Source organism: Phasianus colchicus, chromosome Z, assembly GCF_987193195.1.
Source record: "Phasianus colchicus chromosome Z, bPhaCol1.hap1.1, whole genome shotgun sequence".
Taxonomy (NCBI): Eukaryota; Metazoa; Chordata; class Aves; order Galliformes; family Phasianidae; genus Phasianus; species Phasianus colchicus.
The window spans coordinates 77,011,738-77,155,916 of NC_143476.1; the positions used below are offsets into that span (position 1 = coordinate 77,011,738).

General features: G+C 37.9%; 1 protein-coding gene across 4 annotated transcripts; it reads right to left on the bottom strand.

Annotated features, from left to right (window-relative positions):
* Window positions 1-4,877: 4,877 nt before the first annotated feature.
* On the bottom strand, window positions 4,878-119,197 carry PARP8 (poly(ADP-ribose) polymerase family member 8). Of its 4 annotated transcripts, none has more exons than XM_090130659.1 (26): window positions 118,785-119,197; window positions 118,003-118,057; window positions 65,541-65,578; window positions 60,455-60,544; window positions 59,357-59,427; window positions 57,135-57,212; window positions 52,705-52,799; window positions 50,293-50,353; window positions 48,555-48,645; window positions 45,232-45,298; window positions 43,414-43,539; window positions 41,286-41,397; window positions 38,521-38,574; window positions 38,323-38,418; window positions 25,333-25,425; window positions 19,938-20,063; window positions 18,288-18,353; window positions 16,949-17,016; window positions 16,540-16,588; window positions 15,604-15,716; window positions 15,362-15,434; window positions 13,183-13,252; window positions 11,266-11,342; window positions 10,243-10,312; window positions 8,521-8,605; window positions 4,878-7,583 (listed from the first exon to the last, which is right to left on the bottom strand). In XM_090130659.1, the coding sequence occupies exons 1-26, from the start codon at window positions 118,873-118,875 to the stop codon at window positions 7,481-7,483; spliced, it is 2,118 nt and encodes a 705-aa protein (XP_089986785.1). In that variant the 5' UTR covers window positions 118,876-119,197; the 3' UTR covers window positions 4,878-7,480. The 4 variants fall into 4 exon arrangements, with proteins under 4 accessions (XP_089986785.1, XP_089986783.1, XP_031464979.1 ...); XM_090130657.1 differs by having other exon boundaries at window positions 41,271-41,397; XM_031609119.2 differs by having other exon boundaries at window positions 40,833-41,397.
* Between the last annotated feature and the right edge of the window lie 24,982 nt (window positions 119,198-144,179).

Consider the following 144,179-nt stretch of genomic DNA (forward strand, 5'->3'; position numbering starts at 1 on the left):
TATGATCTAATCAGAGCACCTATTCCCATTCTGAAGGAAGGAAAATATCAGCTACCTATATCCATTCCGATCTGTTTTACCAGTCCAGATTCATCAGAATCTGTAAATAAAACACAGGGTGAATTGTCAACCATTCTCAGGCTAAAAAGTCCCAATATCTGTAAGAAGGCTGCTGTTGCTGCTGTAAGCATTTCAGTGTATTGTATACGCACACAGAAGGACATTGTCACAAGCATACTATTAGAGAGATACAGCTACAAGACAGAAGGCTGAAGAAAACTATCTTTTTTGCCCAAATTTTTCCTAAACAATGGAAAGCTTTCTTTTTAAAGGATACAAATTAGAATTGCTTTGCTGATGATAAGTTCTGGCTTTTGTTGATCAAACCTTAAGCCGGGAGTTCCTGTATTTTTTTTCCAGACATGTTCTCTTGAGACTCATGCTGCTCTTGCTTCTGCAGCAGTCACTGTTCCTGCTGCTAGTGCTATTCCCACTGCTTCAGTGTTTTGCAAAATGCCAGTTTTCTGGAGCTGGCTGAAATCCAATCACTGATGCCTTGCACAGGGACTTGCTACACTTGTGCTGCTGCTAGAACAGTCCCATCCAGAGGTTTAATTTCCTTGTGTTGAATTACACTTCTTCCCCTCAAACTGGAACAGAAAACGTTAAACATGTTTAAGAAAACCATCCTGAGAGAGCTATTAAGTGGACTGATTAAAAAAAGTTCTAATTTAAAAAGTGGTGTTTGTTTGTTTTCACGTTGCTGCTCTTATACACCTGTTTTGGTGCTAGGCTTTTGCAAGGCACTGAGCCCCAAGGTATGTCCTTGTTATACTCCTTCAGATTTCTTCTCTCTAGCAATTGGAGTGCTTGCACTGTGCTGAGAGCTGGGGCAAAGCCACTTTGTGGCCCTCAGCTACTAGACTTCATTCAGTTACTGCAGCCTAATAACATTTCAGGTGGACAGGGTCCTGGCTTTGTGACCTACATAAATTTTTTTGTTGCAATCTGCATTGCACTGTAGTGCACAAAAAAGAAGCTGGCCAAGCATGTAAATACAGCTCAAGAAATACAGCATACTCTTTCCAACAGCCATTTGACTTTTTTCTTATAAGATTTTCTGCTTTTCCTCCTTTCAAAAAGGCAGTGCGTGCATTTGAAAGCAGCTCTGCTCCTGTGCAATACTTTTGCTTTCAGTTAATGTTTGGATTATTGATCTTGCAGGGTCCCAAACTGAACTGCCTAACAGATGAATACAACCAACTACTGATTGAGAGAGCATGTGATGCAGCAGTTTGGGAATGGGGCAGTAATTCAGTTGGAGTTGGTACAAACCCCAGCCCTCCTGCTATCTCAGTACTGATGTTAGTTTGAGATTTCACCACTGTTTCAACTCTTAGGTTGCGAGCTTGGAAGTTGTTATTTCTTCCAAATATAAAGTCTTCTCACAACAGAATATCATCTCTATTACAGAACTCAAGCACCAGCCTGTAGATTCCAATCAATGGCAAATGCTCAGCCATTCGGAATGGCAGTTATATGATTATTTGTTTCCTCTGCCATATTTATGTAAGTGTAAAATACTTGTCAGCATCCAGAATAGCAGCATCACTTTAACATTTACAGTCCAAAATCTGCAGTTACAAACCAATGAATTTTACAACACAAAAGTTAAAACTTCCAGAAGATACAAGTTAATATCCATCTCTATAATTAAAATGAGCTCATAGGCAGAGAAAAAAAATAGTACACTCACTGAATTAATAAACAGTCCCACAAATGTCTGCATATTTTATGAGTTGCAGATGTGCATTTATATTTTAAACAAACTCCCATTAAGTACAACAAGGTTCTTCATATATTTTCTGCTTTCATGACAGAAACAGTTCTACAGAAAGACAGAGAACTTCTTTAAAAGCAATTACAAAATGCATCTTGAGATATCCTTATGCCTTTTATACTATACACACAATATCCTGCACACAATATCCTTTCCAGTTTCTCTGTTTTGAAGAGTCATGTAGATCATTCCTATAAACACAGCATGAAAGGCTGGTTTTACTATTCATCTAAGAGTTTTTAAAAAGACCACTGCAGAAAAATTTTACTCCAGTAATATGTGTAGAACCATAGAATAAGCTTTAGTTGCTGCTGAGACTAGCAGAAGTCCAGAAACGGCATTAAATTTATTTTAATTTCTAAAAGACTGTTTTAAACGTCGAACAGAGCTCTTAAAACAGTGCTCAAATGCACAGTGCTTATTGAACAAATTCTGATTTATTGAAAGTAAACATTTACATTGGCTACAATGTTGTAACTGTTACAAATCTGGATAAAAGAGGCTTAAATAGCAATAGAAAGCAAGTGCAGTAAAAAGTGAATAGAGAAAATATTTGGCCTTAGTGATCTTCTGGCAGTATTTACATTATGTACATTTTGTTAAATATTTGTAGTAACTCTAAGGCACCATAGGCTAAATAGCAGGCGGCGGTACTATTTTGTGCACAGAATTTAATATATTTATTCAGAGAAAAAAAGGTTGTAGAGTTAAAAGAAACATAGGCATATTTTATGTATACAGAAAGGAGTGGATGCTTCTTAAAATTCAAAGATACAATACATATTGGGTAAATATAAAATTATCTTCAGAACATTAAATTATATGTGTATAAGGACTATTTTTACTGACTTGCTGGTAAACACTTAATGTAATCTACTTTTCAACAGCTTTTTCACACATTAGATACGATGAACTAACTACTACTTTAATTCTATTTTGTTTTCTCATTACAAAAATCTTATACCTAGTATATCATACAAAACCCCAATGCAAAGTATAATGGGCTGTAATATACATCATTGCCATTCCCTGGCAGACCAGGAACACCAATGCATCCGGCGTTCCTCACACCAGGGAGCAGCTCGGTATTTCACTCACCCGCTCATGGCAGCGGCTGCTGCTGGGAGGCGGCCAGAACCGACCCCATGATGAGGCGGTGGAGCCCCGCACTTCACACCCGAAGTGTCCAAAGCCGAATCCAGAGATTCGATCCCCTTGTGACAGACAGCCTCGTGCACTGTACGTGACACTGCGCATGCAGAGAGCTGCCTTGCTTTAAATTTTATTGATTTATCCCCTCTGAGGTATGAGCTTACCTCTACTCCTCAGTGCTTTAAGGAATAAATTTGGTTATTAATACAGCCCTGGCTGACTGGACTCAAGATACTTTTCAAACCATTTTCAGCCCTACGCTTGTTTTATCTGCTCTGCCAACAAGCGGCTTTGCTGTGTTTAACCCAGGGGCCCATCTTTCCCCTTATGGTAGAATTAACAAGGAGGCCAGCAGGATACCCAACCCACACTGCGGTTTGCACTTGGCAGCTTTGCACAGTGCTGCACCCTGCTGCGCCCCACAAAACAAGTGCAGACCCTGTGAGGGGACAGCGAGGCTCAGCCCTGACTGCTGGGACCTCTCATGTCCTTTTCTCCCTGCCACCCTCACCACTGAGGCCTCTGCTGCTGCCCCACTCTCAGGTAGCAGAAGCCAGGCCAAGGCCTACCCAAGCATGGATCTTTCATGCTGATGCCAGTAGCTGCAGGCCTTGGCATCAGAGGGCTGTAAAACACTTACCACAAGAGCCAGGAATTACATATACAAAAAATACCTACATTTGTTCAAGGGTCTAACCCCCAGCACCTGCAGTGGGTGTTTAGCACAATGCAGGGTCAGACCCCAAACCTGCATGCTTTGAAAATGCTAAGATTACAGAGTGCTTTTGCTCTGACTGACCCTATCAGTCACAACAAGTACTCTTTTTATTTGACTTTTATCTTCTACAACCAAGAAGAAATCCATTTTAGTTAATATAATGCTAAAGTCACTATACACTCTTCCTATATTTGTTTTTTTTTTTTTAGTTTCTTTTTAAATCATGATTCTCTTCATTTTGGTTAATGCTTTTTTTTTTTTTTCACTTTGTATTTATCAATGTTGAAAGTATGCTAAACAGTTCCAAAGTAGAAAATTATTTATAAGCATAGTACAATTGATCTAAGCCCAAAGGCTTCATTTGGAAGTGATCTTCTGTTTGTATTAACAAAAGCATAATCTTAGCATTATTCAACAGATGCATTTCTAGTACCAACAGCTATAATATTAAAATTATACAGCATCAGTAACAGTTTTTCAAGGGCTTCAGAGAAAACACAAGCATAAACAATTCTGGTGTGATCAACTAGTTCCTCTAAAACATTAAGCAGAATATCATACAAATTGGCTATTATATGATTAGTAATGCAGAGCCAAATACTTAGGTGATCAAAACAGCTTAGCACTGCTGAAGAAAATAGTTATGCTGATCATATATTATATAAGAAAATAACCCAAGTTGCTTAACCCCTTGAATGCTAAATACTGAATTTCAAGAAAGGTTTAAAAGCTTTTTTTTTTTATTCCTTTCTCAATGTTTAAAATACTTACAGAAGTACAAATAGGTCGATTTCTAATTAGGGTGCAATATTAAAATATTAACATAATTTCTCCATCAAACCCCCAGATTTTTAATTTGGTGTGGGATGTAGAAATAAGTTAGAAAGTTCCATCTGAGGAACTCCCTCAGTTGCTCCATGCTGGACAGAGTCACAGCTTCATGGAGATTTCTATCAAGAAGAGTAATAGAGTCTGGGGCTCTTTTTTCTCAGTGATTAAAAGCTATTTGTGAAAAGATTATATCTGTTTCAATTATTATTTGTCTAAATTTTGAAGTTTGCTATCTATTTTTGACTAACAAGTAAGTCCACACAGAAACCCCCTTTTTCCTTAATCTTAAAAAAAAAAAAAATAATAAAAAAAAAAGAACAAACTTCTGTAGGGGAACAATATGAAGACTTATTTTCACCAGTAAATGAAGTAACCAAGAGGTTTCCCATTTTGGCTAATTAAAAAATTGACTAAGTTACTGTCTAGCAAGTGAACTGTCGTTTAATTCCATTGCTTTGCTTGCAATACTGGGCTTGAGTCTTTGGAGTGTCCCAGTGCCCTTGCCAACTTTCTAATTGGCCCAGATCCCCCAGGCATAATACTGCTGCTTTGTTAGCCCCATCCCTTTTCCCCACCACGCAAATGGGGGGATTTGAGCTGCTAATGGTACATGTTAGTGAATTGTAATGCCTGTGCTCATATTATGTCTTATTCTTGATCATCTTTTGTTGTTCCAAGACTTCAGCCACTGCTCTCAAAGCTCCTTGAAGTATTGTTGCCACTCTACAACAGCAAGGTCTTCTCATACACCTCTGAGCTCTGCTTTCCTTCACACTTCCCCTTTCTTCCATATACAACAATATTTTGAGCAGTCTTAAAATTCAGCAGATATATGTTTTTTCTCCCCTTTTCAATGACAGTACTTATGAGGGAAAAAAAAATGGCAAGCAACTTGACATCACTGTGCAAAGCAAGACTAATTCACTACACTCTTTGGTTTCTAAAGCTACACCTCTCAGCTTCTTCTAAATGGGTTCACTTGTGACTCTGCTGCAGCTTCAGGGACCTAAGAAAATATGCCTGCTTATTTGGCTTCACCAGTTTATATATGGTTACATTTTGTTCTTTCCTATATTTTGAAGAGGCCTCTCGTACTGGCAAACTATAAGCTAAACAAGTCAATGCAGGACATCTTTGAGGACTTTCTAGTGTCTTTCTGTGTTCTGCAAAAAGAGAGTGATTTGGACATACTGCAGGACAAACTATGGAGGGATGGGCACTCCAGGTTTTCAGCTCCACTTCTGAACTATGCTGATTTTGTGCAGCTACCCAAACTAATGCAGTCTTTATGTAGACTGAAATATTTCAGGAATTTTCTTTGTTTCAAAAAGTTAACCAGTGTCTCAATATAAAAAATAACAATTAAGGTACTGGTTCTCAAATGAGGGGTCTGCCAAATAAGGGTGAATGTCAAATAGCAAAAATTGAAGAGCAAAATGGGGCTTCGAAAAAAGAATTTGGTTGACAAGTCTGGACGTGACCCCCGAAAAACTGAGGTTCACAGCAAGTCTGAAACACACACACAAAAAAACAACATCTCCAGGTAAATACAACAATACCATTTTACATGCAGGGCATTTCAATTGCAGCAAGGAATAAGGGAGGAGTAAATAAAGAATAAAGGAGTAAATGTGAACATAATCTGCTTAATGCACTTCTATTTAAAAGAAAAACACTAGCTGGTCCTCTGCTACTGCTATTTAACAAAGATAACTTAATAGAGTAGAGCATTTAGGCTATTTTTACTTTTCGATGCGCCCTTTCTCAGGGCACAGACAGGCAAGTTGAATTGCTTTCCATATTTAAGGTGAGATGCTGCAGGATGGCTGCTGTGAGAGCTGCCCAGTGCACAGGATATGCTTTAGGCTTTGGAGACTAGGCCCCGACCTAAGTTGCCATTGTGCTTACTTGGAAAAAGTAGCTGCTAGTTCAAACACCAAAGATGTGAACTGGTTTGTTTTTCCTTAGGAATAAATTAATAAAAAGACTTTCACTATCACTGTTGATACCAGTATATTTTGTGTTTATGTTTCCTGATGTAGAAGTAACAATTAACTCAATTGTGTTAAAGCTCTAATTTAGCAGGTACTTTTACCTATCTGGCCAAATTTAACCACAGAGTAATCTCACAGAAGTCAAGATGGAAAAGCTAACGGACCCTACCGATTTGAAAAAACTTACCAAATCTAGTATATAAAAAACAAATTTGTAAGAAGAAAGTTAACAGCTTCTGGATTTCTAGATGTTTGCTAAGCTTGCTTAATTAAAAATTTTAATTGAGCTGCTGAGTGGATATGGTGTTTCAACATACATCCTCAGAGTCATTAGTTTTCTTTGTTTCACACATTATGCCAAAACTGCACTGTTTTAACATCTGATTCTAAATCCTGCCTGCACCTGTGTAAAATGAAATGAATTGAAGATAGCTGCAGGTAACCAATCTCTTTGATTTGACATGTACCAGACAACTCTTTATTGTGTTTAAATATGAGAATATTTTACTTATTGCAAAGTATCCTGCATAATACAAGTGCTCCGCTATAAAATCTTCTCACTTGCACATAATTCAGTCATTCTAAATTTAAAATTCCAGTGTACAGTACTAAAACCTCCAACTGAATAATTTAATATAAAAATATCAGCACAAAACTCCTTTTTTTAAAGTCTGTTTATTGTGAGCAACCCAAATTCCTGTTTAATTATTGTTAGTTGTAGTATGTTAATCGACTTTGCACCCCAACAGTTGTTAATTCATACCATCTCAGGTATTTTGATGAGATAAGAAACACTAAGTAAGAAAACAGTAAGTATTCAAAGGGTTAATTTGCTTAGAATAATAATAATAAATTAGGGTTTTTTTGCATCTTCTTCAGTTCAAAATCCAGCTTTGAGACTGAGGAAGGCTTCCAAACCACATCAATTAAATAAGAGTGGTCCTTTTAACCAGTAGCAGTTTGATTGCCAATGACTCGAAGAATCTCTTTATGAATGCTCGGTTCCTGTGTATTTATACTTGTATCACCCACTTGACCATCTTCGTAACTAAAAAAAAGTGAAGAAAATAAAATCAAGTTAGTGCTTTATTAATCTATTTAAAACCATCCAAAATTCTGTTTTATTCTATAATCACCATTTTTCATTCTGGCTATAACCAATGCTCTTCTGCAATTTACTGTTACAAACAGATCCCATACTCAGGAATGTGGTAGGACTTCCACTGTCACTGGACAACAATGCACTGGGACCCAAATGGGACTTCTGTGGTGCCACCAGCAGAAGTGCTGCTAATGTGCTGAGGCTTGGATAGCAGCTCCCCTCTCTTTGCATGTATAAGTGAATCACTGGTTTTGTACCAGTGGCTGGTACCAAAGTATTTCATAAGCCACTGCAACGCCTACAGTAACTAAACTTTGTCACAAAAGGGTCTCAGCTTATTGGTGACACCATGACAGCTTCAAGGATTTTCTCTTTAGGATAGAGCAATCCTAATCACTGAAAACCTCCAAAAATGGCAAATCTGGAGTCTGTGTGCCTCTCCATTGGTTTGCATGACTCTTCTTGCAGGGCTGAAATCCATGTCAATATATAATTACAAATCATAGCTGAGAGGAGAATGCCTTTTCTCAATAATTCCTTAGCTTTAAAATATACATGCTAATAGAAGAGATATTTTGCAATAGATGGTCAAAGGTACAGCAGTATAAGGTAATGCTACAGAGTGGGAAAAATCAGTAACACTCCATTCACTGCATTTTTTTTTTCTTTTACTTAAAAATGTCTATTAAATCTTCACCACCAATGTATCCATACATCACCTGAAAAAAAGTATAGAGATGAATACAAACTAGAGTGATGCTTTAAAAAATTAGAAATAAATGTCTTCAACCTCTTTCGTTTACAAACTTTTGTCAGGAATGTGAGGGAAAAAAAAGGCCTAGAAAAGACGGAACTTTAATTTTAAAAGAATGTTTGTACTCACACAAAGAAAAACCTTGTACACACATGATCTGTGTTGGGAACTACCCAAATCTCTCCATGTTTGTGCAGATCGGATGAGGTTATCACTGTAAAGAAAAGAATAAATGCTACGGTGACCAAAACACATCTGAAAGATCCTGTTTTCAAACGTCTGCGTTTTTTACACACTTTACATAGCTTTGTGCAAATTTTGAGTTTTCCACTGTATGTCTGTGGCCAAGTGTAGTCTTCAAGTTGTCTATTAGTAAAAAAATGACATGACCAAGATTCTTCTTTCCAAAATACATTATACTTTTCATAAAACACAAATGCTTGATGTATGAGAACCAGTTCTTAACTCACTGATTTTAAACAAAAGTTGGCTTTTATGATCATCTGATACTTTACATAAATAAAGTTCTTTGAAGGAGCAAGATCTGCTCTGTAGACCAGTAAACAGGAAAAGAGAAAAAGTACATGCATTAAAAACTGATTTAAGAAGCACATAGGGCTGTTAAGAAGGATTTGAGTCAACTAACGTCTCTGGCACAGACATGTCTGTGTTTGGTGGTGGCTGAGCCAAAGCTAAGGCATGAAAGTCATTTGAAAACACCTGAACTGAGCTGGCAGATATTAGTGATTTGCTGTAATACCAAATATTTTTTAAAAGGTAAAATTATAATCAAAGGGACAGTGAGTCCCACCAAAGCTTGTTCAATGTTTAGAAAACAGCAATGTTACGCTGTTTAATGGCATTATAAAATGAAAACATATAGAATCTTTCCATGAATCCATGCTTTAAAGATCTTCTATAAATATATCTAAGTGCTATCAGGAAAAAAAAGTGCATATCTAATTTTTATGTTATTTCTTCCGTGAATGGTAATTTTTAAATCATAAGAGATTAAAAAAAAATATGTATTTTACGTAGTTGCATAAAGGTAGCTTGAATCTTGAAATAACATCTTTGACACAGTGTCTTAGTTTTAACTTTTTAAAATAAACAAATGATGAAAATGGAGGGCAAGTTAAGTTCAATATAATTTCTTTTAATGAGATTCATTATCAATTGTTCTTATTCAAATTTCTTAATGACATGTGACAAAAAATAGCCAAGTCTCTCAAGATTAATGGTAATCATAAGCACTGGATTTTTAGCTTTAAAAAAATTCTGAAGCACTCCAGAAGAACAGGTTGGTTATCACATGAAAAACAAATTTGCCTAAGCAGATAAAAATCATTTGAAAATTCAGTACAAAAGCTGTTGTTTCTCAGAGTCACATGTTTTATGTATCCATTAGAAGCTTACAAGAAATCACTGTTTCAAATGAAGAACCTTGCTGGACAGACCAGATGATCAGTCACTATACAGTCAATAGGAACTCCTCTATTCTGATGCCCCACTCCTGGAGGTGCTCAAGGCCGGGTTGCATTGGGCCCAGGGTAGCCTGAGCTGGTGGGTGACAGGCCTGATCATGGGACTGGAATTGGGTAGACTTGAAGCTGCCTTCCAACCTAAGCCATTCTACGATTCTATAGTATGATTATTACATAAAAATTCAGCATGTATTACTCTTCTTGTTTGAAGAAGAAAATATTTTCAACAGAAATACAAAGGTCAGCTGCTGACAAGTACTCGTATGCCTACCAATAGTTCCTTACTTAAACCAACCAATACTTTAGGTTTACATTTAGTATAACCATGCTCATGACTAGAACAGTTTTTCAAGGGCTTTCAGCTTACCTTCACATAAGGCTATGCATTTTAAGTTACGGCTTTGCAAAAATTGTGACTGTTGTCCTTTCTTCTGTGACTGAGATGTAAAAACATGAGAAAACTTAATTATTGCTGTAAGACAAACAGCGGAAAAGTAGCAAAGGAGACAGCTGCTATTTTCAATGATTTATTCATAAACAAAGATATTCTTTCTATAACATTTCTGTTTTATTTCTAAATGTAACAGAATTTCTAAAACTTTAATGAGGGGGGGATTATCATACGATTTCCTTTATCCAGAAAGAAAAAATCCTGATTATGCAAGGATCAATTTTACTGATAAACACTGATTACAATCAGTGAATCAATCTTACCAATAAACAAATTGATAGGAGAAAAACAACAAAAACAACAACAAAACCAAAAGGATTTAATCAGTGATTTTTCGGCCACTTGATTTATTTTCATGCTTTACTGGCCACCTAAATTCCAGGGGATTCTGGCCTTATATGCCAGTTTTTACCTAAGCCAGATTATTCTGTTGTTTTTGTGTGTTAGAGACAGATGTCATATTTTTTTCTAAACGTTTAGTTCTACGTGTAATTTCTACAAGCTTGCTTTAAATAAAGCAGAATTCTAAAGGTTTAGTGTGTAGAAACTACAGAAAAATAAAACCAAAATCTGACTAGCCATCAGTGAAATCCTGTGCTCATTTTCCAAAAGTAGCTGCTCTTAACTCCTTTTGCAACATTGTTCAGTAAAAATTCCAGAGGTCAGAAAGCAAAGGCTTGTTAAACGTCATAATGATATCTGTGTTTTGGTTTCATTCTCTTCCCAAATTCTTCTGGTTGGAAAAGAAGAGCTTTGAGACCTGTAGTATATTCCATAAATTCTTGGAGCAGTTGGGCTGTATGCATTGAGTGCAGTTATTGTGACTTGTTGATTTCATTTACTAAAACTTTTTCAACAGAAATATTGCCTTCTTTTCAAATACCATATTCCCAACATAAAACCATAAATCTTCCAGAGATGATTGATATACTACTGTACCTGTGATGTGTTGCTGCCCTTACTGCTTGAAGCTGGTTCATCTTTAGCTGACACCTTCTGCTGCTTCTTGTTCATCCCTAAGATACAAAAATTATGTAAAAGACTCTGCCATATAAATACAACTGTAAGCAAAATTAAATACAGATAATGCAACAGGTGGCATGGTCAAAATTACAGCCCTTTGCATTGCAGACAGAAAGCTAGTTAACTTTGCCAGAAAATAATTTCATTTAATCCTGTAAATTACCCATATATCTGTATATGTTGCAAAGACATTAAGAAGCCAAGTTAGCACAAAGAAGTTATGAAAGTAGATAAAAATGATAACAAATGCCACTGAATGTTCTTAGGTGATTCCTTAACATTTTAACACGTTTCAACCTAACAGACCCTACTGAAGCCAAAGGAATAGTTTCATTTATTGAGAGTAGGATAGTAAAATCCTACCTTAGATGAACTTCAGATGCTCATCTAGAATATTTTATTTAGTTCTAGTAAAAGTCTAAATAATTTTCAGGAGTACTTAGTTTATATAAAAATAGTTTTGAAGTCTCCCTAGGTTAAATTATATACAGGTGAATCCATTAAAGTATTGGTCGCTCAATTTGGATCCAATTTCCTTCTCAGAGATTTCAACTCCTTAGATCTCATTTATATTCTTCTTGGTAGTTTATATAGCATCCCTGTATGGTACATTATTACAGGCTTCCTTTAGTTTCCACTACTCCATATTTCTTGACAATTTGCAAATAGATTATGCTGAACTTTATGCCTGTGAAGTAATAAGGAGTATAGGGTCCTCCATGTTTTTTTAGTATTATAAAATATTACATATTTTAATTAATATTACATATTTAATAGGTACACAAGTTTCCTTTCTGGAAGAGACTAGATGGAAGGTATCAAAAAATGGAGAGAGAGGAGAAAAACCACTGAAAGTCACAGATCAGTGTTGTACAAAAAAGAAGTCACTTTCTTAAATGACAGTTCTGCAATCGGCACTTTCAGTGAGTCCTAAAAAGCTCCCATACTTGTGTAATCTCTAAGAAGCTAAAAGTGCATTTAGAAATTACTGATACTGAAGCTCAATAAACAGCAGTAAAAAATTCTGAGCTCTAGAAATGAATTGTGACATTACCTAAAAATACAAAGAAATCAGAAAGCAAAACTAAATATTTTCAGAATTAAATTTATCTACATGCAGAAAAACTCACATTCAACTATACCAACAGTTTTAGAGGAGAGGAAATGGTAAACACAACATAAGAAAAGAAAAAAATCACAGCATTTTAAAATCTCCACAAAAGTTTCTTAATACAGACATTGGTATACAATGTACCTGTTATGCTTCTATTTATGATTCTAAGATGGAAAGCTCTGCATGGCTTATTTCTGGATTCACAAGTGGGACAAACTTGTCCCCTTCTGTTCTAATGCTAAAATGAATACACGCTCCATTATTTTCTATGTATGTTTGACGTATCACACTTGGGAACATTCTTAAACACATACAGCTGAAGATGTGCTTTGATGAATATTTGTTGGGTCAGATAAATTCCTAAAAGCCTATAAATCCATAATAATAGATGAACTTAGGTAGATACTGACAAAAAACAAATAAATCACTACATTGGATTTCCACTGTATGGTCAAGACCTTCTCCATTACAAACAGCATTCAGCTTTAGTTACTACTTATTTCAAGTAGAGCTTCAAGACATTCATCACCTTCAAAAATGAGGACAGGTATTTAATAAGGGAATTCTAATTAATTAAAAAAAGAGAATCGAATATTAGACTACAGAATTTACTGAACACCAAATTTACTATGGTGTCATAAAAAACAAAACTAGTAAGAAAAGTAATAGATTGAGATATCCCCCTATGTCTCAACTATAGAGTGATTTATAAATATCACCTGAGTAACCAAATGATATGCTTGACAATGGACTAAGGTAGATGCCGCTTCCAAACATTGCACCATGGAGCTGAAAGAGAGAACAGGACAATTGTTTAGCATCTGGATAAAAAAATAATGATATGCACAAGTCTTGATGTAGATGAGTTACCATTCATTAGTATTAATTTGTTGATTGGTAATACATGATGTTCAAAATTGTCCAAAAAAATAAATAAATGCTATGAATATATAACTAAAATACCACACATTCTAGAAACTGTGTCCAAGGGTGCAAAGATAATTTTAGGCAGTCTTTAGGAGTCTTTGTGAATCACTTTTGAAGGAACTAGATCCAGAAGGTTTTTCCAAACTATGCCTGCTGGACTGGGTATGCAAACAATCTAATAATAGCTATTTTTTTCCCTAAGTTAAGAAATGAAGAAATGGTGAAGAAAATGCTTATTTGCTAATATATATTATATATATTATATATTATAATATATTCTAATATATTAATATATATATTAATATATATATTAATATATATAATATAATATATAATATATATAATATAATATAATAATATAATTACAATATATTATATACATTATAATATATTCTAATAATATATATTAGCAAATATATATATATATATATAATATTAGTAAATAAGCACTTTATATATATATATATATATATATATATATATATATATATATATATATATATATATATAAAATAAAAAATCATTTTTGCATTCAGCCTGAGCACTGGAGGGATGATTTCAACCAAGCTTTTGCCAAAGCCTATTCAGCCATGCATATCCCATCACTTCAAAACAGTTCTTTAGCCACAAAGTTATATGTCTGAAGATGAGAGGAAAGGGAAGACTTTTCTTCACCAGCATAACTGGCTCAAGTCACAGTGCTTGGGTTAAGCAGCAAGACAAGCATGTTTTATTAGCCATTTTCTTTTCAGGGAAGTGAGAAGTACAGTTTCTGCTTTTCATCCAGGTTCTGACTGCCTTAAGTAGATAAGCCTTCAAATAAGCCACAAAAAGTAGTTGTTGCAGCCCATGTGAGAAACCAGGGCATCTCCTACACAGATAGATGTTACGATCATTGGGCTTCCGAGTTACACTCACTCTTATTTCTTTCCTTTGACCCCACAATATTTACATTACGTCTGCAATGTACCAGAGCTCCTACTGGTATGCACTGTCACTTCTACAGACTGTATGGTGTTGTATGGAATCCCTGGTGAGTAGATACTTTTCCTGACTGGTTGGTATTGAGATAAGCAGAATTAGGATAAACAGAATGAACTGGATTAATGGTATAGCTTAGTCATGTGAGAGATCTAAAAATGATGACGTATGTGAAAGAGATTTGAATGAACTGCTTTCTCCTCAGTATCTTAAGCTCGAACAAACAATAAGCACACAAGGGTTTACTCTGTTGAATTTTTGAGTGTAAGTTGTGCTTTCTGGGTGATGTATACTTGAAAGATGCTAATAAAAACATACAAACCACTAGAAGGAATAGCAGAAATTTCCAGTCCCTTTTTCAGTGTTTCCTGCTCCCTAATCTTCAGTCAGCACCCTTAGATCTCCCTCCAAGGTATCAGGATCGTGGATTCATCTCTGGGGAACACCTGCCAAAACTCTAATGCTAAAACACACTGAATCGCATTCCTCTAGGCACCTCTCGTACTGCCTACTCTCCTCTGCTGTACTGGTCTCCTCGTGGTTCAGCCTAAGAAACCAAAGTGAAGTTTTCTCCATAGATCCGTCCTTGCCAGTACACTCATATTTCCTTCCCAAGAAAATGAGAGGAGGGAAGGAGATGCCATAAGCTTGGCTTCTGTAAATTCAGTGTGCTCTGGGATCTTATAATAAAGGTGTGCCTCAAATTCTAGTCTTTGAGATTGCTTTTAAGCAGTTCCGAGCTGAGCCTCGTGAAGGTGCTGCTGTGCAATGTAAAAACGAAGCACTGATTCCACTGATACGGTTTTTTTAAAGCCATTTTAGCAGACACATTATTTAATTTTAACTGCTTCATAAAATTACCTTTTCCAGCAAACATAAAGATATTTGCCACCAATCTAACTACCATAAATACACCCATTGAAAATTCACCTGATTTTAAGATGTAATCAAACATACACAGGTTAGCTAAAGTCTATCTAAATTATTCACCTGCAGCCTCGTATTGGAAGCAACAACTAAGCCGTTTCTCAGGATGGAATGCCAATTTTCAATGTGTGAACCACTGAAAAAGTAAAAGAGAAAGTGTTAAAATCTGCAGTGTAAAATTCAAAATGAAATCATTAATCCTTTAAAGCAGTACATTCACAGCTGCAAACCTCAAATGGCAAGAAGAAAAAAAAGACAGTGTGGCATTTTGGTAACCTTTGATTAATACAAACATATGGACTCACTGAAATGCAAAGGTACTTCCATAAAGGTTTTTAGCAGCTCGGAAATTGGATTCTTTGGCTGGTGGACTGCTGAGAAGCAGGAACTGGTGGGGAGTGTGCATAAACTTTAGTTGCTGCAAAATATAATAGTGCATATGTGAAAAGAAGTTGATGAACACAATAGCATTGTATTTCCAGAATGGTAGTTCTTAATCTAGCAAGTTGTTTTGCACACTACTAACTACGACTACATTTATATACCAAGAACTAAGTGGAAATTGGTCTAATTACCATAGCTTTTATCTGGAATCAAACACAAAAACACTGTTTGGTTTATGAAACATACGGAAGTTTCTGAAACAGATTTCAGCCTACTATGTCTCTAGTAAGGTAATTAAATTGAACAATTTCTCATGGTATTTTGATCAAAGCTGTCTTTGAATTAAGGTTCAGATCTGAAAGGCTGCAGATTACTACACCCTTAATCAGAGCATCAGAGCCAAAGATACTCAGAAATGAATCTCAGCATCACCCATCTAAAATGTCAGAGCTATGCTGTTTTTATAGTATGCTCATATGTGGTTCTTCTGATGGAAGTAGTTTGTCTGCACTGCTTTTCATATAATTCTGTGTCTGTTATTCTAAATGGCAATGGCAATACTTCAACTGGTAACAAAAACAGTGAAGTTCTCATCCAATCTCAGATGACTGCAAGGTAGATATTTGTATTTGAGCTACTCATCTAAAACAGTCTTTTTCTGACTATAATTTGTTTGACCTGTTTTAGATATTCACAATGTGATGCTATGAGTCATAACTCAAAACTGTCTATTTCTCTCCACTGTCTGTTAATAGAGTCCATGAGACTGGTTTAAACATGGATGTTTACATTTGGCCAGGACTCTCATTTATGCTAATGTGAGCTGTGAGAAATGAGAAAATAACCCAGACACTTACTCTATTCACTGGTAGCTTCACAATATGTGATCTGTTACTAGAAATAACCCTAAAAGAAGAAACAATTATATGCATTAGACATGACAAACAAGCAGAAGTTTCCCTCTAAAAAGCGTAATGCATAGCCATAACAAAGCATGAGGCTGCAGGCTTTTGAACCTATCAGATTAAAGCAGACTACATCTTGGCTACAAAGTCAGATCTGAAGCTGTAAAATAAGCTAGAGTTTTTCCACTGTTTTCAGACACTCCAAGTGAGATCCAGAAACAGTTCAGGAACAAAGCATTTGCACACGTTAACTCTGGCATTAATTCTTAGGATGAGCTTATAGGAAATTAAACTGGTGAAGCAATTATTCATTCATCTTGGCGAGTCAATAATTATCATGCCATGTGAGTCAATTTTATACCACTGTAGAAGAGGATGTGCAAGTGGGTCTTGTTTATCCATCTGCTTCTTTATTTCCAAGTAAGGTGCCTAGAAAACAGTAATTACATTCTTTAAGCTGGTTGAAATCATAAAGTTAAATTTTATATTTTACATCGTCTGTGACTTCGTCTATAAAAATGAATAGATGGGACTCATTATTAGGCTTAAATCACAGCTTTGGTGACATTTAGCATTGTACAGTTATAAATGTGTTTTGACAACAAGAAGAATTAAAAAAGCAATTATTTTCCCTGGAGAAAAATAATAAGCATATAATTAACATCAAAAAGAGTATATTATAAAAAAACATTGGTGATCTCAGGGACAACAGCAGAACATATGCACTAATGTTCAGCTCTTGGACAAATAAATTGGATGGGGACATCACAAAATTAAGTTTTTCAAAATACCATAAAATCCAAGTTAATCCACATTTTTTTTTAATCTGTTTCATGATAAAAACTGTTAAAGTAAAATACTGTTAGAAGCTTATATTTCCCCTGAAGGCATTTCTTGATTTCTATCACAGTGCAAAGCACTCCGGTTAAAAACCTTCAGTCTAATAATTATTTTAATATTGAAAGAAGTAAAATGTTGCTTATTTTAGGAGATATTACAAAAACTAACAGAAATACCTCAATTGTTATTTTCAATGTGTTTTACTGCTTTCTATACATCATTCTGCATTCCATATTCCCAAAGTACTTTACAAATATATACAAAATACGATTTATAAAATCTTGTGAAATTACATTTATAAAACAGTTGGAAAAGCAAGAGGTATGTGAGAGATTTCAATAAGCAGTTATACTTAGAGAGTCTGTTTGGGAAATGAATTGTTACAGTAAATATAAGAATAGCTATCAGATTCTGTCCTACTGTGAATATTGAGAAATTGTATGGTAGTGATCCAAGAGACCCAATGTTCCTAGTCACCATCCATACTGAGCTGAACAAGTGTTTTGTTGTATCAGAGATAAAGCTATAATTCAGAGCATCATCACAAAATCAATTTCTTTTGCTTTGGAAACAAAGAGACACAGTTTGATATTCCCAGAAATGCAGCAGTTGGTGATTATCTTGTTATAAAGTCCCTATCTGCTGTTATCTCTTATTTAAACTTCAAAAGACTTGAATTCTACTTTATCACTTAAATTTCATTGCCTTTGTGGATACTGTAGTTTGATATTTTTAGCACAAATTTTAGCCCTAAAAAAAGGACTCATCCTATCACCTTTTCCACCCATCACAGACTCATATAAATATCCTCCTAGTTCTAGAAACAACTGTTATGTTATATAAACATTTTTTAAACTCACCTGTGTCATTTCTCTAATAGAAGTTATACTATCCAATGCTTTCATGACTCGGTCATAATTCTTCTTCTGATGTAAAATAAAATAAGAAAATACATTAAGACTATTGGTCTTTAGTTGTACAAAACCCTCAATTTTTTTCAGTCTGTATAAAATCAAAGTTAGGATGAATGTTCAGCAAACCAATTGTTTTGTAGTTTTTAAGCAAGCTTCCTTCCACTTTATTCATGCAGATTTTTTAATTCACAGTCCAGGAAAACTACAGAAAAAAAAAATATTACCCATGATGATTGTTTTCTGAATGTCATTAGACTCTCAAACATACAACAATGTAACTCACTTAAAATATCACTTTTTAAACAAATATTTGTAGTTACATACAGGCACTGCCAGTTATTCAGATAATGTGCTACTATTAAGTATGCAATTAACAAACACTGCTAAATAAAATGCTAAGTAAATGCATTTACTTTGCTAACAGCTCTATAAAACATCTGAGGTTGTTCAGCTGTTTCTCTGCTCTGCCTTGCCTGACTCTGACCTTTGCCTGCACCCTGCTTGGGAACAACCAGCAGGGAATTCCACCTTTTCTGAGCAGATAAGCTTGACACTGTGTGCTTCATCAGCTTCAGAGGCCACATCACCTTTGGGAACCTCACTGTACCTTCACTTATCTTTGGGTCTAGCCAACTCCTGTCCAGGGCTTTTCATCTCATTCATGCTGGCAAGAAGCTGGGAGGAGACGGAGTGGGCCATGCATCCTTGGGCCCTCCCTGCTCCTCTCCCATCATGGCTGTGATCAATGGATATTTGGACCAGATCATCTTACAGGTCTTCTTCATGATTCTATGATGAGTTTTCACCTTCCTTATACCACTTTATACCCTTTTCCTGTCCAAGCTACCTGTCTCCTTATCAGCCTCTTTGTCAATTCTTCCTGCGTGCTACAGATTATATTCACCACTTCCTCTGATGAAGTACCAGTAGTTCTTCTGCTAGTTGGCCTTTGTTCAGGAAGTGAAATGCATTCCCATATATGACATCCAAAGTCCCCATTTACACCCTTGAGGAGGGATCAGGTGATCTATAATGGATTCACAACTTTCCTAGGGCTTCCCTGAGAGGCAGCATTTGCAGCTTAAGGAGCAAACAATTCTAAATTTGTCAGTTGTGCCAAATTCTATTCTTGTGTCCAACATCTGACAAAAGTCAGTTTAAGGACAACAGTTTGCAGTGGGAAAGTGAGATGACAATAATAACCACTTCATGAATAAGCTAGACTAAAAATCTCTGTCGCCTACATCTCCTAAAAGCAGTCTTTCTCTGGGTCCAATGTGTACATTGAGAGAAAGACACAAAAGAAAAAAGAAACAAAAACAACAAAACCCCAACAATTTCTCACCTACAATTAGTATCTTAAAATAAGTTTTTGGCTTCAAGACTTCATAACTTTAAATAGAACTTACAGTTTATTTGCAAACACCTTCTCAGAGACAACTAAAAAAAAGTATTGAGTTCTGAAAACAATCACATGCTTACACTATATGCTGGAGTTATACTTTTCTAGCAAAGGACCTTCCAGAATAAGGCTTGCTTTGAAAACTAAGTAATGATTAAAACCAAACTATGACATAATCAAAGATAACTACTTACCCTGGGGTTAAAGGCCAGCATCTGAGGATCATTAGGATCAACTACAGAAGGATATGGCTCAAAAATAACAACTTTCCTAGGTGACTCTAATGCAGACCGACACATTGATACTAATAGATCAACTACCTAGAGATGAAGAAAAAAATTGTATTCAATATATTTAGTTTCATATTGTATCATCCAGTTTTCTTTATTCTATACATTCTAGAAATATCCTATTTCATTACTAATTATATCATCCAAACCACGCCATCGACAAGAAATAAGTAAGACTGCCATACTTCCACTGACCTCAAAAGGCTTTGGGTCTAAACCAAGTATATTATTCCAGGTGCATTAGTAAGACCAGTATCTGGTCTTAAAAGTATCAGATACATTCCTTGTAGTCCTGGTTTCTCTCTTGTTCATGAGTTAATACCTGGATTAAATTCATTCTTTGGGGAAATGAAGTCATGCTGGATCTGTGTAGCCTTGTAGATGTCAATGAAGAACGCTGCTCAAGAAAGAGGAAGGGAATCTGTACCACTGCATTCTGTTCTTCTGAACACTGTAATCATAGAAACACTAGTAAACACTGTTTCTGCTAAATCCAAAACAGTGCTGTGATTAAAAAGTCATTTGTACAACTCCCACTGGGAGTCCAGTTCTTCTTTTTTCTTTCTGTAATACTTAACTATCATATCATCATCATATCCTCCATTATGTTTGAAAAGTCGTGGCTGTCAGGTGAGATCCTGGATGACTGGACGAAGGGTCACATCACTCCCATTTACAAGACAGGGAGCAAGGAGAACTCGGGGCACTATAGGCCGGTGAGCCTCACCTCTGTACCTAGTAAGATCATGGAACAGATCCTCCTGGGCAACATGACTGATCACATGAGGAATAAGCATGTGATCTGTGACAGCCAGCACAGCTTCACCAGGGAAAGGTCATGCTTAACCAATCTGATGGCCTTCTATGATGGAGTGACGGCACCGGTGGACAAGGGAAAGGCGACCGATGTCATTTACCTGGACTTGAGCAAGGCCTTTGACATGGTCCCCCACCATATCCTTATCTCCAAATTGGAGGGATGTGGATTTGATGGGTGGATCACTCGATGGATAAGAAATTGGTTGAAAGGCCACAGACAGAGGGTGGTCATCAATGGCTCTATGTCCAGGCGGAGGCTGGTAATGAGTGGCGTCCCCCAGGGGTCTGTCTTGGGACCGGTGCTCTTTAACATCTTTATCAATGACATCGATGACGGAATCGAGTGCACCCTCAGCAACTTTGCTCAAGACACCAAGATGAGTGGTGTGGTCGACACGGTGGAAGGAAGGGATGCCATTCAGAGGGACCTCAACAGGCTTGAAAGGTGGGCCCTGATGAACCTAATGAGGCTCAACAAAGCCAAGTGCAAGGTTTTGCACTTGGGCCGGAGGAATCCCAGGCATCCATACAGACTGGAAGGAGCAGTCCTTGAGAGCAGCCCTGCAGAGAAGGACCTGGGGATCCTGATGGATGAAAAGCTTAACAGGAGCCAGCAGTGTGCTCTTGCAGCTCAGAAAGCAAATGGTATCCTGGATCAGGATACCTCCATCAGAAGAGGAGTGGCCAGCAGGGACAGGGAGGTGATTGTCCCCCTCTACTCTGCTCTTGTGAGGCCCCATCTGCAGTACTGTGTCTAGGTCTGGAGCCCCCAGTACAAGAAAGACAGAAAGCTGCTGGAGAGGATGCAGAGGAGAGCCACAAAGATGATTAGGGGGAGGGAGAGCCTCTCCTACGAAGACTTGAAGGTGCTGGGCTTGTTCAGCCTGGAGAAAAGAAGCACAGGGTGACCTCACTGCAGCCTTTCAGTAACTGAAGGGAGCCCACAAACAGGAGGGGAATCAACTCTTTGAAAGGGTTGATAACTGCAGGACAAGGGGAAGTGGTTTTATGTTGAGGGAGGGAAGATTTAGGTTGGATGTCTTTACTACGAGAGTGGTGAGGTACTGGAACAGGCTGCCCAGAGAGGTTGTGGATGCCTCGTCCCTAGAGGTGTTTAAGACCAGATTGGATGGGACCCTGGGCAGCCTGGTCTAGTAAATGGGGAGGTTGGTGGCCCTGCCTGTGGCAGGGGGTTTGGAGATTCATGATCTTTGAGGTCCCTTCCAACCCTGGCCATTCTGTGATTCTGTAACTACAAGTCCATTTTAATATTTATTTCCAAAATCATGTAAGAACGTGTGTAATGTGTACAGGCATTGCATTCATATATGTCCATGTAGGCACATACACAATTTGTGATTTAAACGTTTCAAAATTAGTAATTTGGAGGTTAAAAACAGACCACAGCAAAACAGAAGCAGTGGCTTTCTGGCAGCTGTGAAACTTAAATCCAGCTCATAATGAAATTCAAGGTTGCTACACGAAGATGTATCTGCAAATAGGCTTATTTCTGCTTATTTCCCCTGGTTTCTCTGTGACTTCTGAAAACATCCCTCTGTAAAAACAGACTTTTCCATGAAAGGAACAAGAAGCCAAGATGAGTTGTACTTAGTAGGCATCCCCAGTTCCTCCTACAGTCCCAGATGGATCAGAACTCATTTCACAGCTCAAGCTATTCTAGAAGTTATTATATGTCTGCCATTGTATCTGATCATTTGAAGGAAATAGAAATGATGGTCCTTTAGAGAAGAGTGAAAATAAGAATCATAAAGAGAGGAAAAAACAACTCTGTTTCAGTGAGTCATACTGTCACCATTCTCCTCCTCTGCTCCTTTAGCATGAATGAACAATTTTCTCTGTTTTAAAATATCTCAGATATATTAAAAAATGAAGTTATCTAAGTAATCACTCCTTTTGCTACGCTATTTTAATAACTTTTCAGTTTATAATAGTTACAAGTGTGATGGATGATTCAAAATGGAGCATCTGCATTAGCATTTGCAAAGGAGAATGCGAGTCTTTATATACAGCCAGGTCAGGCAGCTAGGACTGCAACTGTGTAAATGTATTATCATGAAATTGAGCCAGAGTTCATACGCCCTGTTTCTCACAGGCACTCCTTTGCTTTCAGTTGCCAAACATTAATAGTGAGGAGTTGTCTTAGTCCCCAGACACATGATCCAAAGTTGTCTTGCATTATTACTTGCACAGCAGGCCACTGTCTCAAAATTGGCACAGCTCTTACAGGTTCTACAGCATCCCAAACCCTTCATTAAAGCAACTATTGACTTCTGTTTTCTCACCCACCATGATACCATCAGATTGCTTTAATGTGGGGAAATTCTGCATAGATTAGGCCTAATTAATCCCCTGATTTCCCTTGAGATCATTTTGAGATGATGGAACATGGAGTAGGTGAAACTTGGAGATAAGTCTAAATAAAAAGTTATAATACAAGTATGTGTATGTGTTCCCTGGTAATAGGAAGTGCTGTGGATTGACTAGATGTCCATATAGCCAGGCATAATCTTCCTCTTGTTTAACAGTGGGTACTGAAGAACTTGAGTTAGGATTTAAATGTTTTCAAGGAGGAAAAATGATATTTAATGACGACAAATCTCTCGTATTACCTAAGTCTTTTAGTACCTCTCTCCATCAAGAATCTTTGAAGGAAGTCCAAACAAAAAAAGTCAGGTATTTAATTTTCAGGCATTTAGACCATGACTAAAATAAGGCAAGGTGAGTTCAGGCTTGAAAGTTTTAAGTAGTCTCTTGTTATTAAGAAACCATCAGAGTATTGGAAGTGACACAATGTCTACCTTAAGAAACTAGTTTGAAGTACAGCACAGAAATCAGAATGTGATTTCCAATAATGAGAATATGCACTTAGAGCTCTTTACTACACAAAATATTTTGGAGACCTGGAGGAAGATTTGTCTGATGAAATATATTGGATATATACAGTAGTGAGATGAGGCTCTCTTCACAGTCCATGGAGGAAAGCACTGCAGTGCTGATACTCTATGCTGTGATTCACACCACCCCAAACTAATGTCAAAAACAGCTCAGATGAATTAAATCCTAAAAGTACTGAATTCTTTCTGCATATAGGAAAAAGAGCTCAGCTAGATCAGATGCAATGCACAGTGTGATGATATCACTACAGTGAGACTCAGCAAAATTTAGTCACCAAAGTCCAATAAGACAATCAACAAAACCTCCTTCTACCTCTTTAAAGCACTGTTTTAAGCTGGAAAAAATTCAGCACTCTTTGGAAAAGTAGATGAAGAGGTGCTCTAGAGATCCAGTGCTAACTCTGCATATGTCTGTAGTAAGATCTCCCAAAATATACCGTAAGAATTAACAAGGACCACCTCTCCCGTCAGCTGTATTTGAAGAGAAGTGAGAGCTAGTTTGTGTACCTAAGTACCATGTAAGTATTTGTACATTCAGAAAATAAAATTCCAGCTCCATAGAATGGTATGGTCTTCGGAGGGCTTCTGGCTGGTGAAGAGGGATTTCATCAGTGCACCTCTCTGTTTTTATGATGAGCTGCCATTCAGATCCTACAGTTACATTCTCAAGTGAAGAAGCTGCTGTATGCTGATCCAAGTTTCTTCTTTTGAGGAAAGGACTAAAGGCACTTAGCCAAATAGTTTATTTCCAGAGGCTAGACTCACTAGTGCTGGTTAAAGCTAACTGAACTGAATCCCTGTTCTTCCAAAAAAAACGCTGCTCACTGCAAAAGGACACAGTCAGTTATACATATTTAGGTAATTAGAAAGGAATGCATTCTTCCATAAGAACTTAAAAGGTCATTTTAACTTCTGAATTTACTGAAACCCTACAACTACTGTAAACTAAATTTAAATGGTAATTTGGAAACACAGCTTAAAACATTTCATTTAAGGCATATTTAAAATCATGAAAGTCAAGTAATTACATGGTTAAAAATAAATTAATAATTGAACTGAATAATTGAGTCAGGAAGCAAGACTATGTTAAATTTCTATTCCTTGAGAAGAGAAAAAAAAAGCCCATGTAGCAACATCAGTAAGAACTTTCCCACTGGTATTTAATGATCAAAACAACAGATGCTCAGTGGATAGCTATATCCCAACACCAGTGAACAGGAAGTCGCTTATTAATTGCATGTGGGTAGTAATGGCTCATTAGGTGAAAATAAATGGGAATTATCTGCAGATGACAACGGCTACCTTTATTAACAACCCAGGTGACCTAATTGAACGCAACAGAAGAAAACAGGGTTACTCTAATTACATGGAAGAAAAACAATGGAAGCACCTCATTAGTAAAATTTGAAAATGTCATGCATAGAACAGTGTATTTACAGCTGTAAGACTGCACAAATAAATAATACTTACCAAAGAGTAGAAGTCAAAATAAATTTTAAAAGAGACTGAAAACACTATGTATACTATAGACAATTAGATGTGCAACAAGGATTAGATAATTCTACCTGAGCCCCAGTTGCAATTTCATCAGCAGCTTCATTCATTACTCCTAGTGTTTGGAAAGCAAATACACAGAGCTCCCGTTCACAAACAGTGGGCTGCACAGAAGAAAAGCATTAATTATATTTTTGTTATAATGTGCTGGGGTTATTGGTTTTATCATGCAATGCCTACATCAGAGAACAAACATATTTAATATTAACTCTGTTCTCCAGATATTAACTGCAACATTAGTTTCAAATTATAAGTACCTATTGATTATTCGGGAAAACACATTTGAGAAGCATTTTAATAATCAGCAGAATAAGTGTTAAGAACTCTAAAACTTGTAAGTACTCCAAAAGACTAAAGTTGAATGAAACTTGTATTACAACATCAAAACTACAGTTACGGTATTCAAATGTGCTTCAAACTGTTCTATCACACTCAAAATGTTGTATGTAATTGCAACTCACACAGCACAAATCCAGAAACTAATGGTAGTAATTCCACTTTAAAAACACAGCTTTATTCTTTACAGCTTGTTATTCTGCTACTGAGAGGAGAATCAAAGATCTGATCCAGAAGACAAAATCTTTAACAGACTACATTTAATTTTGACCAATTTATTTATTAACTTTAAGAAAATGCATTATATTTTCATTAAATAAACACTGTATTCAGTGCTATATGTTATTTTTACAAATAAAGGAGCATGAAGCCTCTTCTAAATATGTTTAAAAAAAAATCATAATTCCATCATAATGATTAAATAAAACCATACTTAAAATTCTGCAAATTAAGTGATACTTGAGCTTTCCACATTCATGAGGCACATAAAAGAGAAATAAAAAAAACTCACAGCTTTAAGGAAAGGGAAAGGGTATTTCTTAATATGCTTCCTAATTGTTAACAACTCTTTCAGAAACTGTATACTTATTCACTGAAAAATAATTAGTAAATCAACTCTTAAAATGCTCAAGTAATGAATCATACAGAGTGAATTGTAATAAGCATTCAAAATGAACAAACATTTGCAAGAAAAATCAATTAAAACCTTCCTTAAAATTGACTTCAATAAACACAGCTTATTACAATGCAAACAATATTTTTGTATGCTATTTGCTTGAAATTATGTTATGAAATCCTAACTCACCAACACTTACAAATGATCTTTAGAAGGCACTACTAGACTTCTGTAACTAAAATCTGAGTCTAGCTACCACGATAATCATTAAACTGATCCACAACAGTTTGCTTCGAAGTTCAAGTCAATGCCTCTAAGATGCCCTTGCGGGGAAAGAAAGCTATCAAGCACACAAATAAAAATAAAATGTTGCTGATTTCTGTCTTAGGAAAAAGCTTTGCCAGTAATAAGCATACTGCTGTATTTGTAGTCACTTGTTTCATAGCCGTTAAAATATGCATTTGTTCATTTTCAAAGATTCTAGATTTCAATAAACATCTGAGATGTACTGCACTGACATATTCCCACATCAATTGCTTTACAAGAGCTATCATCTTTCAAGTCTAATAGAGTGTCATCCATTTGATTTATTTTATCTGCCGTTACATTGCATTAGGCAGCAGATGAAGCCTAACATGATCCAATTCACTGTGCTACTGCATGCCAGACAAAAAGTATTTATTATTGTTATTATTCTAAGGTTTTCACATTCAGAAGGTGGGTCAATCGCTTGCTTATTTGGGGAAGCATGGTGGCACTGTTATTGTGACTATCATAATCAGTACTAATATTGCACAGGTTTGTTAATCAATTTTGCCATACCTGCCATGGAAAAAAAAAAAAAGGCATTAACTTATTGTTATCACTTTTGTTTGAACACTCAACAAAATATGTTACCTTGAGATTTAAAGACAATGAATGGAAGGAAAATCATCACTGTCTGACATCTGAAAGACCATTTTTGCTCAGGTGGGCACTGGGGCTAAGAACTCAAGGCTGGAGAACTGTATGTTTCAAAGGCACCAAAATTTGACTTCTCAAGAAGAACTGAAATCACTGATAGATTATATAAATCTTTTGACTTTACGTATTTGATAAACCTTTATGCCTTCTGAGTACTTTTAGGATAAAACTTCACAAGGCAATGCTGATAAAATAAGATTTTCAGAAACACAAAGAGAGAAGAATCACCACATTTCCAAGTTTGCTAAAATCTAGTGGCATGTATTTCAATATTTATACAATATAATTCCAGAAAATATCTCAAAATTGAACATAAACTCTTTCAAGTCAGTCAACTCATCCAAAGCATTCCTTTGAACCTCATGGTGTAGTGTGATATAAATATAAATTACATGATATATAAATATAAATTACATGATAATAAAGATGGAGGAATTGCTTCACTAACTTTGTCAATCCCTTTCAAAACAGTAAAAAAGAACAACTTTTCCCTGTTATGAAAATGAATTTCATCAAACTCATTTCTATCTGAGAAACAAATCCTTCTGGAAGCCACATGGTTTTGTTGCACAGTATTCTAGTAAAAATAAACAGCATTTCCAGATTATTATCACAGATTTCTTAAACTTACTATTAGAATGTAAGGTACCTGCAGCCTAAATTTATCTTTCTTGACTCATTAGTCACTACATCTTTCTAGCATTTACTTGGTTAAGTATGTCTATTTTCAGAATGGAGGAAATCCCTGTTTGAAGTAGCATTGGTTGAAAGAAAAAAAAAGAAGAAAAAATAATTGCATAGAAAAATTGATCTCTATACAATCTCTGCATTCTACATACTGTCTTCAACTAAAAGCTGGAACAAATATGCAGTTTTACATTACATGAAAATGTCAGGGCTTTGTCAATCTGATGGGGAAAATAACCACAATCCTTGAGCTATCCAGACACTTCAATGGCCTGCCATCCACTCCGGATGCCTTTTTACCTGAACTGCAGCCATTTTCAGAGCACTTTTGGGCCTTGTTTCTGATAGTCGTCTCAATCTAACACAATCAGAAGCTTTTAACTTAATTTTCACAGATGTGTTACTAGAGTGTTCCAAGAGATGTTGGTATGGCAATTTCAAAGTACCTTCCTTCAACCATTAATTAGGTTCAAACATTTAAACTCTTTCTTTTCCCTTGAAATTGAAACTCTTTCCCTCGAAAATGAAAATTTGCTTAAAATTAAGAAGTAGACTTTCCAACAGCTTTTAGCATGTGATGATCTTAGTGACACATTACCTCATTTTGATTTTGTCCATAATTGTGCATGCTACAATCAATGAAAAAAAATACGAAAATGAAGATAATAAATCAATTACAGAAGAAAAAGCTTAAAGAAAATCAAAAGCTTTATGGTAAAACAGGGATTCAGAGCAGCTCTTACAATGCTTCTAGTATTTCACCAACTGCTAGTGCATGGCATCCACTTGTCTCTATATTCATGATTGGATGTGAGCCCATGGGACAGAAACAGTCTTGTTCTGACTTTGTAACACAAATACAAGAAATGCCCCTGGCCACAGTACACAAGCAATAACTACAACAATAATACATCTATAAATGTGACACTGTTGTCATTTTTGGATATTTTCACTTTGGTTTAAGGCCATGTAACTAGAAGCAGTAACTCAGTAGGCTGAAGTTTTTAAGAATATTCACGTATACACACGAAAATAAATAGGAGATCTTGCTGATGTGAACCCATATACGTAAAGGTACACAATACTCAACCTATATTATACTACTAGCTTCAGAGGGGAAAATACACACCTAAATATGGTTTATACACTTAAATATACATTTCCAGACTTGAAAGTTGCCTGACAGTGCAGTCTTACGGATATGTAGAATTTAACCAAATACAACCATCACTTTGAAGACCCCCAGAGCTGTCTGTCTAGGCAACTTTGATGACCAATACCTAGAATGCAGTTTTAATTCTCCTTGAACAGCAGAAGATGCTTTCACACATACTTTGTATTAAATTTGGAGGGAGAAAATTAAAATAAAGCCATTGGCTTATACAAAACTATTATCTAAGTGAAGATTAGGGTACTGGAAGATTACTTAGTAGGATAATTATTCCACTGGGAATAACTGAAAGTAGACAATAGAAAATAATAGCTGGACAGTTAACTTGAGTCTGCAAATGCTCAAAAGCAGGAGGCACTGACAGAAGCAGAAAGGCTTTTTTTTAAATGAGAGCAAGGCTTTCAGAGTTTTCTTCAGCTATCTCCAGCTTTTGCATGCTCCGTGGTACTCATCCATAGCTGCTAGAAAGGAAAAAGGCTCAGAGTTTCTTCATGGACAGCATAAGAATCACTCCTGACAGCCATGACTGCGAATGGCAGACAGGCAAACTACCCAGCTGCTATAACATATTCTGATTCCAGGACCCATACATTACTTAAAATGTTTTCCTGACATTCTTCAATTCAAAAAAGGTGAAACCTTCCTTCTGGATATTGATCTACCTCGCTATTTTCTAATGTGTGCCGCAGCTGTTCTCAGAAGAGCAATGTGCAACCTTTTCCTGTGTCCTGGGGGAAGTCACGCAGACACTAATGAGGCTGCAGTATGACTGACACACCTAAAAACTCCTGATCTAAAAAGAGAAGCCCAGGGAAAGCTCAGAGCCTCAGCATCAGTTAAGTGTAACAGATGGTAAAGGTGAAACCATTAGTGAACATCCCACTTCTCCTAATGAAAAGAATAAGCAGCGGAAATGAAACGTATCTTTAAATCCATGTTCCCAGATTCAACCACATAATGGTTAGTTTTTTTCTGCAGGAGGAAATTCTTTCTCTTCATTAGTCTCAAAAGAAGGATGAGGATATAACAGAACAGCATCAATATTCAAAATGTGTAGAGGGGCTGGGAAGGGGACAGAAGGGCAAAAGAAAGTAGGAAGTGAGGAAGGAAGTAAAGGTTTCTTTTGCAAAAGAGCTCTAAAGATTTTCAGGTTTATTTCTCAGTTTGTGTGAGATATGGATTTTTAGATTTAGTAACATTTGTAAAGAAAGGCAAAGTAAGACTGGTTGCTAATGCTTTAACACCTGAGTGAGTCCACAGTACCTACAGATCAATTACATTCAGGCACATAAGGATACCATTACCACATCTGAAAAATGATAAGCCAAAAGGTTGTAGATAATGCATCTCTTAGAGCTCACTTTCACAGAATTACAAGGCAAAGATTTAAGAGTCTAAGCTGTATGAGTTTTGTACTTCATTAAATCATTACAGAAGCCATCTAGAATTACCATTAACTCTACACTAAGTTTCATCAAGATTCAGAGTTCAAGCAATTTTAATTAATAATGATCAAGATTACCTACTATACCATGGTTTATACTTCCCAGTAAACCAGCTGACACTAACACATAGTGAATTAAAATACTTTGATTTATTAAAATTAAAATTTAGACTTCTATTTTAATAACCCTTATTAACAGGCTTCTGATTTACACTAAAATATACATTTTTAAAATAAACTTATTCAAAATTGAATACTTAACCATATAACTGCATTTGGTGGCTTAAACTTGCCTTGATCTAGGCAATGCTTAAAAACCTGACAATTACCAAAAAGTATACTTCTGCCCTGAATTGTCAAATGAAGTCAGACCACTAACCTAAATTCTATACCAGCATACACACTGACAGAGAGCAGGAATAATTTATTGAATAACCTATCTGGCTAAAAATACGTAAGGTAAGCTCACTGAATAGCTTAACAATATGCACGTGATACATGGAATACATTGCTGAAAGACACTGGAGATACCACAGTGGTAAGCAGATACAATTTGTTGAAAGATGAGAGAATAGGCTGAGGCTGAGAAAGGAATACCACTTATTCTGTTTGGGTTTGTTTAGGCTGGTTGATTCAGATTTTCTTTCTGACTTTCTTTTTATTTCTGGACGCTTGGATACCTTAGCCACATTTTGTTTGTTTGTTTGTTTTCCCCAGCCATCCCAAATACTTATGCAGTGGCAAATAAGCAAAAATATAAAGCGCTAGCTGGGCAAGGTGAGCTGTGGTTAAGTTCTTGGCCACAGGATGAGGCATATATTTTACTCTCAATAAACAATGAAGTGATTGAAGTATGTTCTGCTAAAGTAATGATTATAACTGGAGCAGCTTTTTCATAAAAAGAGATAACAACAGGTTATATTATGGATTAAGGATAAGAAGGATCACACAAGAAAGAAAACATCTCCAACATCTCAGTTAAAATCCAGTCTAGATAGTTGTGTTTGTACACTTACACTTTTCGCCACAGTTCAATGATGCCTCAAAAGCCTCCCATCCTTAAGTGGCATACTAATTCTGTAACATCAGTGTCACTGTGTTTCACTCGTGGCTAAGAAATAAACATTCAAAGGACACAGTAATCCAAGACCAGTCCATGGAAATTTTCCACCCATCATAAAAAATCATAACTGAGTTTTTGGGATGAAAAGAAAAAATTAAAAATGTACATTCAAAATATTCTGAAAGGTTATTAATATTCAACTAAATACAAATTATAACTTAAATACTGTACTTATTTTTACAGGTAAATACAAACAGCTGGTATTTAAAATATTGTTTTACAGTACTTTATCATTCATACTTTATGGAAAGATGTTTAAACAGCAGAAATGTCTGCACCAGAGTATAAATTTCAGACAAATTAGCTTCAGTATGTAGTTCTGCTGCTTTTTTAAAATTGTTATTACTATCTCCTGCTATGTTCTAAAAAAGTCTTAGTTAAGATTTCAACACAAGATGGCACTGTAAAGAGACTTCTTGAGTCAACAAGAAATTATTGATATCCAGAGTTTTTTTTTTTTTTTTCTCTATTATTGAATAATTTCCTTTTTTTTTTTTTTCATTTTTTTTTTTTTTTTTTTTGGTCATATTTAATTTGCACCAATTTACCAATAGCTCTTGTATCCCAATGGCAGATAATGAAATCTGGAAGGCATACAGGGTAAATAATAGCTACACACCCTAAGATCTACTACAGAGTTGGATAAAGTATTTTTATTATACTTATTTAAATCAGATCCTTAAGTGTAATAATCTTTTTTGTTAATAACTTGAGATCTCACTGTAGTTAAAATTGTTTGTAATAAAAGTAGTTATCGCATGCTGAATTTCTAAAACAAGATGTCAGCAAAAACTGTTGCCTAATTAAAATACTTATTTCTTCCCTAAAATATTATTAACAGCTCTGGAGTAACATGCAGAATTTCATATTGTATTAACAAACAGCTAATAGCCTTTTAATATAAAACCAAATCATGCTCAAGTTTCTTTACTATCTTATGACACCTGCTTTGCAAAATACATTTCTTCTTTTTTGCTTAGATGAACCAAATCATATGGTTTTAAAGGACTTTTGGAGAGCAGTTAGTCTTTTTTATTCATTCATACTGGAGTAGCTCTACCTATCCCTTATCTTAAGTTTTATCTGAAGTGGAAAACAGCATTATCTAAAGCTTTATCAAACACTGGCACAGGTTGCCCAGAGAGATTGAGTCTCCTCTTTGAAGATCTCCAAAAGCAGCCTGGACACAGCCCTGGGCATCCTGAGCATGTTCAGTGTATCCCTGCTTGAGAGGGGGTCGGATGGATGCAGAAGGGCTGCCAACCTCACCGGTCTGTGGTTCTTTGTAAACACCTGTATCTTTACACTTTACTCAGGAAGGGCCTTCTCCCTCAAGCACTACAGAAAGGAACAGACAAAAGATTTACTTCTCTCAGAAGCACATTTCCTGTCAGTTTCTAGCACTGTCCAGCTATTCAGCCAGCCAGAAATCATGATAATTTAACTGTTTTAACAATCTACGTGAACTCACTCACTTTCAACTGCTTGTTTTCGGAACAGTCCACATCTGAAGAGGAAAATCTGGCAATTAATTATAAACAGACAACTGTTCTGATCTTACTGATCTAAACAACTGTTTCGAAAATAAATTCAGAAACAGAATCATGAGGCACTGTTGAATGATTCAAGTGAGTAGACTTGCTGTTTTCATGATGTTTACTGCATATAACTTCTCCATTTCTTCTTAGCACAAAACTCATATCTGACCTCATGCTTCCCACTGTTTTTCAGAGCTAAGCAAAGAGCTACTTGAGAAGAGACAGATCGCAGAGTCCCTGAGAGCTGTGCAACACAGGTCGCCTTCCAGGAGGAAGCAGCCTGTTTCTCTGTGATTCTTTGCAGGCAAAAAAAAAAAAAAAAAAAAAGAGAGAGAGAGATCTGGATATAATGTCTGCAGTACCAAACCTCACTACTTATTTCAAGGCCACTTCTCTATCCTTTTGCATAGTGAAATATGCAGGACTCAGGTTATTATCACAGACAACTGCATGAAATACCATGGCCTATGGTATGCAAAAGGACCCTACTTATGATCCATATATTCATTGAATTTTTACTGTGCTTTTGCTGAAAGACATATCCTGAAGTGATTTCAAGGAATTTCCATTTTTCAGTGGCATTCTATATATGCATGTATTTCTATGCATCCCTTTTAGCATTCATAACTTTGGGTGTATAGCAAATAATCATTAGATCTTACAGTGCTCCTGAAATAGATACTAAAGAAAGAAGCTATAAGGAGAATGCATATTGACCCTCATCTTGTATAGAAAAGGTGTGAATACCTTCATGGAGGAATTGCTAACTTCACTGACTTTTTTTTTTTTTTTTTTTTTTTTAAAGGGTGGAATTTAATAATGAACCATGGATTTTTATAAAAATATGTTACAACTTCATGATGTGCTACTGTACTCTTTGACCACTCTAGAGAACCTTTGCCCTTCCCTATCCCCTTAATCCAAACACAGCTCCCTGTGAAAAAATTATGTTTCTGTTTTGAAGTTCATCCATATACTCTGTTTCTATTTATGCATACAGCTGTGAAGTACATACAGGGAATCTAGTTGGTAATTTTTCTGGACATTGGGGAACATTTAGAGTCCAGAGGTAGATGGTTGTTAGTCCTGCAAGGTCCATAATCTGTTTCAAACAGGAGTTCCCAAGTGAAATATTAAGAATTTCCTCTTAATTCTCTTAAGATAGCCTCTTTACGTATCCTCAATAAGAGAGTAAGCCTCACAACCAAAAATTCCTGTGTTATTACAGGATCCCTGAACCAGCAGGATGCATTGTTACTGTGAGCTCTAGAGCAAAACACGGTCTATTTTATGAGTATGAACTTGAAAGTATGCCATTTTGCTATTCACTGTTTTACAACAGACTTCTTCCATATAATGGTACTTCTGCCGTGTGAGTATAGTGTCTAAATTAAACGATTAAAAAAAAACCCATGACATTGTCATCAAGTTACTCTTATCTTATAGGAAAGATGTCAAGATTTTAAGAAAGCAGAAGTAAATTGAAACAGATATTAAAAAAAATCACCTCCACAAAATGTTATATAGGAAAAGAAATTTCAGTCCTCAGAAGAAAGCTTGCACCGAGATTCTGACTAAAAGATAGTGTATAATCCAGGTAAAAATACAGGTTGTAATACAAATCTCCAGAAAGGAAAATTATCCCACAGCTTCACTTGGAATCTTCATCAGTCCTGAGGATGGCACTGAAATTGCACAAGTCCTTAATAAGCAGCACAAAAGACTGCACCAAGGCATAGGAGATAAGTATTATTCAGAGAATGTAATTATTGTGTGATGGTAACTGTTAAAGTTTTTAGCTGCATTTCAAGGCAATTAATTAAGGAAAGTTCAGGAAAGGTGTCAGGCTGACATCAAGGAGTACTGCAGAATCAAATTATTTACTGGCATCAATGAGTTTGGCTTCTTTGCAACTGCATAAATACCAGAAAATCTAGACTAAACATGTTTAAAATGAACTTCTCAAGCCATAACTTTGCTAAGTTTTCTTAAATTCACATGTCTTATCATTAAATAAAGGTCCAAATGGGTGAAAGAAAACTCATCACGTACACACACACATATGATCCCCACAAGCATTTGTGTACATGAACTATTTCTTAAAGGAAGAGAACAGGGACTCATCCAGAGTTACATAGTCGGTGACATCTTCTGCAGTAGAACCAGCTTTAAATAAAGCCTGTCAATGTAATGAAATTGAGGCATGGTTATCTAGTAGAACCAGCTTTAAATAAAGCCTGTCAATGTAATGAAATTGAGGCATGGTTATCTAAAGAAAATGGGATCAAGACACAGAATCTAAAAATAAAAGCAGACAGTAGCAAGGTTCAGACCTTTATGACAACTGAAGATACCATGACCTCAAAACCACAAGCCCTCGAAAGCCCCATATGAAAGCTGGGGATACTACAAATAGGATACATGAAATGACATAAGGCTGGATCCTATGCGGCCTTCCCTTAATGACAGCCCACAGGCATTCTGTTTAATAAAGTACTGTATTTCTTAGATCTGCTGTTGTTGCAGCACTACATGCAAAGTATTCTTTCAATTGGGTCATTCCTCATTCCTTTTACATGTATTTTCTTTATATATTATATGTATACAAAAACACAGGTGCATACACACACATATGTATGTGCAGCTAAAGTATGTATATAAACCCTAAAGCTGACTACTATACGCTACTCTCCCACAGCTTTCTGAAGAACGAAGCAGAAATTTCCTCAGAATCCTTTAGCAAACTATATTCAAACCAGTATCCTTTCTCACCTTCTACAGAACTATAGACTGATTAATGGAGGCTCTATATTGCTTCTGCAGTCATTCAAGCACGCACAGAGCATGCTAGATTTCCTCCTGCTATCTTCATCTCTCTGGGTTACATAAGGACATCCTTTTATTTTTGCAAAGCCTGCTAGGTTATTCTGCTTGCAAAGGCACTGAGGAACATGTGTTTAATGCAAACACGTTTTCACTTTTCACTGTTTTGAAGCACTGACAAACTCTCAAAAGGATGGTAAAAATGTCCCCTCTTTATGCCAAGAAAATGTCCTAGAGAAAAGTCATTCTGAGGAATTTTGATTTCTAAGGTGGGAAAGCAAAGGGCTTTTTTTAACTTAGAGCAGATGATTTTCCAATTTGTTTCTTTTTAATAGTTCATTGTGTGAACATCAGAAATCCTACTGTTTAATTTGTGTTATGGATGATAGGTAAAATCCAGTCATTTAAATAATTAGAGTATCTAAGTTTTCTCTCTAATTCACTCAGTCTTATCCTGTCACAGATGGCAGGTGTTATAGCATACATGAAGACAAAAGACAAGGAACTGGTTCCTTTTCCATAGCCTTTTAATATCTGACAAGATCTGACGGAAAACCATGTTTTTAAAAAGCAGATTTGAGCTTGAGGAGGCAAATAAGCACCTCATAGCATTTCTAGAAGTACAAAGGTTTTACATATCCTGAATTGGTATTAATTGAAATTGTAGATGCTTCTGCAAATCCTAACAGCAGCCTATTTGCTGACTGCTGTCAGAATACCTAGCAGTGGCAGCACTTGGTGACACAGGGGATGACTGACATTACTTTTGCTACTATATAAGCAGTAACCTTCCTGAATTTAGTTCTACAGGACCATCATAGATGATGCCTGCTTCTATTCTTGTGTAATCGGTGATCATATTGTGAAAAAACTGGTAGATGAGACATCAGATCATTTACACACTGATATTAAATACTGTTTTCCACAGTCTTAATGTCTTTTCAGATAAGAAGTTTTCACAGTATAAGTCAAACAAGAATTCTAAACTGCAAGGTCCCTCCTGAAAGTAAGAGGGAGGCAATTGTCCCTCACCATTCTGCCCTCATGAGGCCCCATCAGGAGTACTACATCCAGGTCTGGGCCCCCAACACAGGAAAGATGTGGAGCTTTTGGAGAGGGTTCATAGGAGGGCTACAAAAATGACCAGAGGGCTGGAGCCTATGAAGACAGGCTGAGGGAGCTGGGCTTGTTCAGCCTAGAAAACAGAAGGCTGTTGGAAGATCTCATTACTGCCTTCCGATATTTAAAGGAAATTTATAAACATGAGAGAAAGCAATTTTTTACACAGGTAGATAGTAATAGAACAAAGGGAAATGGTTTTAAATTAAAGGAGGAGGGATTTAGATTAGATATCAGGGAGAAGTTTTTCACGGAGAGGGTGATGAGGTGCCAGAACAAACTGACCAGGGAGGATGTGGATGCCCCATACCTGGAGGTGTTTAAGGTCAGGCTGGATGGGGCCCTGGCAATCTGATTTAGCACCTGATCTAGCAGCTGGCAGCCCTGCCTGTGGCAGGGGGTTAGAACTTGATGATCCTTGAGTTCCCTTCCAACTTGGGCCATTCTATGATTCTACTGTCATTCTCCTATATGCTCCTTCACAAAGTTGCACTAATCTAGTAGCTCCAGGCAAACTGCGTCTTTCAGGACTAATCTTATTTTTTTCTAATTTGTGCAGTCCCCAATGGCATGAGAGGGTGCACCATTTAGCTCGTAAAATTCCTGGTTCTCAGTCAGACAGGACTGAAGAACAGCTGTATAACTAGACGGAGCTTAGACATGCTGAACATTACCCTAGCTAGGTCACTGCTACATCAGACACTTCACAGAACATCTCCTCATGGCTTTTTTATCACATTACAGTGAATAAGCAAATGACGGCCAGAAGCACTTCAAGACTTCATAGCATAATCACCAGAGTATCTGAATACTGTGATAGCTCAAAGTCTGAGGTGACCCTGAGATTTTAGAAGGATGCCAGGGGACCGTGAAAATAGTCCAGCTCACTTCCTACAGCTTATCTGGTTACAACCATATAGCGTAACAGTATTCAGTGAAATATATCCTTCTTTTAAATTTCTATAGTTACATATAAGCCTGCTTTCCATCTCCCTTGCAATGTGTTTTTTTCAAAATTTCAGTAAAATCTAGTTAATATGCATTGCATTTCTGCATCTTGAATGAATATTAGGATGAAACGGATCTTAAATAATTCAGTAGTTTTTAACAGCTTTATATGGTCCACTGTTACTTAAGGCTTTAGAAAACGCATTGTTTATCCCAGCAAGTGTACAACTTACCCTCAGCATAGGGCCATTCTGGAACACATGCGGTTCATCACAAACTACACAGTATTCATTCAATACTGGTATCCGCTGCTCAGCAAATTCAATAGTCTGAGAACAATGAAAATGAGAATAACAGCATCTGCTTAAAAAAATTAACAGTCAGCTCATGCTCAAGGATGTTTCAAAAATGGGTAAGACATGACATCCTACCTGCACAAGAAAGCCACGGTCTCGTACCGGAATGCATTTTGCACCATAGTTTTGCTGCAAAGAAAAAGGTTTAGGCAACGTCAATGTTGGTAAATGATAAAGAAATGATAAAATATTTGTAATTTTTGTATACAAATATGTTAATTAAATCATTAATATTTGCATTTAAAAAGATGTCTAATTTGGACAAGCCATTACAAATGAACAATCCTTTTCCTTGTTCACTGAATGTAGGATGAATTCTTAGAAAACCTCATCAGGTTTAAGAAATGCTATCTCAGCATCCCGAAAACTTTAGTCCCATATGGAAACACCCACACCTTCAATCCATTCAAATGAACTGACATTTGGTAACTTTCTTTAAATTTTTACCATGTATTGTCTGCCTAAATACTCAGTACATACCTAGGCTTGAATGACTAATGTAATTCACAGAAGTGCAGAAAATCTTTTTCTTTTATACTTATAATGATCTCACCTCAGAGAACACCATGCTAACAGGTGCTGAGATCCCACTCAGGCTCCTTCTGTCTTTTTCTTTCAGTGTACAACAGTGTAAATTAGAAGGTACTTTTGCTGTATAGATCAGTAAGATACACTCCGTTTATGCTGACATCTATTCTAATCAGCCCTTGTTTTGAGTTAGTCAGGTTGACTTTTCTTGGTGTTTTTTTGTTTGTTTGTTTGTTTGCTTGTTTTGTAGTTGTTTTTAAATAGGCTTATTTGTTTTAATTCTCTAACTGTTGATTTGACAACATTTACACTTTTTTCTTCAAGGAAATAATCTCATCAATTATATCTGTATACAACATTCAAATATCTTAGGTGAGAACAGAAAAGAAGTTAGGGTCCTAATTCTTTACTAACATAGAGTCAGACAACCACATTACTCAAATATCTGCTGCCTGCATGTAAGATGTGAAAAGTACTCTGAATGCCCTTTTACTGACAACAGGGGAATGACACCTGACCATGTATATGGTGATTTTTTCTCAAAGTAAATGCATTATAGTAATAAAATTATTGGTACTTTTACAGACTGTCAAGCAGGGTTTGTATTTTTTCCAGATCAGCCAATAATACCGGTAATGAAATCACTTAGTCAACTCTTCATTATATCATCAAAATCAATGGGACTTTTCCTATTAACTTAAGGAGATAAAAGTCTGCTAAGTACAGACTGCCTCTGCTGATTCAGAAAGAAAATTAGTATCTAAACTGCAACAGGCAAAAAGTCTGTTGGATGACCTTAAATTAATTTTGTTGTGCATATTACAGGAATCAACAACATGGCATGTAGATAAATGATTTAATGATAGCACATTACTGCTTTCAGATTTGATGAGTATAGCTCACGGTTTATTAAACTGATTTATCACAAGGTACATAGCATACTCATTGCAATTTCATTGTTCAGTCTGCACATATTTGAATATATGTATGGCATTTCAAGACAGGATCACCATTTCTGCAGGCTGAGAATATCAAGGTGCCACTGGGGTAAGAATTACTGACTCCTAAGTAATTCTCCTCACATTTAGCACAGAAAACAAACCAGTTCCCTGAAAGAGCACAGACCTCCTTTTTCTCTGAAGTATAAAAGACATCTTTTAAGAGGTTTAAGCAGAATGTGTTAATTAACAAATTAATTTAAGCTCTATCTCCTAAATTAAGTATATGCGTTACTCTTTCTTTTGTCAGTCATTCATTTCTCTGGGGAAAGAAAGATGAGCAGTGTGGGTCTAATTCCTGACTTCCAGTTGTTCAACGTGTTTGAAGGTTAAACATTTTGCAAAGCACAAATGTGCAAAAGGTAAGTTGAACCACGACTGCATTTATTTCATTATGATGTTAATCACAGATGAAAAGAACAGAAGGAGAGGAGGCTTGGCACCTGAATGAGCCATTGGATGGCTTTCCCTATGAAGCAAACAGGGAAGTTAGAAAGGGCATTTATGACCAAGACAATTTTCCTGCATAGCAGCTCACACTGCATCCTCCTCCTGCAGTAACAAAGAAGGTAAGCAAGGAAGTGTGTGACCGAACATTTCCTGTGGCCAATGTCTGTACACTGAGCTGTATTCAAGATGAAATTTGAAGTCTCTGTCTTCACCTAGGCACATTCCATTATTATGTTTATATGTGCATACATCGCTGTTTAAATGCACCTTAAAAAGCTGACTTCATTGTTCTTCATTTAAGTATCTGCTAACATATCCCCTGAATATTAGTACTTTTGCGTAACAGGCATAACAAGACGTTTGGAAAATAATGAGAAGAGAATGAGTAGAATTTAAAAAAATACTACGCACAGCAGCTTGTGAAGGTGATGATGAAGATGGTGTTAAGATACCAATTAGCCCTGAGGTAAGAGAGAGCCGCCTGCCCTCTGCTATATTGGACTCCTTGAAAGGCTCCATTTTGGATGATTTAGGGGCATTGGAGTAGGTCTTGCTGAGTAATTTGTGATTCTTCAATCCATCCAATTCTTCCATTCTAAGATTACTAGAGTAAGACCTGCTTAAAAGTTTGTGGGGCTTCAAGGTGCTGTTGTGCTCACATCGAGGATCCCCAGAACATGACCTACTTAATAACTTGTGGGGCTTTAAAGTAATGCACTCCTCCTGCTTGACGGCTGCAGAGCAAGAACGGTTCAAGAGTTTGTGCGATTTAATAGCCATTGTCTGTTCAGCTCTGGGGTCACTAGACAATGAGCGGCCAAAGGTTCTGTGAGATTTTGTGGCACACACATCCTCTGCCTTAACTGTGCTGGAGCAAGTCCTTCTCAGTAGCTTGTGAGTTTTGGAGATGCCATCTTGTTCTGACTTCAGTTTTGATTTATTTTTACCACAGCCAGGTGGAGGATAACTTGGCGACCTTAAAAACATAGAGGGGGAAGACATAGTTGGAGCATAATCAAAACTGAAAAAAGCAAGTAAATTCAGATAGACATACTAATTTTTAAGTGCTACCTGTCTTTATGAATTTAACTAGTGATAAACAGAGCCCCACCTCCCTCCCCCAAAAAGAGCAAATGTCTGCAGAACCAATTTCCCAATACCAAATAGATGTCTTAGCTCCTATGTGTACATAAACACTCTAGTAGTATTTAAGTAGAAGTTAAAGCTATACCCTTACAGCATTTGGTACGGTTCCTACATCTTTAAGCAAACCATTCATTCAGGAAATTATTTTTCAAATTAAAAAAATAAAGGACTCTAACACATTTTTTTTAGCAAAATATCTCTTTTCTATTTAGTAATAATGACATGATTCCATTAAAATTACCGTCTTTTAGACATAACATAACAAATTCTATGTGCAGATCCTGTAATAGATATAATGAGTAATGAAACTTGCAGATTGTAAATTAACTGGAATTAACTTTTTCTTTATTTAATTTTACAGTCTCACAGTAATCTCAATGTTTTGTGAAAGCCCACTTGATGCTCTTCTGTCACACTTTAGACAGATTCTAGCTCTGTAACTCTAGAAATAAGAATGTGAGGGATCCAAGTTATGAATACAGAATTAAAGAACAAAAAGGCTTTTACAAAACAACATGCATGTGTATTGTTACACTACTGTAATGTTCACATTCACCTGTCCTTGCAAAGTGAGAATTAGTATCACTATTCCAAATTGTTTTCCTATAGCTTATAAGCAATCCAATCTTTTTTTTTTTGGTCTTGAATCAAAGAAAAAAGATCTGAAACTCCAAGGGGTTCACCAGAGGCTGCCAAGTTTCCTCACAATGTTATCAAATGGCGACAGTGGAAAATGCATATGGAGCTCGCTGACTCACTTTTGCAGTTAACTCATGACCACCGTAGGGCAGAAAGGAGGTAGGAATTCAGGTAGGGAGGGAAAGTCTCCACATCTGGGCTAAAAGTGATCTTTGGAACTACAGCAGCCGTTGCCATAGCAAGATGAGAAAGATTGGGCTTGCTTTCCTCTCCTCTTTTTGATCAAAACCAAGTCCCAACCCTTCAGTGTGCATTGCACAATGTGTTGAACAGGTTAACTATCTTTGAAAAGACAAATCTTTAGTCATCTTTGATCTCTGTGCTTCAAACATGAGTTAGTACCCTCTCTCTCTCTCTCTCTCTCTCTAAATTCATGGAATTTAAAATTGCCAAATTCATAAAAAAGAATAAATGTTCAAAAGAAAATCACTCAACAGATATTCACGAAAGAGGTGATCTGTGACCTTTTTATAAGCAGGAAAATATGTTAGAGTAAATAGTCATTTTCCTGAAAGACATAAAATCAGAGCCTCATTTTACAGACACTTAAGAGTATGAGTAACTAGAAGAACTATAATGAATTCCACTGTACTATTCATAAACTATTTTCTTACATTTTTAATACCTTTGTTTTTTGAAATTCTGTGCCTGCATTTCACAAGTGGTGAACACTCATTTAACTCAAATACTAGAGAGGAGTAGGTATTCAGGAGGTCTTAAATTCAATCTTGGATTAATGACTACTCAAGTTTTAAAAGATTAAAAAAGTACACACAGCTGTGGAAAGAACTGCTGGCCAATCACAAAAATACATATAAAAAGTCTTGCTACTCAAGTAACAGTCAGATGCTACCAAGCTAGTAAAAATACAAATACAACTAATTTAACTAATATAAAATGACTTCCAGTTTTAAATGAATCATGGCTGTTCCAGAGAGCAAAGCACTGACACACTTCACATAGTTACAGAAGCTGCAATAGCGCCTAGTTCGCTTCTGAAGTCATGCAAGGCAAGGACTGGAAACCCATGAGGTAAGATATAAATAGAGCACTTCCCTGTTGAGAAAAGTCAACACTTCGCCTTGTGAAGTACGCTGTGGATTTTGAACTGGTTGTGATGATAAAAGCTCATTTTTCTTGCTATTACCTGCGCAGTGTAGAAAAGATGTGCAGAGGGGATTTCACCTTTTTGTCAGACACCTTCTTATTGTGCGTACAATTAGATTTCTCTTTGCTATTCTTCCACTGCTGTGTTACAAATGTCTGCATTATTCTGCAAATTAAGAAAGAAAAAAAGACTTTCTTACTGTAGCCAAGTCAAATGCACTTTAATATTAGTATCCTTCTGTTAACAAAGCAGCCTACATAATGCAACATCCTCGCTCTATAGTCAGAATTTCTCTGTCATATGTGTAGACTGATGAATGGGCAATTTAGTTCCTCAAAATCCTTTCTTTTCCTCCCACATTCACATGGAACTTATTCACATGGAACTCTTATTGAGAATAAAATCTGTGTGAACAATCACTCCAGGACTTAATATACATATGCCTTTCAAGGAGATCTAAAGATAAACTAATTCAGGGACATTCTGTTCAACTCTAGGTGTCTGCCCTGCCAGTGATTGCAGAAGAAAGATCCAGGAGCCACAATCCTCAAGTGCACACTCCTAAGGCACAAACACGAAGGCAGGATATTGAATATTACACTACCCAGAGGGGCTTAGAGAGAAGCCAGAGCCAGACACTTCCCTGAGGTGCACAGCAAATGTTGCACCAAGAGAAGCTAAAAAAAACCACCACCACCATAAAGACTACAAAGAAATAGCATCCGCAAGAAAAGCAGTAAAGTACAACGTGCTCCCAACAAAGGCTGAAGATTTTCACACTGCTGCCTGAGCCCCTCAGTGAACTAATCTGACTTTGAATTTAGCACAGCGTGGAGTGGGAGGTTGCACTAGATGACCTCCTCCAGCAGTCCCTTACAAGCTATGCTGTTCTATGACTGTAATCTAGCATTCAGGGTCTGTGAGTGCTAAAGGCATAATGGCAGCAGGTGTGGGCGTCAAAGATGAATATCCTGGTGCCCACAGCCATAACAGGCCATTGGGTCACTGAGTATTTGGATTTCTGCTTATCTGTGACATACACAGATACGTACTCAAAAACGTCTTATTTTAAAACTGCACAAATCTGTGAGTGTTCCAACTAAAATGTTTTAAGAGAGTTTTCATGTCTCAGGATCTTTCAATTTTTTTCTTCAAAGTCATGAATCAGAAAGATTTCAACAACAGTTTCATTTGTAGATTTATGAAAGTGAAGCACTGAATTGCTTTAAACTCCAAACAGCAAAAATATTTTTTCCTTGAAGAAATTCCTGCTGCTGTAAGGATCAGACATTAAAGCCTATGTTCCCGTCATTTCATTACATATAAACAAGCATATATGAAAAGATGACTCAGCAAAATTGTATTAAATTGAATTATACCATGAACACGTGAAAATCCTACTTTGTCCTCTCGCATTCTTTTTTCCAGCCCTCAAAACCTGGGTTGTCTCATTACTGTGGTAAATCCTAGAGGCCACCATGAAAGTACCATCCCCTTACAGTACTCATGCTGCTCAAACAGACTCCTGCTACAGAGACTTTACAACCTAAGCAGAAACATGAAATCGAACGCTTTCAGCTACAGTCTTTTCAAACTTATATAGCTTACTTTCTAAATGATACTAAAGTGACAGAAAACTCTGGCAGGGAACACAAATCAAGTTCTGTGCTACAACTGTCAAAATTAAGCTTAAAAAGGCAAATTTTCTAAATTTTATTTAAAGAAAAACAAGTTCAAGAAACTTTGATCCAACTAACCTGACAACCTTGCAGATTTTATTCTACTGGGAACTAAAAAATATGTAATATTTACTTAGGAAATGAAAGAGAATACTGAAAAGCACTTTTTCAGACTTACTTTTTCAGCTGATGTCCCAGACCAAATCTTTCTTTAGTAGAGATCTGAAATACATCCACAGTTGGCACTATGATAAAACAAGACACTGTTGAACTTAAAGGAATAACCAAGAACTTACAACAGTAAAGTCATATTTAAGGACCCTATTCTATCTGAACATTTACTACAAGCAGTGTCACTGAAGGAATGGTAATGTTACCTGAGTCCATGAAGAAATGAATGTTCCTTTTCAGAATATTAGCCAATATAAGTTGCAATCTTGCAAAGTAGTATTTTAAAAATTGGATTCCCTAGAACATATCTCTTCCCACCGATGTTAATCATATAAATGTATCTTTAGTACTAGAAAGCAGCATCAGATTAAATGTATCTGGGCTGGTAATTCATCTAATCTAATCTCTAAAATTTTCTTTTAAGTATGTACTCTTAATACACACAAATTAAGATACCCTAGTTGTAAATTTATGCATAGAAAATCTTAACTTGAAAAGTCAAGGTGCCTCTATATGACACCTTCTGTTAATTGCTGTGGGTCTGCTTGAATGAACTGCTACATGCAGTTTCTGTAGACTAAAGTGAACATGCTGTCATTGAAAAAACAATGGTTTCATTTCTTTGTAACTGACAATTAAATTAAGCCCTTTCCCAGGAAGATCTTTCTTTATACTTTATTTAGTATGTCAACAGACATATACCAGGTTTTCTGCAAAAAAATCTGAGTTTTCCCATCTAATCTGACTTTCAGAGATTTCTAAAGATGTATTGTACATGACTATTTTTTATTTTTGAGAAGGCTGTTCTATTTCAGAATTGAAAATTCTGCAATAAAGGCAAAATTAATTTATGTTCCTCATAAAAATGTATAAAATGATATGACCTTGAATCCACATATGAAGAAATCCTGTATCTAGTCAATTATTTCTCCACACTGGTACAGTTCATATGAACGTGAAGAAAATGAAAGCAGACCAAATCAAATTAACCAGAATCTGAGTTTTCTTTCTAAGAGCATTTTAATACAAGATCCTTAATAATCCTAACTCATTAACTAAGTGTCTGGTGTATGCATTCCAATTGCCAAGGATTACCTTGAATTTTCCATCCTACCATTAATATGTTCCTACTCATCTGTCAGAAAACTGAAAGCATAAGAGATGGAGACTGGAAATTACCTCCTGGTATTACTAAAATTATTAAATGATATTTACTAGATAGAAGAGGCAGGTGAATTTGAGCACCTCTTGAAAGAGACTCAGGTCCTTGAAACAGAACAACCAACACATATTACAAGCGCAAATAGACTTTGTATTACATAAGGAGATAATGACCGTAGTAAAATAAAAATGAAATGAAAGCAAAAAATCTGAGGTTGTTTCAAATTTCATGAGAAAATTAGTAATTTTAAATCTGTATTATTCTGATCACTCTTATTCAGAAGGCCAAACTTTACTCTTTAATTTTCCATTAATAAATGCACAATTAAAAAAATATTATGCATCTAAGCCTGCTACCCAATTTGACTTGGTCCAAAGCACTGCAGATAGTTTTAACTTAAGATTCTCATTCAAACCGAACTTCATCTTTTAAAGAGGATAAATTACTTGATTAGGGGTATCAGTGACTATTTTCAATGAGAATCATCATTCTTAGTTCCAGTAATCTTAAAATCTACAACTCTTGTCAAAGCTCTAGAGTCAGAGGAGGTAGTCCAGTACCTCCAAAGGCTGATTCATCCTAATCTAAGACAGGTTTCTAAGGTACCTGGGACAAACTGGTACATAAGACTAGGTATTAACTAGAAGAAAGACTGTGTAAAATCAAAATATTAAATAGCTATGAGGTGATAAGAATTTCTCCTTCTCCTTTGGAGTGTACAAAGGATACTCATTCATTTTATCAACAGAAAGTATTATAAGAGAAAATTATGTAGCACAGAGGAAATTGACAGTCTCTAAACAACATTTACAAGGGGGAAAAGGAGTATGCAGAAAAAAGATCTTGTTAACACAAAAAATAGTGGGTCTCATTGTCCTTTTCTGGTGAATAAACTGACCTGACTCAAATAGCATTTAGAGCAGCAAAACATTTGCCTCTGACCCTGATCTTGCTTTTCTTGATACCAATGCATTATCACAATCAGTGAGTTGCAGGATTCAGAAGTAAACTTTCTGTTCTAACCTTGGCAACAGTGCAAAAGACAAATTCTTGTTACTTCTTATTTCACTATATCATTTCTTACCGCATGAAGCTCTTCACGCTTCACTCTCTTTTATGTGCTGCACTTTTTAAATTACATTTTGATAGAAATATTGTTAACACTAACACTGCTACTTGCTATGGCAAATACGTATTTTAAAACTTGCATACTTACAGAAAAAATTGAAGCAATAAAGTACAAACAAAAGGACCAAAGTCAGGCAAAAAAAAGAGTGATGTAACATAACGATCATTTGAATGAACAGAACATGGCTTATAGTAAGCATCAGCAGACTACATATCCTACAAAAATAGCTTATTGGGACAGATTTAGCTAAACATGTTATGACTAAAAATATCTATTCATTTTCCAGAGGCAAAATTCTCCCACAGATACAAGCTTGAACTGACAGCTTGTACCGGAAGTCTCCAAATTCAGATAAGTTACAATACAAGTTACACATCTGGTTATGACTTTCTTCTGTAAAAATATATCTGAAATTGACTGTTGCATATGAATACAAATCTTCAATCTCAGTTGATTCTGCATAAGTTTGGCCATTTTCACTCCCATGAGGAAGCTTAACTCAGCAACCAGGGTAGAATGCAAACATGACATTCAAAATTGTCATTCCACTTTATGGATCTCCCAGAGTTCACACATTCATACAAAAATCAGAAGCTGGCAGCATAAGTATCATGGTCTGATTCTTCAAAGCTGCATAAAAAAAGGCATGTTGACATGCTTCCCAGATCTGTATGTATACCCAATCATGGATATCTGTAAAGATGATCCCTCAATTCCAAAGTTAGAAAATCTCATGTTAGAAACAGCATAGCCAATTATTCCTAAACCCTCAGCTTCCTAATGGAAACAGTGGCATTTCAAAACTTATCAAGAAAACCAGTTGAGAAAACTTACAAAAAAAAGATGCCTATATCATTATGGAGGGCCTTATCTTGCAAATACATATAAGCATAATTTCATACCAGTGGGACTGCCCTCAGCAGTAGATTTAAGCACATGCACAGTCAAAGATTTAGTAGTGAATGAGTATCTAGCATCCTGGACACGTCTCAGAACAAGACATCACACAAGGGACATGAAAAATACACAGATGACTAACCTGGACCACTTAAGTACTGTGTAAGTGAACAGTGCAATCGCACCACTATGGGCTCTGTGCGAATTACATCCCAAGCAACAGCAATCTCTTCCTAGTTCAACATAAAAAGAGAAGAGACACCATTAAACATCATGAAGAACAGCTGCATTTTGTCAGTTTATCTTAAGAGTTGGTATAAACACCATCTATCCATTTACCCAATCGTGGAATATTTAGATGTGAAAGAGGACAAACTACTTCTTGCTAACTCTCTTAAAAGCAGTGTTAAACTGTTTCTGAAGTCAGAATATGCCCATTTCAACAGAGCGTGGGTTTCTACAAGGCACTACATTTGCAGTGTTTGCAGACACATTTCCATCTATCAAGAAATACTGCTTAAGAGCTGAGAAGAAGGAATTAAAGATGGAAAACACTCAAACCATAACACAGGGCAAAGCAAACATTTGCTCCCTCTTATGAATGACTAAAATAATTCAAAGTACAATCAAGTTCTTTTAAATTTTACAAGAGCCCAAGAAAAGCTTATGTGCCGTTCTGACCTGAGAATATGATACATATGTGCTGAAACTGACACTCCTAAAAGCACTATCTTGATTCTGTGTCTAGAACAGGCAGCTACTGCACAAATGAGGTCAGTGTGTGTGTGAAGTTAATGACAACATAACAGAAGCCATGCTGTCAATCAACAGCACCACTGCCTGTGTCTCTTCTGCTAGTCAAGCCTCTCCCTGATCAGCTGCAGGTGATGAGGAGCATAGAGGAGAGCTCCAGCTGACATCTGAAATCTGGGAAGAAAACTCTAACCCCAGTGTAATGTTAGAAAACAGCATTTCTTTATTCCTTACAATATGTTAAAGACAACTTGACAAATCAAGCCTGCACTCTGGAAGTTCAAGTTCTACATTTAAACAATTAAGACAGACACATGCAGTATGCTTGTAAATATATTCTTTCTTTTCCAAGAACTCATTAATATATGCTAATATCTCTCTGTGCATGCACGGTAGTGGCCTCTGGTCGTCTTCAACCACTTTATCCCATTTTTCCATCACCAGCTTAATCATAGTGACTTTTGGCTGACCTTTTTCCTCAATTTGGCAAACTTCCTTTGCTCGTTAGGCCATAATGAGCAATTTTCTATCTTAGTGCACTATAATCCAAAACAATATACAGGAAATCAAGGAATAAGTCTTTTCACCTGGTGGATGCAAGGATAAAAGTAATCTATTGTGACTCCAGTACTTCCATGAAGCAGGATCATTGAGAAAAACAAAGCTGTTTACACACCGAGCAAAGTTAAAATGGAAAGTTTTATGACCAGCACTTATTGATTCTTTTTGCTTAATCTTTAAACTAATGTACTGACCCCTATTACTAAACAAGCCTAGATCATGGCCAGAATCATCCCTCCTTCAGAATTGTATGAAGTGCTTTCACCTAACTAATGTCTAAGGTAGCAAAAAAGGAAACCCTTTATATCACTTAAAACATTTGCCATTCACAAAGAGGATTTTAAAGGATATATATATAGTAAACAAAAGTATAAAAAACTTTTAAAAACTGTGATTGTAAAAGGAAAAGGAAATGTTTCTGCTGGGTAGCAACCAATAACAAGACAACTTCTGAAGGTCAAGCCTCTGAAAAAGGAAGGTCTCAGTACTTGTCTCAGAGTCTGAAGTGTAGCAGAATTAAATGGGTATTAAAGTTCATTATGTAGTTCTGTGATTAGATTACTTACATCAAGAAAGCTAACATCAATATGCAGATCAATATCTACATCATCAATGGCTCCATATTCCCTGAAAGGAAGAATGGCATTACATTAAAGCTCTTTAAGATACTTCTCAGCCTCAGCCTAAGGAGTACTTATAACAGAGAAGATTTTATAAAGGATAACGATAAAGCATAATGTTGTCTGTAAAATCAGAATGTGTATAAATATACTTTTACACAGATCGGATCAATAAATCCAGCGGGTGACTGTCTGCTGCACTGAAAAACTTCTTTCAGATCTTGCTTAAGTAGGGTGCAACTTCTTAATTTATTTTTTTAAATAATTCTCCCAAACTCTTATACCACTGGTGTCACCTATTTTTGTCTAACATATTGCACAAACAAACCAAGGAAACAATAATGGTCATACACTGTTGCTATTTACAAAAAAAGAAAACCCTAGTTATATTTCACAGGTATTTTAGGTTTATAGCCAGTAACCTAAGCAGAGCCTTGAGATAAACAACTGAAGACAAATATAACACAGACTAAAAAGTGGCATATAATACCTGTGGGATTGCTTCATACATTCAAGTATTTGCTTGTCAAAAGGTAGCAATTGCCCCACAATGCGCTCAAGGCAATAGTTACGTTATTTTATCTGCTGTGTGCAGTATTGCTAAAGTTCCCAAGGTGCAGATTTAACTTATGCTCATTGATGTTTCATCTGTCGCACGGCAACAAAATGTAACAGAATCCTGTCGGGAAGGTTCAACCATTATTGCCATACCACCATCCGCTTCTGACGTCATGGGCCAACATAACAGAACAAGAGGCAATGCTTTTGGAGCACACCTGGTATAAAAGTGCATTAACTCTCAGTTTTTCAAACATCGGTTGACACTTTTTCAATGAGAAGCTTGCAGGTGCAGGAATTTTGCTTTTTAATATGTTAAGTTCCCTTTCTGACAGTAGGAGACCACAAAAATAAGGTCAGCTCTCTATGAAATGCATTTTCATGGGTCTCACTGTTAGATAAGCTTGTTGCAATCAGAGAAGTGGAGCTGTTGGAGAGGGATGAAACTGAATGCTTAATTCTGTGTTTATCATTTCCAAGAATTCATAAGTATTTTCCACTGTAATTGAATGCAAGAAGCACGAAAGTTTTCTACATGCCAAAAGCCACAAATGCCAATTTCTACTACAGTGAGCCTAAGGAGGTCATAATGAAACACTGATTCAACAAATTAGACGCATTAAAGTTTTTGAAAGGTTACATACCATGTTCCAATTTTAGAAGCCTTAGGGAGCACATTATCAAGGTATTCTCAATTTCATAGTTAATAGTTTGGCAACTAGACATTTATCTCATTCATTGCCTAAGCCAATACACAACTGTATGGATTTCAGTTCAATACATCTCTGAAATGTAATGAATTTCCACTTAATTTCAAAAGGTACATTACACCATATTTGTAGACATTATCTCTTGGACTAAAATAAAAGAGATTATCGTTTAGAGGTTAATGGGAATTGTTACTTGCAATATATGTATGCCTAAGTTTATTATCTCTATATTAATATTCTCTATATTTCATTACTTTGTTGTATGTCAGTTTTGATATTGTATTTGTAATTTTTCTGACAGGTGTTACATCTTGCCTGTTATTTTAATGAAATTATTAATATTATATAGATGGAAAATGAAGTTATAAAATACTTGAAGTGAATTAAATACATCATACAACCATGCTGTAGAGCAGAACCATGCACACTTGTACATGCCCTGAAAATTTTAACATAATCTCTCGGCAAACTCTCTAACTAGCTCTGAAAAAGGTTCCTCTATTTGCCTAAGTAGAGCTCTTCAGTTTCCAATTTTACTACAGTAGAAATCTTTCCTAAAATCTACCTAATTTCTTGTTTGCTGCCCACAATCTAGTCTCTTATTTTCTCATTACAGCAATAGAGAACATTTGATCACTCCTGTTTACAAACAGCTTCTGTCTTTTTTTTCCGGACTAGACAAAGCCAACTCCTTCTCCCTTTCCCTAAGAACAATATTTACTAAATCTCTTATCATTTGTCTTGTTCACCTCCAGGGCAGAAGACAATATGACAGAGAAAGAGTTTAACAAGGGTTTAGTGTAATGCTGAATAGCATTTTTCAACAAATTACAACAGCCTTATCAACTACCTACTGAACTGCAAAAGACAATGTTTTAGAACAGGCTTCCTGGGCCTGCTCTCAACACTGGCAGTTGTAAGAGTATTCAGCCATGAAATGAAGCCAAATCCAGCATTACTGTTAGCTATGAGAGTTCCTATCTTTTGCCAAATACACAGAAATCATAGTTTTAGCTATAAGGGTAAGTGTACGTAGAACTCATTTTCCAAATTTTTAAAGGTTCCACAATAAAAACAGTAAATAACATACCTGAGAGATACTGCATTAGGTCCATAGATCTCTCTCACTGCTATCAAATCAGCTTCCAGCTGCGGGTGTTTATGAAGTTCTCCATCATAGCTAACCTATTGGAAAAAAATAATAACCTAGGAGTTCTTATTCATTTCATTACTGGCATCTATCTAGGCTCTTGAAAGTTCCCCCTACAAAATATTTTTCATAGAGATTTCTTAACAAGCTGGATGGAAAGAATTCATTCCACTGTCCTGTATTGTCTTGAGGGCTGTTAAGGATCTCTTAAAATTTTAAAACTGTAAAGCAGGAGAAGAATCAGATCTCCCCAGTTTAATCATTCCAGAATAGGAGAGGACAAGCTTTACTCCATTTGTTGCCGTGCTCTCATGTATTTTACAGAAAGAATGACCTAGCCTCAACAAGAGAAGCACTAGACTATTCTATACATTAAGTGTCTTAGCATCTATTACATTTTCAGTCTGCATTTGAGACCATCGGGGCAATCAGATCAGATTGAAAAATAATTGAAGAACACATTTTTATTTAAAGAATTTTTACCAAATAGGAACTGAAGTAACATATATATAGATACCACACCAATTTTTTTTCAAACTCCACATGAAAAGCAGATATAGTTATGTTGGTGTTTACCAACATAAACAAAACAAAACCTGTGAGCTTGTCTAGCTGCATTATGTGAAATAAAAAATATATATATATTCTTTTATCTTCCATAAGGACAAAAGTCCTTATTAAGCTCATAAAAATCCACTAAATGTCTACTTCTATTTTCTTGGTAATCAATATGCCTGCTTCTGTTAATCTAACGTTACCTCTTTATGCCAATTAGAATGATAATAATTTCACATAAATTAATGAACTCTAGAGATTTAGACAGATTCAGACATGAGAGTAGGATTTGGTCTGTACCTTTGCCAAATTCAAAAAGGAAAGTGCTAATCTGTAATTCAGCCCTTCACACACGTAAATATATCCTTATACATGAATTCCAGCTGAGAATTCCTGCTACTGCAGAATGCTATCTAATTGCAGTACTATTTCTTCAGTTCTCCCAGATCCCAGTGCTGTTGCACTGCAGTTCTGATATCTGGAGCCACACTTGTCATTACATATCTAATTAAATAAATTTCAACTGAATTAAAATAACAACTGACTGATCAACTGAATAATTTGATTAGACCTGGTAGTCTTCAACTGTAAGGCACACAATTCATCAGCACAGCATATGCAATTACTTACAGATATCAGTGATATTCCCAACCAGAAAGGTATAAGCCAATTATCCTTGTTCTGTTTGGGCAGGCATGTCAGGACAATTTCCCCCACACACAAGCAAGGGAACAAAACCTGTTTTTTTTTCCCAAAGATGAATTCTTTCAGGATGTATCAATAATAGTTGTCCTGCTTCCAAAGAGGGCAGAGCAGTGATTTGTAAAATTGTGACTGTGGCTCACCTACCTCTTTACTGCACTTAATACATACATTTTTAACCACTCTAATGTACCAGTAATAATGTAATCCAAACAGAACGCTATGCAGAACAGTGAACTGTTCAGCATAATGCTTTCTGCCATCTATTTTCTGTTAGTAAGGAGTAATGAATTCCAAAAGAAAACAAAGAAGTGTTCTGGCAAACTGTTAGACCACAGTATGGTTATTTTCCATCCCTCAATCAGTGCTACGGACATGCTGATGTATGCAGAGGAGACTGCCAGAGTTTAGTATATCTAAATTTGCAAGTATGTTCTGTAGCTAAACACAAAAGAGAGAAAAAGAACCAGTCAGTAGTGCTATTGTTTCAAACTCCTATCCTCTATTGCAAGTTTAGAAGCTAAAGATTCAAAGTGTGAATTAACTGTCACAGAGAAAGTGAAAAAAAAAGTTAAAAAATCTGATAAGTTTGCAGAGTCAGAAGGGTCTGTGTTTAGAAAGTCTCAGTTTTAATCTGAGACCTGATTCAGATTATTTTGTCCCATATAATGACAAAAGGTTGCATTTTTAAAGGAGATTAAGTGATTTACAGACCTAAATCCCATTGAAAATCAATAAGACTTAGGCTATTGAATCACTTAGCTACTTTAAAGTCTTTACCCATTAAATCCTTAGGGAGGATTACACGCAGGTGCCTAGGAAGCAGATACAAGCATTTAATTCATGACCAAAAGGTCTTATCTTGTTTTCACTGCCCATCAAATGCCATTCCACGTTTTCAAAGCTCCTTGGTTCATCAGTTGCTCCTTGTCTTTCTAGCTAAAACCATTTCGAAATGTTAGAATTAACCTAGGCCTCCATCTTTTCCAGCTGTGTTGCACACAATTTACATTGGCTTCTATTCCCTCTGATTGTTCAAGTCAGCATTTTTGTCCCCTCTCTCTATGGCCACAGCAACCACTTCTCTCAAATAAAGGAGCTTACCGTACGTGTTCCCTAAATACACAGTCAATTACTTAGTCTTTCTTCATATTACTGAATCCCAGTACATGTGATTATCATTTAATAACTCTCAAAACTCACCTTATTTGTAACAGGACTGTTTTTTAAACTCTCCAGGAACTTAGTTCAGTAATGGTTTTCTATCTGTTTTGTAAGTCACCAATCACTTCAGTCTACAGATTTTCCTCAGAATGTCATTTTCTTGGCTAAGGAACTTTAAATTAAACATTTCCCTTTTTTAGGTTGCATTAAATATATTTTTGATGATGTCTTTGGTTTCTTGTCGTTGCTTTTGCTTTGTTTTTCTTATATTGGAGTTTTCTATACTGTAGACATTCACAATCACCACCTTTTTTAAATTGCCAATTTAATTGTAATTTTATTGCTTTTTTTTTTTTTTTTTTTTTTTTGGTCTGTTGCAATTTCTTCAATTAAATAAACTGCCTCAAAAAAAAAAAAAAAAAAAAAAAAGACAATTCAATGTAATGTAGTTCCAACCTACATACATATAATATAAAGCAACTGAATTCTGACTAGTAGTTACTATTGCACAGCTCTTTTACGTCTTACAAAATGATTTACTGCTTTTTGAGTATATAGGTAGAGCTAACATTCATCTGTTTGGGCACAAGCAGTCATCCTTTACCAGATGTAGTTGCACTGGTTCAAGAAGTGAGCACTTCCAGCTGTTTGCTGGCTTTTACTTCACCTTGAGGTTAATGCTCTTTCTGCAGAGTTGAAAAATGAAGCTAGTACACATAACTCATCACTACAGGGCAAAATCAGAAGATTCTTCCTCGCAGGCAGATTAAAATCAGCCTCTGCAGAGGAACGGGTGTACACAGCCCTCTCCAGTGCTCTGCAGGGTGCAGGAACAGGCAGCAGAAGTGAGGCAACTCCTGCAGTCATTTCTAAACTAAAAACAAGTCCACACCCCCTGATAGTTGTTTTCTCTCACTAAAAATACATGCTTTCATTACCAGTTTCAGAATCACTCTTCACAGATTTTTAGGGGTGAGCTTCCTTTATAGCAAACGTACAGAGCCTTAGCTTGTGTTTCGCCTGGAGAACAGGCTCGGTGGTGCCCTGCTCATCAGTATGCTGCACAGCCCGCTCCAAACCCAACCAGCCGGTGCTGCTGACGCACACCTGCAGCCTCTGCTCTCTGCTCTGAGGGCATGGATGGCTTCAGCCTTCAGGCAGAGGCAATGATGACTTTCACAAATATCGGCTGTAATTCCTTAAGATGTTCATTGAAACAAACAGTTCTTACAACGTAAGGGAGGAATTATTTCTCTGAGGTAATCTTTAGACTAAAAAGGTAAGAAAAATCTGAATGCAGAGTCTAGCAGCATGAAGCATTCTGTTGACAATGCAGAAGGTAAAGACATAAAGAGATTTTATTTCTCAGTGCATCGGAGGATGTAATAATAACTAATTCTACTAAAGGAACAAGGAGGAAAGGCAGAAAGGTACATTTACCTAAAAATATGTAGCATTTTCTGAGGTGAATTTAACCGCAGAGCTAAGAAAAAATGATAGAGTGTTGCCCAGACCAAAATTGTTTTGTAATAACCATTTTTACCATTAAATTGCAGTGCTCTTGACTTTACAAAATGGCAACCCTCCAGCAGGAAACAGATTTGGATCCATCCTGACTTCCCATTTGTATAAATAATAGGATAAGCTGTAAAGAGTAAATATATATTTCCTGGAAATAAGCAACTGGCTTCTATTTTCAAACACCCTCAAGAACAGTTGGATTTTCTGTTCTTACAGTTTTACAGATGTAAATGAACTCACTTTAAGTTTGACATAAATATACAATATAACATTCAATACTTTAAAATACTATGTACACATACAAGTCACATTCTACTTTGTATTGAATATACATACAAAATCAGTTATCACAGATTTGTAAGGGAATGAATCATAGAAGGTTTCAAGTATCAATTTCTTGAAACTTTTGCAAAAATATCCTCAATTACCTGTCCTCCGTAATAAAATTCCTCAGAATCATTATCTCCTTCAGAGTCTTCTTCAAGTGTGCTGTTGTGCTGCGACTCCTTAATTAAAAAGGAAAGTTAACAATGACATAAGCAATATGTCTGTCTTGAATTTAACATTCTGAGTACAATAATTACGTTTTTACAAATAAGTTGTACATAGCTTTAGGAAAAGCCGTTTTAGTATCATTTTTCCCAAGGTGTACAGTGAGCCTATTTTAAGAACAGTGAAATAGCAGACAAAGCCTGCACATTACTAGCGGTGCACAAAAAAAGCACCCTGGAAATACATCAGAGAAATAATACTTTGTCTGAGACACAGTATGGTATTTTAGGGAACTGGTGAATTCAGTAAGGTATTCAGAGCTACTTCACTTTCTGCTTCTACTAAACAAAGCATAATTTACCCACCAAGAGAGGTTCTGGACTTAATTCATTTAGCATTTTACTGATCTAATAAAGTTTTAATTTACTTTATTCTGGTAAATCAATTCTAATAGTTTAAGGAAATAATTCAAGCCCAACCATGAGATTTTTTAAGTTCCCCTATGTAAAAAGCTCGGACACACTGCTGCTTAATTACTATTTTTTAACAAAAGTACCAGTCTGTTGCCAGGAAAGTTAAATCTTAATTTTCTGACCAGCTCTACTCCAAGATTTGGAAAATTAAGTATTAAAAAGTAATATGCTTACCCAAGTAAAACTTACTATAATTGGGTTCTCTGTGAATAATTGCACTCAAGTAAATAGAACTGCTCATGGTACAGACTGCAGCTCAGCATGAGCTACAGTGTTGTATTCTGCTTCTTACCAATGCAGCCCTCATTTATAATCACGTAATTACTTGAAAATATTATTAATACTGTTTCCCACAATCCATTTGTTATTTCTAGGCCCTCTGTTGACAAGAACCCCCTAAAAATACCTGATAAGACCACAACACCTCATTTAAATCCAAACACAATGTACTTATTGCATATTTTGTATTTATGTCCTACACAGAACTGCCACAATGGAATAGAAATCAGATCTATGAATCACAGTAGAGAAGGTACATTTAAATTCTATATATTTGTAAACATCACCAATTTCTGTGGTCAGACAATCTAATCCCATCTCCTTATCTTTACCTCTAAATTCCTGCTCTAGTTACTGCATGCACACATAGAAGAAAAATTGTATTTCAGACAATTTCACAGCAATTTTCTGAGACGAGGCATAAAAATTGTATTTGCTTTTGCTTTACTGAAAAGAAACGAAGTGACTTCAGTTGTATTTGTTTAACAATAACCCTTGCTCAAGGGGAAGTCTGTCTTCAAACAGAACCCAACTGAACAAACTTCAGTACAAAGTAAAGAGAAATGAAACTCTCATACAAGAGTAATGACAAACCCATCCTATCCTAACCTAAACCTCTAACTGTCTAGCCAACAGAAATGGTCAGTGTTAGAGACTTATTTAAAGGCTCTTTCAGTATTTTCATACTTAACTACCTTGTTCAATTTTAAAAAATATAGTAGTAATTCTTACTGCGTTTGAATTTCTAATATTTACAGAGCACTGAAAACAATTATGAGACACAGGCATAAAACTTCCACTGCAGCCTTTGAAATCAAATCAGGTTGAATTGACTGAAAAAAAACAAAAACAAAAAAACCAAGCACCACGCCTATCATCAAATGACCTTTTCCATGATCAAATACAGATCAGAGTCTTAAAGCAATAGCCAGAAAACAAGTATTGCAAACCCAGAAACCAAACTTATCAGAGCAAGTATTTAAGTTAAGCTCTTGAATTCTTGATACAGTACTACAGTACTCATTCTCAGGCTTGGCATGGGAGCCTATGTGGCACTTTCTTTGAATCCCTAACACTGTAAGCCTCTGAAGACCTCATTTTATTGTCATTTCTTCCTTAACATCATCTCAGTGAGATTGGTTAGAGGCCCATGCCAGAGGCTTGACTGACAAGGCTTCAGCTTCAGCTTCAGATATTAACAGTGAATGTTGTCAGAAAAAGCTCTAGAGACTCCAGCTGGAGTGCTGTACACCACAGCAGTGGCCTAAGTGAACTAAGATACTTCTAAAATACGTGTATCTACAATTTGAGTAAGCATACATTTGAGAGAAATTCTAAGTCAAGCATTCCTGTTTTCTCTCATTTCTTAAAATACTTCTTAAAATACACATATAAGAAATACATACCTCTCCATTCTCCCTCTGTAATTTTGCTTTAATGGATAAGCAATAGTTGACATCACTGGTTTTTCTTAATTCTTAAGAGAAAAGGGAAAATAGGGAACGTCTGTGAAAAACATGAAATAATTTTGCATATGCCAACTCAAAATACTCAGTTGAAATAAATGGTGTGCATAATGTACATAAAGAAATGGGCACGATGGGCACCAAATTGTTTACAACAGTCTGAAATACAGAAGCCCACACATTTCAGAAATCTTATGATGTCAATTATCAAATAAAATTCAGCTAGTCCATCTAGAAGATTTGTTTTTCCCAATCAGTAATTTGCACTTTTGTGTAAAAAGGAGATCAAAATTCCCTACCAAAAATTAAATCAGATTGTTTTCTATTCAAAAAAATAAGCTATGTAATAATAATAAACATAATACTCCCTTCTGGTGAACTCTCAGAATTAAAACTGTCAGAATTAAGAATTAATTGCTCTACGCAATTTCTCTTACAGTCTGAAATCATCAAGGAATTTAGCTGATAAAACCTAAGAAACCTCTAAGAAATGTGCACAGGTCTAAGACTTCTGAAAAGGATGCCATTTTATGTATTAGCTACTTCTGAAAAGTATGGAAATAATTTCAAATGAAGAGGTTCCTAAAATCATTGGAATTATGTTTTTCCTACAGTCTCATTTTGTGAACCATTTTGCTTGAAATTTTTTGAAGTAATTCTCTAGAGGCAATGATAGTTACGGACTATTTCATTCCCAATGGTGAAGATTTCATAAAGTTTTAAGCAAGAGAGCATAAAAATATATAATTGAGAAATATTAAGCACCTCTAACTGTATTCAAGGAAAATTGCTTTAGTACAGACTGCAAGACACTAAAAGAATAAAATACATTCTGCCTACACAATTGTGTAGATCCATAAAAGGAGCATTTTAATTTATTAAATTCTGAAATGTAGGACAATTCACTACAGTAAGCCCATGAGGAACTAGCAAACTGTCCAATTGCATCCATTAAGATGTCTCACTTTAAGTAGAGGCAACATCTTGTCCTCCTTCACAACGCATGAACTTAGTAAAATCATCAGGATGTAAGATTACCTGTAGCAATTTGATGGAAAATTACTGGAATTGGCTCTGTTGTAACTAATACATCTTCATCATTATCAGAACTGGAAACGTAAGTGTTATCTACAAAAGAAAAACACCTTGCATGTTGAAGGCCCGCAATGCTTTGCTAACCCGTTCCCTCATCACCCATCCCACCCTTCTGTCATAAGAAACCATCTTGCCAGTGATTAAAGAAGCCCAGCATACATCTCCTGGTGTGTTTTCTCTAATAAGACTGCTGACAAAAAGAAAAATATCAAAAAAGATGGAAAATTAAAACCTAAATTTTATACAAGCAAACCCCTGGATTCCAATGTCACAGTTTTCAGGCAGTGTACCAAGCAATGCTCAGAACTGTTCTATCAAGGCTAATGGGGGTTTGAGCCAAGCTTTTCCAAAATGAAGAGTTCTTCAGTGCTTTTTATCATGCCTGAAACCAACACTCACACATGCAGAGTGAGCTTATGAGCACAATATTCACACGTGCCTGTGCCTTGTGTTAGTCTCAAGAGGCATGCTGAATTATCTTCTTATCAATGGAGAACATCTTTACAAGATTCAGGAAAAATAAAGTCTTAGGTGTGGATATGAATATGGAAATTATATTCTAAACTTCCTCATAAAATGTGAGATTAGGTTGCGTTTTATTTCCAACTACACAGAAGAGGAGCAGCAAGGTTTTAGGTAGTATCTGCAGAAGCTGATTTTGCATGAATTGTTGAACTGCCTACGAAGGAACTAAGATTTTGTTTTCTAATGAAATGGGGTGAAATAGACTTTGCACTTCATTGCAAAAAGACTGACAATTAAGACTATCCTATATAGAGAAGTAACAGAACTGAAACAAGGGCTATCATCACTTTGAACACCTTGATCACATCAGCAAAGAGCATCACTTTGCATACAATTGTAAGCATACTACTGCAATCTGGATCTCAAAGCCTTAGAGTGCTTCCAATGGAATGTTAGAAATGTTAGCATTAATTTATCAGTACGTTCAGCAGTATTATCCCTTGCACTACAGTGGTTCCTAGAAGCCTGCATTAGGACTCTGGGGTTTCCATAGCTGCCATGCTGCCGCTCACAGGTGGGGCCTTCCCAGCCTGTGGGGCTGTGAATCAGCCTTTCTGCCACTTTCACACACCTGCTGCATCTGGTGCAATCCTACACTCTCTCCTGCTTCCACTTTGTGCTCTCCCACAAGGTAATGTGGGTCATCTGAGCACAGTACAGCAAATACACCCTGTGAGCAGGTAAGTGCTCCGGGAGGCTGGCACTTTTCCCTGAGCGCCGCACTCTAGCAGGCACAGCAACCTGCTCCATCTGCTCAGTCTGCATCTGCTCTGCAGTTGGCACGGCATGATGAGCACAAAAGGGGCCCCTCCAGCCATCGGTCAGCTTTCACTCCTTCTGCTGCTTTTGTCCATGGGGAGGACAGGCCGTACACTGTGCGTTCAGGGCAGCTGCACTTTACCCTCCCCATGCCCACTGCCTTGCCTCCATGTGCACGCACACTTCACTTTCACTGCTTCAGTCCCTGCATAAAACAGAATTGCTCAGGTTGGAAAAGACCTTAAAGATCATCAAGTCCAACCACAACCTCTGGATATGAAACTCATGTCCGTTCCTTTCCAAAGCTGGGGAACAACTTTCTGCTGTGTAGTCTAATGAGCAGGAATAACTGAGATCATCATTTGGTTCTAAACCCAGCACTGTATAGATGGGGGGGGAAAGGAAATCCATGTGCTAGGATTCATAGCTGTATGAAAAAGTAGGAAATACAACAATCTGTGCTATAGAAAATATACCAAAATATACGTATATGGAAAAAAAGACAACTCAATTAAAGTTGTATTGATTTTAATTATATTTTTATGTCCACTGATTGTCATTCATTCTTGGCAGCTGGCTAGTACATTTCACTCACTGCCAAGCTTTTGTTTTTCTTTTCTACTTGGCAACTGCTACTATTTTTTTTCCATTTGTGTGGTGTTTTGTCTTTTTTTTTTTTTTTTTTCTTTTGTCTAATGAAACTTGAAATTAAGATACTGGTTTTCATTTGCTTTCTAGAGAATCTCATAGGCAGTGTCTGCCTGAACCTAATTCAGGGAGGCAACAAATCACTCACTACCAAGTGGGTTGTCTCCACCTCTGCTAAAGTCTAACATGGTCTAAGAAAAGATGCTTCTGTTAACATATCTATAATCCAAAAATAACTCAGATAAAAGACTGCAGCAGTTCTAAAAGTTTATGGCAGCCAGCAAGTATCAGTCAGAAAACATATTCATTAGCAAAATTCTTGCTGATGCAATTGTTCTCACAGGAGTCATGATCCACCCATATTAATGGGACTTCAGTCTAGTCGTTGATGGTATATTCTATAACTGTTCCTAAGGAACATTATTTTTCCTCACTTTTTTCAATGTTATGAGAAAATGGTTACCAAGGTATTTTGCTGTAACTGTTATTACCCTACCTCTAAAATTTTCAGTGATATTTTCACATTTTCAGCAATGTATAAATAACTCTCAGACATTACTGTGTCAACATTCTCATTAACTTCTTCAGCGTGCCTTTGTGAGCATATTTTTAGCTTTCACTCACAATTATGAAACTTTCAAGCACCTTTCATTATTGAAAGTTGTCATGTCATGTTATGGTTCCCACAGGTATGATTTAATGTTCAGCTGTTTGTAATCTTTTGATGCTTTATGAATCAATTCAGCAGTAGCTACACATTGTTATCAATGCCAATGCTGTGATGTGTAATAGCAATGGAAGGAGCTATACATAGTACCCACAGGTCTTACAGTATCCAAGATTTATTTGTGAGGTCACTTTTGGCTGAATGAACATTTGTAAGGCAAAAGTTTTTTCTCTTTCCATATATTGATCACGTACATTAGCAATTTATCTTATGATCAACTGACAGTTTTCTCCCAGATTTCATCTCCTGGATTTCAAAGCTTAATCCACTGTGTATTACATACCTTTAATCACCAAATGATACAACTTTGATATAGCTACACACTAATGGACTTAAACCTTGATCTGTAAAGACTTATCCTATAAGAAATGTAATCTGATGAGCACATGCTGCTCTGAACTCCAGCAACTAGTAGCAATGCTTAAAATCATCTTTGAGTTGAGGAGGACACCAGCACAGAGCTTCCCAGGGAGGACACCATCAAATTCAGATGTGTGTCTGAAACATCCCTAAAAATACATACTAGAAAAGAGAGAGCCATGATCAGCTCTTACGTTAACTTTAATACAAAGAGAGGAGAATCTGGCTTACCAAATCACATTGCCTATTTTTAGGATCAAAGCTGGAAAACAGCGAAGTGTCATTATTATTCCTAATTCATTAAACACCTCTTCATCGCAGAGCAGGTGTGCATATCGCAAAAGCTTGAGATAGAAATAAAATCAGCTCTTCCAAAGGCTTGAAGGGTTAGATTTCAATCAATAAACATGCACAGCTGGTTCACTCCTCCTCACCAAGTTAACTATAGTGTAAAATGAACAAATTCCAGTTGGCATTACTATATAGGGGGCAATGGCAGAAAATATTTATTAGGTTTTAGGGCCAAACTAATTCAGACCTTTAGACCACCGGGGCATACTGCAAGCAGCATCTGGTAAGGGAGGTTTGAGGTCTGTCAAACAGAAGAGCTTGCCAAGAGATTAAATCTCTTTTGCCCTGGGAGTAATTGCTGGTTCTATGCTCTGGACTGTCATTCAGTTTAGGGGTTCCCAGGGATAAAGTTCTGCAACCTCAAAATAGCTTAATCACTGAAATGAATAAAGCCATTCCTTAACAAAACAAACCACTAACATTCAACTCCTTGTCTTTCTTTTCATTGTCAGAGGAATCAAGTGACTGATTAACTTATGAATATGACTGTTTATTTTATGAATCAGTCTGCACCACTTGTTGAACAGATCATCATTACTAGCACTTTTTCTTCCAGTTGTTACTAGTGAAAAAAAAATTCTCTCTCACAAAGGTTATGAGTATTCTTACACAAAATCTGTTGTATTTATCATCACTACTGACAGTAATTTCTCTCTGCCTCTGTTTCAAACACTGGTGTTTTGAACAGGCACAGCTTACTGCTGCTTAACACTGAAGAAGATGAAGACATTGCTATTGCAGAGATTGTAAAAGAAAAAAAAATTCTTTTTAGACATATTACAGAGATGTTATGGAAAATAATCAAAAAAGGACACAGGCTTTCATACCATCTATAGTATTAACATTATTAAATAGTCCCAGGTACAAAATACACAATGTGGTACAATCTTGCACTTATTGTACATTATTGTACAATGCCTGCCTGCCCTCAGCCCTGCTTCACTCTCCCATTTCTGCTTCTGTAGATTATCTGCCATGAGAATCTACCTATAAAGTAACTGTGCAGGCTGTCTGTGAAGGAAATAGTGGAAATAAGTAAGCTGCCAATCAGCTTCTACTCTTGGCCGGTTGCCTTTTATACAGGTGATTCACCTTGTCTAGGCTGGCCACATGGTTACACAAACTCGTTGGCCAGCTCAGCTCAGGGTAAAGCAGAGGCAGGACTGAGCAGCTGGGAACAGCTTTGCAAGCTTACATTACCAAAGACATACCCACACACAAGCCCTTGGCTCCAGCAGACTCTGAGAAGCATCAGTGCACAGTTTGCAGGCTTAACTTTAAGAACATGAGTAGTCTCATTAAGGTTTAATACACTGAAGTGCTTTGCTGGCCCCATGCCAGACTGCTCAGCCTCTTGAAGGATCAAGCTTTATCTACCATGCCAAAGAGGAGTTGGGCATTTTCTCGCTCCTCTGTCAATGTTGGCATCACACGCTCTGGTCTCAGGGAACCTGTGAACCAGGTTTTCTCACCCTGACCCAGTTGATAAATGATGCCTGAAAAGGAGAAATGACTGTGAAAATTATCTAACTAACAGGAAGTGATTAGCACAAGGATGCACCTGGAACAAATTAACACCCTTTCAAATATTCTCATATGAATATTGTAAGTTATAATAACACATATACATATGTCATGAACAAGAATGTTGCACTGTACCTGGGTAGTCCTCAGAGACGTGCACTGAATAGGATACACTGTAAAAGGAAAAAAAAAAAAAGAAAGAAAGAAAGAAAGAAACAACAGAATTAATAATTACAATAACTGCTGAGGTAAGATTTTTTTTCCTGCTCCTGTATTATCCTATGTTTATTTATAGAATCCCGATGGTTTCCAGAACAGAAGCTAACAGCTATTTTGATGGCTTTTGAAGTGCTCAGCTAAGAAAAAAATGTCATGCCCATTCTGAAAGTTTACTGTGCTGAACTAGCACATCCTGATTTCAACCTTCTTAAAAAGAATATGAAGACTCTATTATATTTACTTCAGAGTGATATTTCACCATGTACGTTTGCCTAAATAAAAAAATAAATAAAAAGTTGCTCTGTGAACGCCATATATAGAAAAGTCCAGCTTTCTCTACAGTTCTTTCCAGGTTCTACTCAAAGCCCAGCCTGAAGCCTTTTGTGCATCTGGGTACCTGTTCATACTTCTGTTACTCTCAGTAACGGAACTGTAGCAGGCTCTGTATTGCTTAGACTCCTTCCTCTCAACAAAACCCCACATTTATAAGACTTGTGGCAATCCTGTTTGACACCTATATCTCTCTGTCAAGCTGAGTTCAATTCCTGCCCCTTTATTTATTTATTTATTTATTTTTAAAGTCGATGTACATCTTCATTTCGATTAAAAAAAAAATCAATTCTATAGCATGCTGAAAGCTTTCTGCTGTATAATTCATATTCTTTCCATCTCTAAATTCTATAAATTGTATGTATCAACCTACACATTTAAAGAATACATGATGCATGTTCATGTCTGTAGAGAATTAATGAGACAGACAAAGACAGAATGGCACAGTTCTCTTAATAAACTTTACGGCGCATTGTGCATTGTTGAAAACAGATTCAGAGCATCTTTTTCAATTACATGAATACAACTCCCATGTAGACTATAAAATGAATTCACATATGATTTTTCTCTCAAGGACTTCAGCTAAATGAGTTCTACTTTCAAAATTCAATGATGGTAGAAGGTAATCAATACAAAAAAAAAAAAAAAAAAAAAAAAAAAGATTTCATACTTTCTTCCATAAATCAATCTATTACAAAACAGCTCTGTCACCTGTTTTTTTTTGCACATAATCTTTTCTAACATAATTCGTTTTATGTACTGTTTGACTCAGAAGCAGAGATGCCTGTTTCTTCAACAGCTGCACACATTCACATAAGTGGAAGCAGAAAGTGTTTATTATAGCTGACAACAGATTTAGCCACACAACTCTTGATGCTTCAGTCATGCCAGGATTAAATCCCATCATTGTGTAAAGCCAACATTTTGTGACTTTTCTCTTTTAGCTCTTTTCTAGATATTTGGGTAGGAATCATCTGTAACTTATCGTCTTGGAGCATTTTCCCTAAGGACTGGGGGATATTGAAATGTAGTTAATCTCTCATGGCATGAAATGCCATTATTTTAAGAGGAAAATATTTCAAAGTAAGGGAACATTATACATCTCAGTACAGTCATTTGTGGAGAGTTTTTTCCTTTGGTACAAATGACCACAAGAACAAAACACAAAGCACAAAAACAACAAAAACAGCAATAAGTTTATGAAGAGTCTGTTCATAGTAAAACTATCTTCAAGAAATTGTATTTGCAGCCATGACCTTTACCCAGAGCAGTACTAGACTGGCAGCTTGCGTACCTCTTTGCTGTCTGCTTTGTATGGGTTTGTTTGACTGATGTTAAACAGAATGATGTTCAAGTGTAGGCTTTCATCACAAAGAAAAGAAAAATCTTTCAAGAACCAAGCAAATACTCCATGTTCAAACCAAAAATCTTCTCAATCCATTTTTAAACCTGAAGCAAAGCAAGGAAATTCATGTACTTACATCAAATAAATAGATAGATAGATAGATAGATAGATAGATAGATAGATAGATAAATAAATAAATAAAGTTGAAGAAAGGAACAGGGGCTCAAGTAGCTACAGAACTCCCTTTAGTGAAGATATTCAAAACTTGATTTGGTAAGGCCCTCTGCTACTTAACCATGACGACAGATGTTATTTCCACTTTGGTCCTTCTTTGAGCAGAGAGTAGACTAGATAGCCCGCACAGGCTGCTCCCCTTGTGAGTTATTCTATGCTCCTATGTGCAGAAACCCTGTAAAATTGTGTTTCTCTTCCTTCTTCTTCATATAGGAGCTGTGGCAGCAGCAGCTGTGGTCACATTAAATGGAAACTCATGAAAAAATACCCTTCTGGGAAAAATATTTGAAAGATGGAAATAAATTTAAAGATTAATGAAGATGCAGGTTAGAAATAACTTCAAACCACCTCTTGCAATGACTGTAAGCAAATTCAGGGTCCAATACAGAGCCCAAAAAGTTCCAGTAGTCTCAGCACTGTGACGAATATTACACGGAAGGGGAAAGGTAGAAATTATATGAAGTAATTTTTTTTCCCCATAAATCAAAATAAAGAATCCTATCACAGATAAAATTTTGCACCAATATCTAATGTCATTTCCATTTGAAAAGCATTAACAGAAAGTCTAACTGCCAACTCAAAATCATAACATTTTGGAAGTAATAATGGCATCTGTTAAGACTGCCACCTCAGAGGAGAGATTTTTAAGGAGATCTGAACCAAAGCCTAAAAGCAAAATACTTGAAAATGGGATATTCACTTTCAATTAGATAAAACAGAAGCTTTTATTAGAAATAGTACTGATTTGGATTTGGAACTGAATAAGTGTAGCTTAGTCCTCAATTCAGCATTTTTTTTATTTCCTGTGTTGGGTGTGTTTAACCTGATCACACTATTAGCCTCTCCATTCTAAAAACAAACAAACAAACAATCAAACAAACAAACAAATTAAAAATGGGGGCACGGGGACAATGTATAAAATTGTCTTCTGTTTAAATTCTGATTTTCAGTGCACACTGAGGTCTCTGTGCTGTGAGAGCTTCAATGTCCAAAGTCACTGTATGTTGAGAAGTATCACATCAGAAAGATCTCCCACAAGTACGGACTTTCAGATAGGTCATTCCACTTGCACACACTTAAAATCCTACTGGAGAGAAAAAATTGCTTGCTGGAGCCGCTGGAGAGAGGAAGTGCTTTGCTTGGGCTCATAGGCATATGTTAGTTTTGTTTGGGCTATGGAAACAAAAAAGCCACAATTACTGAACAGAGCACGACTTGTTTTTCTGTTCCAGCTCGCCTCTGTGACTGCCATATATGATCACATTTGGTTACATTTTTTACAGTAAGGATAAAATGCTTCTTACCAATTGTCCACCTGAGCTGTCAGAAACACAGCTACAGCAGGCTAACACAGGTCTCTTAAGAGGTTCCAGTACTGCAGCACTGAAACATTTTCCCATTGATTTATTTAATAAGATTTGGAACCAAGACAGAAACACAAGACACTGATAGCTCAAAGCACCTTCAAAAACCACAGACTTCAGTGAAGGCGCAGATGTTCACACCTCTCAGCGTTAAATCCTTCCAGAGCCAAAGAAAGCCTGCACTGAAGCAGTTTTCTTGTTTAAGTACTCAGAAATGCAACTGGAATGAATTTAAGCCTGGTCTCCACACTCCGCACAGAAGTAAAACTTGATTATTTCAGTGAAAGATGTGATTTTTTCTTCTGGCAAAGCAGCTCCTCTGTACAACCCTGGTACAGTTACATTGCTATAAATACAGCTTATAGCACTATAATTTATGCCCATTCCCATAAACACATTCAAGCCAGCCATCACCACTGCTAGTTTCATTCTATTGCTTCTATTGCTTCATGAGCACAGTTAAACTCTTCGCTGTAAACAAAGCCTCAAAGATCATTTTATTTCTGCTTTATTCAGCTCAGACCCTCTCCAGAGGGCATCCCGCAGTACACGTATTTCTCACCCTACAAGCTCAGAACAACCTTCAGTCTATAAATGGTCTTGTAAAATTTTTGTTATTTAACAAAAGTAAAGTACCATATGAAATTAGTGAGAGATGTCGTGTTTCCCTTGAGATTTTAATGTAAACTTCTTACTTCTTGAAATAATATGGTCAGAACTCCAGCCTTAGTAACAATTCTATTCACAAGGCACTTCTTGCAAGCATTTTGTAATGTATCTTTTAACCGTATCTGTTCCTTCTTCAGAGAGATTGTCCTGAAAAGATCTATCTGCCTTCAGGAATTAAGTCATAACTTAGATTGAGAGCCAAAACATAACTGCTGTTTTTCATATGAGTCTGCCCCATTTTGATAAAGAACAAGTACATTCACCCACATTTATTATTACTGAAATTTCCAGAAGTTAAACAGGACAGTCTTTGCAGATTCACAGAGCCATTTCCAGAGGCAGGATCCAAACCCACATTACTTAGTGAGTAGAAGCAGTATATGCAGACAGCAATATGAGCCTCTAGCACTTGAATCTAAGAAAGGTAGACCTAAATTGCCTTCAGCTGTCCCAGCCAAGCAAAATTTTTGAGGCAGTAAACCACACTCCTGCACAGGAGTTGTGTGTAAGATATGTCTTTTGGGGCTCAAACTGAACATACTACCAGGCAATACAATACACAAAAATGCAAGCTCCTGAGCAAAGAAAATAAATAAATAAAACAAAATAAACAGAATCATGTAAACTGCAACAGGCAGAAAAGTGAAAGGTACTGCACCTGTTTATTCCCTTAAATATAACAATGGTCTTGTTTCTAGAGGATTAGTACAAACAAATAAAAGAATCTAGAGACAGCAAGGTTTTTTGAAAATAAAGGTTTCCTGACAAACTTGTACCCATCATTTTGCCAGGCTGTATCTCTCTAAATCAATTTATAGGATTTATTGGATTGTTTTCCATGCCTTGAACTGTGTTTTTTTTACCTATCATGGCAAAAACCATAGGGTCAGACATGCATCCTGAAGGCACAACAGTGACACTGTAGCAGAAGTATATGACGTATCTTCCCATCACATTCACTTTATCTCTTCTTTATGCCACCTGCAGTTTCTCTCTAGGAAAGAAATCCTTCAAGCTGAATTTCCAACTGCTTTTCACAGCAGAAACAGCATGAAGCATCTGGTACAAGTCTAAGATTTATGCCTATGGAACAGTTCTGACAATTCAACCATTTCTGTCCCATGGCAACAGCTGACTTACTGCCTTATTAAGTGTGGAAATTGTGATGTAGTTTCTATTTCAGTTTTAGCTCTTTCTACTAGAGCCAGAGCTCCATGTGCGGCTAACAAGCTTGCAGAAACAAGATTCTTTGGCATGTGGAACTTATGATAGTCTAAAGCCAATCTATCACAAAATGTAAGAAGAGTAAATAAGACTTTCTTCATCTTTATTCAAGAGCTGAAGAACTCATAGGTTATTTTTTGTTTGATGGTCAAAATCCACAATCTAGTTCATCAGTGAAGTAATGGAAGAAGAGGATGTGCAAAGCTCTGTACAAGAAAAGCAATACTAAGACTCAGCAAAGTAAGTTATGAACAAATACAGAAGATTAAATGCGGCTTTGGGATTGATTATATGCCTTCTGAACAAGTTAGCAAGCTGAAAGAAAGGTTAGTGAAATACTTTCCAGAAAAATAAAATTGTACTGGTGAAAATTTTGGGTTGAGATCCTATATAATACTTGTGAAAATTTATCATGATACAAATGTGATGCTTTTACTGTCCACCATGGATGAAGCAATAGGAAGGAAGATGAACAAAGTCCAACTGAACAGATGCAACAGAAATAGTAATTTTTTACCAGTTTCTGGTTATAATTACTCTTTTTTTTTTTTTTAACTTATCTTCAGTATCTACACATGACATGTAACAGAAGAACAACATTTCACAAATATCCACTGACTATAAAAAAAGTATTTTCACTCTCATCTTGCTTCATTTCCTAATCTTTGAAAATGCTTCCAAATCTTTCTGTGGATTTCTATTATTTTGTGCCCTTTAGCCTTCTTTTCTACTTACAGAATAATAGAATCATAGAATCACTAAGCTTGGAAAAGACTACTAAGACCATCTAGTCCAACCACCGTCCATCATAACCATGCCCAATGAACCATTTCCCTAAGTGCCACATCCACATGTTTCTTGAACATCTCCAGCATCAGTGACTGCCATCTCCCTGGGCAGCCTGTTCCAATAGCACACCACTCTTTCTGAGAAGAAATTTTTTCTAACATTCAACCTGATCCTCTCCAGGCACAACTTAAGGCCACTGCCTGTAGTTCTGTCACTAGTTACCTGGGAGAAGTGGACAACCCCCACATTGCTACAACCTTCTTTCAGGTCACTGTAGGGAGTGATAATGTCTCCCCTGAGCCTCCTCTTCTCCAGACTAAACAATCCTAGCTCCCTCAGCCACTCCTCTTAAGACTTGTGCTCCAGACCCCTCACCAGCTTTGTTACCCTTCTTTACACAAAACCACAATTTGACCCTGAGGTTGGACTCTTCCCACAGTTTCACTTCTGACCACTCTTTTTGATCAAATGAAAGAAAAGCAGTTCAAAATGAATTCTAAAACAACAATGAATTCTAAAACAAACGTCACTCTTTTTTCAAGTAACTGGTCTGAGATGAGGCATTCAGGTAGTAACTGAAAAACTAGGTTGGCCCAAGAGAATCTGGAATATTTAAGAAGAAACAAGATACTTTTTTTTTTCTTTCTTTTTTTTTTTTTAAAGCTGGCCTTATTAGAATTGGCAAATTCTATAAAGAGAATTAAAATTAAAATCCAAAAGTTAAAGGTGCTGCAAAAGGATTCAGTGTCAAGTTCTTCTTCCAATTTGTATGAAGATGACACGCATGCAAATAAGAGCAAAAGAGACCCAGCAGACACAAGCAGTAATTTTCTGCATCAAAAATCTCTTCTGCTTAACGGACTCTGCCAAAGACAGACTTTCCATTATCAGAGATAAGATACAATCATTTTTCTTTATGCTGAAATCAGTGCAAATTTAACCACTCCTTTTAATAAAAGGAACTGTAAAATGGGAACTATAGTAATAGTTATTAATAGTTATGACCACAGCTAAAGCCCTATAGACCTTTGGTTAGGCCAAAGAAACTTAAAGCAAAATCCGCTCTCAGTGTTGAATTGTCACAGCCAAAGTAAATGATGTTAGTTTTTTTGACTGTGAGCAAGTGAATTAAAAAAAAAAAAAAAAAAAAAAAGCAAAACAAACAAAACAACAACAACAAAAAAAAAACCAATCCTGCTCCTTTCATGCTGAAGCTACTGAAAGAGCCCATCCCACTCAGGACATTATAAGCAGAGGAACGGTTCCACTGATGCCAATTTTCAGAAATAAAAATAAAATGATGGCAACATTCTAGTTGTTATTGTTGGTATGCTAGTTAATCAACTACAATGTCTTTAATAAAAATACACATGGAACTTTAAAAATATAGTTATAAGCATATATTTATAATATAATGTATTCTTTTAATGTATCGCAAATCACATTTGTGAGTGAAGTAAGTACTGTTAGCACTTACAAGATCAGCAAGTGCTGTATTTCATTCATTCATGGTACCTCTAAAATGTAGTCCCAATAATGGGACAAAAACATGAATAGAAGTGAAAAAAAATTCAGCTGCATAAAATATTAAAAACAAAGCTACACCCATCTTCAAAAAGAACAGCAGAAAGACTCATGCAAGTTTTAATCATGTGACCTCCATATTTCTGAAGATAAAAGTTTGCATAAGGCTTTTAAAAACACAAATAAATATGCATGCATTTTACTCATTCAAACAGTCAAATAAGTACATAAGCAGAAGACCTACGTATTTTTTTTTAAATAAAAGTGAAGTAAAAACTGATGCCATTAAATAAAATAACAGTTACCATCATTATTATTATTTTTATTATTATTATTTATATTATATATATTTTATATATATATATATATTTATATAATATATTATATAAATATTTATATTATATTTATATTATTTAGAAAAGATGATTAAATAAGTAAGATAAAAAGTAAAAGGTAATGTTCTCTTGCACTTAGCACAGCTATGGAAGAATATTCTCATTATAATAAAATATTCTCATTATAATAAAATTTATTTTGTTTTATATAAGGGGACTTGGAATTAAATCCCACTGAAGTCCAACAGAGTTCTTAGAATATGACAAGACTGCAGGTAAGTTGCACAGAAAATACAAGATTTCTGGCCACTGACACTCCTGGTGTTTCTATAAAGAAGAAGTAAATTATTTAGCTAAAAAGTTCACGTTGTTTTTCACTGTACAAATTTTGGTGATTTTTTGTTTGTTTTACACATTTGCAACTTCCTATACAACTGGACTGTGAATCATTTAAATGTGTGTCATTTTCAGGATTCCTGATTGAAATAAGAATGCCTATGGACTCCTAAACAACTTTTTAAATACTACTGAAGTCATTTTGAATTGCACGCCAGCAATTTGTTTTCACATATACAGGCCACCTGAAATCTCCTTCTGAAGCATATTACTTCCTTGAGTTTTCACATCCCCTGTCGTCCAATAATTGACAACCCAGCATCAGGCACATCTAGTCTTGCTGCTATATAGAGGCTGGCTGATAGCAAAGAACTGAATTTGTGCATACACCCCTTTCACTATGCATCAAATCTCCCTCCGGCACATCTGCAGTTATATGGGAAAGAATAACATGTGCCTGTGTTATCTTCTTCTCTAGTTGCTGGAGAACGTGCACGTGTGATCATGTATAAGAGGTTCCAGGCAAATCTAACATTTCTTTTGATGACAAATGAAAACTATTTCAAAGAGATACAGGCAATGTCAATATATCAAAAATGGCACTGCTTTCATTTATTGACAACCTGGAGGAAAAGTGGTTCTGAGTCAAAACTACTACATATTTGCATTTGTCACTAAGAATAATTATACCACTGACCCTTTCATACAACCAAAGCATATCTGAATCAAATGGTGAACATTATTCATAAAGAGCTGCCTGATTTAGCATGTTATTTAAATAAAGAGGACAAAAAAGACAGCAGCTCAACCATTTTCCTTGTGCAAAGCTTCCAGTGAAAAAATGCATAACTTCTAGTAAATGCGCAGAAATGTATGGGATTAGTCACTACTTCAGCAAACATGAAGGTACTCTTTAAGATTACCAAGGACACTTGGAAAAAAGTAAAAAAAAAAGCATGTGCCATGTGTCGTTTTGAGGCTGGATAAGGCCCTGGGCAACCTGATCTAGTTGTGGTGTCCTTGTTCATTGCAGGAGAATTAGACTAGATGGCTCTCAGAGGTCCTTTCCAACTCTCAGAATTCTATGATTCTGTGATTTGCATTCTACATAAAATTACCCCAGAATATGACTGTATGTTCAATGTCAAATTGTCCATAATCAGACCATATAAGAAGTGGATTATTTCACCCAGGAATACATAAAAAAGTGCCTTTGCTGTTTTCTTGCAGTCACCCTGTCTGACCATCGCCAGATTGATACTGATTTCTTTAAATCTCTCCTTTGTGCTCTTTCTCTCCACTGGTCCCACTGGCTTGCATTCTCTCTTTCCATCCTCCTCATTAGTTCTCTAGCCAAGTTCAGTCTTCCACAGGATACAGAATGCAAAAGAAACTCTGGACACCAAACTCAGCACATAAAATCATAGCCTTTGGTCACCTTACTTCCAGTGTTGTGCTTTTTCCAATTCAGATGAGTTTTGTTCAGTAGAATAAATTTTTCCACTGTTCATCTTACTTGTCTTTTTGGAGCACTGCTGTAAGAAGGAACGACATAGTGTGCTCTTTTTGGAATCAGTTAGGAGTTATCTCAAAGCCTTGAGGTTTTGGTTTACACTGTTCCTTCTTGAAGGCTTTTCTGAGGCTTATTCTTTTGCCTGTAATTTTACTAACTCAGTTATCAACTTAGATCAACTGAACAGAAGAAACCTTTCCATCCCCTCTACAAAACCACTGTGTTGAGATCTTCCAAAACAAGAAGAAAACGACAAGAAAAGAATTTACTGCGATCTCATGGCAGAGAAACAGGGTAAGCTCCAGACTGAACAGGTACAGCATAGCAATGTCCCAAGCAATAGAAGTGAGGAAATCATGTCAAAAAATGTTTGAGCCAAACTTTTTAACAGATAATCCAGCATCTTGATAATAACTAAATATATAAATAAAGCATCTATAAATCCCTCAACACATTCATTGTTTAATGTCATTGTGCCCCTAGCAAACAAAGAAGCTCCATTCCTCTACATACAACATTCAGCAAAGGAGGAATGTCACAGAAAACATTCTTAGACCACTCCCTAATCAGTTAGCATTTTGCTTGTTTATCTAGTGAGGTGCAGAACAGCCACAACTGTGCAAGGAAGAGATAATACAATAATAATACACAGTTTGTCACACATGACAGAATCAAAAATATTCCTAGTTTCCCCACAAACAAATTCCCCAAAACTTCTTGGTATTGCTGAAATACTGCATCTGTGCACCACAGACCCACAAGGATGTGTTGTGGTCAGAGGCAAGCTTTGCCTCATCAACCTAATATACCCAAGAACAAGAGTGGTGCCAGAAGCAGCATGAATCAGGAGAGTGGTCAAGTGGTCAAGGATGCCTGTGACATCTCTGCCACTATATCACATTCATGAAGAGTATGCACTCATGAACAGGAAACAAAACAGAGGATTCACAGTGAGATGACAATGGGAAAAGACAACTTTTTTTCCTCTCCTTTTCAGATATGACAGGTTCAGTTTGAGGACACAGGTGAAATAACCCTTCAAATACAATATTGAGTACAGGTTGTCCTGAGCTTTAGAAAGATGTCAGCAAATGAGAGGGAGTTCAGGATTTATCAAGAAACAATTGCCAAACTGGCTGAACAGGTTGACAAGGAATAAAATGTGAATTGTTTCAGACAGCTAGGTATACAGTGTGGCAAATCAATGAGCAAGTGTGGTAGGAAATATGATAGTACTGAGACATATTTTCTAGAGGGCAAACAGGAAGATGAGTATCATATTTATATGATTGCCCAAGGGAAAATGACAAGCCATATTCGGGTGAAATTAGAGAGAAAAGTATAACTCAAACATAAATCAGAAATGGTGAACCCCATTAAAAGTAAATTAGTTTCCTGGGGAAGTGGTGGCAAGCTAATCACATAGCCATTTAAAATCAGTCAGGAGAAAGAGCTTAACTAAAATTTATGGAACAATTTTGTATTGGCAAGGATACTAACTAATGCATTTCCCACTGCTAGTTTCAAAGAGCTCTGAATGAGTAGAATGTTACTTGTCTTCTCAAGAGTAGCTTTGAGAACAAAGTTCTAGGTTGAAGATGACACTGATGACTCTCAGTGTGACTCACACACAAAAAAATCAAAGTATGCTGCCTGTACAGGATTTCAGTAGTGTGCAGAATAACAGCAGCAGGGAATTTCAGTTCAAAAACTTTTTATACATTTGAAGAGGCAGCATCATCTACGTTCTGAAGCACTTTTTCTGCCTAAGGATCATGGATTTTAGCTGTTTTTGAAATTCACTTGCATTCTTCATGACAATGCAATAGAATGCATATTGCACTTTTTTCTTTTTTCTTTTTTTTTTTTTTTTTTGAGCATCAACTCATCTAACGATTTAGCACATCTAATATGGAATAATGCCTAAATATATGTACTGTGTTTGGGTCACAGAACGCTTCTAGACACATGACTACTCTAATAAAATTACATTTCATACCATACACAGACACATATGAATATTCTCTGGCAGATATCTCTATAGAAGATGCCTAGTAAACTACAGAACAAAAAAGAATAATCAAAGTTTAGTACACTATGCCAACACATAGGTAGATTTTGAATACTATTTTAACTTGTAAAGATATAATTCAAAAAATCCCTCCCCTGGTCTTAATTAGATCTCCAGTATCTCAAAGAACTAATTACATGTCAGATGAAACACTGATTAAGAAGTCTCCACATTTTTGCAAAGGAAGAGGCTGGTCTATTCTCAGTGCTGTTGCTGTGAGTTGCCACATGCCTCTGAGAAAGAAAAATGCACACATTCTTAAAAGGTGATCAGTAACTGCAAAGTGTTCAGCCACTGGTTTGCCTCTCACATGTGCTAAATCTCTACTTCAGTAACAGAAATCAATGGGAATCATCTGCAGTTCTGAAAATGAGTCTAGATTTAAAAAATAATTAAGAAATAAAATTCGTGCACAGCTAACACCTATTATGTTCCCTTCAAAATCTCATCAGTATATATCTACTATTTTAGATAATTCAGTATCTAATTTAGTTATACAAAGAGTTGATAAATTCAGGGAGTTGGCTACCTAGACACTTTCTACAAGGCCTGACAGTAAAATTCTTTGAGAAATTGATAAAAAATTGATAAAATATGACTCAGGTGAAGGCTCTCAAAATTGCTACAGACTTTTCTCACACAGACAACAGTCTTGGCCCCGTGAAATTCAATAAGCAAAACTCTCACAAACTTCAAAATAGTTTACCCTTCATCTTCTTCATCAGCAAATCTACAGTAAAAAACAAAACAAAACAAAAACACAGAGAAAATGTATTCAGTTCATCCCTTCTTTACTCTCTGGTCTCTTTGTACCGTTTAGCATACTCCACTACCATCAAAATCTGGAAAGTGTCCTGAAGACTGGAAACAATCTGTGAGTTATAAATTCTGTAATCAGTCAGTCTGTGAAGTATTTCCACTAAGACTAGAGAATGAAGAATAATCACGGCCAGGAAACTTCAGTCTTCTGCTATTGTAAGATTAAAACCACCAGTCAGTCTTCCACTAATGCAGAACTCTTAATCTGAATTCCACGTTAATAAAGGCAGAAATACAAATATTGATGAAAATTATCACAAAATATCACGTGAACAGCAAAATTTAACCTATCAAAAGAAAAAAGATCAAACTCCAAAGAAAAATGCCTCCCTTCTTGGTGCTTTGCTAACATGCTCCTGCAGTGCCTTGAAGAACTGCACAGCTAGCAGAGCACTAGGCTGCAGAGAAAGCAGCAATGGAAGCAGCAATGCAGCTGCAAATGTACGTCACCCTGCTTACTGAAGCCACTGTTCTCAGGCACCTAAATATAGAGAAATAGAAGTCTGATTCAGATGTATATCTTAAATTTGGGCCAGTTTAACCAATTTTCAGAGTGTCTTCCCGGGCATGTCATGGTATAAAACATACAGTGCACTGGGTAAATGAACTGCTTATCATTCAAAGCATATAGAGATAAAACAATGTAAATATGAACACTTATGTATGAATACATAAATATGTATTTTCTTAGTTTGAGGGCTAGAGCTTTGCTTGAGTCACACAGATGCAGGTCCCCAGGTGTGTGGCTACGCTGCATTTTAATATTCTCAAAAAAATTCCCTCTAAAGATTTATCCACAGATGTGGGTCAAACTGTTCGCCTGCTTATACAATTGTTTATCACCAGACACATCAGTGATGTGAGTCATACGAGTACTTAGATCAATAAATATCTCCCACAGCCTCATCAGGTGCTGTAGCAAACCAGAAGGCCGGAGGCAGAGTGATTATGGTTCACTCCATTTTGAAAGGTCACTCACTTTCCATCATCTGATAGCGTCATTAAGCCCAAGAGAAGTGGGATAACTGTTCAAAATTATTGCCTGGGGTGAAATGGAACAGTAAAGCTGTAGCACTTATTTGCACCAGAGAAATTAAGGGGAAAATAACAGTCTCCTTTCACATCAGGACGTGTACAGCAGAGGGTCTGAAAAATATAGCAGTATTTTACTGCTTAATGAAATACTTTCAGTGATATATTAAAGCACTGAAATTATTACTGTGGGAGAGTTCATGATGTATTAATCAAAGCATTTGAAAAGCTTCATCATGTTTCAAATTACATTAGACTGCATGCGATCCAGTTTCAGGAGGATCTGCCACTTCCCAAGATATGCTGTGTTCCCAGCTCCTGTGAGAAGTGTGTGGAAACAGAAGCTACTTAGCACCTTGCAGATAGGGCCCTTGATGCATAACCTACCAGCTACCAACATGACGTAATCAGATCAAGTACTAACTAACAGCATTTAACAAGACCACCCAATTAGCAAGGTACACACATTTCAAGCTCTTGGTTTTCTAAGACAAAGAAAAAACATGACTAAACACTGACTAATTCAATTCCCATATTATTTAGCAGCAAAATACACTGTCAACTGGAGAAAACAGAAATAAGCCTTTCTCCCCTCCTTCCCCCAGTTTCTCTCCTTGCTGGACCACCAGAAGGCACACTTACTGCTCTCTCTGGTCATCTTCAGTAGGGGAGTGCCACCAAAAGTGCTAGGATCAAGCTCTGGTGGGAAAGCAATTGATACTTCTTTGTTTTATAGGCAGGAAACATACATGAAGGACACCAAAATGTTTCAGCTCACAAAGATACTCAAGGATAGGTAACAACAGATTTTCTGTATGCACGCACTAGCTGGCAGGCCATCCTTTCTCATGAAGTTCTTCAACAGTAGCAAAACTGCTGTCATCTGCAGGCTACGAGTCTTTCACATTGATTGACTCTTCTCCTTTTCAATGTTATATTTTTAAAAACCTTCTTTGCACTACAGATCATTTGAAATACTAGCTGAATGCTATTCTATTTCAAACTTGGGAAATAAAACTGCTCTCACACAATATACTTCACAGCACTAATGAATCTTAGCTTTAATAAGAAATCACTATCATTCAAATTCAATCTCTTAAGCAATTTGTTGTACCTCACCTTCTGTGAATTCAGCACGTCATTCTAACCTAATAAACATCAGTGTAATGTGCTCTACATCTTCCCAATATTAAAACTACTTGCTTCAAGAAATGGTAATTAGAAATAAATGAAATCGTATAGAAATAACTACATTTTGTTCATGAGATTTGTTTTAAAAAATAAAAAGAAGATCCAGCAGGACACTGGATCAACTGTTAAGTAAGTGTGAAATGAAGCTAATTTCACTTGAGGTACTATATTTACTTTATTAGATCAGGAAAGAAGCGGAAGTGAAGTAGCATATGTAATGTATCTAACAAAGTAAGCAAACATAGGCATCAGCAAATTATACAATGTATTTCCACAGAGCTGTATTTGATTTCATTACAGTATTTGTGCAAGCAGAACCTATAGCCTTAATCTACAAACAACAGCCAATAAAACAACCAAACAAAAAAAAAAGAACAAAAAACAAAAGCCAACAGCTCACTCGGGCAATTATAAGTCTAGGAATGTGAACTGTTTAGTTTAGGAGCCTATTATTTTCAGGGCCAGTCTCCTTGCTGACCTCTTACACCATCAGAAAAACAAAATTCTAAGCCAAAGGTTGCTTGTTCCTCCTTTTACAGCCTCTTCCTTCAAATCCACAGGCATAAAAAAGGAACCTTCGGTTCTTTAAGAACTGAAAACAACCTGCCAGCCCCTTTTTCACAGGAGAGGTCAGAGAAAGAGGTGTTTGAAGGCAAGGATGTTTTAATCCAAGGAATGTGTGGAGTTGAAAAGATGATAGGAATATGAAAGTGTTGTCATTACATTTCTAAATTAATATGCCAGTAGAACCTGCAGAATTCTCACATTCATACATTCATTTCCATAGGAGGAGAATTGCTGCTATGAATTTAAAAAGCTTCACACAGAATCAGGCAAGCAGAGGTTTCATTAGGTAAGCATCCATTATGAGAGATAAAAGTCAAGTGGCTCTTTGTTTTACAACCCATTAACAGGCTTGGATATATAGGGGGGAAAAAAAAAAGGAGAAAAAGGATTATTTCAATCAGTTTGTTCTCAAACTGTATTTAATTAAAATAAGCAGAAAAAGAGTTCAAGAAGTTCATGTCTGCCTAGGCACAAGTGAAAGTAATACAAGTCAGTTTATTAATAGACAGATAAAGCCCTCAGGAAAGAACCCAATGACTCAGTAGAATGCAGCAGCTGAGAGAGATCTCCACAGCATTCACATATGATGGGTGCCTGTGATAACAAGGCCTTTAGCTGGATCTGCAGAAGCAAGCCTCTGGAGTCGGCAGAGGAACATTTTACACAACTATAAGGAAAACTGGGACCCTATACAGTTTACTGTTAGGTGTCGAGACGAACATCATCAAATACATGGTGGAGCAGAGGAGCATGAAGGCAGGCAGAAGGATCCCTGCTGCATGGTCACAGCAAAGGAGCCCCAAGGGAGCCATCAGTCCCATAGGTTGAGGATGGCATCCAACGTGGCACCAAAGGGGGAAGCTCCTCACAGCACCTTACAGAAGGGGTACAGTCAGGGGACATAGAACACATTACGGGATGTTGGGAAAGTGAACTTTGGAAGTACCCAGTATTTATGATGGGTTGTTTAGAGGAAGGACAAAAAGTGGGGAAAGGTGGTTTGGGGGAATATGCATGGAAGAACAGAAGGAAAAAGGGAAATATTAGTTCCGCTGGGCAGTATACTTTCCTAGCCCTGCCCTGGGCCTGGTCAGACTGTGTTGGTCTGTCTTCTTAGGAACTATTTCTAGCTCTTTCCCTGAATGAGGGACTCTGCTCTGTGTATGTACCAGGGACTGGGTGCAGCAATTAGAGAGGGACCAGGGACACAGGGCCTCTAAGTTCACCTGTGTTCAGTGACTGGAGGACACACAGCATAGGCACTTCCCACTAACAGACTTTCATTCTGATCTGCCAGAGGGGGACAGGATTAGGCCATTTGTACTGCCAGGCTAAGTGTGAATGCTCAGTCTGTTTAGTCTACTGTGAATACATGCTCAGCCTCACTACCAGCTGGACTGCAGGACATGAAGCTGTGACAGCCTCCTTCTGGCATGCAACCATGTCAGCAGCTCCTAGAATATACCATCTTCATGCAGGATTTGCATAAATAATTGTAAACTCCTTATCTGATTTCTGTATAGGAAGAATTATATGTCTACTCAAGTATGGTTAAAGATATATCCTAAGAAGAACCCTCACAGCTCACAAACTTGCAAAGGTCAATTATAATGGAACAATGCAGAAAGTTTTCCAGATGTTCTATCTGTGCAAACTTGTGATATCAGAGAAAATACTGACAAGGTGTTAACTTTAACATTAGCATGTTAAGACATGTTAATTCTGTAGAATCTCTAATAAAAGCTCTGCATTTTGACTGGGAAAATATGTTAACTAAAACCCATGTTATCTTGCCTGAGAACAAGTCTGGAGTGATGAACTTCAGCTTGTGGTTGTAGGTTTGCACCTTATATTGAGTTTAGATATCAGTATCTTTCAAAAGTTGATAATGACAAAGGTGTGGTCCAGTAAAAATGATGAATTCTGAGCTGGTGACAATCAAACTCCTTTATGTGGCTTTGAGGAAAATGCTTCCTATTCCTCTCTGGAAAATGCTTTGAAAACTACAGATGAAAAATTTATGCTTATTACCCATTAAAGTGAAGCCTTATAATTCTAAATAAGATACAAACTAAAAATAAATTAATGGCTGCATTCTCAGTTGGTAAACAGCAGTAACTCTCCATTCCTGGTTGGTAGTGTTCTCAAACCAAAAGGATAGGTTTCAAATCAGTTGTTACTTTATTTTTTACCTGTAACAGGAAACTCTTTGTGAAGCTGAGATATGTCAAAGTCTTAACTCATAAAGCAACTAATATCCATGGCTGCATCCAGCAGAGCACAGAATCATCCAGTCCAACCATCAACTCATCACCTCAATATCACTAAACCATGCCATTCAGTGTGACGTCTGCCCTTTCCTTGAAAATCTGCAGGGATGGTGACTCCACCACTTCCCTGAACAGCCAGTTTCAAATCTTTCTGTGAAGAAATTTTTCTTAATATCCAACCTGAAACCTCTGGCACAACTTAATTACATGTTAAGTAGCAGAAGCAGAAATGGCAAATGAGCTCTATGCTGGCAGCCCCACCATGCTGCCATGGCATCAAAAGAGTCCAGGACAATCAACCTCTGCTAATGTTTTGCCCCACATTCTTCCAAACTCAGAGATTCAGACAACTCACCAGATCTCTCACAGTAGTCATGTCATAAAACCATCAAAGGGGAAACTACATACGAACTGTTTTTCAATTCTGTGCAGCTCAAGTTGGTCACTTCTGGCTATGACTTCTCAGTATCAAAGAAAGATTTGTATAAGGAAATGCAAGCAGGATCAAACCTTTTGACTGGTAAATCAATTGATACATGCTTTGTTTGAAGATCAACATTTCTCTAATGTCTGTTGCAAAGTAAAAATATCTTTTCTTGATGACTCATTTTCCACACTAAAGAACATCTGTGGGTGTAAGAACAGAGCTGAAACAATTCTATTTCTTTCCTTCTGTAACTATTGTAGCAGTCCTAAATTCTATCATGAAATAGAAATGAAGAACTTACAAGATTTTTTCAGCAAGTGAACATCACTATTTTTTTGCCCCTCCTGTAATCACTTTTATCAAGATGCTTAATATATTCACATCATTTCAGTACTCTTATGCTTGCACTCAGAATTAGACCTTCTGAATACAGATGTAAAAGTGATTTTTTAAATTGTATTAAATGCTCAAAATAAATGGTGTAACATTTGCAAAAACAGAACTTACTCATTTTTTAGTGTTGTCAGTCTAGTTATACTTTAATTAAGTAAGGACCACAATTCCTATGAATTTAAATAGATTTATCCCGAACTGTTAGACTCTAAACACTAGCCTCTCTGATTAAACATAGCTTGAAAAATCCCTATAACACAGCTGTATTCAAACTCTGCTGACATCAGCAAAGGCTTTCAGCCTCCTGTCCCAGCACCTCTCTGTTGCAATACATTTAAAGTGGAGATGATAACATCCTCTTTCTGTTATAGATGGAGAAAGGCATCTCAGATATTGACACCTAGTATCGGGAGAAGGAGGTGATCCCAGCATCCTCACATGGGCAGAACAATTTTCACACAGTCAGAAGCTGGGCAAAACATAGCCCACAGCTTCTGGAGTCAGTGTGCCTGAAACAGAAATACCAGGAAGCGTGGGAAGACATCAAAAAAAAGAGATTTCCTTGCCTCCTTCTCCCTCCCTTGAGTAAGCTGACTCACGGTTTCTCAGCAGCATGGGCATACTGAGTCTTTCCCAGCAACAGCACTGAATGCATCTTGGAATGTTGGTAACAAAACTCCAATGGGCTGAGAGAAAATGAGAAGGTTTTTTTGAGAAGTAGGAGTGGAGGAACTAGTCTCAATCAGGATTAGATCAAGTAGCAAGTAGGAGTGGGCACCTTCTGCGCTCTGGTACCTGATACTGCCTTCAATACTTCCAGCAGAGAGGCAGGGTTCCCAACCCACACGTCTTCTGCAACCTGAAGAGCCCTTCCGCCTCCCAGGCACTGGATATAAACACTTCCCTTTATGGATATCCACACTTCACTTTATCTTCATGTGCCTCCCTGTCTGCTAAGAAGGGAAGAGACCAAACCTTAGAGAGAAGCCAGCACACTTTGGTCACATCACTGAAGGAGAAAAAGCATTGCTATTCACATTAGTAATGTAGGAAAACTGAGAGAAAATGTATCTGCATGAGGAAAGAGGCCAAGGAACACTCTATATACATGAGAAAAATGAAACACAGATTGTCCTGACAGCCCCTACGTGTTGTAAATAAAGGTAAATAAAGAGCTGTGCTGTTCTTAGCTTAAGACAGAAGGTGATCCTATTTTCAGTGAAATATCAATGTGTGTTAGTTGAAACTTAGGTGTCCCTTGCTAAGACCATCTTGTTTAACATTTTGCTGTGTTGTAAAAGCCATTACACTACAGGGTTGCCTGTGACAAGAAGGATTCCTTCCCATGTTCTTTTCCTATTTTCTAGATAAACTTATTTATCTAAAAAATTTGCAGGTTTAAACATTGCATAGCACCAGACACATAGTCAGCCAGTTAAAAAATGCAGGTGCCCAGTTTAACCTGCCCAATAACAAATATTTGACATGCTTCATAGATCTTTATCTGAGATAGTACAATCTTGCTTTGATTGTACATTTATAAAGGGGAAAAGATCAAAGTTTACTCACACAAAGAAGAAGGACAGGTGATGTCAGACACAGACAAAAGTTCTCACAAGCAACCACGGCTACACTCAAATGCATTGTGCTTTCAGAGAGCATTAGTGTGAGCAGCCCTAGAGACACAGGAAGAATAATCAGTCACCTGTGAGGATAAAATCCTCAAACCAACAGCAGTTACCTGAGAGCAGATTTGAAGATGTCTGTTACCACTCTTCACTGATCAATCTGTAGATTTATTTATCTGATTTCCCAACATGAGAATAAGGACATTTACCCAGGCACTTTTTACCTCCCAGGGGTGGGTAACACCACATAGCTTCACTAACACTTGTACCATATGGTGAAGAAAAAGAAAACAACACCAAAACAGAGCTATGAAGCACTGTAGTTTTCTACTCACTGCCTTCTGAACTCAAACACAAGATAGTTTTCTTGAAACCTGCTCATGCAGACAGTCAAAGAGCTGACAGCTGTCATATATATGCAGTTGTTTTTCCTGGGGAACTTTTTCACTTCTGAAATCTTGACATATGCAAGGGCTAGGCCAAGAAAATCTAGTAGGAACTACAACTCTATATTGAGTTCAGTGAAGAAAATACCGTAAACACATCTACCAGGATTAGGGATATAGCAGCAACATAGTACATTTCCTACGTAAGCTTATGGTGGCCTGTATGCTGGCCCTCCTTATCTGAGTCTGTGCTACAGAAATACCATCTGAACACAGAAGATCATCTGCCAAAACAAGAAAGAACATTGCTCCTGAAAGCATGAGAGTGCTCAGGTTTCACAGGACCATTATCCAAGAATAGTGTCTTCAATCAAGATCCAAATTCTTAGTCATGAGTAATCATAATTCATTTAAGATATCTTCAGGCTTATCAAATCTTTCCTCAGTAGTTAACCTCCAAAGCAATATATATGTGAAGAACAGAAGAATTGTCCTCACAGGACTAAAGATTCAACTGCCTTTCAAGGCATTGTATTATACTTCATTAAGCACAGGTCAGAAAAGCCCTTAGGCAAAACATGAAAGACCTGCAAAATGCTGATCTCAATTCATTCGCACCCATAACCTAACACAAACAGGAACAGGAGGTTTATTTCTCTTTCCCTGGATTTCAGGCTGATCTAGATGACAGTCTTGTACTTCCCATGATAGCATGCTAACTTCTTCACAGCGAGATAAACTTTTCACCCTTAGCATTCATTTAGGTATGCTGAGGTCAGAATCTGGCAGAAACCTCTATAGTCGTATTTTACAGTGATCAATATGAGAAGTGGAAAGGAAATAAAGACACTGGAATAAAAATAGAAGAAAGTCAATGGCAAGTATGGAAACAATCCTACAGAAGTCTCAAAAGATTTTTATTCAAAAATAAGCCAACAAAAACACAAAACAAACAAATAAAAAAACAACCCTGCACTCCTCCCATTTCCGCAGACCAAATCATCTTGTTTTGATAAACTGCAATCCTTGGCTGTCTGAGAATATCAGCAGAGGTATGTCAGGGGACACAATACCACCAGCAGAAAGGAAGAACTCTTGTTCTCCACAATCTCACCTAATCTAATTGTTAAGGCTAAGCAGCCTGAAAAAATGTTATTCATAATGCATGACAACTTGCTTCCCTATCTTGCTATCCCTATCTATGTAACAATAATTCAGGAACATTTATGAGATAAAAAAGTGTATGACATTATTTTTCAGCACACACACACACACACACACACACAAGTCTGGTTGCATTTATTATAGCAGTATCTAAAACCTAGATTTAAAAAAAAAAAAAAGAAAGAAAGAAAGAAAAAAGAAAAAAGACTAGCAGAACATTGTTGCCCATGCAAGTAGAAACCTGCAGGTTCATTGCTAAACAAAATTTTTATTAATATTTATAAAGGTCATACAAGAAGTGCTCCAAAAGTAATGCCTCCTATTTTGTTATGTTAGCCTGTAACATCAGAGGCAGATGTAGCATCTGAACCTTCCCACCAATATCCCATCTTGATTCCGTGAGACAGATGGCAGCAGAGAGGTGGTGTGACACAGTGGGGTCTGATCTGGAAATGCATATGGAGTAAAGGTGCATCACTGAATATTCCTCCATGTGAAAAAAATTGCATCTATTGACATTAATTGACACTTGATGAACATTTATGGAGACCAAACAGTGGATGTTAAGACAGTAAGGCAGTGGGTAAAGTGTTTCAGTAGGGGTGACAGCAACAGTGATGACTGAAGGTAACCTCTGCTGATGCAGATTTTGACAGGCATGGCATGCACACTCTTGTTCATGACTGGTGGTGTGACTATGTTGAAAAATAGTGTTTTGTAGCTTAGAATTTGCTCTATCAAATAGCGCTTTGGGCTCTTTGTATCTGTTGTTGTTTGAAGCAACTTATGTCTTTACAATTTTTAACTGTACAATTTTTGAAATAAATTATTTAAAAGATTACTAGTAAGTAAGTTCCTGCATTTCAGGTTACATTGGCTCAGCCACTGAAACGATAGCTTTCACCTCTCTTTGTTCTACTTCCTAATTACTTAGTACAGACAAAAAAAATCATTCTTATTTATGGAGGTACTCAATGCCTCTATTGTCTCTAAACTCTATGAGACCTTTCTTCCCAGTTTCATAGAATCATATAATCATATAATAGCTTGGCTTGGAAGATATTTTAAAGATCTGAAGTCTGAACAAGCCCAGCTCCTCCAGCCTGTCTTCAGAAGAGAGGTGCTTCAACTCTGATCATTTTCACAACCATCCTCTGGACCCATTCCAACAGCCCCATGTCTTTCCTGTGCTACGGGCACCAGGCCTGGATGTAGTACTCCAGAAGCAGTCTTAAAAGGGCAGAACTGAGGGGGACAATTGTCTACCTTGCCCTGCTGTCCATCCCCCTTTTCATGGAGCTCAGAATACTGTAGGCCTTCCAGGCTTCAAGAGCACAGTGCCCAGCTTTTTACTCATTAAGATCTCCAAGCCTTCTCCACAAGGCTGCTCTCAATGAGATCTTCTCCCAGTATATACAAATATCTAGGATTACCTTGTCCCAAGTGCAATACCTTGCACTTGGCCTTCTTGAACATCATTAGGTTTCCGTGAGCCAAGCCTGTCCAGCTCCTTCTGGATGACATCCTTTCCATCTACCACAACCCTTGGCTGTGACTATCCAATCAATCCCTTATCCACCAAACAGTCCACTCTTGAAATCTATATCTTTCCAATCTAGAGATGACGGGATCATCAAAAGCCTTGAACAAGTTCAGGTAAATAACATCAGTTACAGAATCACACAGAATCAGACTCATAGGGGTTGGAAGGGACTTCTAGAGATCACCTATTATAATGCATACAGTAGGCTGCGCAGGAAAGCATCCAGGCAAGTTTTGAATATCTCCAGAGAAGAAGACTCCAAAACCACTCTGGTCAGCTTGTTCTAGTGCTCTGTCACCCTCAAAGTAAAGAAATACTCATATTTTGTATGGAACTTCCTGTGTTCCAGTCTGTGCCCACTGCTACTTCTCTTATTGCTGGACACCACTGAAAAACTGGAAAGAGCCTGACTCCATCCACTTGACTTCTGGACATTAGATATTTATAAGCGCTTATAAGATCCCTTCTCAGCCTCCTCCAGGCAGAGTAGTCCCAGGCCCCTCAGAATGGAGATGCTCCAGGTTCCTGATAATCTTTGTGGTTCTCTGCTGAACTCTTTCTTAGAAGTTCCTTGTCTTTCTTGAACTGAGGGGCCCAGAACTAGACATGGTACTTCAGATGTGCCCTTAAGATGGTAGAGTGGAGGGGCGAGGATCATATCCTTCGACTTGCTGGACACACTTTTTCATGCAGCCCAGGACACCATTTGGCCACAAGGGCACACCTGTTGTCCACCAGGGCACCTAGGTCCTTCTCCGCAGAGCTCTTTTCCAGATCATCCTGTAACCTGTACTGATGCATGTGGCTCTTGCTGAACCTCTTAAGGCTCTTCTCTGCCCAACTCTCCAGCCTGTCCAGGTCTCTCTGAATGGCAGCACAGACTTCTGGTGTGTCTGACACTTCTCCCAGCTTTGTACTGCTGCCAAACTTGCTAGGAGTGCATTCTGTTCCTCGATCCAGGTCATTGATGAAGATGCTGAACAAGACCAGACCCAGTACTGACCACTGGGGAACACCACTAGCTACAGGCCTCCAACTAAACTCTGCACCACTGATCACACAACTTTTTTTGTCTACCAATGTCATCACTCCAACATAGAAGGTCACAAAACTGTCCAGGCAATGTTCTCCCATTGGTCAAGCCATTCCAGCTGTCTCAGACCACCTCCACATCTTGCACGTGCCTTAAAACAGCTTCCAGGAAAATCTGCTCTGTGATCTTCCCAGGCACAGCAGTCAGGCACTGTAGTTCCCCATATCTCACTTTCTTAAAAGTTGGAGTGATGTTTTTCTTTCTCTGGTCACCAGGCACTTCGCCTGATAACCATGACTTTTTAAATATGATGGAAAGTGGTCTGGCAACTACATAGTTCTTTCAGGACCCTGGCATGCATGTGATCTCACCTGTCCACATTCAGTCTCATAAGGCTAATCTCAGACTACTTCTGCTCTTACAGTAGGAGCAGTTTTGCTCCCTTGATCACTGCCTAGAAGTTCAAAGACTTGAGATGCATGGGAAGCCTGACTGACTGTCAGTGAATACTGAGACAAAGAACCTGTTGAGTGCCTCAGCTGTCTCTGTTGAAACTGGTTCTCATTTCTCATTTATCAATATGACCAATATATATGTAACGTTAAGTTCAGTTCTAATTTGCTTCCATTTAAATTATGCTCTGCATTTTTTCCTCTTCTTCACATCCATTTCTTCTTTCTTGGTCCACAGAGAGTTCTAAAAGGGCTACAATTCATTATGTTAAACACAAATGGTTTAAAAATTCTTCATTATTTATATAAACACCAAAAATCATGTTTTTACTAAACCAGAAAATTCAACATGAAGTATATGTTTCCTACAGATGAGTTTTCAATAAAAATGCTGAATATCTTCCAAGTAAAATTTTTTATATGGCCTCAGATCACCTTGAAAATTGTAGCCGAGGAACCTCATGTCTTCTGTGGTCTGAGCAGGGTAAGTATCCCGTATTTAACACAGTAGCAGAATGTCACGGGTCTACCACTCATGGCAAGTATCCAAACAACTACACACACATTTCATTCCAAGAGATAATAAAAGAAACTCCAGAGAGAAAACAGACGTATTGGCTCCATGAGAGCCAACGTACAAAATGTCTCAAGTTGTAGCAAGGAGTTTGCTTTGTGGCTGCTTTGCCCATTGAGCTGCCAGATAACACAAGCACAAAGAATGCAGGAACAGCTCAGGGGTCACAAGGAACAGCAAACAGTTTGTTTTGCAGTTTCCTTGCCAATAATACAATAAGGAAATAATATGAGGCCAGTATCTAAGCTGAGATGTTTGCAAACTTCTACAATCAGATCATTTATTAAGAAAAACCACTAACTGAACTTAATTATGAACAGCTTGAATTAATTACTTGTACAACATTAACATCTGATATCTCAAGAAAGAGCTCTGTCCCCTGTGCCCTTCACAGATATATATTAAGAGAATGCCCACACAAGCAAATCTACAGTCTCATTTCAATCACAGTTTTATGATTTCATACCACAGACACACAAAAACACACAACAAAATTTGATTCAAACTCATGATTTGGATGTGAGATCCTGCATATAAGCTTGGAGGGAATGTCCACACCAGGGCTTTGCAAATACATAACACAGAGGACAATGTGACTTTTCTGACATTAACAAAGGTTTGCCCATATGTGTAGCACAGATGACTGACCCAGACTTTCCAATTATTTTCATGCCTAGCAGGACAGAGCACCTGATATTGACAATCAGAAAACTCAGCAGTGAGATTCCTTATGAAACTCCTGTTCACTGGTAGGAGGCATCAAGATGACCTTCTCAAACTCACACAGAAATCCACAGATAAATACTAAGAGATTAAGTGGTGAAATAAGTGTGATAAAAGTATAGAACAGCTTGGGTTGCTAGGGACCTTGAAGAGCATCTTGTTCCAATGCCCCAGTAGCTTTCAGTGAGTATTCTCTGAACATAATAAAAACTGACATGCAACTAGGACCAGTCCTCCCCGAGTTCTTAATACGCGATAGAGAAATAATATATATTACAAAGCAAGTTTCACATAAGCTGTGAAACACTTTCCCTCCTGTTTATTCAGCCTCCTAAAATGGTTCCCAGCACCACTTCCACCAGGGACACTTTTTTTGCCCCTTGGTGGGAGAGAAAAACAAACTTCAGCTGAAAATTGCACTTTACAATTAAAATTCTCCCTGAGCTATACTTCCAAGTATTATAGAGTATTTACTCAAAAGCACTAAAGGGGATGAGATGCATAAGCCTCATTAGAGAATACACAAACTTCTTTAATAAATTAATATTACTGTTCTTTCTTCCATTTATATTATGGCACAGAATTAGCAACTGTCATCTACGAGGCAATTGTAATAAATAATAGAAAATAATAATAATACTAGTGCAATCACAGGAAAATCTCCACAACCTGAGGGTGTAAAAGGTATTTTTATTATTCTCTTGACACTTGCCACGTAGGCTATATTGGTCAAGTAAGGAAATAAAGCACAAAACCCAAATCCCACTGTCCCCATGATGACTAAATTATAATAATTAGTGTAAAGCTATTAAGACCATTTAATATGATCCTTCTAGAGTTCCAAACAACTGTTTCATATTTTGCCTCCTTACAAAGACATTGAAATGGATCCTAGCTGAATTATTGTTTTGGTTGCTTTGGAGTCAGTTCATTAGCAGAACCCCTACCTTCTGCATGCATTATTAAAATTCCTTTCCTACTGAATCTTTCCACCCATGGAAACATATTATTGACACAACTCAAACACAAGTATATGCTATGTCAACAGTGCGAAATTATTTTCGTTACACAACAATGCAGAACTGAAAGAGAAGCTACAGGATTGCAACATTTAATACAGCATGCCTGGCCCAATGGCCCGACTCCAGTAAATAGTCCAGAAATCAAGGATTTCAAAGAGAAGAGCACCTATTGATTTAATACAGGAATCTGGAAAGCTGATACAAAAAGAGAGATTTATACCTTCTTGCTTTCTCTGAAATGCAGGAAACAGATTTTTCCCCTGAGGAAAACAGAACAGCTGAGGAGCAAATGCATAAAGAAAAACAGCTTATTTTGATCATTCACCCTTCACACATCAAACATCATACAAAAAAGGTTCAAAGCCAGAAGGCAAAAACAGAGTAAATGTAAGAAGCAATAGGATGCTATATTAATGCGTGAAAGACTTGTCTGCAATTCCATCTGCTAACAGCTGAAGCAGCATTCCAGGTAAGTATCTAAAGTTAAGTGGGGTATATCTGAGTCAGTGTCAAGAAATCTGATATGCACTGAGAAATGAAAGCAAGGCCCCTGCACAAAGAAGTACATGTATGAAATTAATCTTGGCTAAGGGCCCAGCCTACAGCTCATACGCTGACGTGGCTCTAGCAAAACACACAGAACAAGCTTATGCCAGGGAACAGTCCAGTTTTTAATATGACAAGTAGAAGCCTGTAAATATAAACACAAGTATTATTTTGTCATACAGAATATCGGGTGCAAGTATGAAATACATAGCCAATGAAAAAATAATGGTGGAATTTTTATTTTTTTTAGCTTCTGGGTTGAAAAAAAGTTTACACTCATTTTTGAGATATGTCAGAATGCCACGTATTGAGACTCTCCATCAGGGTCAGAAAACCAACTAGGTGGAATACAAAGTACTCATATGTATATGTGTGTATATGTACATATATATATATATATACACACACATACATACACACACACACACACACATATATGTGAATTTGCCTTAAATTCATTTTAATACCTCCCTCTTTTTTTTTTTTTTTAATTGGCATAAAAAAAAGCCATCCCATTAATCACTACAACAGATTCTTCAGATACAGATTTTACCAACATAATTCTGTGTAACATAAGCTTAAAATCATGAGAAACTTCACAAGCTTATCTTTCCACTTCCCTCACATGTGAGCGTACAACTTATCAAACAACATTGTAAGCTTTTATGATAGAACAGCCAGCTAACAAATGAGATTGTTAGATAACACTGGGGAACACTATGTTCCTTAATTTATAGTATTGTCTTTTAATAAGAACAGATGGCTTGAAAGAGAACTCAAACATTCCCTTATGAGATGCCAGGTTAATAGCTGCCACTTTTTCAATGGTTGCAAACCTTTCGAGGTGAGCAGAATAAATGAAAAACAGCTGTTTTGAATACATCCAGTTTTCTTCAACAGGCTATTGCCTTCAGTTAGAAGTCTCCTTTGAATTATAAATAGTTGTTAAAGATGGTACAACTAATGAAATTTTAATACTGGTTTAACAGGTCCCACCTAGCACAATAAGCTGAAGTGCAAAGATGAAAGTGGATGTTTATTTTGTGGTCAGAAATCAGTCCTCATTTCACAGGTTCTTAACAGCTGTTCCTGAACTAAGCGATTAGGCAGAGGGAGAATTATCCTTACATAAGGCCAAGGAAAAACAAAGCTGAGTGGAGTGTGACACATCTCTGATAAAACTGAAAAAAAATAGCAACTGTTTAAAGTATAGAAAAACATTCATGCAAGAACAAGTGGGTGAGTACTTGTTCATTACCTTACCATACACTTAGGTCAGAGTGTGAAAAGTTCTTATAAACAAAAGAAAGGTGTCCGAATATGTCTCTCAGTGCAATTTGCCTTGTATGGAGTTTTATACATCTAAGTGGATTTCTTGACAGAGTTGCCCAGAAATAGATTGGGTTTAATGCTACAGAATCTATCAATTTTATACTCAAAGCTTCAGCCAGGTCTATCACCAGAATACACCATCGTCTCTAAATCTACCTCAATCTCAGCTACACTTTAAGGTAGGGAAGCCCCAAAGCCTGACACTTCAAAAGTGCTGGCCCCTTTCCTAGTTCTGAACTTCATTTGCTATCTAGCTATCACAATTATCTGCTTTAGCAGAAACATACTGATAGAATTCATTTCATTGCTGCTCTACAGTGATTAATACTAAGGCTAAGGAAATTTCCTAATAGCTTATTCTCAACCTGGCAGCTATAACCGGAGCCTAGTGTGAATAAAACTGCTCCTGAATGCTTAAAAGGTCTGCATGCAGTATGGATGTGCCTGCTCCTGCCACTGCAGCAAGACAGTGAGAGATTGTCTCAACGTGCTCTCAGCACAAAAACACAGGTCTGAAGGAGCAAATGTTACAGCATTCATCACCTCTTCTCAGGCGTCAGAGGAATGAAACATCTGAAGTGCAAGACTAATGCAATCCAAATCAGACCACAGGGAAATAAAGCTAGATGCTTTCTATTCAGAATGCGTATGGCATACAGATATGTCTGAGATGACAAATGTATAAATACGAGGCATGGCGCAAAACAAGCTTAAGCCAGAGGAGAGTGAAACATTCTGACAGAGAGATAAGCAGGAACAAGGATGGTGAGCTCCAGGGGTGCTGAAAGATCTCACAATTAACTAAGTACTGGACCCCTGAGACAGTAGCATCATAATATGCTTAGTTCAATATAAACATTTGAGTGTCACAAAAAAAAGAAAGACATGCCTCTCTCTCTCTCAAGACCCAGCAAACCACTGCACTCCCTCTTACACTGTATCTAAAGATTATGCAAGTTACAATCATCTGTCTGCCAACAAATCAACTCACTGATGGAAAGGAGGAATATTAATATAGCAACATATCCCTCTTTACCAGAGGGCAATCAAAAAGCTGCCTGTGGGCAGCAGTCTGCAGCTAGATTACATTAAGTACAAGGAGGAACAGTGCCCTGGAATTGATTAGACAGGTTTCAGCCATTTCAACCTTGAATTTGTATCACCTGATCTAAATCTCCAGATCAGAATGGACATGAGAGAACACATCAGCTATGAAGATATTTCAGATATACTACAGGATGTCAAAGCCCCCAAGGAAATAACTAGCGGGGCCACAAGCATAAACTGTGAAATTCTCCTATTGCACAGAAAGCAGAAGCTAAGTACTGAAATGTCAAATCCTAAGGTATAGACCTACAAAGACTTAAAGCACAGGCGGTTCAAGGAAGGAGGAAATGTAAATGCTCTACTAGTAAAGGCAATAAAAGAAAAATATGAAGTCTGCTAGGTAGATAAGTGGCCTACCATACAGTATTTTGGATAGCTTTGGCATGCAAGTACACAAAGTTCAGCAGAGGGAGCAGAAGTCACCCAGTGTTGGAACAGTCCCTACTCCTGCTGCCTGAACTTTGCATATCATAATGATGATGAACTTTGACAGTTCTGATTTCATACTGATAAAGCACTATGAATTAATTAATCTGAGAATATCACTGTGAAGTAATAATTCCCATGCAATGCTGGTGAAATTAAGGTTCTAAAAGAATTGATAGTTAAAAAACACTGCATTTTGGCTTTCAGGCATATACTGCAGACTTGCTTTCACAGGCAGAAAAATCACGCTTATTGAAATAAGCTGAATTCAACACACTGATCATTTCTTCTGTTACTATACAAAGATTAAGGACGTGACAGCTGAGAGACACAAACAATTAAAAATAATTAGAATTTTCAATTTTTGCATGCAGTTGAACACTATACAAATCAGAACTCTCTGGTTCATACTAACCTTTCTGCCAAATCTCTAGAGTAAAATCACTGTACAAACAGCTACGCATACAGAAAAAGAAACCTTTCAAAAGACTTCATATGCTTATCAGATTAATTCTGGCAGCATACTAAGAGGTTCAACCCAAACAGTAATCCCCCTGAAATTGAAGTTTCCTTCTCCAAGACTGCACTGAGCATGTAAAGGTAACATCTTCCCTCACAAATACGTCAATCTTCCTTTCTACCTTCACGCATAAAGAAACTGTGTGGTTCTACACAGGGTGCAGCAGTTGAAACTGGAGGAGATATATGTTGAGTAATGCTAGATGCATTTCTCCCCTACCAGGTTTCAAATCCACACTGAGACACAAGAATACCAAAAGAAAATAAGGACAGCAGAAAGCAAGGTGTGAGAGAGAAGGGCTTAAAACGAAAGAGTATTTTCTTCAGGTGTAACCTATGTTTTTCCAGATTTAAAAAAAAAAAAAAGCATGTATAACCAAAAGACTGACAACCAATGCAGAAAGAAGGAGATGGAACAAGCAAAATTTGAAAATGCTGTCTGTATTGCCATGGGTGAATCTGTATATACAAAACATGAATTCCGTGCTGCCTTTATGAACTGCCTCTATTTTTAAGTGTAACAGCTGCTTTTCACTTTCACAGTGTATTGAGCAGCATTCCTCCCACTGAAAACATTAGCAATAACACCTACCAATTTGTCAGGGGAAAAAAAACACAACACAAAACAAAAAGCCAATTCAATAATTTAGAACTAGTAAGTAATGAGTAAGGTTACTTCAGTGCAATAATGGCTTTCCTGTTTTCTCTGGTGCAGGTGTTAAAGAGAGGAGATAAATAACTTATCTAGCAACAAAAAAGGGGCAAACCTCAAATCTATGGTTAGCATGGACTCTGGGAAAGTGTAGCCTGCACAGAAGACCTTAATGCATGTTTCACAGCAGTGAGAAAACAAGCCAAGGAAGTTCTATTTGTAATACAGGCTAAGTTACACAAAACTGAGGCAATAAACCCCTGCTGCACCTACCCTCTGAATCAATGGGTACCTGATAAAGTGTAAATCTTCATCTTTAGGGCACATAATAACCATATTTCCTGTAGGATAAGGCATTCCTAGTACACACTAACGAACATTCACAACACAGTATGATTTCTATACAAAAAAAAAAATGCTCACATATGGAGAATTATTCATCAGCAGAAGCTACTGATGATGAATAGTGTGGTCTAATTAAAGAGTCCAGGTCCCTCAGAAAAATATCTACAGCTTACTGTATTGTGTATCTATTGATACTACGTATCCACAGGCAGAGAGAGGACACACAACACCATCAGCCCTTATGCTGAAATGGGAGCAAGATAAGAGAGTCTAAACTTTGATACAGACAGTATTTGGTTACACATATGGGCTTTCCACACAGGACAACAAAGAGGAGTCGTAGTGCTGACCATCGCACCACATGGATGCAGTAGATCTTTGCAGTAGAAATACAGCAGCAGATTTTAATCAACACCTTGGAGGGATGCAATTGAGAAACAGCACTGGCAGCAGCCACCTACATAAATTTCTCTTTCAGAAAAAAGGAAACTCTTCAAAGAATGGGAGTTAGATTCTGATGTTCCCACCACTGCCTCCAGAGAAAGCACAGACATCAGGCTGTAACCCACAGCCTTGTGATGCTCAAAAAGTGCACATCTGATGTTCTTATTTAAGGAATGTACACAGTAAAAAACAGTTAAAGGGACTATATATTTTAATTCTGAAGAGTCTCAGCATTGATGGATTAAATAAATGACACCATAAAAATGTCATTCATCTTTCTTCCAGGTCCATGAATATCTCTGATATTACTATTGCCATTACTACCAGAAGTCTTAAATTAAAAAGGAAGACCTGAATTAAATCAGATTCTCCCTCAGATATATTTTCTCTGTATCCGTCTGACAGATGTGCTTGAAGGTTTGTTTTAAAATTAATCAGCAGAAGTAAAAAGTTCTTTTTTTTTAAATTTAATCAGCAGAGGTAAAATACCTTTCGGTCAGATAAATAAACCCTCTGCAGCTTAAAATGCACCTTAAAAATGACCTGACTTCATTTCCCTAAACCGCGGAAAATGCTCCTGAGGTTTGTCAGTCTCACAATGGCAACTTCTCTTCATGTAGATAAAGTGGCTCCGCAGTGCAATACACTTGATACTCAAATAAAAGAAACCTTAGAAAGACATACAAATATTTAATATGCTTCAATTAAACTCTTACGGATTTTATGCAAAGGCAAATAGGTGGAAGGTGGTGTAACTTAGGATCAAAGTCTGTAACTTACGATCAAAGTAATCTAAAGTCTGAGATACGGGAAAGGAAGTATACAAAAAATTAAAAAAGAATGAGTTTCATCTTTTTTTGTTTGGTTATATTTCCATCAAACTTCATTAATTTCAAAAGAAATTGTTCACAATTTAAATGCTGTTATTGAGGGGAGAAAGGGACTGAGGTGCAAAATAATTAGCAACTTATTTCCTTCTTCCTGTGGAGGAAAAATCATGCAAATGCCAGTGTCATTGTAGACTGACACACCATTAGATTTTATGTTTCATACTGTTTGAGTTACCAGTATGAAAGTACAGTGCAGTGTTAGGATATAACAGCACATGCTGGGAACCTGCATTTCTTGCTGCATGCTCTGATTTCTCATAGCTATGTCTCCCTGTTCAAATATTTCTGTAAATCTTCAAATCTATCCACATCCCACATTTCTTCTCTCTGTTCTTCATTTGAACTTACACAAGTCCCAGCAGACCATACTTCCCTAGCTTAAGAGGAACTTTGAAATGCATCAAGGATTTTAGGCAATGATGCCAAGTCCTGTCTCAAGTTTTTGCTTTTGGTGTACAATGAGACCTGCTTTTAAAATATACGTAATGGTACCACCACATATCCCCCATCTCTCCATCAGCAGCTGTATCTACCACAATCCCCATGTACTTACACAGGCTTTAGTCTAACTCCTTAACTCTACATCCTCCACTCAAACATTTTTCTATGTGTAAATTTATGTGAATGGAGATAGCAATCCATTCTTAAAATTCCACTGACAATTAGACAGATGTCACAAACCTCTCCTTCATCTTTTTGCATTTAAATGTGCACGCTTACTTTTCAGACTGCAGCCAGAAGTATTTCAATAAGAAACTCAGACTATATCTGTTCCAAAGGTATTCCATAATTAACATCGTTTTCACAGAATCGCAGACTCACAGAACAGCCAGGGTTGGAAGGGACCTCAAGGATCATGTATCTCCAATCCCCTTGCCACATGCAGGGCCATCAACTTATACATTTAATGCTAGTTTTATTTTCCTGTAAAGAAAATACTGCCTCTGCCAGTGATTGCTGTTACACTCTGCAATCAAACTCAGAAGTTCTGTAGTCATAAATGAGTATAAAGCCAAATCTGCTCACGCAAGGGTACCTTGTATGGGCACCATAAAAGCACTCTATAATTCTGTTTCTCAGTCAGGGGACTCATCCTAAGTTTTCTTTTTAAAAAAAAAAAAAGAAGAGAGAGAGAGAGACAGAAGTAAAATGTAGAACGGGTTATTATTTCATAGAATAATGCTGAGAAAATATGTTCTCTACTCAGAAAAAGAAATAAATGCCTTCATAAGACCGGGAGACATCATGCTTGAAATCAAGAGCCTACCGGTTGGCAAGACAGAAACCGTCCTGCCAACATCATCTTATTACATATAATAGGGAAGTATACGGATTTTTGTCTGTAATGCTCACTGAGAAAATCTGCCTTATTCTACATAGCTGCACAGAATACACACACAGTTACATACTGCTCTGAGGGTTTTTGTTCTTTTTTATTTTTTTCCTCTTGTCTATTTTGTCCCTGTGAATATAGCAACAAAATGCACTTTTGCCTCAACTCTTTTTCCTAGGCTATTTTAATTATTTTGATGTGCAGTACATTTATTTAGAATATAACACATTCTAAAATTCCTTCCATCTTTCTCATGAGGGTTTCTTTTTCTTTTTTCCGATCTTTTCTCACATGATCCTATTGGCAGCATTTTCTCTCTTAGTCAAGCACCTGTCTTCCCATTTCCTCTTCCAATGTATGTGTGTCTATTTTTGCAGCTCCTTCTGTCCTTCCATCATATCCAGCACCATTCTGTTCCCCACTATTGCGTTTCTCCAGCACCATCTCTTCTCATCATGCCCTTCCATACGCAAGTTCTGGCTCAATCCGCAGTCAGAACCTGCAGTACGCCCAGCTGAGGACTGTTTTCAAGGATATGGGATGTCCTGTGGCCCAACTCAGGAAAGCATGAAGCTGGATGTGGGCTGGTGGGAAGCCACATTTAGTGTGTCAGAGCACACTAGCAAAGGCAGTGACATCTAATGTCACCAAAATTTTGAATTTTAGACTTTGTAATGCAACAGCATTTGTTTAGTTATCTGACATCCAGCGAAGCTACATTAGGGCAGAATTTGCATCATCAAATTGCTTTAAAAATGACCTGAGAAATTTCTCATTGCTGAAATCTGCAGATGTCCATGCTGATGCAACTACAACACTTTGTCCTATGCCGCAGATAACACCTTAAATATGATTTCAAATATCTGAATGCAAGTATATGCATTCATACTATAAAGATTCTGAGGTTAATGCTCATGACTTGATTACATTTTTCCATATATCCTTACACCATTTCATACACCCATCTGTGAAAGATAATGTAGAACATCTCCATTATCTCAGTTTTTTTAAGACTACCATCTGTGAAGGAGAACATGTGAGAGGAGAAATAGGTTATACACCACGCTGCACTAAGGCTGTTTGAGGTCAAATTGTAAGACCAATGTGTGTTTATTTGAGGATCAGAATACACCAACTTTACTAGTGAAATAAATTAAGCTGTTATTTTTACTGATGAAATACATCCTAATGTCAGCACTTCACATTTCAGTGGTCCCAAATCTTGCACAGATGGCGCACAAGAGCTGCAACTGTCATTTTGCTCAGAAGACCACAGAAACACAAATCTCACTACTGCTTTGCATTAAAAGATGGATTTAGAGCAAAATTCCATTGAAAAATACATGAAGCTATGTCAACTGACATCAGATGAGTTTCACTTCACAAAAGGAGCTCATTAGTTGACCCAGGAGACAGAAGATTGAATGCTCATTAAAAAGTCTTTTGACATCAACGCTGCTAACCAGTCATGTCTCCTAGGCACTTGCATTTCTGCTCTACAGTCTGACCAGAGCTGCCTGCATCCAAGCAATCTTACACAGCTAGTCACAGGCATGCAAAAAGGTTTAGAGATAGGCAAAATTTTAGAAACTTCCACAGATTAAAATGGCAAACGAAGGAGCATGGACGGCACTGATGTTTTAAGGAACTTTAAGGCACTAGATTTCTCTGGCAGACATTGTTCTGCTTTTAGGCAGAACAGTCCAGTTGCAGTGGTGGAAGGGATGTGAAGTTTCACAGTTGAACATACTGATAGGGCTCCAGAGCAGGAACATGCCCTCAGAGTGGGCCTGCCCCACTGCTGCTGCTAAGAAAAAGGAACCACTGTCACCAAGCATTCAGCTACATTTTGGAACAGAAAGGCTGGTGCAGGTATCTGATTCTTCAAAACTGTGTAGAGGAGGCAAGTATCTAAATTCCCTGAGCGCATATCCCATCATAAACCTGGCAGCTTTTTCTGCCAGCCGCCCTAGGAAATTCCCCCCTCATTTGCTGCAGCTTGGCACAGCCTCTTCTCAGCAGCCTGGGAGCTGGCGCTCGACACTGGTAGTTCCGCTACACAGGAAACCAGACACAATGCCAGTACGTGTTGTGAGGCATGTGCTGTAAGAAATGAATAAACTCCATTCCACAGAAAACCTGAGAACAACTCAACACGCTAGTATTAGTTTCTCTGATGTGAACACTGCACAGCACTCTTACTAGTACACCAGCACAGTATCTTCATCCATTTTCACTTTCAACAGAAAATAAAGTTCCCAGATTTTATTCTTAAAGATGTTTCTCAGGACACCTTTGCAGTGCAATTTAATATTTTATTACTGTAACTGTGAAGTAGTTGGTTAGGAAATAAGGAAAGATGGTAGTCTGGCAACTCAACTTGCCGTCATCATAAACATGAACTTATGCTAACATCACAAAGATAAATATTGCATATTACACACTAAAGAAAATCTCAGATAAATAGAATCCCTCAGAAGTCTAGTTGATGGATTGACCAGTGATCATCAGTTCTTCTTTAAAAATTCTATTAATCATGACACTGACCATATGAGATGGTGAATGTTCATGAAAGTAATATTAACAAAGGAATCAAAATGTAAGCATGAAGAGGGTTTTTAGCTAGAAGTAGACAGAGAGAAAATATGGGTAAATTCTTAATATGCAAGTATAATTGCTTCATCTTTATGCAGATAGCAGCAGCTACAGGTATTAAAACAATAAAAGACATCAAAGCAATTCAAAGTATAAATGGAATTACTTCAGAGTAAAATTTGGTCAAATGTTAAATATTTTTCTCAGTTACTCCAGTAATCTCGAACTGAAAATGGTGGATAGGGGCTAAGTCTAACAATATAAAGGAAATTATACTGCACTTTCTCTTTAGTTAGTCTTACGTCACTCATCAATTTACATAGTCTTGAGGTGAAGAGGAACAGGCTAAATGTAGAAACTCTTTCTGTAATTAATTTCAGTCAAAATATCAATCAGCTGCAAAATGAAAATGCTTATGTGATGATCTACTGAAATTTATCAAGTACAACAATAAAAAATGCAGTGGTTCAAAATAGAAATAATCTATGCAGAAAAGTCCCTGTATCACTCCAGGCCACTCAGCTTCCACCTCACAATTCAGTAATTTCTCATTAGAGAACATTATTACCTAGTTGATAACAAGCATATTGAAATCATTAGACATTGAATTAACTCAAGTTTGAAAGCAGTAAAGAAATCTTATTTAGTAGCACTGATGTCCCAGCCAACTTAGTGCCATTGCAGTGCCACACGTAACAATGCAACAAGGGACATCAAACAACTAGGAACAGAATGACTTGACCATTTTATCTATCTGAGGTTTGAATGCACGCCAGTAGATACGTAAATTAATTAATTTAAAAATATATGTATTCCAAAATATTAGAATAAGACGTGGCAATGATCATTCTCAGCTCTTAAAAAGAAAGCAAAACCTTGCAATAGAACTCTAAAGGAAATAACAGTACCACAGTACATAACATGCCCAGCTTTGACCTGAAAGAATTATTTTTTAGCATTAAAAACAAATGAACTACTCTCAGAGAAAGTAGGTATAAAGCAATAATGAAAAAAAACCCTGCTATCTACATTCTGCTTATTACCTTTTAAAGTATTTTAATTTTAAGTGAAAGTAGAAGGCAACAAAAGCCATCTTATCCTCTATGTTTAATTCTTTTAATGAGGATGCCTTTCCACCTACAGCCCAACAGAAATGAATGACACTGCTTCTATTTTGCATGGATGGAACTCTGCTGAATCCATACCCCTGCCTTTTTTTTTTTTTTTTTTTGGTCTTTTACCACTCCCTCTAAATTTCTCTTCTATAGCGCTTCATGCAACAGCAGCAACGATGAAGAGGAAGCACAGACCCCTTCCTGCAGCATGGCTCTGCCACATACAGTCACACTTAGTGCACTGTAGGGCACTGGTGCAGAACCTCTGCCATGCTCCTGGCCATTGTGGCAATTTACCAGGAACTTCAGGGGCTGAGGTCATTTGCATGCATATTTTAAAAATGAGCAGAGATCTGAATCAAGGAAAGAAAATTTCTTATTATGGAGCACTAAAAATGTGCTCAGAACTACAGTACATGTGACTAAGGACTGACCCAGCTCACATGCAGGTTTTTGATTTGGCCAGGCGCAGCTACGTATGTTGTAGGTTTGAGCATGCTACACTACTTTATAAAATTAATAATTATAGAAAAATACTCTCCACTCAGCTTTTTTCCAGGAGAAAACATTTTAAGCTTGACCTAAAGAACCAAACAAGAGGCAGTAAGTAAGATCTGTGATCCATCTTCAATCCACTTCTTCCAAGTTTTACCAGTGCTGAATTCACATTACTCCTTCAGTTTTCCTGACAGGCCTTCAGCTGGCGAGGCAATGGCTTCCCCCCCATTATTTCATCTAAGTGGTTCATTACTTTTTTCACCCACCTCCTGCTGAGGAGTGCCTGGAGCTGCACTGCTGTGTCAGCTGGCCATGACTCATGCCTGTCCGACACCAGAGCACCGCCCCTCTGCTGTGCAAGGATGGGTGTGAGGCCTGTGGGCAGCACAAGGAGGCACCAGGGCCTGCAGGCAGCATCGGGCATCCCGACCACTCCCTGGTCAGCAGTATTCCTGTTCCAACATCTCTCATCAACGGCAGATTTCAGTGCCGCTTCCACCTATCTCCAACTGGCTGCCTGTAGAGAAGGTGCCTGAACAAGGATGTCAATCTCCATCCATTCACCCAAGCAGTCATAGCCTGTAGCCCATTCTTCCAACTGCATCAACTGGCACACCACCCCCAGATTTGCTTAGCCATATGTGTCTCATGCCTTCAGGGCTGGTCACCAGCACAGCAGGCACACCTGGCTGTCAAGGCTCACCCTTGCAAAGCAATGACAAACCCTCACAAAAAAGCTCACATTAGTGAAACTCTGCCAACTAGTTTGCAACACAAAGAGGGAACAGCTTTCATCTGTCAAATAAATCAGTACAAAACAAAGCAGAAACCAACCAAGGAAAACTTAAAACAACATCGCAGAGGGCATGCCCTCCATCAGTTATATTACTGGACAAATACACTAAAAGAATGTTGTAAATCAAGCACTCAGCTCCCTAAAGTTCAGAGCAACAACTGCATTCAACAAAATGTGAAGCATTATTTAAGGAAATATCAGAACATATTCAGGGGGAAATAAGAGAAAGGTAGTTACTGATCATCTGAAAGGTTGAGAAAGACTGCTTTTTAAAGAGAAAGTAACCTGTAGACAGAGAATTGGGACATGGTAGAAAGTAACATCTTTTTTCTTTACTTTGCAATCCTATTTAGAACATTTTCTGTACTACCTGAGAGCACGCACTTTCACTGGTTTGAATTAAAATGTGTTCTTACACATCTGCAACATCTACAGTGAAAGATGTGAAATACATATTATTTCTAAACATCTATATTGAGTCTTACTCGGGTACAGTAGAAATCCCTGTCAAAAAAGATTTTAAAACCTAAATCAGCAAACACATTGAGCTGCAGTTGCAATTATTTCAATAGTGATTTTTTTTTCTAGCCACCCACATATTAGATACCAAAAACAGAATAACGAACAGCAGTGAACATGTGATCTCTTTGATTAACAGTTTGAGCATTCACTGTTGTTCTGGTGAAACTTCCTGAAAACTATAACAAGCATTTCAGGATATACATATAATCTGATGAGAAGTGAGAGATACACAATGTATATTTGGTCTGTATTGTTAACTTGCTTATAATTATTTAATAGCAATTATTTCACGACTGTCTGCTCCAACAGTATCAACACAATGAATATCAGTTGTCAGAAAAAAATCAAGATACAAAGCACTTCTAGGTAACAAAAAGCCAGGAGCAAGAAAGGTGGGAAAAGTTAAGAACATAAGCAAAGACAACTACTACTACATGCAAAGCCCATACTTTGGGAAATGGAAATCGTATGGCCAAGGCTGATGTGAAACCTTCAACTTCTGCAGATTCACGCAATCATAATCACTTAAACCAATGTTCAGATGTGACATTTTATGGGCAATAGGATCTTCCCTGGGACAGCCTTGTTCGGTGCTAACTTCTTCACTGCACACAGACAGGAAAGGGCTCTGTACTGCTTTCCCTAACACTGAAGTGAAAAGCCTTGGCCAGTGCCTTTGCTAATGTGGCTGCATCACATACAGAACCAAGACTCTCATTCCACACTTCTGAGAATGCTTTCACAACATGGGGGAATCTCCCTGTCAATTCAGGAATCTCTGTCCCATACTGATTCTGCCATTGCTTTGATACGAGCCACCTCCAGGTCAGGTAATTGATATCTCATTTCATCAGCTTCCATGAGACTTTCCCTTACCTACTAAACTGCAAAGACAAACAATGTGCAATTTCACTTTGCTATGGAACCTATAAGACTTACATATTAATCTTTTCTATTAGAAATCACTGAAGATAACATACTGCACTTATATTTAGCTTTGTTCTATTTAAGCTTCTTTAACAAGATGAATATAGCTCCTCAGTGCTCAAAGTTGGCATGACTTTACTGAATTCCATGGAAATTTGTCAATTTAAATTAGCTGAGAATATGGATAACACTACCTCACATGAAGTACAAGAAAGAACTTGGGACAAGATATAGGTCTTACAGATATAGATCTTATAAGATTCAGGCTGGATGTGGCTCCGGTCAGCCTGGTCTAGTGGTTGGCAACCCTGCACATAGCAAGGGGGTTGAAACTACATGATCATTGTGGTCCTTTTCAACCTAGGCAATTCTATGATTCATTCTATGATATAGATGGATATATGCAGTAAGCAGCAATAAATGCTCAAACAAGTTTACTCAGAATTCATGTCAAAATGAGTCTCACAACTGTACAAAATGCTACAGACGTGTTAGAAACAGCCATGTCAGATAAGACATGCCACCTTGTGGCATGGTCCACTTTCCACCATGGTTTCATTTGATATTTGAGTCAAAGACTTGCTCTTGTCCAACAGCGCCATTACCAACAGAAGAAGTAAAGAGAGACTTGGTAGCCAGTGTAAAAGCTTTCCTTGACCCTAAATGATCATCAATTTATGTCCTCCATAAGAAAAATCAATAGCCTTTGAAATTTTTATCCTGACTCACGTAGCTGCAGTTCTCGTTCTTTTCATAGACAGCAAATGCCTAATCCTTATTTAGCACACTTGGAACTGCACATCCATGCCTGCCTTGAAAACAGACAGTGCTAGATGTAAAAGGTATTCACACTACGTATCTCTGTGTTTGTTGTCCTTGATTAAGGCTGAGTTTTTGCTGAACTACAGGATGAATGTGTTTCTTCACACCTTAAGTAAATGGTAACATTTTTATGAAGTGGTATTTTTAAACGTCTATTTACTGTTGTTTAAACACAGAAACAATACAGCATGTAATTGTTTATAACAAGAGGCATAACCTAAAACAAATAAAAAGCTTATCAGTAAAATATAAATTCAGATACAGAAGAAGCCTAGAGTCCTCTTCCATTAATCTACTCCCTGTAGTGTAGTACACAGGGAGAATTTGTTTCTTTTGATTTATTATTCCAATTAAACCCAAACAAGAATTTTTAAGTAGAATAAAAATACCAAACAGGAATGTCAAAACAAACAAACAAAATGTTAACAGCCAAAACATGGAATTGTAAATGTCCTTTTGGAATGAGGCTACCTAGCAAAATATCTTAACAGGAACTAAACTGGTAAACTCCTCATCTCATGCAATTTTATTTCTGTAATGAAGGCTGTGCTGCCTTAACCAAGACTAAAGTTTGTTGTAAAAGTTCCTTCAAAAGCTAAATTTGGCATAGGGAACATCTAGGAAGCACTATGATATGCCAGATGCTCTGCTGCTGTTCTGTTATACACGTTGCATATAGATGTATATATATTATATATATATTATATAGAGATAGATAGATACAGTAGCATGTGAACACAGGGCAGTTTAAGGAGCTTGCATCTTTGGTAAACTGGCGATTGCGACTCTTCATTTCATACTCAAGAGATCAATACTAAAATTTCTGTTGGCCTGCGTTCACAAAACTACTGCATGTCCAGGGAGATAATTGCAAAGCGTTATGTTCCTCATGTTGCCACCTAAACATACATATTCATAAAACCACATTAAGTCAGGATGCTATGTTAATTTATGTAGTTATATATCTAGAAAGGAATCTGTTCATAGTATCCATTAACTTCCATACTAAGGCATTAACTAAATGTATGCCTTCCAAAAGTTTTTAATATTCACAGGTTTTATTTTTTAGGATAAATTACTGTTATTTATTTATTTATTTATTATATTTCCACTAGGCTTTGTACAACTACACAGTGAAATTACCGGATTTCACACTAGTGATTTCACACATGTTTTATGTGGACCAAATTAGAATGATCCTTTCAGGTGCATTCACAGAAGAGTTTTCCTTAAGAAATTAGCATTTCTGTTTCAACTAATGGTTATAGCTACAAAAAGCTATTAAGCCACTCTGGGATTCATTTTAAATTTAATCAATAAGATTTAATACTAATTCTGAGTGAGTGGCAAGTAAAAAGGTTTTTACTAATGTGGCCTAGCAAATTCTTACAAAAGGGCTCTGTGTCAATCTGCTTTCCAGATGCTGAGGCTAAAAAAAGAAAATAAAAAGGACTAGTTTTATTTTTACAGTTGGCCTTCTATCTTTGCCCTTTGTATGGATAGCGGCTTGATAAAAATGCATGAAATAAAGTATTTTTTCCTTGAATAAACTGCCTCTTTTCCATCATCCAGGAAAGTACTCAAAAATGAGAATACATTGCAAAAACAGTAACATTAAAGCACAGCTCTGGTCTTCCTGACTCCACCAGGGCAAAAATGACTTGACTTGCCATTCACTAGAATTAATGTGAAGATCAAATTAAAAAACTGACAGTATTAATGTGGACCTAAGAAAGCCCCTTCACAAGAGAGGAGTTATTCTATATTTACCCAGTTGTAACTAAGAACAAGCAGTTGACCATCAGTGAGTACTTCATGACAAGGAAGAGATGCCTAGTACGGGCAGTGCTAACATGGGTCCTAATTTGACAGAAGAGCACCTTAGTTATTTTCCTATCATATTTCCAACCTGATTATTATTGGGTGAGAATTCTCCATCAAAGATGACTTTTTTTCATCATTAAAGAAAAAGAATGAGCAGGCGTAAGAAACAAACAAACAAACAAACACAAACAAAACTGTCAAATAAAATGTTACATCATTTGTCAAAAACCTAATGACCTGAAATACCATATCTGACCCACAAGCTGCTTTTTCTACTTGAGAGCAAATGTCTGTCACTAGTACCTTAATTGGGTAGAAACAAGACAGTGGAACAGTGATAAGTTAGCCTACCATTTAGCTTTGCTTTTAAAATATTCTTATCTATAAACATAAAATGGAACATTCATTTAAAGCAACAAGATTTCAAGATGACAAGCTGTAATATATGAGATAAAATGTAGACTTGTACACAGTTCAAAAGGATCTTCTTTAATTATATAATCCATTTTACAGATGGTGTATCACCATTCTTTGCACGCTCTTCAGCAAACAGTACATTTCACTACACAGGGAGACGTGCTGTTTCTCTTTTTATTTCTGATCACTGCCTTGAAGTTGGAAGGTGACATCTAGAGGGGTGGCTGGTTTCTTTGAGCTTCCTCTTTGTCCTCAGCTATTTGCTTCAGACAGGCTCCTGCTAAGCTCTACGGAAGGACTCCATCAAAGGGATTCAGCTCAGCACTAATTGCTGGGACAGGCTATGGTCTCCTGAACAGCTGAGAGAATCCAAAGCTGTTCTACAGGATTTATACAGGTATCCAGCCTTCAAATCAGTCATGGAAAGATGCTCAGCCTCCAACCCTTATCCACGACTGTTTTCTCCTCGGTACCTTATGTGAGCATGTGCAAAACTGTGACTTAATCCCACTGGATTAGATAATGCCAGAAGTGTATATGATGTTGCTTAGTCCTTCTAGCAGGTGAACACAGTGTCTGATATAAAGCTCCCTAGAGATAACGGATCCTCCCAGGAGAAGTCTGACTCATAAAGCAACAATTGTTCACGGTCCCTATGCAAGGCTCTTTCCTGTTCTTATTCCCATAGAAATAGACTGAGTGCATATCTGGCATTTAGATCTTGAGCATGCAGAAGGCTGTCTGGGAAGGAGATGTATTTCTGTACCTTGTTTAGTCTTTTTTTTTTTTTTTTTTTTTTTTGTGAGATTTTTTCCAGCTACTGCTGCAAAGAATAGCAGGTTTATCTTTATGAAGCAATTTTACTCTGTTTAAAGGAGCTCCTTTTCCTCAGATGAAACCAGTCCAGTGAAGCATCTGTAAAAATCTTCGCTTCTGTATGACAGAGGACATTAAATCTTAAAAGCTGTACTCTTAAGTGAGATTTATTTAAAGCCCAGGTGGAACTGTAAATTGGACTTTTTCTAGATTTATTCACATTTCATTCCTTTCTTACTTTTAACTTTAGCTAAACTGAGCTATGGCAGCAGTTTAAAATTTTCTTTCCCTCTAGCTGTTGGAGCTTATTAAAGTAGATGTTTTGATACAGTGATTTGACACTGATTCAAATAAGAATTAATATTCTGCGCAATAAGTAATCCATGGGAAAAAGGAAAAAAAAAAAAAAAAGAGGCCAACAGTTATCTTCAGCTCTTTATTTATGAGTGATGAAAAATATGGGAAATTATTATGGACTAATAGAGAAATCAGCAATGTCATTAATCCCAATACAGATAAAATGATCTAAATTGTTGTTACAGTGAGCTCCACTTTTCAATTTATTTGTCCTATCACATTAAGACATTAACAGTTACTCTAACAATAGGCCTGCAGGTCTATTCTTAGATACTAATTGTGTTAAAGTATGTATTGAAAAGAAAGAAATAGTTACTGAAAATGTTTTCTGTAAAGAAATTCCAGTGCTTTTCTCAGCTCTGTGCTGGTGCAACATTTAAGCACCAGCGCATACAAGTACAGCTGCATAAAGAACCTGATGCTTTTTAAAAGTGCTAGGCAGTGTATGGTAATACTAAGACCACTACATGGTGTGGGAGTTCAGCACTTCTGAAAATTAGGCCATACATTTATGTGCCTGAAAACACATTTTCATGACAGAAAGACAGACAATCACAATTTGCATGCTTTGTTCTTCATATCATACAGTACGTAGCAGAGATGGGAGAGCCCAGCTTCTCCAGACTAGAAACAGATCTCTGCAGGACTGCAATCTCCCTGAAGAAAATAATTTTTACCGTATGCAGTGATGGGGATTGGGCTCATTTCAGACTCTGCCGATTTTCTAACAGTAAAGCAAGAAAGACCTGTCAGAAACAAGACCACCAAATGAAGACAAGCTCAATGAAAATGTGAGTTGAATGGATTTTTCTTTTCACAAATCTTCAGTGTCACGTTTAATGACGTTTTTACTACATTATTCTACTAGATGTCTTTTTAGGATGAATCATTTGATAAAACACACCTACTGAATCTCCTGTGGAAACTATAAAAAAATAATATCTATAGAAATGTACCGATAGACTCCATATATGTATTACACAGCCAGTATCAGTACCAAAATAAGTAGGTTAGTTGGAATATAAAGGATGGAAAATGCTTGTCCTAAAGGGAGATTTTAAAACTGAAATTTCATTAATACCTGACAGAAAATTGTTTTACAAAAGTACTCAAGGCAGTATTCAATATTAATTCATCTACAGAATTTTTAATGAAGAAATGAGAATCTCAAGGTATGCCATGCTATATCTAAATTAGAATCCCAACTCATATCACAGATTTATCTTTCCAGGAAATGCTACAGTCCCAGCAAAAATGTTAAGTCATATTTGATACAGTTAAAACTCAAAGACATTGTACAACCTTCCAGCTATTTAGAAATAGTAATAAACAGTGCTAAGAACAAGTTGTTTGTCTGGTCTTCATACCTACCTTACTATAGAAGAGACATATTTTAGGAATGTAATTACATATTTAATAACCTTATCACAGTTAAGCGCAGCCATCAATAACAGATGAACCATACCTGCACCAACCCTTATGAAGGTCTTTATAAAAACGATTCCAGCTAAACTAGTATCAGTCAGAACAATAGATTCCACCAGGGCTATCTTTTTGTCTTAGGTCATGCTTTCAGCAACACTTGCATCTGATGCAAGTCACCAGTGCCTCTAAAAGGAGCAGTTCACAGTCTCTTCCCTGGCATAGCTCTCTTCCTTAAGCTGGTAAATGCTGAACCAGACAAAGGAGCAAGGCTAAAACTAACCGATCCGAAAAAGGCCCGTCTTAAACTAGATTGCAGTGGAAATGAACGAAGCAAATTGCAACGTTCAGGGAAGTGTTCTGTTCTGATATTTTCACATACACAGTTTTTTAATATTATGGTTAAAAAAATGTTTTTCAATTTCATTTCTTCTTTTTTTTCAATAGTTTGTAAGCGGAATGTAAGTTATAAGATAAAAACACAAATCAGCTTGGAATCATTTTTTTCATTGGGTTGTCGTTTTGGTTTTTTTGTACTGAAGACTTTCAACATTACCAGAGCAACACCAGAATTTCAAAACTATTCACCAAACTGCATCTCTGATGTAGACAGTCTTACTGAGCTCATTTTAGTACCAGTAGGATATAAGCAAAAAAATAAAAATTAAAAAAAAAAAAAGACATACAACTAAAAGGGAAAAATACAGTCATCTCAACTTATTTGTCATTGAGTCGTTCAAACATGTACTGCATAAGATGTACTAGGACTTCAGATAAGTGAGTTTAGTCTCTGGCTGTAGCTAACCACAAGGAATTCAGTTACTCTTTCAATGTCACAGCTATGAAATATTTCACTGCTACTTGAGGGGAGAATTAACTCATTGGGTTCACATGAGAATCTTTGATGCTGCAGTACTAAATGCTATGTATAAATCCCTGAATTGAAAACACACAAAAAACAACATTCAAAATGAAAACAACACAAGTTTACAGTTTTAAGCAAATAAAAGCAATTATTTCAGACCAAAATTCAGCTTATCTTGCAACTGCAGAATTTCCATTAGTATGATCATTCTGCTTGTGTACGAAAAGCAGACCACAACAGTCCACTGTGCAAACAGGAGATGGGAATTTTTCTGACAAAATTAGTTTTTGTGCTTAGGTTTCATATGTCTTATCTAGTTTCTTTACAGAATATGCTGCAATGAAAGATCTGTTTTCATAAACAGCTTACTGTCACTCTCCCTCAATACCAGTGGAAGCTAAGTACATATTTGAATAAAGAGATATTTCAGATTGATGTGACATCCTTGGTTAGTCTCAAAAAAAAAAAAAAAAAAATTAAAATTAAAATTAAAAAAAGGTCAAAGAGGTGGTTGTGGTGAGAAAAAAAAATGAAAAAAAAAATCTTTTCTTCAGTGTAGCCAAGCACTGTTTTTATGTAAACCATTTCAAACAACACATGAAGTGAAAACAATCTCAGGACATCACACATTTTTATTTGAGAGATGACAGATCTGCAATTCTGCTCAGTCTGTGGGACTTGTGGAGAAGGAATGCTTCACTGAGGGGTGGATAATAGGACAAAGGAAACAAGAGATTCTTAAAGAAAAGAAAGCACCTCAATGTGTCCACGCTTTAATATCCTGTTTAGATCCTGCAGTAAAAAGCATAAAGAATCCAGTCATTTCTGGTATCCCGCCAGCTGTAGTTAAAGAAGAGTAAATCTTGCACACAGTACCCAAATGAACACCTCACTTTAAAAGGTATCTTTCACCCTACTTATGGCCTTCTGACAGTGAAATTAAAAATTATCAAAGTAATAAACAATTTGCTTCCTATTTAGTGCCCACATTATGTGCTCCACTAATAAACTACTGATTATAACCTTCCCAATCCATGAAGCACGTTCATAGTATCCAAAAACTCCAAAAATCTGGAGGTGTGAAAACAATGCATTTAAAGAGAAGAAAGAAAGGAAAAAGTAACGTCTGAACATGAAGTACAATCCAAAAAGATTGAATGAAATACACAGGTAAAAGATTTTTCATGATAATTCATACCATACATGTATGTTTGTACTTAGAGATATTTTTTCCTTCTAAGTACAAATGTAAAATCTCGTCTAGGTGTATTTATGCCCATCCAGTGACCATTTACATATGTTATTTACAAAATTTCACAGCTTAATACGACCTAAAGGTCAAGTATTGGAACAGATCTATGCAGTGAATAAAATAATAACAATTCACAGTTGGTTTCCCTGGAACTTGAACGATAGCTAAGTCATGCCCTTCAGGTTTGGTTCAGGACTCTTCTATGGGAATACAAATCCACTCCTCTGAAGCTATGATAAATATTCTTCAGATCAGACCTATCTACGTGACTTGATCTGCAAGGCGGTTTTGTATCACCTCTGTATCTGAACAGGACTAGCAAGGGAAGGGGCCATGCAATCAACCCAAGCAACAGTAAAAAATCAGGTAGAGAAGCCAGTTCCAAGAAGAAAAAGTCACACATTCAACCTTTAAAAAGTAAAGATCATACACAAGTATCAGCTCCTCCATGTACCTGAAATAATAATACTGTTCAATGAGTTCTGTGGTTGTATCAATATACCAGTTACCAAGAAACTGGCTCTGAGCACGTTAAGACTACAGACAAAAGGACTTAATGTGCAGAAAAGTTAACAACAGGATGAGGAAAAACCCTCTAGTGATGTCAGGAGCATTACAGTCTGCCTACGCATAAGTTAAGGCACAAGATAATCTTCCATCTCAGACAGAGAATAAATGTTTCAGGGGGTTTCTGCTCTCATATAAGGACTGCTCCAAAAGCAATGCCTTCCATTTTATGATGTTGGTCCTCAACATCAGAGACAGATGCTGGTGGTATGGCAGTAGATGTTGAACCTTGCAATATTACATGCTGTTGCCATGTGAGAGATGGCAGCAGAGGAGCAGCCTGACACATGGAAGTCTGTATTAAGCAAAAGTGTGTCACTGAATTCCTCCATGTGGAAAAAATGGCACCCACTGACATTCATCAGCACTTGCTGAATACTTATGGAGGCCAAACAGTGGATGTGGGATAGTGAAGCAGTGAGGTGCATTTCAGCAGGTGACAGCAACATGGAGTCCACCTCTGGTAGTGCAGATTTTGACAAAAGTGGTATTCAGGTTCTTGTTCATCACTGGTGAACACGCATAGCCAATAATGGTGACTAGATTAAAAAAGTATGTTTTGTAGCTGGGAATTCGCAGTGTTATTGTGCTCTTTGTATTTGTTGTAGTTTCCATAGAAATTAATAGCAGACATTACTTTTGGATATGAACACTGTATAGGAACATTGAACCCAAAGTGATACTGCCCATTGACCTAAAGGAACATCCAGAGGATATAAAGTATGAAAGAGATATAATTCCAGACAAAGCAGGAAAGTGCCAAAGTACCATAATGTTCCAAAAATACAATTTCAACACTTATTTGTGTGAACCTACTTCTTGTTTTGAGAATTCAGCGTTCTCCCTTTATCTATGACTTGAAAATCTTGTTCAGGTCAGTTTGAAGAACAAAGTCATCAAAGACTGAGTATCTGAAGCATTAGAATGAGGCCTACCAGCTGCCCCTCAGGAAGTCATTTTTGTCATCTGGGGACAATTCCTGAGAGCAATATTCCAAAAAAAGCATCACCACTCAGGAAGTCCACAGCTGCAGCAATGTCAGTAAGAGAAAAAGTCACAGCCAAATGCATGAAAAGGATCCTTAAAGAGTAATCCACCACTGACTGCAGGTGCTCACCAAACTGATGCTGGAGGCCTTCCTTGATGCCACACATGGCTCAGACCAAATGCAGCTTGGCCAGCAGCTCCCCTAAGAAACCACTGTGCCTCTGTGATATGAGAACAACAGTTGTGTCTTTAACTGTGAAGACCAAGAGTTTCCATTTTATGTACCTCAAAGGAGAGCTCACTGCCACAACCTGGGATCTCAGTAAGCTATGTGCAGCACATCTTCCTACATTAAAATACAAACAAGCAGAGAACATGAAACTCATAGCCCTAAGGATGCTTTTTAAAATGTCTTTAAATACCAGAAGGAAAGTGAAAACTGGGTATCCTCCCTGTAGCAACCCACTTTCACCACCTTCTCTATGCCTAGCTTCAGTTTCTCAGTTCAGCTGAATTTTCAAGACCCTGGTACAACCTTTCAGTCAACAGCTTCCCACATAAATCCTGACTCCAGGTAACTCAAAGTTGTGGGATGCGTGTCTATCTTCTGTCTTCCCTTGCAGACGTGAAAACATTTTGTTCCAGCATTTATAAACCGGTTTGCTTTCCACCAGCTATGCCCTTAGGCCTTTTATTTTATTCAGGTTGGGAAACAGAAACAATAGACAGGTTTCACTTCCTGGTTTCTTGCTGCAGTATGTGGTTTAGAAAGCAGTGCAAAGTAACTTTCAAATTCAATTACTTTAACTAAACAGTTGTATTTTCTATAAGATCATTTTTACTGTAGATTGTCTTTTAAAACAAGAACAAAACAAAATGTATACTAAAACCCTAAATTAAAGAGTATACTTCAGGCAACCTGAAGGCACATCTGATTCTCTGGTAGGGGAACTACTCTGTGCCACTGAAAATGACATATGTAGTTCTTCTTCCAGTCAGAGAAGATGGGGCACTGAAGCTAGGAATACATTTTCTGAGCAGCCTAACAGCTTAACAGCCCAGAGATCATCTGGGTGCCCATCCTGTGGCCAGTGTTCGAAGTGTGCATGGAGCAGAACGGAGGCTGTGGGGCACCCAGGGCTACTTTGCAAAGAGCACCTCCAGAGCACTGTAACCTGACATACCCTGGGAAGGAGAAACAGCTCCCAGAGATAAGCTGAATAAACAATAAGAAGAAGAAGAAGAAGAAAGAAAGAAAAAGTCAAAACATTGCCAAGTCTAATAAAATTCAACTAAAAGATAACAGACTAGTATATGCTGCAAATACTCTATCAAGGCAACTCAGAGCCAGGGCGACAAAAATGATGTGTGACTGACCAATGTGGGCTTTTGACAATGCAATTAACATTTCCTTTTGAAAACAGAGGAAGACAATAAATGGTGAAAAATAATAATAAAATCTAATCCACTCGGAGCCGTTTAGCAATAATATTTTAACTAGCACTTAGTTAAAGCAATGTTGTAACCTTGTAAGCTACACTGATGCTTCACTGAGCTCTCAGGAGTTTAATTTGGCTAACTGCAGGCAGCCCTGCTTCTGTTGTAGGACCAAACATGGCTATCAAATGCAAGAGAATGAAGTGCTGATGTGAGATACAGACTATCTTTTATTAAAATCATAACTTTTTCTTTTTTCTTCTTCTTCTTTTTTTTTTTTTTTTTAGGATGAATTAACTCTCTATCTGATATGCTGACACCCTGCAGTTAATCCTACATATGGCAGAAATTAAGCTAATCTTACATATGGCAGAAATTAAGTTTATGCACACAAATGAACAAACAGAAGCAGCGAAGCGCCTCTGAGCAGCGCTGAGGCGAGGATCACCGTTCTGGTCACCTCCCTCCACACCTCCTCCTCAGTGTACGTTTGTGCGAACGCGGATGATTTACTGATTGATCCTCCTTGCACAAGGCAAGGCAGCAAAAGGGACTGAAACAATGCTGCGAGCCGGGAACAAGGGTGTAACGACTAAAAATCAGGTACCTTTTGGAGCCTCCAATGTAGGTGAAGGTAAAGGTGGAGTCTGAGTACCTGAAATCTGAAAACACAAAGGGCCGCGTTATTAGCGCTTGGCTTCCCGCTGGTTCCCTACTTGGGCTGAAATCGCCAAGATTTCGCACACCGACACGGGGTTCGGGACGGGGATCGGTGTGCATCAGCGAGAAGGCGGCAGCTCCCCCAGCCCCTCGCAACAAGTGCCCGGTGCTATGGCAACGGCAGGGATTTCCACGTCGGTAAAGGCAACAGGCAACCGCTCCCGGCAGCGGCAGCCGGCCGAGCCCCGGCGCTGGGGCTGGGAGGGGTCCGGCCGCGTCCCCCGCCCCGCCGGGCTGAACGCACGCACCGACGGGACCCCAACAGCCGCGCGGCCGCCGCCGTGCCGAGGAGCAGCGGGGAGCGGCTCGCCCAGCAGCTGCGGGCTGCGCCAGGCGGGCACGGGCACACGCACAGCCGCACACCGCACGGCTCGGCGTGCGGCCGCTGCCACGCTGCCCGGCCCGGGATGCCCCCCTTCCCTCCCCCCTTCCCAGCCGGCCCTGATCTCCTCTGCCCTCACATGCCCTCGGAAGGAGAGGAGGAGGAGGAGGAGGAGGAGGAAGAGGAGGAGGAGGAGGAGGAAGGGGGCTCCGGGCAGACACACGGCGGCCCCGCTCCCGGGGGCGGCAGCGAAGGGCACGGCTCGGCCCGGACCGCGGCACCGCGGGTCTTGGTCGGGCAGCGGCAGCCTCGTAACCGCCGAACCGGCGCCCGTGGGGGAAACTCACCTGCAAACAGGCAGTCCTTCTCCGCCTTGCACTTTTGGATCACAACGTCAATATCCTTCTGAATCCTCTCTTGTCTTGAACACATCCCCATGGAATAGATCCCAGGGGAAGAAGAAAAAAGCAGCCTTTATCCCCAGCCCCCCCCACCCCCCGGTTCTACGTTCGGTCCCGAAGATGGACCCGGCGGCGGGCGAGCGGCAGCCTCTCCGCGCCCCACAGCGATCCGCGCGGCCGGCAGGAGGACGGAGCAGGCGGGCGCCGGCAGCCGATGTTGCATGCCCAGATGTGCCCGCCCAGATGTGCCGCCGCTGCCGGCGGATGGCAATTTCCTCCTTCCCTGACAATAGATCCAGTGGAGGGTGGCGGCGGCGACACGGGATCCCCCCCCACCCCCACCCCCCACGCCCTCAGGGTTTTTTTGGGTTGGTCGGCTGGTTTGGGTGGTTTTTTTTTTTTTTTTTTTGGGGGGGGGGGGGGGGGGGGGGGATGGGGGGGGGAGTTGGTTTTCTTTTTTTTTTTTTCCTCCTGAGAAAAAAAAAAAAAAAAGAAAAAAGGGAGGGGGGGGCAACTCGGCCCGGCCTCTCACATCCCTGCCCCTCCCGCCGGCAACGGCGATCGCAGCGCGCAGAGCCCGGTGGCGGCGGTGCGGCGGGGCCGGCGCTGCCGCAGCAACGACGAGCCGCAGACCCTCCCTTCGCCGCCGACCCGGCACGTACGGCGCCCGCCGGCTCCCCCGCCGGAGGTGGCGCGCGGGAAGGAAGAGGCGGATGCGCGGAGCCGCGCCGGGGCAGCCCGGCGGAGGGTTCGATGGCCGCGGCCGCCTCCGGCCGTCCCCTCTCCCCCCCCCTCCCGCCCGGATGGGGGGAGAAGGGGGGCAAAGGCTTCCGCCTCCTCCCGATAGGCGGAGGAATGCAAATGGCAAACGCTGGGGCGGCTGCCGAGTCGGCGACTGGCAGGAGGAAGCGGGCGGCGCCGCGCTGAGCCAGGCCGGCGGCGCGGAGAGCGGCCGGGTGCCGCGGGCAGCGGGGACGGGAGCCGTGCCGGCCCTGCGGGGCTGCGCGCCCATCGGCACGGGACGGAGCGAACGGCCGCGTCTGTCGTCCGGCTCCGGCCTCCGCTGTCAGCCTTCAGCAAACCTCTCAAACCTAGGGGCTTCGGGGAAGGACTCCGGCTGTCAGTACGGTGCCCGGCGGCCCGCCCTAATGCGAGGCAGGTAGTAGCTGCAGTACAGCGCGGGGAATGGTCAGGTCTGCCAAAACCCAGCGTTTGTCATCAGCCGGAGTGCGAGCTGAATAATTAATGAATAAATGCGCGTCGACATAGAGGGAACAGATTTGATTACGAAATTCAAAAGAATATTGATAACGAATTGCTTTTATGTATCCATCTGCCTCCACACAGCTTCTGTGTTTGTTATTGAACCCAGTTATTTTAGCTAGTTATTTTGTATTAATCATGTGTCATGTTGATTTCAAGCACCGGAGGCAAACACAATAATAATTTCGCTATTTATTCTTAAGTGAAAAGACTGCAATAAGAATAAAAAGATTACACACTTATGCCTGTCTTCCTAAGATTTCTTATCTCATGGAGGGAGGAGAAGGGAAACTATAAGAGAATGCAGGTAATGTTTAAAGAGCACAAAAAGGCACCATGTGACACAACTCTCCGCCTCTAAGAAAATGATTTATCTTTGAAGAGAGATTTCCAGACTACTTCTCAATGCTGTTCAGTAAATTCTCTCCTACTGCAGCAAGTCTTTTCCAAGGTAGGATACAGAACTTGTCACTGTAATACAGTGAGGCTTTGTCATTCTGTCAAGTTCAGCCAGCATGGTCAACGAGCAGTGCTTTTCTACAGTTTTTCCTGGATATTGACTGTTTTCTCCCTGTTACCTTACAGCCATGTATGCCCATTCTGGTTTTGATGGCAAGCTGGTACCTCAGCAGCCATATTTGTTGCCTTCTCCTTAACCTTAATTAAGATATGTAATCAGAACTTCATTTATTTGAGGTTTTTGGTCCTGAACTTTGCAGAGAAGGGTCTCTGTTATCCCTCCCACTCGGATGTGGAAGGAGGAGAGGCTTATTGGATCTTTACATGGTATTTATGCTGGCAATTCCGCTTACAGCTGATTCTGACTGCAGAGTTATTCTCAGAGTCATATCAATTAACACAATTCCTCACTGCCTTTTTAAGCCTCAGTCTATTTTCATAGGCTTGGTAACAGTGCATTAAAAAGTCATCCACAGAGAAGCACTCCAATCTTCTGGAAAACTAACATGGCTGGTGGCTGTTTTCAGAGCATCAACTGAATAGAACAAGAGGGCTGGAAATATAGTTAGCTAAATGTTTATTATTATTATTTATTGGAAGTTGCCTTAAGTTTCCTAGATTCTTAACCAATCTGGCCCATGACTTATCTGGTGACTCCAGTACTGCTATTGCAGAGATGGTTGCTTCTAGTGAGGACAATAGTGAGGACAAGCTACATTATGTGTATATATATATATATATATATGTATGGTTTTTGTTTTGTTTTGTTTTTGATGTAAGTACTGAAAACTGAGCATGTTGGAAAATCAGAGTGAATTTTTGCAGTTAGAATCCTTAAATTTGTAAAGATTGTCAGACTGTTGACCATGTACTTAACCTCTTCTGCAGTGATATCTGTAAGTGTGCTGTAATCCCTACAGCGGTGTACAATATATCACCCTTCTGAAGAAACTTTCCAAAGAGTTTTACAAGTAATTTCATGAACAATAGGACAGTTGGTCTGGAAAGTAATGATTTTGGCTTAAGGGAATTCAGTGTATGTCTAATTACTTTTTCAGTCTTGAAAATCAATTCTTGTCATTTTCTGATCCATCTCAAGTTCAACTCAGCTCTGTGAGGCTATATTGAACTGATTACATCAATTAAGTAAAAGAGAAACATAAGAAAATGTTGTATTTGTATTCTCAGGAGGCTGATAGTGTTTACAGAGGTAAAAAATAAATGGAAATATGAGAATTTACATAAGTATAATGTCTATATGAAAAGATTGTTTCAATATACAATGGCAGAAAGACCTAGAGAGATAGAAACCAAACTGTAAATGTATTAAAATAATATAAGAGCAGTGGCTGAAAAGGTTAATGCACAGTTCAGACGATTTCTTTTCATGGATGGGTTCTGCCTCTTCTGCCTCCTTTAGACTAAGAAGTTTTTTTTTTTTTCTTTTTCATTTTTTGGAAAAAAAAAACAAAAACAAACAAAAAAAAACTTTCCACTTACTAGTAAAGCTGTTGGAAATGGATCAATAAGCATTAAAATACCTTGTCCTGCCCCGAAGTATGTCTTTAAATAGTTTTTTTTTTTTTCCTAATCAAGTTCTTCTTACATTTAAACACGTATTATAAGTCTTAAGAAAAAATAAAAATACTAAGACTTAGCCATGTATGGAGTATGCAAAGCAATATGATAATTTAGCAGCTGTAATGAATTTGTAATATAGGAGAGTGTTCCAAAGAGCAGGAATACTGAACATAATCCAAAATCCTCCAGAACACAAAACCACCATCAGCCCTCCAAAACAAAACACAACAAAACAAATTCTACACCCATGTCTATATGCACCAGCCAGAACTGTTCTACATAAATATGAGCTTTTTCTCCAATTCCAATCACAACTTGCCAGTCACCAACAGGGCATAGCTCAGTTTCTGTCTGAGCAGACACTGAGCTCTGAGAGGTGAAACGTTAAAAAAAATGCCATCTAACTCTTACAGCACAAAAACACAGTGCTGGCCTTCCAGCTTCCTCAGAATGACAGTCATTTTGAAATAAGTAGGTGCACAGAATTCTGGAAACATAGGCACTCAGCTGTGAGATTTATAAGAGTAACATTATTATTCTCACCGACAGAGAAGTGCCATAAAGCATAAAACCCTTTGTTTTGTTTTGAACTTTGGTGTAACTTTCATTATAACTCTAATATTAGCAGTTTCAATCTAAAATTTTGATGCAGTATGCAAGTAAATACTGAGTTTACACTTACTTCTCTTTAAGCCTATTCCTGTTTTAGACAGATTTCAAGGCAGTTGTCTTGCACGTTACCTTCAGCTGTTCTTCCAACTAGACACTGCCACCGTACGTAGCCACAATCCGTAAGGATCCAAAGCACTCAAATCATGAGGCCACTCAAATCATGGTGATATTATAAAGTTGTTAAATGAATATTAATAGATTTGCTTATGAGGTCATAAGCAAATCTTACAAAAGACATAAGCTTCTTCATGACTTGCATGAAAAAGACATTAGCATGGTGTTTATCTAGATAAATATTTGGGGTAGCTTAGCACAGGTCCATTGATAAAAGACCATAGTTTTTTTTTTTTTTAAATAATGCCAGTTAAAATAACATCAATAACATGATTTCAAATACATTAAAGCATTAAATATTTTTGTATGATAAAAAGTGAAGTCATGTCTTATGTTACATTATGAAACAGTATCTTGAACTGTCACCTGTCTAGTTCATCACAAGCTTTAGACCTTATCCTCTAGCTGAAGAGGATAGGGATAGGGGTATGGATTGGAAGAGTGAACTCTTCAGTGAATAAGGAATGGTTTGGATGGTCACAATCAGGAGCCTGTGGTCAGTGGTTTTATGTCAGTGAAGGGCAATGACAAATCCCCCAGGGGTCTGTCTTGAGACCGGTACTCTTCAGCATCTTTATCAATGACCTGAACAGTGGGATTGAAGGGATTGCTCCCTCAGCAAGTTTGCAGATGACATCAAGCTGAGTGATGCAATTGACATAATACACGAAAGGGACGCCATCTGGAGGGACCTGGAAGGCTTGTGTGAATCTAATAAGATTGAACAAGGCTAAGTGCAAGGTGCTGCATTTGGGCCAGAACAGTCCCAGGTATGTGTACAGACTGGGAGAAGAACTCCTTGAGAGCAGCTCTGTGGAGAAGAACTTGGGGGTTCTGGTGGATGAAAAGCTGGACATGAGCCAGCAGTATGTGCTAGCAGCTGGAAGGCCAAGAGTATCTTGGGCTGAATCAAAAGAGGGCTAGCCAGCAGGGAGAGGGAGGTTCTTGTCTTATCCTGTCAATTTCATGAGGCCCCATCTGGAGTATTATGTCCAGGTCAGGGGCCCTCAGTACAGGAAAGATGTGGTGCTGTTGGAGCAGAGAAGGGCCATGAAGTTGACTAGAGGCCTGGAGCATCTCTCCTACAAAGAAAGGCTGAGGGAGCTGGGTTTGTTCAATCTGGGGAAGGTTCTGGGGTGAGCATATTGCATCCCCTCAGTGTTCAAAAGGGAGCTTATAAACAAAAGGAAGACCAACTTTTTACAGAGGCTGATAGTAATAGGACAAGGAAGAACAGTCTTAAACTAAAAGAAGAGAGATATAAGTTAGATGTTAGGAGGAAATTATTTACTCAAAGGATAGTGAGGAACTGGCACAGGTTGCCCAGAGAAGTTGTGGATGCCCAGTCCCCTGAAGGCTGAGTTGAATGGGGCTCTGGGCAGCCTGATCTGGTGGATGGCAAAGGGTTGAAACAGCAGGGAGTTGAAACAGAGTGATCCTTAAACTCTGTTCCAACCCAAACCATTCTGTGATTTTATGATATTCTGTTCTGGAGTAGTGATGGAGGGCATAAGAAAGCATCACAGTCATGTTCCAAAGTACTGAGGCTTGTATTTTAAATGTGTTGGAATTTCAAAAGTGGATACATTTTTATTTTTTTTTCAATCCATTTTAAACAGCAGCAAGAACTATCTCAAACAAAACAAAAAGATATACAGATGTTACACTGTTACATTGCTGTTAGCATCCTCTAACTTTCCATTGAAGACCAAGTACTCATCATTTCAGTTGTCACTGAAACCCATAATAGCTAAAGCTATTGCTGATGGCGTGATAAATGGCCTCAGTAATGTTAAATAAATAATGCAGTCAGAGTCCCAAGTGGCACCACAGTTTATTATAGTTCCTAGCATTGGTCTTTCTGTTGATGGTTTTAACTTGCTTTTCCTCTCTCACTAATGTAATCCCATCTTTCAGTTTCTGCCAGTTACCCTCATTTCTCCTCTTCCTTTTCCCTTTCCTCATTAACTCTTACACGATTAAGATATTTTTTTTTCTTTTAATTGTGTATTACTCCTTCTTTTCAAGTCTTACTCCTGTCCATCAATAGGTAGACAGGAGTCCCTTTTAGCAGGTCACTTTGTGAGCAGCTGAAAGAAGAGAGCTAAAATGGAGTTTTGTCTATAGATATAAAATTTCACAAGAAATACAAGCAGGAATATTTCTAAACCTTTTATTCATTATTTTTTGCTAATCACAAGCAAATCCAGAAAGGGAACCCCGTGCTTCCTGCCAGCTCCTGCAGTGAGTTGCCTCTTGCCAGCATCACCATTGTTTCCATGAATTGTAGACACATCTGCCTACACACAGACAGTGCTGTGTACATCAAGTAACAAGGCCTTCTTTTTATTACTCTGTAGCCCAGTAGCTAGAATATTGCTCAAGGAGATAAGAGTTGTGAATTTATTCTCATAAACTGACAATAATCCAATTAACTGTAACCATCTATGCCCTAAGCTTAAACAGCAGTAAGTCCCCAAAGTACACCATCCTGCCTGAGCATAAGAACTGGTTTCCAAATCAGGGCCAAGAGGCTCAGGTGCAGATAGGCACCCAGAGGAGAGGCAGAATTTCAAATCCATTTCTCACTTGGCTGTGCACCATGCTGCCTTTCCAGCATTACAACTATTCTACATTCCCTTTCCAAGAACTTTAATCACAGAATCACAGAACTGTAGGGGCTGGAAGGGACCTCCAGACATCAATGAGTCCAACTTCCTGCAAAGCAGGCTCTCTACAGCAGGCTGCACAGGTGGCATCCAGGTGGGTCTTGAACGTCTCCAGAAGAAACTCCACAGCCCCTCTGGGCAGCCTGTTCCAGTGCTCAGTTACCCTAGGAGCCCAGAACCGGACACAGTACTTCAGGTGAGGCCTGACCAGGGCAGAGTAGAAGAGGAAGATCACCTCTCTCAACCTGCTGGCCACATGCCTTTTAATGCAGTCCAGAAAAATGCCTTCATTTACTGAGCCAGCAGCACAGAAGCAGGTCTCTCCCAATCCACATTTAGTCATAGGCAATAATATTTACAGAATAGCTCTAGGGTATACAGACTATTTCTAAAATCCATAGCATAACTGGTGTCATTTACTACAGCTGAACTTATTACCTGGCAAAATTCTCAATTGCTGAGGAAATGCATAGTTAAAAAAATGCTTTGTTGCCTATATCCAGCTTGCAATTTCTTAATTGCAAATTGCCATGCCAGAAGTACTCAAACTGTAAAATACTTACCTTTCTAAAAATACTCCATATAGTTCATTTTCTGCAACAGTAAATATGATTCATCATGTCACCATCTGATGCTCTCCTGCTACAGAAACCTCAATTGTCACCAACTGATGCCTCATGTTAACCAAGAACTTGTAACTGAAAATTAAAAGGAGTTGCAAAGTACTCCCAGTTCAGCTGAAACTGATAGGGTGAGAAGAACTCAACACCTTGTGATATTAGCCTGTAGAAATTAGACTAATTCCATCAGTAGACCACGTCTCATTCATACTGTGGCCTGTGGTGTACTGTTTTGATCTCTGACCTAACTCTAAATGAGAGGACAAGACTGGGGAAATTAGCACACACAGAGTTTCATGTTGTTGCCACTTACATTGCTTCTTGTACCCATTTGCTCAGCTACTGCTGCCCAACTGTGCTGAAACCCACAGATGTAATTAGATTTGGGTGCCTGCATTTCGTCTCTTCAGAAGATTGGAACCAGGGGTTAATGCAATGTTCAGTCAGTCTTCCTAAACCAAAGCACTCTTTAATCTTAAGGAACTAAACATAAAAGAAAGTGACATTTACAATAATTAATGAGTGTATGCATCTCTTACCAAAGGCATCCCCAGCTTGCACACAACAGCCTAGCTTTCAAATTCTGCATGGGTGTCGTCTTTAGTCACTTTCCCACAGTACTGTGTACAGAACACCAGTGGTCAAAAAAGCAGATTGTTTTTTTATCTGTTTATCTTTTATGCCTGACAGAATAGTTGCATAACCTGTCAGGAGCCAGAGTAGATTTTATTCTTCATAAATAATAGCTTAAAAATTGTATTTAGCATTAAATATGTACAAGAGAATACATTCTGTAGTGTTTTCTTTATTTCTTTAGCTGGTATGAAATCCAACCAAATATGTACAGTATTAATACCACTAATCATATATTTTGGTAGTTATCCAGATAATTTGTTCACAAGACATATGCATGATTATTTGTGATTAAGTCACAAATGCCTTATTTCCCTGGTACTCTAACCCTGTCCAGAATAGAGAAGTTGCTACTAAAAACTAAACTAAACTAAAAATTAAACTAAACTAAACTAAAAACTAAGTAACTACATAGTCTAAACTAATAAAAATCTGCTGTCTTTCTTGTCTCCCAAAGAGACTAGAACCATTAAAAAATTGTTGTTCTAAAAGAACCAGTACAGGCTGGTGAGGAGCTCTGCAGAGGGGGACCTGATGGACAACAGATTGGCCATAAGCCAGCAGAGTGCCCTGGTGGCCAAGAAGGTGCCTCTCTCCAATTTATAGGAGGGAGAGGAGGTTCTTGTAGTATATGTATATCCAGCGGCAAGATTAAGACACAACGAGTCAAATGTTAGCCTGACCATTTTATTACAAATCCTACTCATTTAGGGAGATGGAGAAGGAAAGATGGGGAATAGAAAAGAGAGAGAAAATAAAAGCAAGGAGTCTTTGCAGAGAGCAAGAGAGAGATAGTCACTACCATTGGTCGAGGATGGATCCAGCGTGGTTCGTAGTACATCCGCTGATGTCAGGAACTCGTCACTGCGGGGGATGGAAGACAACCAGGAAACTTTGCAGCAAGCTGGCCCTGGAGGATTCTTCCAAATAGGTTTTTCCTTCAGGGAATTCCTCCGTCAAAGGTTTCTTTGGGAGTTCTTCTCCAAAGACCTTAGTTTAGTGAGGACCTTTTATCCCGTTTCTCAGGTTTTTTTTCCTCTCCTCCTTTTCTGTCTGTTAGTGTGACATGCCTGCCCCAACAGATAAACCAGCAGGAAGTGGTGCTTTCATTGTCATGCACAGGCACCATCGCCTTTTGCAGCGGTCAGCTCCTTCAAGCCACAGCCCTGAAAAAGACTGCTTGTCCCGCTTCTCCTTTTATTTTTAAGCAGAGGTACTGTGGCACGGTGACACCCAACACTGGCAACCCTTAGATAATTTGCAGTTTTCTGTTAGTCTTATCACCAAAAAGGCCTCACAAAGCACACTTTGAGACAAAGAACAGTTTTGTCTTTCACAGAAGGCCAATGGGATCATGAGGTGTATTAAAAGACATGTGGCCAGCAGGTCGAGGGAGTTGATCTTCCCCCTCTACGTTGCCCTGGTCAGGCCTCACCTGAAGTACTGTGTCCAGTTCTGGGCTCCTACAAAAAAAGACAGGAATCTGCTGGAAAGAATCCAGAGGAGTCACAAAGATGATAAAGGGCCTGGAGCATCTCCTCTGTGAAGAAGGGATGAGCAACCTGGAAATGTTGAGAAACGAAGACTGAAAGGGGATATGATCAGTGTCTATAAATATCTAAGGTGTGGGAGGCAAAGGGACAAGGCCAAACTCCTTTCAGCAGCATGTGACGACAGGACAAGGGGAAATGGCCACAAACTGAAGCATAGGAAGTTCTGCACAAATATGCTAAGAACTGCTTCACAGTGAGGATGACAGAGCATTGGAACAGGCTGCCCAGGGGGGCTGTGGAGTCTCCTCTGGAGATATTCGAGATCCACCTGTATACCTACCTGTGCAGCCTGCTGTCGGGAGCCTGCTTTGCAGGGGATTGGACTTGATGATCTCTGGAGGTCCCTTCCAGCCCCTACAGTTCTGTGATTCTGTGATTTTGGACCCATAAATCAGAACTGTAGAAACAAATCAACTTTACATGTATTTTGAGGCACTTTGTACAATTAATGTATAAAAAGTTGCTTGCAACATATTAACTAGATGTCATTCCTTCTAAAATTATATGTTGTTTTCTCAACTCTTTTCGGCACATTATCAGCTTCTGATGTCCAGTGATTATATTGTTAACTGTCCACAAGACAGGAAATGGATGAAACAGAACAAGTGTGAGTGAAAGAAAACCTGATGCCCCATCAAAGACAAATATGTCAAATGTGAAAGAAAGTGTGCAGTACTCCTATAGAAAAGTAAATCTATAGCTGGTGAAGGTGTAGAGTAAGGGAAGTGTATGGGAACTGTTGAATCACGGCCTGAACCTCTGATTGATCACCTGAGGCAAGCAATGAGTCAGCCCTGGGAGCACAGGTGAAGGCAATTCACCTGTACTACTAGAAGGGGTGGAGCCTGGCTCCACCTCTCCTAGACCCATTTAAGAGCTGACTACCAGTGGGGAAGGTTCTCTTTCTAGAGATCCCTCCTTTGGAGTTTTATAGTGAGCCCGGAGCAAGGGTAAACACTCTATTTATTCTCTTTTTGGTATAGTAACCTGCTTAGCCAAACTCTCTTGTTTATTTCATAATTATAACATCTGTATATTCATTGATTATACAGGAAGGAAAGGGAGAAAAAATGAGAGCAGTTAATGAAAAATAGCCTGAAATAATCCTGAAAAGGAGTGAGATTTCTTTTACTGGGGGAAAAAAAACAAAAACACAGTCAACTACTTATCTTGATTTCTTAAAGATCATGTCAGTATTCTTGCTTCTTAAAAAAAAAAAAAAGGTTCACAGTTATTAACAGTTTACATTGAAGATATATTTTTGCAAAGATTTCCCTTGCAGAAATTGTGAATCCAGTCAGATCTTGCTTTTACAAATTTCATCTAAGCTTTCAGCATAAGTAGTCCTAATGAGATGAGCAAGACAAGTTATGAATTAAAATGAAGAAATGAGTTAGTTTTTAAGCACAGGTCTTAGTTGTCTCTGGTGCATTCTTACTCTGACTGTTAAACCCCATATATTTATGTGCAGCATACACAAAAAGAGGCTTTGTCTATAAGCCTGTTGAAGCTTTACTCAGTCTAATTCTGACAATATTATTCCTATATATTTCCAGTAATATTATTTAGGTAAGTACTGTGAACAAGTCTTCTTGAAAACAACACCAAAATAATTTGCCATCATTATTGTAAATATTCAGAACTGTCTTTGTGAGAAAAGAGGGTGGGACCTCTTTTTCCCACTAATGATGTAAGTGCGTGAGCTCTTGCAGTGCTTTTTTTTTCCTCTTTTCCTTCTCTGATATTCAAAACATGCAGCAAGACAGGGTTGTATGCTAAAAGTAAGATAAAGATGCCCTCTCTCTTGAGCAAGTCCTCTAACTGAGCTAAGAGGGATGCCACGTTACTTCAAAACCACACAATTAATGAAGAAACAAATGTAAAAAAAAAAAAAAAAAAAAGTTTGCGGACTATTTTTCAGGTTTTTGTAAGTAACTCTTTTCTCTTTCCTCTCCTTGTTCAGTTCTGGTTTTCCTTTTCCTTGAAATGATGTCCAGGCTGCCAGCTGTAAATTAATCCATTTTACAAAACCTATTGGAGCCTGTATGGCACTGCTGAGTCATGGCCTGAACCACTGATTGAGCACCTGGGAAAAGAACTGGATCAGCCCTGGGAGCTGAACGCAATTCACCTTTGTGACAGGAAGCAGTGGAGCCTGGCTACACCTCTCTTAGGCCTCGTGTAAGGGTCTAGAATCCTCTGGTATGGTTAAGCAATCTTCTTCCCTTCCTCTATAGCACCTCTCTATTGTGCTAGTCCTTTTGCCATCACACCTTTGTTGTAAGGCCTTTCCCATCGTAAGCCCCATTTATTTTGGTTAAACTTTGTCTTTATTTTGCCACACTGATTTTACATAAACACCAGTTCACTCTTTACAAAGTTTATGTGTGTTTATACTATAGTTTGTGTAGATTGAAACCATTTCTTCTAATATTAGCAATATAAAATAGCGTAAACAGACTAATCTCAGTCACACAACAACCACTCCTCTTTAGGAATATAGCCACAATTATAATTAGGTCATTACTACAGATTTCCAGATGGGAAAATTTATTATTATAAGTTTTTATATATTATTTTATGTCTAATGGTTTCTTTTTTTCTTCCAAAATCATGAAAATCGCAAGGCTGACACTCATATCTTCAGAGTTATTTCAAAGTTGGAAATAAAATTCTAATAGAATAATTATTTGATAGTATTTCAACAAACTTTTATTTATGTTTGCGGTTCCCCTAAACCAATAATTAATATGGCAGTTAAACTATTTCAGTTTTATAGAGATGCTCTATAATGTTTTGCTGTGCAAAACAGTGATAAAATCTTACGTAAGAAGATATACCATAGTTGTTGTGTCCTGGTGATTTTTTTATGCAGCTACAGAGTGTTCTATGCTTAGAAACCTTATTTTTATTTCTTTTAATTAATTTTTTGCTCTTCCCACATAATTATCTAAATTCTGCAAACTACACAGAAACAGCTCTTGGCACAATATTTTATACTAGAAAGAGAATGCTAAAACAAAAATGCAGCTGGATAGAGCCCTAAAGTGCTTGATACTGATTTATGTACTTTGGTAAACTTAGGCACAAGAGAAGAACTGGGCAAATATTAGGAAAAACTATTCATGGAGACATTCACAAATCCCTTATAATTTGGCTATTATCATATTGCTTATATTTGTTTCTTTTCAAAATATTCACAAAGACTTTTATTGGATGGTGTCAGTATGCAATGATGATAATTTTTGTACATATATTAGTATTTACATTTGATCTTTAAAACTCTTCTGTTTACACAACCAAGAAATAGACAGGATACTGTGTAATAGAAGTTCCACACTTACAGTGGACGAAGTATTGTAATTGGTTAAGATATAATTAGACTGAAGCACTTTCAAGCAATATAGGATGGCTGTATTCACATTGATATTTCATATAAATATTTCTAAATAACAGAGATGTGATATATGTATTCCTAGAAGTGATAGGGCAAAGCTGTTCTGCATTCTGAGATCCTTTAAAATGGAATTTATGCTGTTGTGTCAAAGAAAAAGGAAAATCATATTTGAATCGTATTAATCTGAATTTTTTTTATGTCACTGAGATAGAAGACAAGAAATTCTGGTCCATATAACAAAGAATTGTTCTTTTCAGCTTGAAATAAAGTTTCATTTGGGGACACTCATTTTAGAAAAAAAAAAAAAGAAAGAAAGAACAAAACTACACTTCGAAGAAATACTCTTTTATTCAATGTCTTACAGGGCCTGAGGAGACTCTGGATTGTTTGTTTCACCACTTTGCCTTTACTGAAGCATTTTATAGCTGCTGAAACAGCTTCAAAAAGAGCACCTCGCTCCAGAAAATTCAGCCAGCTACTCTGTAGGATACTTACTAGAAATTAAGTTTAATTTGTTTCTGCTTTGCATGGAACAGAGCCTACATTTGAGTTGCATATGAAAGGAGAATAGTTAGAATCATAGAATCATTAACATTGAAAAAGACCTTTAAGATCAAGTCCAACCTTCAATACATCACTACCATGCCTGCTAAATCATGTCCTTCAGTGCCACATCTACACCTTCCTCAAACTCCTCCAGAGATCAAGACTCCACCACCTCCCTGGGCAGCCTGTTCCAATGCTTGAGCACTCTTTCAAATAAATTTTTTCCTAATATTTGACCTGAACATCCCCTAGTGCAACTTAAATCCATTATTGCTCTTCTTATTGCTACCGAAATCTGGGAATCAAATTTACCAACTTGAATGACAGATTATAAAGCTGACGTTATTTTATTGTAGCGCTGGGTACACTGGGGATCTCTCTTCCTAATGTGTACATCTAGGAACTAAAGAACACGGATGTATACACATAACATGAATATTCATGTAATTTCTGCAGTTTCTGCATATTCCAAGAACTGCTATACATATTAAAATTTAATACTACAGTGTGCTGTATTAATGTGAGGTTTTTGCAAGGGTCTTTGGTGGTCATGGGGTTCCATTGAAAGGTGTTATCCAGGCAAATGCTCCTGTGTTACATTGGCCAGGTTTCATAATTAGCCAAGGAGTTATTTTCAAAAAATTGGCTGTTGACTAAATTTCTAAACATATCAACTTTGTTACGGTGCCTGTACTATCAGCCCTAGCAGGGCACAGTGTACCTCCTGTGTAGCTTGTGGAATGTTAAGACTCCACTTTTAGGCGCCAGATATCCTGCTTATCTAGGTTAAAAAAAAACACAACTTGAACAGAATTTCAGCTTGCTGGAGATTCTGAATTTATTGCCAGGTATCACTATCTCTAGTTATCTGGGAGAAGAGACCAACTCTTACCTCTCTACAACCTCTTTTCAGATCATTGTAGAGACCAATAATGTCTCTCCTGAGCTTTCTCTTCTCCTGACTAAATGGTAGCAGTTCCCTCAGTCACTCCTCGTAAGACGTGCTGCAGACCTTTCACCAGCTTCATTGCCCTTCTTTGTACACTGAGGCCCTCAGTGTTTTCTTGTAGGGAAGAGCCCAGATTTGAACACAGTATCTGGGGTGCAATCACCAGTGCTAAATACTGGGGGAAAATAATTTATCTAGTTCCACTGACTACAGTATTTCTGATACAAGCAAGGATGCTACTAGCCTTCTTGGCCACCTGTGCACACTGCTGGCTTGTGTTCAGTTAGCTGTCAACTAACACCCCCAGATCCTTTTCCACTTTTCCAACCAGCTGCTGTGACCAAAGTGCAAGATCTAGTACTTGGACTTCTTGAAGCTCATACAATTGGACTAGGCCCAGCTATCCAGCCTGTCTGGATCCCTCTATATGGCCTTCCCATGCTCAGGCAGATCAATATTTCCTCCCAAATTGGTGTCATCTGCAAACTTAGTGAGGGTGCGCTTAATCGCTTCATCCAGATCATCAATAAAGACATTAAGCAGGACAGGCCCCAGAACTGAACCCAGAGGAACACCACTTTATTCACTACCATTCTTTGAGTAGTGGCCAGATTAAGTTCTTGCTGGACTTTCAACTAATAATCTCTCTGCATTTCATAGCAACATCCTTGTACTCTCCCTGAGTTACCTGCCCCTTCTTGTGTGTAGACACACAAAAGGTGGTAAACCTTTTTTTCCCCAAGTCTCAGTGAAAGCTCCCTGCTCAGCCAGGCCAGTCTTCTTCCCACTGTCTTATGGTACAAAGGGATGGCCTGTTCCTATGTGCTGGAATTCTGTCCCTAGGCTGATTTTGAGCAAACCTGGTTTTATCTCCTTTGCCCTTCCAGCCTAGTTTAAAGCCCTTTCAATGAGCCCTGTGATCAGGCCTTTCCTAAACTAACTTATGGATTAGTCAAAGAGAAACAGCTTTGCAAGAACAGAGTGAGAGCACTCATCTGACAGCAGTGTATTTATGGCATTCTGTTTAGAAGTGTAATATCTAAGTCTCCTGAAGAGGAAGGAGCTCATTCAACTTTCCTATTTCTGGAATGAATGCAGTAACCACATTACTCAGTGAAGGAGAATATTATTTTCAGCTGGGAAAAAAGAATCTATCAATACAATTAACCAGAATAAATAATTCAAGACCTCCCTAGTAGGCAGTTTGATAGAAAGATCAATTGTTTGTATAACACACTGTGACACTCATCTAAGAGGAGTTTCCAAGAAAATAATGTATAGTTTGAGCGTCTCTGGAGTTCTGAAATACTTGTCTCTGAGAAAAATATTTAATTGACAATCATTAGAATTATCTAAGAAAGCCAAGTTTCTAAATTAGCAGTCTAGGGTCAAAATACATGGAATACATGTTTCTTTGTGAAGTCAAATAACAGCCGCTGGAAGATACTGCACTGTAGAGACTGAAGATAAGTCTCCTTTATTTCCCACCACTCTTCCACCCCAAAATAAAGCTGAAATTTCAGAAATTAAGTTCACTCTTCCACAGTCCACTTACTTTCTACTTCGGGTTGTGATTGACACCCCTTTCTTAGGCCAGCACAGCTATTGCACAATCCAGGGCAATGAGTTTGTTCAGGGAATGACAAAAAATCAAATATCTTGAAAAAGCAATTTCAAGAGAACTGTGTCTTATTACAGCATATTGTTGGTTCAGGAGAGGGGGCAGGACCACAGCAGACCCCGCTGATAGATTGCAGCTACTGTGAGAAGTTTCACAAGGCTTGAATCTGGTCACTTATATACTGATTACAGTCAAACAGTCTAAGTACCCCTTGTACAGGTATGTAAACCTTATGTTCTAAAACATAAACCTACTGAAGTACAGAATATTGCCATTCACATCAGTGTTCCTAAAGAATGCCAGTTGAGCTTTACTACATGAAACTCCACATGTAAGAAAGACACAAAAATTCATCACAAAATGTAGTTTTAGAGAACAGAAGGCCAAATACTGTGATGTAATTACCTCACTCACCACAGTGATGATGAGGTTGGCTCAGATCTGCAGGGTGGGCAGTTGCCCCATTGTAAGGACACAAACTGAGCAAGAAAGAATATGACAGAATCACAGAATTGTAGGGCTGGAAGGGACTTCCAGAGATCATCAAGTCCAACCCCCTGCAAAGCAGGCTCCCGACAGCAGGCTGCACAGGTAAGCATCCAGATCGGTCTTGAATGTCTCCAGAGGAAACTCCATAGCCCCTCTGAGCAGCCTGTTCCAGTGCCCCATCACCCTCACTGTGAAGCAGTTCTTATACACATATGTGAGGAGCTTTCTATGCTTCAGTTTGTGGCCATTTCCCCTTTTCCTGTTGCCACTCACTGAAAAGCATCTGACCTCATCCCTTCGCCTCCTGCACCTTAGATATTTATAGCAATTAATAAGATGCCATGTCAGTCTTCTTTTCTCAAGGCTGAACAGACCCAGGTTGCTCAGCCTTTCCTCACAAGAATATTCTTCAGGCCCTTTATCATCTTTGCAGCCCTCTGCTGGACTCTCTCCAGGAGATCTCTGCCTTTTTGCACTGGGGAGCCCAGAACTGGACACAGTACTCCAAGTGAGGCTCTTTTTAATTCACCCCAGCATTGGCCCTCTTGGCCGCAAGGGCACACTGCTGGCTCATATGTTCCATTGTAGAAATTGTAGTAGAAATGGCAGTCTCAAAACTGGTGTGTGAAAACACAAGTAAAGTAGTTGTCTTCTCATGGCAACCCTTCTATCTAAATAAGCATCAGCATTTTGGCTAAGGCAAGCTCCCTGACTGTGTAAACCACAAAGCAGTCCTTGTTCAGACTGCTCACTTCTGTCCTCTTATAAAGGGAGAAACAGCAGGATACTACCCAATAAATTATTTTAAATAACACTTGTGAGAAATAGAATTCAGAAAAAATGCAGCAGAAAAAAAAAAGGCATAGAAGCATTTGATCACAAGTTCAGAAGCTCATTTCCTTTTGTAGCATATGGTCCATTAAATCCTTTCACAATTTAAAATGATGTATTATCCAATGGCTGTATTAGCTCTTCAGAAAGTAATGTAGCATTTCTAATTCTTCAGCAAGAAATGAGTGTGGAGACCTATATCCTTGTATTTACTCTTTGTCTGATGCTGCATTTTTTTTTCTTTTTTTCTTTTTTTTTTTTCAGTGTATTCACGTATCCTTAAATATTTTGTACTGATAATGATTGTGTATCAGTTATGTGGAATCAAGTTTCTTCCAGTTAGTCCAAAGAATAAAATATAGTATGTGGCCTTGCGGCTTTTTTTAAAGATTTTGTGCATTTACTTTCAGATATACCTCCAAAAATAACAGAGATAAAAGGAATACATGCTTTCTAACTTCATACTACAAAATATAAAAATGATTTACAGTGATAAGATTTGCTAAATCCCACCTTGCTGTCTTAGTTTCTCTGAGATCATAACAAATAATACACAGCCAAGTGAGAAAGGAACTGTGTAGGGTGCGAACCACTGCCCTCTAACTGTATATATTCAGAATTATTCAGTCAGACAGCTGACACCCTGTACATTCTCATGTATCTGAAGCTGTATATTTCCAAAATTTTGGTGATCTGAAAACTGCCTTTTGGCTATACAGATTCTTTGTGTTCTAGAACTGCCTATTAAGTCAATCTGTGCAGTTTTGTTTTGTTTGCAATCTTCCGAAAGACATAGGTGGGACTCAGGTCTTGGGAAGGCTTTAGTTAAGATGAATAAAATAAGAAGTGAGCAGGAAAGGAAGTGTGCTAAGTATAAAAGGACAACAGAAGTGGAAGGTTTGGTTTTAACTAAAATGCTGCCTCTCTTTAAAAAAATTATTTTTATTCTAAGCAATTATGATTCTGTAGCAGAAGCTGAGTTCAAAATAATTTCTTCCAAATCGTTTTGTCTTACTCACTGTACTGATCATTGTTATTGGTAAGAGAACATGGCAAATATTGTGGCATTCAAAGAAGTTGGGACAGGTGATTGCAGAAAACAAGGCTTCTGTACATCCCTTAGCTTCTCTAATAATCAGAGGTGAGTTGTCTGTCCTACCAAAGTGTGTGCATGTGCTCTAAACCTACTTCCTGTCCAACAAGTGACAAGAATCAAAAGGGAACCACAACTTCCTCAGAGCCTCCAAGTGAGCTGTAGGTGCACCCTGACCACCTTCTCATTTCTGCTTGCCATTGCCTGCAGTTTCTTAAGCTCTTTACTGTTCTCCTTCCTCTTATCAGCCAGGCTCCAAGCTCTGCAAGCAGTTGTATAGATGGCTTAAACTCTGCTGCTCAAAGATATTTCCATCAAAATCAGGAAGGAGGGCGAAACAAAAAAGCAGTGACATCTTCATCGAGAGGCATGAATATAATTATATACGAATATGTAGAATATATTCACAGAGCTGAATATATTCTCAGTGCTTTGAGATTATGGAAGCAATTCTCTCCTATGGACCCTGTATAGGATATAGGACCAGATGGATTCTGATCCTCTTTTACCACAGCCATAGTTTAATCTTGATGTTATAGTCCAGTGTTACAATTCATATGATAGTGTTTCATAAGTAAAATACTAACAAATTATCTTTCTAAAATATTATGGTTAAATATCTTAATGCAAGTAAATACCTGTGATAACTTTTTTTCCAAATGTAGTTTCAAATTCATTAAATTCATGTCATATATATCTTTCATTCTAAGGCAATGCTAGCTTATGTTTTCATAATATGAGAGATTTCCTCTTTCTGAATTAGATTAATACACAGTTATTTTCCATTCTGAAGAAGAGAAAAATCACTTTTGGGTTTCTGAGGAAACATGAACACTTGTTTAAACAAAACCAGGTAGGAGGTGTTTCTATTAAACTATCATCCTCTGGTTAATAAACAGCCACCCATATATACAAAATGTACTGTACTGCATTGTGATATCTGTTCTACTTAATAATACTGCAAGGGAGACCTATAAAAAGATGCAAACCCTCTATCCAATTTAGAAGTACATGCAAGATTATCAACGGCACCTTCTGTTTCATATAAGGTTGATAGTGTCTGTTGCACACAGTTTAGCAAAACAGTATTAAAGAAAGAATGAAAAATGAATGTGATGTCAGAAAAGAAAAAGGGAAGGAGTGCAAAGGAAAAGCCAGTTCAGAAAGTAGTAAGAGCACACAAAATTATAAACAAGCGTAGCTTGCTTGTTTATTGTTTTAGCTTGAAGACACAGATTTTGCCTCTAAGGTTATATTAACATGCTTTTATATCTATTCAGGAAATTGGAATCTCAGCTCTATTATCATCATATTATCTGAAAATACAACTGCTTATGCCAAGTAATCAGCTCACCAAAGTTAGTGAATTTGTCACAATAGCATATACTTTATTCCTTCTCCAAAATGAATTACAAGCAGGTTTTTGTTTATTTTTTTTTTTCTGGTAAAATACAACAGTGCTGAAACTATGCTTGGGAGGTATGCCTTAGCTCAACTCTTAGTATTCTGATGTTTTCAGTACTTGGAGTTACTCTGGGCTTATGTGAGTTGTGTCGAGTTATGGGAAAATTCTAAATGATAGAATCATAGAATATAGAGTTGGAAAAGACCCTTAAAGATCATCAAGTTCAACTTGCCTGTAAAGGGACATCCCCAGCTGGGTCAGATTGCTCAGAGCCTGGTCCATCCTGACCTTTAATGTCTCAGAGACAGGGCATCCACCACCACTCTGGGCAACCTATTCCAGTGCTTCTCTACTTTTATAGTAAAAAACTTTATATCCAATCTAAATCTCTCCTCTTTCAGTTTGAAACCATTTGCTGTTTTCCTGTCACACCGGACCCTGCTAAAGATTTTGTCCCCTTCCTTCCAGGCCCTCTTTAGATACTGAAAGGCTGCTATCAAGTCTCTCTGGAGCCTTCTCTTCTCCAGGCTGAACAGCCCCATCTGTCTTAGCCTGTCCTAGTCGGGAATGTGTTCCATCCCTCACACCATTTTTGTGGCCCTCCTCTGGATGAGTACCAAGAGGTACTCTCTTGTACTGAGGAGTTAACATCTGAATGCAGTATTCTAGGTGAGATCTCGCCAGTGTAGAGTAGAAGGGCAGGATCAGCTTCCTTAACCTGCTACCACACTTCTTTTGATGTAGCCGAGGATATGGTTGGCTTTCTGGGCTGCAAGGGCACTCTGCTGGCACTTGTCCAGCTTGCCATCCATCAGTACCCCCAGACTGTTTTCAAAAGAGCTGCGTTCTGTTTTTACATACAGCTTGTATTGTTGGAGGTTGCCATTACCGAGGTGCAAGACCTTGCACTTGGATTTGCTGAACTTCAAGCATTCACCTGGGCCACTGCTCAAATCTGCCTACGTCTCTCTGGATGGCATTCTGTCCCTCAGGTATGTTGACCACACCCCACATCTTGGTGTCATTCACAGATTTGCTGAGGGTGCACTCAATCTCACTGTTGATATAATCGATCAAGATTTTGAAGAACAACAGTCCCAGTATTGAACCCTAAGGGACACCTCTCCATACTGATCTCCATCTGGACATTGAGCCATTGGCCACTACTCTCTGGATACGATATTGTAACCAGTTCCTTGTTCATCTATCAGTCCACCCATCAAATTTAGGATATAATGAGGGATCATTTCATAGGCCTTATTGAAGTCCAGATAGATTACATCAGTGGCTCTTCCCTTGTCCACTGATACAGTTATACCATCATGAAAAGCAACAAGGTTGGTCTGTCAAGACCTGCCCTTGGTGAAGCTACACTGGTTATCCCATATCACCTCCCTCTCACCTATGTGCCTTCGCATAGCTTCCAGGACGATCTGCTCCACGATCTTCCTCAGCACAGAGGTAAGGTTAACCAGTCAGTAGTTCCTTGGGTCATCCTTTCTACCCTTCTTAAAAATGTGTGTGACATGACCTTTTTTCCTGTCACCAGGGACTTTACTTGACCACAACTTTTCCAGTGTCATTGAGAATGGCTTGGTGACTGCATCAGCCGATTCGCTCAGGACTCTGGGATGTATCTCATCAGGACCCACAGACTTATGGACTTTCAGGTTCCTCGAGCAATCATGAACCTGATCTTTGCTAATAGTGCTAGGGGCATCACTTCCCCAGTTCCCACCTTCTGAACTATTCACTTGAGGGCTGTGTGTAGAGCAGTCGCTCATGAAGACTGAGGCAAAAAAGTTGTTGAATACCTCAGCCTTCTCCTTGTCTGTTGTTACAAGACTGCTTGTATTGCTCACCTGGGGGGCATGTCCTTCTGGACTTTCCTCTTCTGGTTGATGTACCTTCAGAAGCCTTTCTTTTCATTCTTTCCACACCTTGCCAAGTCCAGTTTCAGTTGGGCCTTGGCCTTCCTGACCCCATCCCTACACAGCCTAGCAGCATCCCTATACTATTTCCGGGTTACTTGTCCATGCTTCCATTGCCCATGCATTTATTTATCTTTTTTTTTTTGTTATACAGTTTGAGCAGCAGGTCTTGGTTCAGCCATGCCAGTCTTTTACCTTCCTTTCATGATTTCCTCCACCTGAGAATGGAGAGCTCATGCGCCGTAAGGAAAGCATCCTTAAAGATCCTGTACTTGGTGGAAGAAGGCTTCATCAAAAGCTCTGCTTTATCAGACAATCAGTAGCAGACACCAATCACAAGGCTCCCCTTCTTGCCTCTGTCTCTAACTCTTACCCATAGCCTTCTGACTTTCTCATGGCCATTCTTCAGGGATAGCTCTTCACACTCTATTCCTTCCTTGATTTAGATGGAAACACCTCCTTTCCTCCTTCCTCACCTGTCCCTTCTGAACAGCTTGCAGCTGTCAACAGCCACATTTCCAGTTGTGGTAAAACCACTAGGTGTTGGTGTTGGCAACTACATGATAGTTTTCCAGTAGTAAAGTACCTTCCAGCTCCTTCTGTCTGTTCCCCAAGCTGTGTGGAATGGTATAGTAACACTTCAGCTGGTATTGTTACCTTCTTGGAGGAAAACTCCTGGACTCTTTTGAAGTATTTAAATACTTTAAAATGACCAAATACAGTCATTGGAAAAGACTGGATGTCTTCAAAAGCACCAGCTAGCCCAATGTTAGTCCTAATCAACCTCTCCAACTGTTCTGTTATTTTTGTGTTACTTTTCTGATACCTTTCTAAATGGCATTAAAATCCTTCCTCCTGGAAGCATCTGGCTGATTTTCAACATAGCATATGAAGTGCATGTACTGGGTTACAAGACAATTAACATTACGTTCAAACTGCACTATATCCTCTGAAACTGAAATGCCATCTGTTTTGGTTTATAACACTTTTGCCTCTACACCTTTCCGGTTTTTGCTAACAAGCCTCAGGAAGGAAAAGTGTTTTTTGAAAGGAAAACTGCAACTGGAAGAGACCGCTGTTGAAATAATTGCCAAGCCTTAAAGGGGTATAATCTGATGACAAACTGCATGCATAAAAATACAGAGAAAATGCTGATTTGTACAACATATGCAGCTCCTACAGAAGCTTAAGAGTTGTGGGTGTGCAAAATTGTACATATGGGTATATTTTTACTCCAAGAATTGTTAAATCAATAAAAGTATAGGTAAGATTTTATTTCAGACAATTATATGTCAGGAGTAAGAATTTATTGCTCTACTTCATAGAAGAAAATCTTAATTAAAGGAATAAAAACTATCATGCTAGTCCTTTACCTTTTTTTCTTTAGATAAAATAATAAAATCCTTGAGTGATATTAAATCTTAATCTAAATCTAGCTATCTCTGAATGAGAACAAAAATGGACACTTTAAAACTATATAAAACATGCTGTGGTTTTGAGGAGATTCACAATGACAAAAACAAAGTATCTGCCTGTCTCGAGGCAATGAAAGATTATTTTTTTCTTAATACATGATTGTAGAGTTCTTTAGAGAACATATAAGCCTTAAGAGATACATAACAATCAAATGTTAGCTAATGCACCTGTTATAATCCAAGGAAGTGAGAGGTCCTGCATTTAAGTGTTAGAAAAGTATTAACTACTCAGCCTGAAAGTACCATTTAGCTGGCACCTTATCTTGGAAGCACACCAATGCCACGGGTGCCAGTTCTCCACATTATCCTTTAGTTCTGACAGACTGATGTGCTCAGCTCCCCAGGCCAGACTCCACTGTAACCCATGCAAGTGTTCCAATGTGTTGGAATTTCCTTTATTACTGCTAAGAACAAACTCACTTCCTAAGGGAGCCAGTCCTATGACATTTGTTCCATGTGGAATAGCCAGAGGACAGTCCTGCTGTCTGTCTAGAAGCCAAGTTAATGATCAGCCAATTGGACGCTGCCATAAGATGCAGGAAGAGCCACAGTGCCAAATCCCCAAATCCCCTCTGCGAGGTATCCCATGCCTAGGAGATGCCATTTGCCAGCCCAGCCAGCCAGGCACCCTACCACCCACAGTCCCTGTTTGCTTACTGATTTCAGTGGCAGCATTAACATTAAAGGAATTTCACTTCACAATTTCACATTTTCCTGTTTTTTCCTCTGAAGCATTAAATAAAATGGTCATCAGATAAGAATCCAATGTAATTCTTGGAGCAGAGTTTAGCACACAAATGGCAGCACTGTCTGCTGGTGTGGAGGCTGTGCTGCTCACCATGCACAGTCCTCTCCGGCCAGCACCTGCAGGTCTTCACAGACTTCCCCAGAAACACCCATTAACCCAGGCTGGCTGCCATCTCAACACAGGAAATAAAGATGTACCTGAAAGAGGCGAATTCTGGTCAGAGTTCCCATCCCCATCCCTGCCTGATCCAGAACGAGGGCAAAACCGCAGTGAGGGACTCTGCCCTGTGTGATGTGATGGGTCTCATGTTGGAAGAGGAAGGCATGCCTCCACCTGCATATTCCACTTCCTTCTGCTTTCTGGTCTGCAAAGAAGTGCTTATTTTTAAATCTGTGCTCAGAGCTGCCTGGTTTTCTGAGGGTGCCATGCACACCTCCAGGGTGGGGATCAGCACCTTCCAAGTGCTGCTTCTGATGACAGGACACCTTTTAGTACAGGATAAACATGATTTGATATCTCCTGTATAGCATTCATCATTCATTTAAGTGAAAATTTGGAATAAAAATGAAATGAAAAATTGGACTCCCAACACTTTCTCAAGAACAGTTACTGAACAAAGTACATAAATAGGACTTAAAAGTACCTTCAGTCACTCCCTAGTGATTGTCTGACTACATAGCCACAAATTTGTACTCCCTTTCAGTCTGTCTCTTTGCCCTAATTAATCTTTAATTGTGCTGTGATGAAAGTAAGAGTGATGGCAGAGGGGCAGAGAGTGTTCCAGAGAGGGAGGGCTAGGCTGAAGTCCTCCGCAGGGAAAGGTGTGTCTCCTCTCAGTGCCCCGATTTAATCCCATTCTGGATACTGAGATGCTGTAATTTCACAATTTCTCATTCATCAACCAGTTCCAGTCAGGGTCAGCTCCTGAGATAGAAGGTCTCTACACTGGTTGTAATTATAAATGTAGGAAGTTTGATGTAGTGAGATGTTGGTATCAGTAATTCTTGCCTTGACAAATAGCTTGCAGTACCTTCTAGTTATGTACTTCTAGTACTGTGAAAGACACAGAAGCAGATGTGCTTTATATTCTTCTTTAAGGAAATTAATATATTCTGAAGTGCCTGTACAAGCACACCTAGAAAACAATGAAAAAAATCACAAAGAATGCCAAATAGTTACAAAATAAGAGCATTGTCTTCATTCCTGGACCTGAGTCAGATGGGAATCTGTTGTTTTTTTTAAGAAAACAGAGCTCTTCAGAATGTCAGGACAAGTCTGAGGGATGAGGAAGA

Bases quoted from the DNA above. Each gene is read 5' to 3' on its own strand.
- PARP8 (XM_031609119.2), bottom strand. From the start codon at position 118,875: ATGGGGATGTGTTCAAGACAAGAGAGGATTCAGAAGGATATTGACGTT. The intron at 38,575-40,832 runs GTGCGTAGTATT...TTTTCTTTGCAG, and splicing joins CATCACCTTCACAAGCTGCT to CAAAACTATGGTGCAAAATG. The intron at 16,589-16,948 runs GTATAAAATTGA...TTCTTCTTTTAG, and splicing joins GCACATCCTCTTCTACAGTG to GGTTATTTCTAGTAACAGAT.